The sequence below is a fragment of the Physeter macrocephalus genome, unplaced genomic scaffold, assembly GCF_002837175.3.
Source record: "Physeter macrocephalus isolate SW-GA unplaced genomic scaffold, ASM283717v5 random_45, whole genome shotgun sequence".
Lineage (NCBI taxonomy): Eukaryota > Metazoa > Chordata > Mammalia > Artiodactyla > Physeteridae > Physeter > Physeter macrocephalus.
The window spans coordinates 7,468-149,180 of NW_021145331.1; the positions used below are offsets into that span (position 1 = coordinate 7,468).

General features: G+C 50.1%; 4 protein-coding genes across 14 annotated transcripts; 2 read left to right on the top strand and 2 right to left on the bottom strand.

Annotated features, from left to right (window-relative positions):
• The first annotated feature begins 8,893 nt into the window (after positions 1-8,893).
• On the top strand, positions 8,894-16,935 carry GPX3 (glutathione peroxidase 3). Its single transcript, XM_007110893.4, has 5 exons — positions 8,894-9,052; positions 13,727-13,880; positions 14,794-14,911; positions 15,338-15,437; positions 15,856-16,935. Exons 1-5 carry the CDS (start codon positions 8,969-8,971, stop codon positions 16,075-16,077), a joined length of 678 nt encoding a protein of 225 aa, XP_007110955.2. The 5' UTR covers positions 8,894-8,968; the 3' UTR covers positions 16,078-16,935.
• A 521-nt stretch (positions 16,936-17,456) lies between these two features.
• TNIP1 (TNFAIP3 interacting protein 1) lies at positions 17,457-69,618 on the bottom strand. 10 transcript variants are annotated; one of them, XM_028483545.2, is made up of 19 exons: positions 69,504-69,618; positions 47,761-47,932; positions 46,456-46,590; positions 45,016-45,101; positions 43,171-43,251; positions 40,316-40,507; positions 35,701-35,795; positions 33,947-34,067; positions 31,405-31,464; positions 30,432-30,521; positions 28,489-28,554; positions 28,196-28,327; positions 25,704-25,832; positions 23,335-23,466; positions 22,039-22,164; positions 21,426-21,491; positions 20,860-21,051; positions 19,916-20,006; positions 17,457-18,220 (listed from the first exon to the last, which is right to left on the bottom strand). In XM_028483545.2, exons 2-19 carry the CDS (start codon positions 47,894-47,896, stop codon positions 18,186-18,188), a joined length of 1,965 nt encoding a protein of 654 aa, XP_028339346.1. In that variant the 5' UTR covers positions 47,897-47,932; positions 69,504-69,618; the 3' UTR covers positions 17,457-18,185. The 10 variants fall into 10 exon arrangements, with proteins under 10 accessions (XP_028339346.1, XP_007110958.1, XP_028339349.1 ...); XM_007110896.4 differs by lacking the exon at positions 69,504-69,618 and adding an exon at positions 63,245-63,402 and having other exon boundaries at positions 19,916-20,002; XM_028483548.2 differs by lacking the exon at positions 69,504-69,618 and adding an exon at positions 63,245-63,402 and having other exon boundaries at positions 17,457-18,279; positions 19,916-20,002.
• An 11,334-nt stretch (positions 69,619-80,952) lies between these two features.
• On the bottom strand, positions 80,953-135,192 carry ANXA6 (annexin A6). Of its 2 annotated transcripts, XM_024119764.3 has the most exons (26): positions 135,067-135,192; positions 125,868-125,911; positions 120,275-120,365; positions 119,468-119,562; positions 117,830-117,943; positions 116,770-116,860; positions 115,761-115,840; positions 113,710-113,766; positions 112,787-112,880; positions 112,032-112,127; positions 111,342-111,400; positions 109,950-110,072; positions 108,428-108,486; positions 106,987-107,065; positions 105,202-105,283; positions 103,848-103,942; positions 103,171-103,284; positions 101,729-101,819; positions 100,605-100,684; positions 99,947-100,000; positions 94,677-94,694; positions 93,800-93,893; positions 92,458-92,553; positions 89,598-89,656; positions 88,125-88,247; positions 80,953-81,714 (listed from the first exon to the last, which is right to left on the bottom strand). In XM_024119764.3, the coding sequence occupies exons 2-26, from the start codon at positions 125,883-125,885 to the stop codon at positions 81,655-81,657; spliced, it is 2,022 nt and encodes a 673-aa protein (XP_023975532.1). In that variant the 5' UTR covers positions 125,886-125,911; positions 135,067-135,192; the 3' UTR covers positions 80,953-81,654. The 2 variants fall into 2 exon arrangements, with proteins under 2 accessions (XP_023975532.1, XP_023975545.1); XM_024119777.3 differs by lacking the exons at positions 119,468-119,562; positions 120,275-120,365; positions 125,868-125,911; positions 135,067-135,192 and adding an exon at positions 118,795-118,902 and having other exon boundaries at positions 80,954-81,714.
• Positions 81,735-88,114, top strand: LOC112063850 (N-acetyllactosaminide beta-1,3-N-acetylglucosaminyltransferase 2-like). The gene is given in 2 exon segments (XM_024119780.3): positions 81,735-84,411; positions 84,414-88,114. Coding segments are annotated over 2 exon segments (1,197 nt in total). The 5' UTR covers positions 81,735-83,880; the 3' UTR covers positions 85,080-88,114.
• Positions 135,193-141,713: the final 6,521 nt, after the last annotated feature.

Consider the following 141,713-nt stretch of genomic DNA (forward strand, 5'->3'; position numbering starts at 1 on the left):
TCCTGAAACCTCACATTCCTCCTCTTTGTTGACCTCTGGGTGAGAACAGATCAGACTCTTGTACACAAGATTCTGCCTAAATAAAGGCAAAGTACAAGGATTAAGGGACACTCCCAAATCTATGTCTCCCCTTTCTATTTCTCATTCATTCATTCACTCATTCATTCTTAAATAACTATTAATTAAATACCCTCTGTGTGTGCCTGGTACTTTTCTAGGGCTGGAGTTATAGCAGAGAATAGACATAGTCTCTGACATCATGCTGCTTACATTCTAGGTACACAAAGTACTTGACTGTCCCACAGAGACCCTAGGAAACTAGTCAGAGACTTTCAAAGCCAGATAGAGCCCTTAGAGGTCATCTGGTCCAACTTCTCATGGGGCGGAAAGGGCAGAGACGACCAGAGAGACTGTGCTGAGCCGCAGAGCAGTGCTGAGTTGTAGAATTGCAGATGGAGATTTGAGGGGACAATGGGATGGTCAGAGTCTGAGGGTCAGAGCCCCAGCCTCCATGCCCTCAAGGATGCTTGGTTCAGGCACCCCCTGCATGGCTGGGATACTTGGGGTCATCACTGGCATCTTTAATAATAATAACCAGGGGAACATATCGCACACCCTGCACCAAATGTGCTCACAGGCATTCTCTCAGTCCACATAAAATCTCCATTTTACAAATGAGGAAAGATGCCTTACCCAAGGTGAAATAACTAGAAAGGGGCAGATCTGGGGCTTGCATACAGGTTTCTCTGATGCCAAAGCCAGCAAGACTCTTTTATGCTTCCCAGTGCCTGGGGCTTAAACCCACAGCCCCAAACACAAGAATCTTTCATTTGTCTGACTGAGCTGGCCAAGCAGATAACACCCATGGATGAGCCTGGACTCCCAGTCATCTTTCCAACCCTGTCCACCCTGACCCACACGCCACAGAGAGAGACCAGACCCTGTGTGACAGACATGTCCTTTCTTTTGGGGGCCCTGCCTTGATGCCATCTGTCCCCACTAATTTTTTTTACAACTTTGAAAGATTATAATATATTCTCTGGAAAACATTCAGCAGTAGGAAAGCCCTCCCTGGGCTCTCCTACGCTCTCACAGGTCCAAAACTCGTGGATGGATCCAGAGATCCTTGTGTTCTGGAAAGTTCCCTGGTCAGTCCTTAGGGAACACGGGTAGCTACAGAGGAAGACCCTGCTCAGGCATGGTTCTTGATGCCTGGGGAATTTTGAGGGGAAGATCACTTCAAACTCAGTCACGAGGTTCCCACATTTCTTGGGCATTTGGGAGAGGAAGAGCCCTTCTCCAGGAACTTTTTGCTGCATGCCAGGCTTGACATCTTTGAACATGACAGGTATGGTCCTGCTGTCTAGAGTTGGGGGAGAAGCAGTAGCTGGTTTTGGAAGAGGCAGAGAAGTAAGGCTTAGAGCCTGGGCTGAACCTTCAGGACCTGACTTGCCCAGACTTCATCCAGAGCCTTGACTTGGGAGGACCATGAATAGATGGAAAGTGAGAGGAGAAGCAAGGCAAGGGGTAACCTGAGAAAGAACTTCTACCTCTCAAAAACATAAAGTCTATAGTTGATATGAATTCGTCAACTTAACGTTGTATAAGAAACACCAGGAGCAGGGTAGGCAGCAGTGGGAATGTCTGTCAGTGGAGTGTAAGGACCATACACTTGGAGTCGAAGGAACTCGATCATCTCCAAGGACCCTTCTGGGCTGATAGTCTAATGAGGTTGAGAGATCAAAGCCTGAGAAGTAGGAGAAGGCCGGATTCTGACCCAGATGCCCTAAAATGTTTTGGAGTTCAGTGCGAGGGCCAGGTTATTTCCCATGGACCACAGAGCCTTAAGGAAAAGGAATTTGATGTCCAGACCTCAGTTCGGCTTTCGGCTCCAGGGTCAGACATGATCCTTCTCCCTAGCCCATTTCTCACCCTCACCTGCGCTTCACTTCCTGAAGAGACAAAACTTTCTGAGCTGCAACCCTCCCCTATGGAGGGTGGGGAGGGGGAGGCTTCTCCCTAAATAAAGGCAAAGTACAAGGAACACTCCCAAATCTACGTCTCCCCTTTCTTTTTTTGCATTCATTCATTCATTCACTCTTAAACAACTATTAATGAAATACCCTCTATGTGTGCTTGGTTCTTTTCCAGGGCTGAAGTTACAGCAGAGAATAAGACATAGTCTCTGACATCATGCTGTTTACATTCTAGGTGGAAGGAGAATGGGATAGACCATAAGTAGGTAGATAAATAAATGAATGAGAGCATTTAAAATTGTGGAAAGTAATAAAAGGATAGCAAAACACAGTGATGGAGCGGGGAGTTTTCTTCTGTCTGTTGTCCTCAAAATAAAGTCCAAGGCTGCGAAAGCCCATCTCCATCTGCCCTTATTTACCTCTCCAGCCTTACCTCTTGTCACTTCTCACCTTGAACTCTCTGCTTCAGCCGTGAAAAACCTGCGTATCAAAGTTGGAAGGGGCCCACTTGACCCTTGATCTAGTGGTTCTTTTAGCCACAAACACGATCTCTTTTTCGCTACTTCTTTCACGTCTCTCAGCCAGCTAACTCCTGCTCCTTCTCAGGTCACTAGTTACTTCCACCTGGAAGCCAGCCCTGCTCCCACGAATCCAGGTGAGGTGCCTCCCTTTGTGCTGCACTTTCTCCTTCAAGAGCATCTGTCACCCTGTGTAGCCAGTTTGCTGTTGTCGCTGCACCAGACCGTGAGCTCCTGGAGGGCAGGAATCACGTCCTGTTCTCCCTGAATCATAGAATCCTCAACAGTTGGCACAGTGCATAGGACGTAGTAGATGCTTAAGAAACACCTGTTGACTTAATTAACACTTAGTTTAGTAAGTTTTCAGACCTCATTAATATGAGGAAAAGACATGGACAAGGCATGGCTTTGGAGACAAAGAATTAATTGGAAGAAAAAAAGTATAATTTCTCAGTCCTTTCTGGAGTTCATATTCTAGCATCTTTCAGCTCTAATACTCCACCAGAGCCTCCTAAAAGGCTTAAAGAGCAGTCTGGGCGGAAATTATTGACCCCACTTAACAGCTAGGGAAGGTCAAGCCCCAGAAAGGTGAATCTACTTTAGCAGAAGTTACCCAGCCAGGTGGCGGTAGAGTGCATCTGAACAAGTTTAGGGCCCCAGAGACATCAGGCCCAACCTCTTCATCATACAGGGAATGTGGATGGGGGTGGTAACAGGCAGACTCTGAACTAAGTGTCCTGGCTCATCTAAAACTCAAAATAACTGCTTGAGGGTGACAGTGATGGTAGCCACAAAGGAGGAGACAACATGATTTACCCACAGTCCTCCCTCAGCCTGTAACCCAACCCAACTAGGCAGATTCTCCAGGCCACCACTCCATTTGTCCTCAGGGACTCCTTCCTGGGGTCAGTTCATGAGACACTGCACAGTCAGAGACTGACTAGGATGGACAAAACCTCAGAATTCTAACTTCTTTGTTTCAGAGTTGGGGACGTCAGGGCTCAGAGAGATGGGACTAGCCTATGGCACCTATGGAGATAGGATCAGGACTCCAGACTCTCAGTCCAAAACTTTCTCAAGTATACCCTTGACATGAACCTCTGAGTTGGGGAAGGGGTGACAATGATGTGGACCAGACCTGGCCATTTGTTATCTGCGGTCATGTTGGGAGAAGTGAGGGAGGAGGGGTGATGGGCTACCCCCTCCATCTGGTTGTCCTACTCTAGAGTTTATTAATTCCCACTAGTCCTCATTGGTTTTGTGCATTGTCAGTTAACCAGAGGAAGTAGAATATGGGTTGTCCACTGTTCAGTGAGTGTTTATGAAGGTCATTATTGCTACTCGAGCACAGTAGTCTCCCAGCCAAACAACAACATAGAGAGGATGGAGGGCAGGAAAAATGAGGCCAGCAGAGACATAGGTAGGGCTTCCTACTACTAAGAAACGGGGAAAAGGGTACACGTTTTAGGTTCCAAGAGAAGGGAAGGGACATTTTGTCTGAAAGCTTGGAATTGTATCCAGCATAGGTGTGACTCTTGCAGATGCCTGTCTTTGCTGTGGGTCCCTGGACAAATCACTCAGCCTCTTGGAACCTCATCCTCTCAAATGAGAGGACTGAATGAGATAGTTTCTAGGGACTCTTCCCCTTTTTTATAATTCTCCTTCCAATGAAGTGGGCATTAGACGAAGTGAGGGTCATTAACTCCATTTCAGGTAAATTCAATAAACCTAGTATTTGCCAGGCCAGGTCCTGCTGAAGTTTAATTGCAAGATCTGAGGAAAAGAGTTAACATGCAAGCCTGAGATTGCTATGCTTAGAAAGATCTGCTTGCACAATTGGCCCTGGGTTGATGTTCAGCGACTTTGATTTCAGGAGGATTTCCACCATTCCCAGAACTGATAAGAGTGGCTCACTATGCCTAAACTATTTGGACAAACAATGTGGCTTGTGCTGAATTCCCGCTTTCCTTCTGGGAGTCTGGCATCTTGGTACATGCTAGGCAGAGGATGCCTACATGGCCAGCCCCCAATGAAAACTGAGCACTGAGTCTAATGGGCCTCCCTGGTGGACACTTTACATGTGTTGTCACACTTTGTTGCTAGAGGAATTAAGTACACCCTGTGTGACTCAACTGGGAGAGGCCTCTTGGAAGCTTGTGCCTGATTTCACCCAGTCTTTGTCTCATGCACCTTTCCCCTTGGTTGATTTGTTCTGTAACCTACTGCTGTAATAAATCATAGTGTGAGTATGATTATATGCTGAGTTCTGTGAGTGCTGATAGCTAATCATTGAACTGGGAGGTGGTCTTGGGGACCTCAGACAGGGGATAAGCCTAGATTTCACAGAGACAACTATAATCCTATAGCAATGTTTTATGAATATACAGCTTAAACCCAGCACGATCCAATAGACATATAATGTCAGTTGTGTATGTAATTTAAATTTTTCTATTGGTCACATTTTACAAAGTAAAAAGAAAGAGGTGAAATTGATTTCAAGAATATAGTTTCTTTAATCCAATACATAAAAATATTAATGTTTCAACACATAATGATATAAAAATTTATCGAGATATTTTTACATCCTTTTTTTCTTACTAAGTCTTCAAAAACCAGTGTGTATTTTACATTCACAGCACATCTCAGTTTGGACTAGCCACATTCCAAGTGCTCACAAGCCACATCCAGCTATTGGCTGCCATGTTGAACAGCACAGGCTTACAGATAATGACAAGGACTCTGGAAACAGGACATCTGGGTCAGAATCCTGGTTTTGCCACCTACCAGCTGCATGACTTAAGCGAAGTGACTTAACCTATGTGTTAGTTTCTTCATCTCTAAAATGGGGATAATAATGTTAGCTACCTCATGAAGTTACAGGGATTTTTCCAAAAGTTAATAAATCTGAGGCAGTACCTGGTACATATAGGATGTTGGGTGAATGCTGGCTGCTCCTCTTACTATCCAAAAGGTTGGCCTTTGAGGTCAACTTGTCCAAATCTTTATTCCATAGATGAGGAAACTGAGGCCCAGAGTTTGGAAGGCACTGGTTTGAAAAGCAAAGGCTCTAGCCACCTCTTTCCTGTCCCCTGGCTAGCTCTAAGACAGCACCTGCCAATTATTTAGGAAACCAGCAGCTTCAGGGACCCACCTAGGTCTGCAATCCTGTCTTGATTGCAAAACAGGGCCACCATTTGAGTCGGCACCGAAGTGGTGGGGCTGGGCCTCCCTTCTGCCACCGCCATCTGGACCCATCAGTTGGGCTGGCTGACTCCGTCACTGAGTCCAGTTTTTACTCAGCACCAATAGGGCTGGCTTCCATTGTTTTCACTTTTTACGCCCTTCTTATTTATTAACTCATGTTCTATCTTCCTCGAAGACGCAGAGCGTCAGCACTTTTTTAAAAACCTCCTTTTAATCATCTACAGTCCCCATCCACCCACCAAGCAGGTAGATAGGGAGCTCCCCAAATATGTCTAAAAGAGAGAGAGTGAAGGGGTACTGGGTGCCCACTTATCTGGGATGCAGTAGGGCATGTTCTCAGGCTGGAAACAAAACTGGCTTATGATTCCTCTAGAGTATCTGTCTCCACCCTTTCTTTCCTGAAACCCAGATGAAATCACCTACTCTCCTCTGACAAACTCACACATCTCAAATCTTACTAGCAGCTGGAATCAGACCAGTTTCGTGGGCTCAAACTTGATAGCACATGCTGACCTGAGGATCTGCTTATTCCATTTGCCAAATAGTGTTTTATTTGGCATTTGTTTATTTAATAGATAGTTACTGAGCATCTACTGTGTATTAAGCCCTCTGCAAAGTGGTGAGAATGAAGCCTTTGTGGACCTTATGATTTGTTGTAGAAAGCAGACAAACAAGAAACGATGGTAAAGTACAACAAAGGCTTGATGTAGAAAATGTCAAATACTCTAGGAACTGTAATAGAATAAAGCAAGGGGACCTGAAAAAAACTCTTTCTATGGTGTTGACATGATGCTGAAACCTGAAAATGGTAGGAGAGAACCAGTAAAAGAGAGAGAACATGGAGAGTTCCAGACAGAACTCAACAACATAGACAAGACCTGGAGGTAAGAGAGAATGGCATGTTGGAAGAACTGGAGAACAGTCCAGTACAGCTGGGTAGAGAGAATAAGAGGAGTGTGGCGAAAGATGCGGAAGCGGCTGGATTTGGAGGATACTGTCTGAAGCGCTAAGGAATTTGGACTTTAACCTGAGGGCAAGGGGAAACATCCTGGTGGAGAATAACATCTTTCAAAACATAGGGTTCCTGGGAACAAATCAACCAAATGTGCTAGAAAGGCTGATGGTGAAAAGACTGGCAAGTGTTGTTTTCAACCTTGTCTTCATGATCTTTGTACTGAGGCTCAGACCTCCTTTGAAAGTAGTCTGCAGCATGAAGGCCCAACCCAACGGCAGGCCATGCTCCCTCAACCTCCCAGCCCACTGTCCATGAGATCAGTACTCCCGAGTCTGGTGCAGCACAGGTCTTCCTTAGACCCTTGGAACTGTGGAGCCACAGAGACCACCATGGAGAGACTGTCAAAGACTCTTGTCTAACAGATTGACCAACTGAGGCCCAGAGAAAGGAAGTAACTTTTCTCTGGCCCCACTGCAAGCCTCAGGCTCTGACTCCTTCTTGTCTCCCCCAGAGAAACCAAACATCAAGGCTAGGACTAGGGTGAGGCAAGTCAGGCACTCAGGGTACACCATTTAAGGAGGCACTCGCTCGCGGGTGCCAGCTCTGCGCTTGCCTTACCCTCGTCCTGGCTCTGTTGGACACACTTCGAAGGCAGGGATTGTAACTTCCAGAAACCTTTTTGACATCTTCCATCGTGTCGACGTGATGCTAGGCGCATATTTTGAGGGATCCTAGATGCCTGCTGATGCTAATGAACAATGGATTTCTGACAAACTGATATGTATACAGATGTTTGTATCTTTGGTTAAATATGACCTTCAGGAGACACCAGAACAAAGTCAAGAGGGCCTGAGAATGGAGTCTAGACCTGGATTCTGGTCCTCTCTCTGCCATCAGTTTGCTTTGGGAACTTGGGTAAATTGTTCCCCATCTCTAGGCTTCAGCAAAATGAGGTGGTTGAATAAATAGCATTTATTGACTACATACTCTGTGTCAGCCACTGTTCAAATGATTCTGTGCTTTAACTCATTTAAAGAATTCCTGGCCTTCAACACTCCCTTCACTTCAACAGGCTGTGGTTTGAGGTAAGGAAGGCTTCACAGAGAATGTGGGATTGAGACAGACCTTCCAAATTCCCACGGGGACAATACTATCTTAAATCATAGTAAAGTCATGGTATCTCAAGGCATTTCTCCATCAGAAGACAGAGAATCACCTGCTTCAGAATCACCTTTGGAACATGTCTGAAGGTGGAGCCTCAGCCTCTGCCGCTAGAGATTCTAATGCACTGATTCTGAAGAGGGACCTGGGAATCTGTATGAAAATCTTCTCAGGTGGCTGGTAGTCTGATTTGGGAAGCACTGATCCCAACGCATTCCCTATCGGTGGAGAGAATCATACCTAGACAGCACAGACCTAGAGCTCCCTGAACTGATCATCAGCATCTTGAAGCAGAGAAATGAAGTCTTGGATTGATTAATGCTGCAAATATTAAGCACATGTTGTGTTCTAGGCCCTGTGCCAGCTGGTGATTATGATCCCTACTCTCAAGGGACTCCTGGTCTAGGTCTGTCACTTATTTTTAGAAACAAGTCATCTAGCCAGAACCAGAAGGGACTTAGAGAGCATCAACCAATCCCATCATTACACAGCTGGGGAAACTGAGGCCCAGAGAGGGAAAGCAACATGTTCAAGACTACACAGGGAGCAAATGTATTTTCTGCTCTCAAACCAGCTGAGGAATCCCAATGTTCTTCCCAGGAGAGGGCTGCATTCAAAATCCTAGGCCATTCACTCTGCTTTTTAAGCACTAAACCTACATAGAGTAAATAAAGGTTCCTGGACGTTTCACTTCAGATCTTGCTGACATTTTAGGTCCTTAATATCCCTTCAACCAGAATGGAGGCAGGAGGGAACAGGGAACACCTTGGGGGTGCCATCAACTCTTCGGTGCTTTTCAAAGCCCTTTCCCAAGCTGTGCTGAGGACATTGTGCCTGCCTCTTCCAGCACTTTAGCGTCTAAAGAAGAGGGTCCCGCCTCACGGGTTCACAAGGAACTGGCTCCCATCTCTCTGTCCAGACTTGCTTATGTCACTGTCGCCCGGGGCCTGGGGAGGGGGAGAAGCGGAGGGTAAATTGTATCCGCCCCTGAAATGCCACACGCCCTGCGATTGGCTGCAGGACTCCGGCCCGGCCGCGGATTGGTCATCGCTGAGGGCTTGAAAGGTGGATGAGAGCGGACTACACCTCAGACGGACTGTGGCCCGGGATCAGACAGCGTCTGCGGCGAGACCGAGACGCGGCCCCTGCCCACCATGGCCCGGCTCTTCCGGGCATCCTGCCTTCTCTCCCTGCTCCTGGCCGGCTTTGTTCCGCCGAGCCGAGGACAGAAGTCGAAGGTGAGTGAGCCTCGGGGATGGGTGGTCGGGGGATCGAACGTGGTCCGCAGGTGTCCATCTCTCGGTGGTGAGGCACCCTTCTTCCCGGGCTCCGCAGCAGTAGGGTGACACCTAAGGTGCGAGAGACGCCCTAACTCCCGTTGCCTCCCCCAGACCGTCGTCAGACTGTTCGCGGTTCCATCTGTTGGAGACCTGGGTGCCCCGGGCGGGCAGAATGAATGAGGGAGGAAGGGTCTTCTCTCCCGGTGCACACTTCCATCCCCACGGCTACCTCCGGGTCGCCTTGCTACCTCCAAGCCACCGTCTGTTTCTGAGATATTCCCCTCCAGTGGGGCCTGAAGGGGGTGGGGGGGGGCACAGAAAATGTCCTGGAGACTCAGGGTCTGGGTTGGCTGCAGAGGTTCCCAGGGAGAATGGCAGGAAAGGTTAAAGGGAAGGAACACGCGGCTGTGTGGTCCCCGTCTAGCTCAAGCATAAACGCAGGTAGAATTCTGGGATACTTGTAGAAGACACAGAGGTCTGTGACAGAAGGAGCTCTGAGCTGGCAGCACAGAATGCCCAGGATGCTGACTAGACTCCCTTTTCCTTTGTGGACCTCAGTTTCTCCACCTGTAGCAGGTGGGAGGACAGGGCACAATGAGGCTGATGCTTTCAGAGGGGATGCTTGGAGAAGCTGCAAAATCCACACGCTGTTCTCTGAAGTGTCTCCTGTTTGGGGGCAGCCTCACTACCCACCACCCACTGCCCATCTTGGCCTGAGCAAACCTAGTAGTTGGAGAAAGCTGGGGACTGCCTGCTCGATAGGAGAGGCAGAATTCTCCTGAGCCTCAGTCTATCCCCAGCAGAGTGTGTGGCCCTTAGCTAGAGTGGAGATGCTGAGGCCAGGAGCAGGGGTGACCACACATGCTTATCTCTTTGGACAGTATATGCCAAAGTGGGCGCTGTAGATCTCTCCTCTTCCCTAGGGTGGAGAGGTAGAAGCCAGGCATAGACCCAAAGAGAGAGATTTATGTCTCCAGCATCCCAGTAAACACACACACACACACACACACACACACACACACACACACACACAAAACGCTTGTATAAGCTGAAGAAGAAGCTTTGCACTTCTGTGTTTCTCAAATCTTCCAGATCTTAATTCTAAGATCTTATGACTTCATGATTCTGTTTCCAAAATCGTATCTACTGTTCAGGAAGCCCATTCCAAACACAAGTTTTCTTCTGTCTGTTTCTATCCCCTGTCCTGTCCTCAGCCTAAATTCCAATCAGTCTGCCCCTGCTTGGAGTCAGCCTTGAGACTGGATGGTTATGGGGCCACTTCCTCTAAGCCTCTGGCTTTGTATCCAGTCCTGTTCATAATCTCCAACTCAGAAGGTATTTTCCAGGGCAGGGACGGTACTGAATTTCAATATTGGGGTGTGGAGTAGAAGTGAGGGTAGACCATGGGTAGGGCAGTATCTTGGAGTCAGTCCTATAACCTCAGTTTGGGGAGAAGCAGAGAAGGGAAGATGGGCCCTGCTTCAAGAAGGCTGGAGGTAAGAACATGGATCCCATGAATAACTCATCATAACCATGTGTTCTCTGTAGAACTCTGGGGAGGAGTAGCTGGATTCAGAGAAAACAGGATGGGTATGGTCTAGAAAAGTCTTAGGGTGAGGTGTGATCATATCATATACAACCAGCTAGGACTTGATAGCTAATGACAGTCTGGGCATGCCTATTTCTCCTCCAGGTCCTGAGAGAGCTGAAATGTCATAGCCCTGGGTTCTAGGACTCAACCACTTATCCTACCCCAACTCCAGGGCCAAGCAATGGGGCAAGGGGCAGGTGGAGAATGGGATGGACAAAGGGTGAGAGCCCCAAAGGGATGTTTGCCTCCTCCCGATTCAAAGGGAGGGGCTGGGTAACAAAGGGAATCCTCCTTTCCTTGCCATGTCCCCTCTCCAGTCCAGTTTAAGGCTGCCCAGCCTCCCTGTCTTTCCTCTACAAAAGGACTTTGCAGAGGCTAGAGAGAATAACAACCGCTGACGTGCGTGGGATCCTAGTAACCGCTGGTTTCTAGGTGACTAAACCAGGCAGAGAGAATCATGGAACCACCGGCTGACAGTCAGGGCTGAAGAGCCCTTACGACAGCACTGAATCTGACCCCGCCTCACAGCTGAGGAGCCAGAGCCCCAGAGAAGGGACAGGAGTCATCACACAGAATCAGAGGCCAGCCAGGCCCAGAACTCAGGTCTCCTGCCCCCAGTCCAGCTCTCCTCTCACACTTTCACACTGATGGGAGTGGGCAGATGGGTGAGGAGAAAGACACAGGACCAGCAACCCAAGCCAGCTGGGGTCCCGGCGGGGTCCCCCATCCAACTCTCAAGCCATCGAAACTCTCCTGTCTTGTGCAGTTGTGGGAGGAGAGAGGCACCCTCACTCCCTCTCCCCACCTCCACCCACAACTCCTCTGACATCCAGGTTAAGGTGCAGGGTTCTGGGATTCCATGGGCCCAGAAAAGGGGAGGGGGCTTCCGTAAGGACTGGGCGCGTGCTCAGTGGTGAATGCAGGCCATGGCTTCCCCCACCATAGGCGCTCTCTGACCCCTCTCGGTCGGAACTCACAGCACTGGCTTCACTGGCCCAGTAGAAAGGATGGAGGCTTTGTCACACATCCCTTCTCCTGTAAACACCCTGCCCAGTGCATCATCTTCATACTGGCTGGGGAACATCAAAGCCCTCTTTACAATAAGGTAGGAACGTCAGGGCCCTTTACCCTATCCCTTGATGGGTGGGTGGGGCGGGGGGCGGGTACAGATTTCTTTCCAAGAGGCTTGCAAGACAGTTTTGACCTGCTAGTAAATTCTCGCAGCCATTTTGGGAGGCAGGTGGTATTATCCTGTCCCGTCAGCAGACGGAGGCTCAGACTGAACATGACTTGCCCGGGGCCACACAGCCAGCAAAGACTCAAATCTAATGAGAGGAGAGTCCCACCCTGAAACTGGTTTCAGAAGCTGATCCTCCCGCTGTTTACAAGCTTCCATTATTTATACAACCTCTTGGCTTTTTTTCTCCCCATTTCACAGTTTGTTTTCAGACCCGGGTGGAGTGGAGAGGCAGGCGGGAGGCCTTTCCTTCTGGCTGCTAGACCTCTGTGGCCAGCTAGGGTGTGTTTGTTGTGCCCTGGCTGTTTGTATTTTGAGGTGGAGCTGACCCCAGCTGGGGCCCACGAAGCCCAGGGGCTGAAGGAATGTCAAGCTTAGGTCTCAGGCCGGCCTCCAGCAGCCACCAGAAGTCACGGGGCATGGAATATTAGACTCACGTGTAGCAGGGAATTTGTACCGGAGCCAAGAAGAGAGCTTGCAGCTGTCAGGGAATGGCCGCGTGGAGGGAGTTCCAGCTCCCCTGGCTCAGCAGGCTACGGAGTCTTCAAGACAGAGGCTGCTTTTTTACACGCTCCTGGGGCCACGCCCTGCCAGCCCAGATGGCTCTCTTCACGCAGTTGGGCAGAGGTGTAACTGGCCGCAACAGCAAGTCTTCCAGGATTGGTGGGAAGCGAGGGCGTGAATTTGCTTCTCTAACTCCAACCACCTGGCTCTGTCTCTCTGGTCTATAATGCTAGTTTGCATTCGATTTGTTTATTGTCTTCTCACCTCTTTTCAGATGTCCAGGCCAGGACTACCCGCCCAAGCTGCGAATTATGGTAGTGATGCCATGACACTCTTTCAAGAGTAGACCCAGATTTTTGTAGTCTGTACCAAAAAATGGCAGAGATGAGATGGGGTAGAGTGGGGTAAATGCAGCATTCCGCTTGCCGGCAGTAATCCATTCCCTCCTCTCCCACTGAGAGTGACGCTGTCAAGCCATGGTGGTTGAGAACTGCTGATCCAGTTCAAGGTTCTCATTTTATAAATGAGGAAACTGAGGCCCACAGAAGAGAAAGGGCTAGTCCAAGACCACACGGGGAGTTAGTGGCGGAGCTGGTCATGGAATCCAGGTTCCCCAACTTGCAGCCCATTTAACACTCTCTCTACTAGTTCTGGAGGATGACCGTTTGTCACAGCTGCTCGCCCACAGGGAACACTGAATCTATGCCAGGCACTGGGGCTTTACCCTGACCAGCCCATTTAATCCTCATGGCAGGCCTTGCCCCATTCCTGGCTACTATCCTACTTCCCTATTTTCTAACAGCCTCAGTTTTCCAGTCCCCCAGATCGGGAACCTCTGAATCACCACCGTCCATACTGCTGCTTCCTCATTTCTGTTCAGTTCTTCCTTCACGATGGTCTAGTTCAGGCTCTCATCACCACTTGCCTGCATTATTGCAATAGCCTCCCCGTCTCCACCAGCCCATCCAATAACACAACACCAGCATTGGGGGAGTCTCCCTCAGAGCCTGCCCGGTGACTGTTTATAAATTGACATGTGACGCAGAAGTAATGACCAAAGTAAGTATTTCTCCAAGTTTCCATAGCACCCACCAGCTTATTAAGTGCTTTCAAAATTATTGTCTTCTACAAGGAATTAGGAGACCTCACTTCTAGTCTGGTTCTAATTCTTGGAGTGGTCTTGGGCAAGTCAAGACCACTTGGGCAAATCAGTTCCACCTCTCCCTGTTATCTTGAAAATGGTGGAGTCCAAGTTCCCTTCCAGCTATAACAGCTCCCCGGCACTGGTCTTCTCTTCCAGATGGACTGCCATGCTGGTGTGAGCAATACCATCTACGAGTATGGAGCCCTCGCCATTGACGGGGAGGAGTACATCCCCTTTAAGCAGTACGCTGGCAAATACATCCTCTTTGTCAACGTGGCCAGCTACTGAGGCCTGACGGGCCAGTACGTTGGTAAGAGCCCATCCCTCCTACCCTGCTTTATTTGGGACTGTTTCTGCCAGTTGGGCACATTCCAATCACAGGAGCTTTCCCCGTGCAAGGGGGAAGGGGTGACGGTGATCATGAGATTCCAAACCCTGTATCTTAATCCTACTGTGTTCCATGGTTCTTTGAAAATGATCGTATAAGCCTGAGGTCTGATCACCTTCAAACATGTTCTGGAAGATTCTCAGTTATCCTTCATCCCTGGGCACCTCAATTGCTCTAAAAGCAGAAGGAGGGAGGAGATTGGGTTTGTGCCTGGAGGGTCCTTTCACTGGAGTAAGAAATGATAGCTTTGTCTTGCTGAGAATTCCTCACCTGTCCTCAGCCCCATCTGCCTTAGTGCTTCTCTTGGCCCCTGGAAAGCAGGCAACTGGCCTGAGTCCCCAGAGTACGGGTGTTAGTGACAGGACCAGGTGTTGCACCCAGGTGTCATGATCCCTAGTATCCTCACTTCTTTCTCCTTAGCTGGGTCAGAGTCAAGAGCCTGAGGGAACAGGCAGGCGAAAGGCATCTGACAGCACCCACAAGAAAATGCTTTGGGGGGTGGGGTGGGGTGTGAGAGGGAGGCAAGGGCAACCTGACCTAGAATGTTCTGCCTGGCAATCATTGGACCTTGGCAGTGGGTGACTGATTACTCATTTGATGAACCATATTGCTCTCTTTTTCCCCAAACCTCCAACCTATCCAGATTGGAATCCATAGGATGGGACTTGAATCCCAGCATTGCCACACCCAGTGGATGATCTTGGGCAAGTCCCTTCCCCCGTCAGGCCTCAGTGATTTCAGCTGCTCACAATGGGTGAGCAGGTGGAGTGCTACACAGGAGGGAGGGCTCCTCATCAGGCTACCCCCGTCTCTGCTCTCTCTCTCCCTGGCCCAGAACTGAATGCACTACAGGAAGAACTCACACCATTTGGTCTGGTCATTCTGGGCTTCCCCTGCAACCAATTCGGAAAACAGGAACCAGGAGAGAACTCGGAGATCCTAGCCACTCTCAAGTGAGTACTGACTCAGTGTCCTGAGAAAGCGCCCCAGCCTAGCCTCCAGGCATCTCTTGCACCGGCCCCTACTCATGATGGATGTTTATCAGCCTCCCAGAACTACTCTCCCCTTCCAGGAACCCCGTTTAGTGGAACGAGTGGAAGAGGGGCCAGGAGAGGGACAGAGACAGGGACGATGGTTGTGAGCACGTGACCGGGGAGGGGGAAGGGGAGTGCAGGTGGAGGGCAGGGGTTATTGAGAAGGTACCAAACTGGAAAAAGACTGTAGACCCACATTATGCCTGTGCCCATTCAATATTCACTGGCTCCCACTGGAGAATAAAATCCAGACTCCCAACACCCCTTCCCCTGTTCTGTCCCTTCCTCTCATCTCTGAGCCCTGTGCCCATTTCCCTGGGACCCACATAAAAACATTGCTCTTAGGTATGTCCGACCAGGTGGGGGCTTCGTCCCCAATTTCCAGCTCTTTGAGAAAGGGGATGTGAACGGGGAGAAAGAACAGAAGTTCTACACATTCCTGAAGGTGAGTACACAGCCACCTCTATCAGAGCCTCTCTGCCCAGCTGATGCTGGCTCTGGACCAGGCTGCAGCCGCTCCTGGCTCCAGCCCACATAAAGACAAGGCCTGTGCAACCCTCCTCTGCTCCTGGGCTCTTGGGGAATTTCTTGGCATCTGATTATTATTCCAACTAGAGGGCTTTGCAAACCCTAGGGTCTCATCAGCCCATTTTACAGATGAGCCCCAGAAGGGACAAGATTAGGGTCTCACAATCTGCTAGGCCAAAACTGGTTCTGGGATTCCGTTTTCTGACTCCCAAACTGGTGCTCTTTTCTCAGTGCCAGGCTATTCTCCTTTCCCCAGGAAGTCCTGGGAAGGAGGCAGGATAAGAGGGTGGGAGGGGTCCCAAGCAGGGTTGACTCTATTCTCATCTCTGCTCCAGAACTCCTGTCCTCCTACCTCGGAGCTCCTGGGCTCACCGGGCCGCCTCTTCTGGGATCCCATGAAGGTCCATGACATCCGCTGGAACTTTGAGAAGTTCCTGGTGGGGCCAGATGGTGTTCCCATCATGCGCTGGCACCACCGCACCACGGTCAACACTGTCAAGATGGACATCCTGACCTACATGCGGCGCCGGGCTGCCCTGGTGGCCAAGGGGAAGTAACTGAGGCCCACCCCACCCCATGTCCACCACGCAGGGGCTGGGGAGGACTCTGTTCAGGAGGGAATCCATTTTTCCACCCACACCATACTCCCACGCTAGACCCCTTACGATTACGCAAGGCCTCAGCCTGACACGAACGTGTGCATACAATTGTGTCTGTACTGCTGTGCACATGGGTGTTTGCACGCATGCCTACAGCTGTGTGTGACCAGGTGCGTGCACACACGTTAAGTGTACGGCCACATGGGCTGACCTGCACGAATACCCAGGAACGTGTACCGTGTGTGTGGCGACAGCTGTGTGCCGTGGAGAGCGCCAGAGAGTGACTCCCCTCTTTCCAGTTCTCTGTTCCAATGACAACAATTCACTTCCTGCGGAGCCCAAAGAAAAAAACCAGCTCTAGATTCAACTGTTCTGCTCTAACCTGGACCTCATCCCTTGGAGCCGGCTCCTCCCACTGCCTCCAAACACCACCCCTGAAGTGCCCAGAAGTTTCTGGGTCTGCCACACTGCCCGACCTCCCTCCTCTCCATCACACAGCCTCCCTCCTTCCTGAGGGCCCTCCCAAGCCCCCTACCCCGCCCCGCGGTGTTCCCTGAGAGTAGCCAAGGCAGATGTGAGAGCAAGGGCCATGTTCCCCATGTCAGGGGTGGCATCTCCATGAAGGAGGGGCCCGAAGCCCTTGTGGGCGGACCTCCCTTGAGCCTGTCTGAAGGGCCAGCCCTTAGTGCATTCAGGCTGAGGCCCCTGGGCAGGGATGCCACCCCCGCTCCTTTGAGGGATGTGCCCTCTCCTCTCACCCCGACCCACTGGCATTAGACTCACCCCTGTCTGCCTAGTAAAGGCCTTTCTGCAGCAGCTGAGCCTACTGTGATGCTTCCTCAGTGGGGCCACCCTCGCCGGGGGAAAGGGAGAAGAGGAAGAGGAAGAGAAAAGGAATGGAGACCTTTGGGCCCTTGCTTTTTGGTTTCCACCTAGGCCCACTCTGTTTCCTCACTCGGCGTTTGGAGTTTATAAAACCAGCTCACGTCTACTCTCATCCCACAGTTCTCCACGGCAGCTAGGGCTCAGGTGAGGTGTTCATTTGACAGATGAAGAAACAGCCTTGCAGAAGGTCCAGGCCTTGCCCAATGTCTCCTGACAAGTGAGGGGCAGGACTAGAATGTAAACCCAGGTTGCCTGACCCCCAGCCCCTGGATGACCCTCACGGAGGCTCTGAGCAGGGCCCCAGGGGATATCTGCCAAGAGTAACGGTGATGCTCCTGGGGGTGTCTGGGAGGAATGGGGTACGGAGGGAGGGGGCCAGGAAAGCAGCACTCTGGTTGACTAGGAGCGGAACATTAATCAGGGCATAAAAGAATACCAGTCACAAAATATTAATCTTCAACTTGGATTTATGTCCAAGATTCGTGCAAACAGCTGCCCGGGGATCAACAGCCACCCCAATCCGGGCCTCCAGCACCACAAGCCTCCAGCTGAGGGCCTGGCAGCTTCAGGCTGGGGCCCCTCAGCCGATGTGGCTGGCGTGGGCTTCATCCCAGGCTGCAGTGGCGCTGGCAAGGCTGCCGTGGGCGGAACTGGAGGGCCCAGGAGTAAAGCATCCTGTCTCTTCTGCTCCCAGAGGCAAACCCGCTCTTCCTGCAGCTCCTCAGAGGGGGAGGGGATGTGCGTGGGGCAGGTTCTGCTACTGCAGAGCTTGAAGCAAAAATTAAACACACACATGAACTGAATGTGGTCCCCAGAGGGGCTGCTGAACCAATTCTGGGCAAGTTGTGAAAGGAAGGGGTCTTGACTGCACCCCACTTGAGATTAACATCTGCCAGCAGTTTCTGCAGGGGATGGTAGGTCAAGGCCGGATGACACCTCTCTCCAACCAGTGGCAGAGTAGTGAGTTTTTCCCAGTCACTCCAAAGGAAAAGCCCAGATGGACGCCTTCTGGATGGAGCCTCCCCAGTCTCTAAACAGTTCAGGTTGGGGCCAGGGCTCAAGCTGGCCATCCATCTCAGCCTCCCGAGTGGCTGAGGCTCGGAGAGCCCGTGGCCTCTAGTTTTCCAGTAAGCTGAAGTCAGCTAGCTCTGCAAGACGAAGGTGGAGCCAAGGGACTGGTTTCACTGAGGTCCCTCACGGTCATTTTTGCTGGGCTCTAAATAAACAAAAATTTTGAGGATTTGAAGATGAGGTGGTACAGCAGGTTTCAAAGTCCTATGGAAACCAATATAGTAAAAGTGGAAAGAAACCAGTGAGGGTTGTTGGGTATCACCAAGTGCCAGGCCCTGGGCTAAGTGCCTTAGGTATATCTGTCATTCAGTCCTTGCCCAGCCCTATGAAGCAGACAGATTATTATCCCTTTATTGGGGGGGAGGGAACTGGGGCACAGAGAGGTTTTTAAAAACTTGCTCAAAGTCCCAGGTCTAGGAGGTGCTGGCACCTAGTCAGTCTGGTTTCAGATCCCAGAAATGGAGTAGCTCTGGGCGAGGGGACAGTCCTGTCCACTTGGCCACCCTCTGCCCTCATCAAAGCAGGCTCTGAGGGGCTCCACAGAACCTCTAGGGCTCCGCAGGGAAACATCAGAAAATGACCACCCCAATACCTCCTCCTTCCAACCACGAGATCCTCCAAACCACACTCCTCTAAGTCCCCCTGTAGTCTCTGCTCCCACTCCTTCTGCAGAGGGCCACTCGACCTCCTGGCACAGCTGTGCCCCTTAGAAAACTCTTCTTCCTGCTGAGATGGGACTTGGCCTCCCTACTGCTCCCCTTGGTTGCAATTCTGCTCCCAGAGGCCCCACAGGCAAGGCAGTGCCTTCTGCCCCACGAAAGCCTCGCAGAAAGTGAGGGAGTGACCAAGGGCCCAGGGTGCTCTCGTGACTAGCGAACAGACCTCCAGTCCCCAACTGTTTCTGGCGGACACCGTGGCCAGGGGGAGCTTTATAAAATGCAAATCTAATCTCTCATGCCGCTCTGCTTTTATTTTATTTTTTATTTATTTTTTTGGCCGCACGGCAGGGCTTGTGGGATCTTAGTTCCCCAACCAGGGATCGAACCTGGGCCCCCTGCAGAGGAAGCACAGAATCCTAACCACTGGACCACCAGGGAATTCCCATGCCACTCTGATTTTAAAATGTCCAAGGACTGCACATCATCCTTAGGATAAAGACCAGCCTTCCTGCCGTGGCCTGCAAGGCCCTCTCCGCCAGGACCCGCCAACCTCCCGGACCTCGCCTTGCCCATCCCCCCTTCCCCACCTTGTTCCTGGCTCCAGCCACACCGGCCTTCTCTCAATCCTCAAGCTGGCCACAGTTCTTCATCCTTTCCCACCAAGGCCTTTGCATGTGTCCTTTCTCTGCAAGAACACCCTTGGCTTCTGCCTCTTTACCTCGTTAATGTCACTCATTCTGAGGGTCTCAACTCAAACACCATGGCCCCCAGACTGGGTCAGGTCCCTCTGCCATCTGCTCTCATAGAAACCTGCTCTTCTTCCTTCAGGGCACTTGAGCGCAGTTGTATGCCCATTGGTGTGGTTTAAGCCATTCATTTCTGCCCGCCTCACTAGACAGTAAGGTCATAAGGGCCGGGACCATATCCGAGCTTCCCCAGAACCTCGTACAGCACACAGCATTTAGACCCTAAACTGTAATGAAGGAAGGAATGGTTTCAACCCCCTCATGATGCAGTCACCATCCCTTTCTTCTCAACACTATTTCAGAAAGCTGGGCCTCCTCCTCCACCTAGATCAGAAGGTAGCACCATCGTCGTCCCCAAACGGGGGTGATCCTGGCAGATAAGAAGTTATCTCTCCCCACGGAAGACAAGGCCCATTACCAGGGGATCATGCTCACCTGGTTCCGTAGGCCTGGCCGTGGGTGAGCCCATCACTTGGGAGCTCTGGTTGCGTATCCCTCCACAGGGCAGCCGCCAGGTGTATTCTGGCTGCAACAACACTGGTGCTTAGTAATCAATTACCATACTCGAAAATTACAGTAGCAGCTACCGTGCCGGAATAGTACTAAGTTCATATTAATCGAGTAAAACTGAATCCTTACAACTACCCAGGTTGCCACCCCCATTTTACAGGTTAGCAAACTGAGGCTCAGATGGGTTAGGCAACTTGTTGAAGGTCGTCCAGTCAGGCAAGTGGCCAAGCTTTGATTTGAGTCCAGGTCTCTGTAATCCTGGAGCGAATCTCTTAAGCCCCATAGTACACTCCAGTGTTTAAAGATGCATGTAAGGAACGGTCATGGGGGAGAAGCTGGATGGAAGGAAGCTGTCACCAGGTGAGAGCGGGGGTGCCTGAGGGGGCTGTGGCAGAGGCACTGCAGAGGATGGAACAGGTGACAGCAGCTCTTTGGAGACAGAATGATAAGCAAGGGAAGAAAAAAGCAGCCAAAAAAATGGAAGAAAAGAGAAAAGGAAAGGAAACTGAAAAGGGAAAAGAGAAAGAAAAGCAAAGGGAGAGAATGCATGGTGAGGATCTGGTACCTGGTTCCATGAGGAAGTTATAAAGAAGGTCAAACCCAAACTCCAGTACCCCTGGGCTGGTGGGCGGGAGAAAGCCCTCCTTCTGGGCCCACTCCCTTACTTGGCCTTTTCTGTCCTACACCAGTGACCCTGAGGAGCCCTGGGCTGGAAGGTCCTGCCCCTGGCACAGCAGGCCGCACACCACAGCGCTGTTCAGAAGGGGCCGAGGATGCAGCTTCTGACTCCCTCACTTGACCTTGCCCTCTGGAATGTGTCTGGGTGGCCTGTGTGTGTGTCCTGGAGTGAAAGAGGGGCACAGACTCACCAGGTGGAAGAGGCGTGAGTTGGGAAGCGGCGGTGGGTGCTCCATGGCCGTGGGGGGAGGCGGGTAGCGGATCTGGGACCAGTCCTCAAAGCCACGGTGTGGCACAACAGGGGGCATGGGCGGGTAGGCGTAGGGGTAGGCCCCGTAGAGATGCTCCGGGTGGGGCTCCACGTGGTAGCGGTCTGCCGAGGTCTGCAAGAAAGGCTGACATCTGGCTCTGGCCTGTGACAGGCTGCATGGGCCATCCCAGTGACACCCATCCCATCTCCCCTTCTCTACTTAGAATCTCAGTTCTCTAAAGACTGGCACGTGGCCACGGAAGGCTGGCACATGCACCCGAGTGGCACATGGGCATGGAAAACTGGTACATGGGCACAGAACATCAACTATAATAACAGTTAGTGTCCTGAGTACTTATTCTGTACCAAGTACTGTTATGAATGCTCCACCTGCATTACCTCATTAGTTAGGTGGGCACCTGAGCAAACGATGCCCCCGCAGTGACTGCAGCACCCTGAAGGAGGTAAAATGCAGTAAGTGCTGCTTCCTCCCTCAAGCCTCCTCACCTTTGCTTTCCTCTTCTGCTGTCTCAGGGCATCTTTCGCCCTTTCCTCATCTTTGAAGGCTTTTAGCTGAGAAAAGGAGGGAGGGAGAGAAGACTGTTAGCCTAGGTATTTCCTGGCCAGGCCTGGATCCGGGGCCTAACCAACTGCAGGGTTGACCAGCCAATGCATGAGGCACCGCTCTGGGCTGTCCTGCCTGTCCCAGCCCCGGGAAAGGGCCCTGTGAGACACAGCACAGCCCAGGCTGCAGGCTGCAGGTAAGGCCTGCTCACACATCACTGGGGGTGGTCTGAACACAGGTCAGGAGGGTTGCGTGAGCCTCACTGCTTCTGTGCTTTCGCATTAACACCTTTTAGCTCCAATGTGGGAGAGAGTGGATGGCTCAGAGCTAACTCCTAAATTTGCTCTTTTAAGGCATGAAAACTGACTGTGGAAAATCAGAGCTAGAGGTCAGAGAAGGGAAGGGCCTTTCTGAGGGCCACAGAAATGTGGCAGCAGAGCTGAAAGGGAGGATCAGTGAGTGTCCTGACATCCAGTCTCACCAGGGACCCTCCAATCCGTGCCCCCTCCCCATGGGGACAGCCAGCTGCCCCCTCCTTGGTCCAGCTCTTCTCACCTGGGCATGTGACAGGGTGACCTGGGCTTGCAGTTTCTCCACCTGCTTCTTCAGCTCTTCCTTCTCCTCATTCATGCGCTCCCGGTCGCTGCGCTCCCTCTGGAAGTCCTCCTCAAAAATCTTCACCTGAAGGGGTGGGAAGGGGTGGGGAGGTGGTGAGAAAGGGATGAGGCAGGAGGGGCAGTTCTGAGTGCAGGCCCAGACCTGCTCGGGCCTAGAACCCCGGGCCTCCTGATGGAAGTCAGACATCAAAACTGGTTTCACCGCATCTCAAAAATCCCCGTGGGGAGGGGAACAGGTGTACCTCTGGCCCCCCACCCCCAAGTTCAAACAGAGTAGTTCTGGGTCTGTCTATCTTATATTCTGGGCTTCAACATAGGGCTTTATTTGAGAAAAGGATCCATGCCAAAAAAGAAAACAACAGGTTGACAGCCATCAACCAGTCCCATCCTCTCTTGCTGCTGAGGCCCACAGAGAGATGGAAGCCACAGAAAAAGAATATGAATGGAGGACTGGAGATCCAGTCTGCTGGCTCCGAGAGCAGAGGGCCTACAAATTCTCCCAAGGCTTTGGGGTGCCCTGGCAAGGAAGGGACGGGGTGGGGCCCTGTCTCTGCCTCTGCAGTTTCACATCCTTACTGCAGATCAATGAGAAGCCGACCAGGCTCAAAATGATTTAGAAGGATCGAAAGCATGGCACCAAACACCACAGAAACACGTGAGAGAACCAAAACCTTTTCAACTTCCTTTCAATTCTCTGTGTCCCTCAAGAAGAAAGTCTGCATTTTATGCTACTGTGTCTTTAACAGGTTTCTAGTACTTAACTTCCCTTAAATAAAGGGAGAGATGACCCAAGCTCAGAGTCTTCACCAGGCAACAGTGTCTAGCTAGAGTTCAACAACACTATTTTACCTTTTACTGTATTTATTGCTTATAGTTACTTTCTATTTATGGCAAATAATAAACAGGTTTTCCCATTTATAGTAGAAATTTAAGTTCCCTTTTAAATATATTTATTGAATTTATTTTAAAATTTGTTTTCAAAATATTAGGTAAATAATAGCACAGCTGGGGCACAGAAATGTTTAAGCCATGATGGTGGCTTATGGTGGAATGACCTAGATAGGGATACACTGGTAGTGAGGATGAGCCTATATCCAGACAGGGGTCCTGGCCAATGGCCAGAAAGTGGACGACAGATTACAGCTTCCACATGGTTCAAGGCCCATCCTGGGCCCTCAGGAATGCTCCAGCTCCCACTGGGCACCTCCTACCCGACCTTTTCCCCCAGCCTCACCTGCTGTTTCAGCAATTCATTCTGCGTGACCAGCTCCTGTTTCCTTAGCAGGCCTCCAGCTCCTTCCGGGCTCCCGAATGCTGTTGTTGGAGATGATGGGGAGGCCTGGATACTCAGTGCTTCCTCCAGGGCCTGGAATCAGGAACAGAGGAGACGGGCCCATCAGCAGAAAGCCCCTGGAAGTCAGGCCTCATTGGAAGGGTCAGGCCCCATTGAAAGGCCCCTTTCCTGATAACAATAATAATAATAATAACCACCACTATTTAATAAGTTTAATAATATTTATCTTATATATGAACACTATACACACATCATTTCACTGAATCCTCGCCACAGTCCTATGAAGAAAAGATTGTGACCATCATCCCCATTTTATGGATGTGAAAACTGAGGTTCAGAGACCTGAAGTGATTTGTCCAAAGTCACACAGCTAGTAAGTGGCAAAGCAGGGATTCAAAGCCAGCGTGTGCTCTTAACCAGCAGCCTAACCTGTGGTCTTTATGTAGAAGGGAGAAATCTCCTTCCCTGAGGATGAGTGGCTCAATTCTTAGCACCCAGACCTAGAAAGAATACTAAGTCCTTTGGGGGAAGAAATTTCAGTCTCCTCGACAACTGCCTGCCCTGTGATTCTTCAGCTTCCGTAACCCATTCCCACCAAGCCAACCTCTCCATCCCCAGCTCTTCTGTATTAGATTAGCCTGGATTTTAATTGTGACTTAATTAATATTTTACCTTTCCAACCCTGAAAATGGGCTGAAACATCACCAAATAGCATTTTGAAAATTTAAAAAGCACCCCTATTTTACCATGCCCACAAGATACCTTGCCTTACATAAACAATGTGCTCACATTCTCTTAAAAGTTTTCCATTAACCGGTTTTCTCCTTCAACCCTGTTAACGTGTTGCTTGAGAACTTTGGAACACCTCTCAAGACTGAACACCCTCATCACCACCTGGACTTTAGCTCCCTAGGCAGCAGGGCCTCTGCTGGCCATGCGTCAGCACTGCTCACAGTGCCTCCCTGGACCTTGGGGAGATAAAGGAAACCTTCCCCAACTTGGACTTGGGCCCCACGTGGTCTCCAAGACTCCCCCAGAAACATGAGGAAACTGCTGAGCCAAGAGTAAATTCAGGATGCTCAAGGGGCGGCTATGGCTGCCCTTCACCCTCCTCCTCCGTCTGCCCCAGTTTTCAGATGAGCAGGCTGAGGTCCAGGGACAGGGAGAGCCTTGCGTTAATCATCCCCACCAGTGTCCGTCCCCAGCTATGCCACAGAAACCTGGAGGGCAGCGACCCTGTCTGAGGCATCCCTACAACCCGCAGCGTGTACGACATTCTGCCTGGATTTAGACCCCCAATTCCCCCAGCTCAGGACAGATCGTTCTTTTCCCTGAGAACAGGTCCCAGGGCCCCACACTCAGCATCATCGGCGCTTTCCAAACACGAAAACCAAACAGAAAGGGTCACCCCCGGGGCCCAGTGAATGCAAACTCACAGCAGAGCCCGCTGTGAGCAGGAAGAGCAAGCAGAAGGGAAAGGCAGACACACAGGACGGGAGGAAAAGCTGAGCACAGGCTCCACAGCAGGAAAAGCTGAGACTTAGGAGAAAGTTTCCTTTCAAAGCCCCTCCTGTCAGCTTGTTCCTTTAGCCCCTGCACTGGAAGGTGGGCAGGGGCGATAACCTGGGACCAGAAACAGCCCCCAGCCCAACCCAACCCACTGCCCTCTCACTGTGACTCAGAGCAAAGGGCTCCCGCTCTACCTGGGCTCTCCCACCCCCACCCCGAGCCCCATATCTCCCTGGATCCCCCTTCTCGAGGGCAGGAACCTCAGGCCAGTGATCATCCACTCCCTTCAGTGAGTTTTTCCTGAACATGGACGGGCTTGGCGCCAGGTGCTGGGGGATACGTACCCTGGTGAAGACGCACACCTCCCACCGTCAGATGGAAAGACAGGTCATCGATAAGTAATCACAAGAGAATGCCAGAAACGTTGTGAAAGAAGCTGCCGGTACTTTAGACACACAGAATAGGGAGCTCAAAGGAGGCCTGGGTTTGGAAGGCCTCACTGAGGAAGCAGTGTTAAAGCTAAACCTGAACGATGAGGGGGTGGCACTGTGTGAGCAAACAGCACATCCAAGGGCCTGCAGGGGAGCATGGGGTCGTCCCAGCCTGGCACTCAGTGTGCGGGGAGGGGAAGGCAGAGGTGGCGGAAATCACGGGGCAGCACTGAGAGCCTCAGCGCCTTCGCCCTGACCCAGGAGTCGCCCCTCCTGAGCTGAGGGTCTGAGGCACCGGCCACAGGGCGGGCACCGCGGCTGGCTCAGGGAAGCCCTGCCCACCCAACGGACCACAGCCGAGGCGCCCACCTTGTTGAGCCGCTGAATCTCCTTTTCCTGGTACTCCCGCTGCCGGGTGAGCGGGCTCAGCTGATCCTGCAGGTATTTGACCTTCTGACGCAGCTCCTTGGCCTCTGCTGTCAGCTGCTCCTTGTCGGTCTGCAGGGAACACAGGACTGGTAAGCAGGGAGCCCCTCCAGGAGGCCTAGACTCCCTGACTGAGCGCCCCGCCCTGCGCGCGGCCATGCCTCCCCTCTCACTCTCACTCTGCTGCCCCACGATGCTCATGCACAAGGCCCCAGGCGAGGCACCCGGGTGAGAGCGGTAATATCTACATGGTCCTGTCCTCAAGGAAGGGGGGGCTCAATTGAATGAAAGGCCCCAGGTTCTGCCACCAGCTCCTCCAACAGTGAGCTGAGCCCTTGGGCACTGTCCCAGCCCTCTCTGGTCTAAGCTCTCCTATCTGCCATGGGTAAGGGGTTCGTAACAAGAGTCACAGGTGGGCTTCAGGAGGTCTGTGAGCCCCAAAACCAAGCACACAATTTTGACTGTGCAACTTTCTAGAGAGACAAGCCAGTTTTCACCAGATTCGCACAGGGGTCTTCTAGGATGCACAGAAAGCGATAAGCCACTGAAAGTCTCCAAAGGACCTTTCAGCTCTTACAGTCTCTGAGCCCAGAGGAGATAAGACCCTCATAGAAATAAATGCAGCATAAGGCAGAAAGGGTTCCTCCACGGAGAAACAAAGTACTACTGTGAGGTTAAAAGAAAGAATACGACAGCTGAAAAGAAACCAGGGAAGGCTTCAAGGTGGAAGCACTGCTTCCATACCTACTATGGAACAATCCAGGTTCTTCATCGCAAAGAGCCACATCTGGAATGGCCCTCAGAGAGCATCAAGTCCTAGCCCCTTTACACAACAGGAAATGACTATCCAGAGAGGGGAGGTGACTTATTATCCAAGGCCATGCTGTGAGCTGGGGCTAGACTAGAACCCAGGTCTACTAATTCTGGTGCTCTCTGTCCCCTTGCAAGTCAAAGGGAGTGTTTAAAATAGAAGAGGGCAGCACAGTGCAGAGGAAAGACCAGGCACACCCATATTAAACTGTCTATTTCTGTGTGTTTATTTGTGATAAGAGGCCTGGAAAGATACACCAAAATGGTAACCATAGTTACCACTGGGAAGGGCCTGGAATTGGGGGGGTGGGGGTGGTGAGACGGTCCAGGGAAACTCTCACTGTATCTGTATTGTGTGAACATGTCAATATGCTACAAACTAGCTGGTGAGCTGCTTTCAGCCCAAGATGGCCAAGGGCAGCCTTGGTTGGATCTTGTGGGAGTTGTTTCGGACTCCCCGCTTAAGAGGCTCCCAGGCCAGCACAGCCTCTATGGCCATGTGTCCCTGTCCACAGGGCCACGCTTTTGTCTTGAAACACCCCGCCTTTCCCCCAGCTGACAGGGAAGAGTGTCAGATGCCAGGAACTTATCCCACCCACTAATGTGAGCCAGGGTCTGGCTCAGTCCCAAGCTGTGACTGTGCACTCACCAGAAAAGACAGGCAGTGTCCTCCCTAACACACATCTCCAAGTTACGGGGCGGTCGCCAAGGCAGGCTGACCGCTCGGAGAAGGCCCCTGGGTGTCGCATACTGATGGGAAGGAACTCTGCTGGAAACGGCCATTTCTAAGTCAGGCAAAAGCAGCCTGCACCCAGTTCTCATGAAGGAGAAGGCGTGGTGACAGAAATAAAATCTCCAGAGAGCCTGGGGGTCAAATGGCCTTTCCTCTTTAAGCTGCTCCAGGATCCTGAAGGGCCCTGGCCGGTGTCAGTCACACACATGACAGATCAGATGCTACTTCTTCAGGGGACCTGTTCCCGGGCTCCCCCAGAATGAATCTAGGCCCCCTTGGTGCTCTCGCCGTGATCCCTGCAACTTCTCCTGTGTCGTACTTAACACACATCTACTCATTTGCTTCTGTAATTAGATGTCCCACGTCTCTTCCCCCGACGGCGGGGTTGACTGTTCACTGCTGAGTCTGTGTGCCCAGCACGGTGCCCAGGGCATGATCTGTTGAACAGTGACCAGATGAAGGACTGAAGGAAGCTCTGTCTAACGCTGGAGCCCCTCGCCCACAAACAGCCATCACCACTGTACACATTCAGCAGCACCCAGCCCATCAAGTGTACTAGAGCAGGCCTGCGGGATCTCTTTCACATTCTGTGCTTCCCTGTGCAGTTCCCTAGATCATAAGATTTTAACTGAATCAAAGCTCTTCGGTATAAAAACAAGAAAAAAATGAAAAGAATAACTAATCCAATCTCAATTTTCAGATGGGAAACTGAGGCACGGGGAAGGAAAGTGCTTTTGCCTCCGGCCACACAGCCCTTGAGTACTGCAGTCAGAGATGGAACCCCCGTCTCCTGAGTCCCACCCCTGCTTGTTGACTCCCCTAGCTCCAGACTGCTGGGGAGGAGAGGGCTGGCCCCCCGGAGCTGAACCTGTGGGCCCACAGTCACACTCGCCTCCTCCATTTCTATCTTGGACTTGGCCAGGAGGAGCTTGCGGTCAAAGTCGCGCTGCTTCTGCTCCCGCTCGGCCTCCAGCTCAGTCACCTGCTTCTGCAGGTCTGCCAGCTTCTGGCGCAGCTCAGTGATCTGAGTTCAGAGGCAGAGAAAGGGAGTGTGTGAGGGCCGGGCTGAACGTCCAAGGTTCAAGGCTGCTGCGAGGGAAGCAGCATGCGGTATGCTGGGGATGCCCGGAGAGCCCAGCTGTGAAGCAGGGCTCCAGCCTTGAGCTCCCATCACCCCCACAGTACCTTCTGCTCATACTGCTGCTTCATGGACCGGAAATGCTGGTCCCATTGCTTGTTCACTTCCAGCAGCTGCAGGGAAGAGATTGGGGTGGGCAGGAGATAAGCAGAGAACGACCAAAGAGAGCCAACTCCTCCAACACCAGCTTCGCAGGCGTGTGCAGCATGCGTAGACAGCAGCTACACACACTGCCTCAATCCTGCGCTTCTCAGAAATGTTCCTCAGAGCAAATCACCTTTACCAACCGCCACATTTTACCCTTGCCAGGAAGGCAAGACTAACACCAAGACACAGAAAGAGTATATAATCTTTATTGTAGAATTATGGAACACACACCCATGTGGAGGGCAATTTGGGACTCTGTATTTAAATTTCAAATTCTCATTCTCTTTAACCAAATAATTCCACTCTGAAAAATGTAACCAAAAGAAGCACTTGTACAAGTGTGTAAAAAATATGTGTACTGTTGATCATCTCAACAATGTTTATATTGCAAAAAATCTAGAGGCTAACCTGAGCATCAGAAACAGGTTAAGGAAATGATAGAATAAACAGAAAATGGAGTGCTGCACAGCTCTTCAGAAGTTCAGGTGCCTAATACATTGCCTCCGTTCTGAGATGATACTAATTATTTGCCATAATCTTGATATAACAACAATTCGAGGAAGAAAAACAATCCAACATCATTAAATTAACAATGGAAAGGGCATCCCAAGTTCAAAAACATTAAAATATGATAAAAAGTGGGGCTTCCCTGGTGGCGCAGTGGTTGAGAATCCGCCTGCCGATGCAGGGGACGCGGGTTTGTGCCCCGGTCCGGGAAGATCCCACATGCCGCGGAGCGGCTGGGCCCGTGAGCCATGGCCGCTGAGCCTGCGCGTCCGGAGCCTGTGCTCCGCAACGGGAGAGGCCACAACAGTGAGAGGCCCACGTACCGAAAAAAAAAAAAAAAAAAAAAAAAATGATAAAAAGTACTCAGAATTAAAGAAACATAGGGTATGTTTTACATATAAATAAATACCCTCAAAGATATAGTTAATTTTAAGGAAAGAAAGAAAAAAGCAATCTGCAATGTGGTATGTATGATATTTTTACAAACATCATACATTAGTAAATACATAGACAAAATTGAGGAATATGCAATGAACTGTTATCAACTGTGGTCATCTCCAGGAGGTGACATTCTCGATCTTTTTATAATGAACATTATATAACTTCTGTAATCAAAAAAAAAAAACAAACCTTACAGCAATACAAAAAGAAAACTAAAATGAATATGCATATAAACAAAAGACCAAGAGAACCTGACTCTCAAATGTGCTGGAGGACCAGGGAGGGCAGAAAGGCCCAGGGACTGGGACAAGGACCGGGTTGTGTGGAGAGGAGGGGCTCAGAGAATAGAGAGGATGGGGCTCCCACCTCTGATCCAGAAATACCAGGGTGGGGGACGGAGGAAGACTATGCACGAGACACAAGGAAAGAGCCTCAACTTCTGGAGACTCTCAACTGATTAGAAGCAGTGCTGCAAGCAGGTATGGGATCTCTCCTTCTGTGACAGTCCCTCCCTGAACCAGCTGCGTGGTGACAGATGAACCCCAGACTCCCCATTCCTGATGCTAAAACTTGCCTCTTATCACAACCTCTCTCCACCATCCAGGGTTTACCATGGGAGCCTTCCTAAACTACCCCCGCAGCAATTTTAGGCCATACCCCAAATGCCACCTCCTCAGAGTGACTCCTGTGGGTAGGGGAACTGATCAGGAGACAAGAGCCAGGGCAAAGCAGCATCTCTCACCCATGGGCAGATGGTTCGGTAGTCACCATGGCAACGCATCACAGAGACCTGGGCCTAGCCGGAGCCAGGGGGCCAGGGAGAGTCTTTGTCCTGCTGGTCCCAGGAGTGAGGAAGGGTCTTCCCCGACCACCACCTCTCCCTCCAGCCACCTACCTCTGTGCGCTGCTGCTCCAGCATCCTCACCTTCTTCTCAGCAGCACCCAAGGCTTCCACCTCTGGGACTTTACCTGCTGTCACACCAGCCTGAGGAGAAACACAGAGGGGCCTTCAGAGCCTCAAGTAACAATTCTCTCCCCTACTCAGTGCCCCTCTAAGGCTGCTCACCCATGAGACCCAGCCCTCCGTCTCTTGCCTCTCTACCCTCCCACCCGCCAGGACACTGCTACTCGTCCCAGCTATGCCCGAGTCCCTTCGGGAAGTCCATGGAGATCATTATTCCCCCTCCCTGACCCTCAGTGGCTCCCAGACCCTTCCCTCTCCCTAAAGCAGTGTCACTCCAACAGGAATGAGCACAGATCTTGGTTTCTAAGTACCATTCTCTAACAAAAAGTAACAGGACTCCTTGGAGAAGTGGTTAATTTCAGGCCTGGGGCAGGGAAAATATAAGGTGATTATGGAGCGACTTGTGGTGCCAGAAAGTAAGGAAGTGCTCAATCATAATAAGAATAAGAAGAAGAAGAAGGGCATGTCAAATGGGCATAGGAGACAACTTGAAAGAGCTTCCTATGACCAAAGCTGGAACAATCTGAACAAGAAAACAAATTGCGATAGTGCTGGATTATAAGCCAAAGAATAAAATAAATATCCTTGCGTCCCTATTAATAGAAAAAAATAAATGAATAAATGAATAAATAGATGGGGGAGAAGAAAAATTCCAATTAGTAAATAGAGAAGGAATGAGGGAAGCACAAAATCACCATTAGAAGACTATAGTAACAATCACTGCAGGTGAGATCCACCAGTGGATACTAAAATTAGTATTGCAGTCTCAAAGTGTCTCCTCAAAAGTAAATATTTATTAACTACAAAGGGAAAATTAGTCCCTTTATTATGGAGAAAGCTGACAGACACCCCTTTAGCCAAATGATCAAGATTGAATGTAAATAGACACATCGATATCATGTACCCTTGACATGATGCAAGATGTCACTCCAGTGATCTTCTTGTCCAAATCCATAACATCAGTCTAATCATAAGAAAACATAAGAGAAACCCAAGTTGAGGGACATTCTACAAAATAACTGGCCAGTATAACTCAAAAGCCTCAAGCTCATGAAAGACAAGAACCACTGGGCGCTGTCACAGACAGAGGAAACTAAGGAGACAGGACAACTATTGATAAATGCAATGTGGGATCCTGGATTCGATCCTGGTACAGAAAAAGGACACGAGTGAAAAACTGGTGAAATCTGGACAAAGACTGTAGTTTAGCTAATAGTATTGTGCCAACGTACATTTCCTGGTTTTGATCACTGAACCACGGTTAGGTGAGCTGTCAAGGCGATGGGGAGATTGGCACTCTCTGGACTATTTTGCTACTCTTCTGTAAGTCTAAAATTATCTCAAAATAAAAAGTTTTTAAAAAAATTTTTTTATACATAGGAAGTGTTGGGAATTCCCTGGCGGTCCAGTGGTTAGGACTCTGCGCTTCCACTGCAGGGGATGCGGGTTCGATCTCTGGTCAGGTAACTAGGATCCCACGTGCCGCAGGATGCTAGCAATTCAGAAGTTGAACACCGGCTCTATCTCCAAGGCCCTGCTTGGTATAGGCCAAGACCCACACCCTTTCTGGGCCTCGGTACAAAGAGATCAAACAGGATGGGCCCCAACCTCTGACATCCTGCGGGTCTGACAGCATTTGTCCTGGAGTTGTTGCCCACATTCTCTTTGTTCCTTGCCTTCCCATTCCCTGTGGCTGGTGGGGTGGGGGCCGGGGTGCGGGGGACACGGTGCTGAGTGAACTTGTGAGGCTCAAGCGCCCCTACAGGCTAAGGTCTGTAAGTACACCACAGAGCCCGGGAGTAAGGGGAGAAGGTTGGGGGAGCCTTCCAGGGACGGTCTCACCTCCTTTAGGAAAAGTGAGAGATGGGCCTGCCCTTACTGGGGAAGGAGGAAGGGGGGTGCCGTGCTCCTGGGTGCACCCTTAACCTCCACAGAGAAAAGAGGCACCAAATCTGCCATTAAGAGCGACAGCCAATGTTCACTGTTTACCATGTGCCAAGTGCTAAACCTACTGTACAGGCGTCACATCACTGAATCCGCCAATGACCCTCTGAGGTAGGTGTCATTATCTCCATTTCACAGAGGAGGAAACTGAGGTCAGAGAGGTTATGCAACTTGTCCAAGGTGGCAGCACTGACCAGAGGTAGAGTCAGCATTCAACCCACATGCAACTCCAGGGCACAGGCTTCACCACTGCCCAGAACGCACACCTCCTATGGGACCTTCCTCCCCGGCAGGGCGATAAGGGCATCTGGCCTTTCGAGAAGTCAATGATGTTAAGGGCTTTGGAAAAGTCAAGAGGCCTGCCCACACACTTCCGAGAACCCAGGGGAGATCGGGAGAGTCCACAAGTCACTTCCTCAAGAGGGCAGACAATGCAGGCTCTGACTTGAGGGGTAAATGGAAGAAGAGAGGGGCTTCATGGGCTGGGATTCAGAAGGCCATTCATCGGCATGTTGCCCTCTCACACCCCACGTCTGCCTAATAGCAGGTGGATGCAGGAATCTAGATGATGTGATGTCACAGGACCTCTCCAAACCTCCTGCCAGAGCGGTCTCACGGAGTAAGAGTCCCATCCCTGCCTCCCTGACATGTAGAGAGGACGTCCAAATCACATAATGAGTTTGCAAATCCCAGGTAAACTCTACATTGCCACATAGTAATAAGGAATTAAGTTATTAGGATAATTATTACTATTACACAAGTGTGGGGTTTGTTAAAGACATTTGAGTCCTGCTGTACAGCCATTAAACCCCATTAAAGAGGAAAAACATGTCAGTAAAAAGTTGGGACTCAGCTCTGCAGCACAGCACAGACCAGGCAAGGGGCCATCCAGCTCCTAGCTGGGAACTGGATGTGAGCCAGAGCTGGGAGCTGTGGTGGGAAGGGGGCAGGTGGGCCAGCCCAGGGCATTAGCAGGCCTTCCTAAGTCAGCCCACACCCTGTTCTCTGCATGTCAGAGGCTCCCAGGCAGTAGCTTAACAGAGTCCCCTCAGGGGCTTTCTCAACCTAACATCCTAATACCACCAGGGGTATCTGAGACATTAAACTGATTTTTGGGAGCCACCCTGTAAGAGAGACCTTGACAAACTGGAATGTGTTTAGGGGATATGCCCAGACTGCACAAATGACACGACACCACCTTTATGAGAAATGACCAAAGGAACTGCAGCTATTCAGCCTGGAGAAGAGAAGGCATGTGGGGGCCAGGGAGCCAGAGTCACAGCCAGTCGGCTGAGCCTGCGTCCCAGGGGATGGGATGCTCCATGTGGCTGGCAGCAGAATAAGGGCTGAGGAGTGGAAGCTACAGGGAGGTGGACACTCAGGACAAGCCAAGGAAACGCCGTCTAATAACTAGACCCTTCCAGCAGTGAGGCTGGCTCACTGCCTCTGGAGGCTGGGCACCAGCCACTGCAGTGCTGGGGAAGGAGTTTCTGACCACATACCTGCTGCTGTGCGGCTGCCCCCTTCTTGCCCGTGCCTTCCGTCTTTGGTGAGCCTGGCCATCTGGAGGCACCATCTTTGCCGCTGCTCATCAACAACCTCCTGAGCTCCAGGTTTTCCTCCCTGGTTGGAGGCAAAGAGAGAGGTCATATTGCTGGCCCTGGGTCGAGGATCCTGGGGACCTCAGACCTGCTACTCATCTGAGTTGCAGCTGAGACGTGGGGAGTAAGGCGAGTCCCTGAGACCTGCCCTCAGGTGCAACCACAAAGGGCATCCTTACGCCACTTTGCTCGGCTTCCCTAGAAGCCTCTGATGCTCACCAACAGGGTTTCCCCAACTGTGAGACGTCTGTATACATGAGATCTTCAGGATATATCCACACTGCATTAAAGCACCCTGGATCACACTCTCTGAGAAAATTCCACCCTTTCCAATTATCCTCAGACGTCCTGTGCAGAGCATGGGGAAAGTCTCAGTTTGGTGCTGATAGGTCCTGAGTGCCTCTCTAGGGCTTGCTAGTCTCCCGTGTTAACAGAGAAAAGAGCAGCCTTCAGCCTCAGAGCCTTGAGCAGGCAATTCGCCAAAATTAATTAACATCCTTCCATTTTTGTTGTGTTTATTATTGGAGGTATCTTCTATTTATTCCAGGTCATGCTGTTTTCCAGTTACTCTAGTGTAAGTTTTCATTATAATAATCTTAAGCAAAAACATGATGCAAATTAAATTCTTAAGTAAATAATAAGGTAGGTGATACAGGACATAAGAAAAATGGTGATGTGGACTCAGGTATGACTGAAATATGGAAACTATTTCTTTGTATTCTATTTTTCAGCTGGTTTCCATGTGATAATAGGAAAACAGAGAAGTAAAACGGCTTTCCCAAGGTCACACAGTGGGGACTTGCATCCTCACCTTCTAATCATGGGCCTTTCCTCCAGCCTGGGTTTTTGGATCCATGGATGGAGTCATTATGGCTATAAAACTCCAAATGCTTGGCCATCCAGAAGTCAATAAATATATGCTGATTCAAAACGGCACAGTGGATCAGTAGTCACACCTGACTCCCTCTGGGCCTCACAGGCCTCTCCCTGGACCTCAGTTTCCCTCTGCAGGGTGAGGGGTTTGGCCCACATGATCTCAAAGGGCCCTTCGAGCTCTGACAGTCAAGATCAGTGCCTCTCAGGTGTGATCCTGGGTCTACCTACATCATAATCACAGAGGCCCACTGGAAAATGCAGATGCCTAGGTCTCACCCCAGACCCACTGAATCAGAATCTCAGCACAGGAGAGATGTGTGGGAGTGTAAACTTGCAATGCCTTCCCTGACCCTCAGTGATTCTGCTGCACATTTAAGTCTGAGACCCAGTAGCAGCCCAGGTGAGCAATCCCTGACTGTTCTCAGGAAACAGAGCATGTCAGGATGGTGACCAGCAGGGGGCAGCAAAGCCCAGAGCCCTCTCTCCAACAGCCAGCTAGCTGCTGTTAACAGGCGGAGGGGGTAAGTTCCCAAGGAAGGAGTGCACTTTGTACAGACCTTCTTCTGAAGCTCTCAAGGCACTTTATACACAAACACTCCCCAAGGTATTAAAAGGACCAGAGAGGAAACACCCAAGGAGAAGGACCAAGAGACCTGACATCCAAAGCAGGGCTCTGGCACAGGCCTCAGAGCGCTCAGCCCGGAAATCAGTGCCATGCGTCACCGTCTTCCTCTAGCCCATCCGACTCCTCACCCCTCCTCTGAGGAGCCTGGACTTACCGGAGCCTCTCAGCAGCCTGATCCCGCTGTTCCAGGCCCTTGTCCAGCTTGGCCTTCAGGGCCTCATTCTCCTTCCGAAGCTGCTCACACAGGGTCTGCAGGGCAGAGAGGGAGATGGGGGCAAGGTAAGGGAAGGGGTGCACCCCAAATGCAGGTTGATGCTGGGGGGCGGGGGGGTCGCTATAGCCACGCCAGGTCCCGACACGGTATCCCCTTCGCAATGGCCTCACCCGAGCCCTCTTGGGACAGCAGGAGCCAAGCCACAAGGCCTACCCAGGCTCCTCTCTGCATCCTCTCCCTCAGGAGCCAGCCATGAGGACGCCAGACCAAGAATCAGCCACAGCGCCTTCTGTTCCTCCAAGGCAGAGAGCACCATCCCTCTTCCTCCTTCACTGCTGTTCCCACAGCCTAGAATGCTGTTCCCCACCAGGCTTCCCCTGGCTGACTTCTACTCCTGCTTCAAGTCTTAGCCTAAACGTCACCTCCTCCGAGAAGTCCTCCCTGACTCCCACACCTCAGGTGAGTTAGGTCACCTCCATTATCCTCACTCACAGTCCCCTGCTCTCACCCTTCCTGGTACCTGTGACAATTAGAGCTAAAGAACCATCAGTGTCCTTACTTTCTTAATGTCCCCCCCACCCCACTAGTCCATGAATTCCCAGACACCTGGGATCCTCTCGCCGCCCTCTTGTCCACTGCGGGATCCTCAGCCCAGGGCCCAGCTCAGCTCGACACTTTGTTGAAGGAATGCAGGACTGATTGGTTGAATGGACCTGAGTCATAGTAGGCCTAGAGCTTAGGCGATCTGGAGAGTACTCAAGGCAGCCGGGGTACACGGTTGTCAGCCGGCAAGTCAGAAGACAGGGCATCGGGTCAAGACCTCACCAATTCCCAGTGTGGCTCAGGATTCCCTCACTTCTGAGGCACAGTTAGTTCCCCCACCTACAAAGTGGGACAACTGCTCCTCCCCTGCCTCCTTTATAGGGCTGCTATGAGGACAAATGAGACCGGGAGAGTGCAAGTGCCTCGTGAGCTGCCAGGCACTTGATAACCTTTGAGGACATGTGTTTGAAGTGCTGCAAGGTGGAGTGGGCATGGAAGATGGGCATCCAGACTCAGGGTCTCACAGATGGAGGGAAGGGAGGTTCTGACTAGTAAGGGTGATGCACCAGGTCAGTACTAAGTGACTCAATCTCTCAACAAATACCTAGTGAGCACCTAACCCATGACCCATAAATGGCCAGGTGTTCTTCCACTCACCACCTCGGTGGAGCCTCACAGCTTCCCCAAAGCTACGTAATTCATCTCTATTTTAAATGTAGGCTAGGGAATTCCCTAGCAGTCCAGTGGTTAGGACTCGATGCTTCCACTGCCAAGGCCCCGGGTTCAATCCTCCGTCAGGGAACTAAGATCCCGCAAGTTGCCCGGTGTGGCCAAAAAAAAAAAATGTAGGCTAGTGCAGGTGAAATAATGTGCATGAGGTTGTACAGCTCTTGGGAATCACCAAGGGGATTAAACTCCATCTGGCAGATCCTAATGGTACCTCTTTCGCCTGTGATGAAAGAGCAGAGAAGGGAGGTGGCAGGCTGTGAGCTGGGCTGAGGGCAGAGACAGTGAGCGATATTCACCAGACCTTCTACCTGCTCCCTTCCATGTCCATTTCCCAGACTTGCTGTGACCATGTGACCAGTTCTGACCAATGAAAGGTGAGTGGTAGTGACAAGTGTCACTTCTGGGTTGGCTCATGCACAATTCTCTGGTCTCTTTTTCCCTATGGCTGCCAAAGGGCACAAGACAGCTGGGGCCTCAATGTGACTGTGGAGCAGAAACAAGCCCCTGCCACACAGAATGAGGGAAAACTTTCATGTTATCCAGGGAGATTTCAGAGTTGTTTGTTTCCACAGCAAAAACGAGCCCTTTCTGACTAACCCAGGAAAGACTTGAGAAGGCTGGATGGAGAACACAGCCTGGAACTGGTGAGTGGTCAGACATGGAGGAATAGAAAACCATTATGACTGGCTGCAATACCCAGCAGAGGCCTCATGCCATACCTGGCCTTGGAAATGCTGAGTGAACCGAGAAGCAAATCAGTGAATGAATGAGGAGGAACCAGATTAATCTACCTCCACCCACAGGCTGGGCAAATACCCAGGATGCAACAGCCCTGAGTGGGGCCTCCAGGGAACAGAACGTCCTGCTGTGGTCTCTAAGGGAAGGCCAGGACAAGGCCTCATGTGCTGTCCTTCTAGGCAAGAGGCAAACGCCCCGGGCACAAAGCAGACGGAGAGAGGTTGTCACAAAAGTCATCACCTTCCATCAAAGGGGTTAAGAGAGCTCATGTGTGAGTTCATTAGTTCATTCATTCATTTGTTCATTCACCAAATGTACATTTAGCACCTATGATGTGCCAGACACTGGGATGCAGTGGTGCATATGACCGACAAGGTACCTGCCCCTCTTATGAGGCCTACATTCTAGCAGGGAACACAAGGGAAAAAAACCAAACACAAAGTAAAGAAACGAATTAATAAAATTATTACAAACTATGATAAGAGCTAAGAAGGAAACAAACAAGAGCCTGATAAAAAATAACAGTGGGGGCACTTCCCTGGTGGCTCAATGGTTAAGACTCCGCGTTTCCACTGCAGTGGGCACGGGTTTAATCCCTGGTCAGAGAACTAAGATCCCGCACACCGTGCAGCACAGCCCAACAACAACAAAAAGATCTGAAAAAGAATATTTGTGTATGTGTGTATACATATTTATATATAAAACTGAATCACTGTGCTGTATACCTAAAACTAACGCAACATTGTAAATCAACTATACGTCAATAAAAAAAAATTTTTTTTAATAACAAGGGTTGGCAGGACCCCATTTATGAGGCCCAGTATCAATCCTTATTTCAAAGCTGAAAAGTTGGGACTCCCCTGGTGGCGCAGTGGGTAAGAATCCTCCTGCCAATGCAGGGGACACGGGTTTGAGCCCTGGTCCGGGAAGATCCCACGTGCCACAGAGCAACTAAGCCCGTGCACCACAGCTACTGAGCCTGCGCTCTAGAGCCCACGAGCCACAACTACCGAAGCCCACACGCACACGCCTACAGCCTGTGCTCCGCAACAAGAGAAACCACCGCAACGAAGAGTAACCCCTGCTCTCTGCAACCAGGGAAAAGCCCGCACGCAGCAACGAAGACCCAACGCAGCCAAAACTTAATTAATTAATTTAAAACAACAACAAAGCTGAAAAGTTGACACTCAAAGTGATCCCACCACAAACAACGCACCAGGTTTGCCTCCCCAGTGGCTCAGCCTTGACACTTGACATCTCTGGGCCTTGCTGACACCTGAAGGTGGTCTCCCTCGGCCTGGCCCTCCAGGCTCCAATCGCTCCTCCAGCCTCCCAGTGTGGCCCCTCACCCAAGGTGGGGGTGGGAATCCTCTGCTCCCCCTGTCTCTCCTCACACCTGTCTCCAGCCTCGACGCCCCTCCTGCTTTTGTCAACCCAGGCCCTTCCCAAAGCTGCACACAGTGGACACCCCAGCACCTCATCCGTCAACTGGGCACTTGAATGTCTGCTGACACGAGTGAGACAACAGGGCGGTGACTGGCCCAGAGGAGGGTCTAGGAGGGAGGAAGGCTTGGAGTTACAGCTCTGTCACTAAGGTGACAGATACTCAGGTCCTGAGCAGGTCTTCTCGGAGCCTCAGTTTCACTATCTGTGAATCCTTCCCTACCCGCAAGCCCTCAAGGCTCAGATCCAGTGGCCAGTGTGGATGAGCCATCACCATAAAATCTTAACAGTGACCACTTTTTGAGCACTTACTATGTTCTAGACCGTACAAGGGGCTTCATTTAATACTCAGAGCAATTCCACGAGGGAGGCATTTCCAGTCCCATGTTACTGATGGGGACAGTGAGGGACCGAGAGGATAAGTCACTTGCCCAAGGTCAGAGAGCAATAAAGAGTCTACTGGAACCAAGGACCATATGGTTCCAAGGCCTGGCCTGGCCTGGGAAGGAAATCTGACTTCATTCCCACAGCACAGGAAGGGTTATAAAAGGAAGCCTCCTCCATTGGGGAGGCAGGTTGGGATGGGAGTTAAGAGCGTGGACTTTGGAATACGACAGACCGAGGTTCAAATCCCAGCTGCACCATCTACTAACTGGGGGGCCTTAGGCAAAAAAAAAAAAAAAAATCACCTCTCAAGGGCTGTGGCCCCACCTGTGAAGTGCGGATAATGACGGTCCTGGCTCAGGGGGCGGGGGCAGTAACATACAAGGGGCCGGCCTCTGTCCCCTCCCTTTCCCCACCTGTATGTGAAGAACTAAGGCAAGGCTGCTGCCAACCTACCACATCCACAGCCTCGAGGGTAAAACCCCAACCATGAAATCTGAACCACCCACACCATTATTTCCCGGTTTCCTGCCTCTTCCTCATCCCTTCTCACAACTTCCTTACCCTGCTCGCTGCCTCGAACAAGAAGCCCAAGTCGGGTCCCCATCCTCACCCTCGGATGTCCCCGAGGTACCCTGGACTCCCCAGAAGAGCTGGAGGAAGCAGAGGGGGAACCACATGGCAGACCCCAGGCCACCCTCCCTGGGCCCAGCCTCACCTGCAGGATGGAGGTGCGCTGCTCATTCTTGTGCACCTTGGAAGCCAGCCGGTTGAACTCGAGGGCCATGCGGCCCAGGTGCGTGAAGAGCTGGCTGTGGTCAGGCTCCTTGGCGCACACGCTCAGGGTGGTCTCCAGGCGCTGCAGGTGCAGCATCAGGTTGCTGTCCTCGTGGGGCAGGGGGCCCAGCTCCTGGCAGGGGGAGGGGATGCGGACCGCTCTTCACCACGGTCTCGAGTAGGTGCCGCAAGCCTTTCTCCCTCTGCTTCCCCATTCCTCATGACTCGGTTCCCCCCTCTGATCCCAGCTGAGCCCAGGGACATTCTCCAGTTATGCAGGTTCCCTGTCTGGGGCTGGACCCAGACCCTCACAGGGCAGGACCCGGGACTCCCTGGCCGTTGGCTGGCTTACCAGTGCTGGCGCCACCTTCCTCCCACACGCTGGGCCTTGCTGAGTGCCTGTGGGTAAATCACTAGTCCACAGGGCCTCAGAATCCTCATCTACTACATGTATACATCCCTTTTCTTCCCTTCTACCCCACAGGGTTCTTATGCAGGTGAAATGACACATGAAAGCAGCAAGCCCAGGAAAGGGGTATCACTCAATACACAGCACTGCTTCTTCAGCTCAGGAAGGCTTGACCAGCAGACATCAAAACTGTCCATTGTGTCTATACACGTGTCTTCTTGGGAGTGGTCCAAGCATTCATCAACTTTTCAGAGGACCCAATACTCAAAACACGTTAGCAATCATAGATAAGTCAAAGAATCCCAATCTAGCAGAGAACTGAGAGAGGAAGCAAACCGTGGGCAATATAGTCCAATCTCAGAATCTATCACTCCCTCTCTCTTTCTCTCTCTTTCCTCTGTCTATAACACTCTTAGCAAAGACGATGCCTTAGCTATGCCAACACCACGTCCAAGGATCCACAGGGGTAGCTGACAGGTGACTGCATCAAGCCCCTGCCAGGCATCCGAGTCCCCCTCTTCCCCTGCCTGAGACCCCACCCATCAGGCCCCACGCCTCTTCAGGCTTCATTCCTGTGGTGTCCCCTCTGTTCATCCTTCCCAGCGCCCCCGTGTTTCAGCTGCTCTAGCAGGCCTCCCCTACCACTTATGGCAGTCACAGGCCGCCAGAGCTACAGGGAGCCTCAGGGTCCCGGTTTGGAAACGAAGCTTCGGGGAGAAGGAGGTTGCTCAAAGTTGCCCAGTGAGTCAGTGGCAGAGCCACGACTGGAACCTGGGCTTCCTGACTCTCCATCTATGGCCACTTCCCTCATCTGAACTCTGCAGCAGTGGAAATGTCCTGACAGCCACAGCGTGATGTCCAGTGAATGCCTCCATAATACTCTTAGCGCCTTATTCTATCAGATGCTGCTGCTTCTTCAATTCTGCCTTCATTCCCCCACTGCCTCTTTCCACACAGGATTTGAGGTGGTGAATGGTGCTCTACTGAAGGCTGGTGAATTGTTTCATCGCCCTGACTTCTCCGACTGGCCTACAAGCTCCCAGAAAGCAGGGAGGCTGTCTTGTCTTTGCTCAGCACAGACTAGGCACATGGTGGGGCCAAGGAGGAACCTATTAACGAGATGAAGTCCGAGGTCACAGAGTGAAATGCTTTCTGAGCAGGGGGTCTTGCCTCCTCGGCCAACTTCTCAGAGCCCTTGGGGATAGAACAGGACAAGGGGACAGAAGTTCCCAGGGGACAAAACTCAGAACATCTCTGATACTCAAAGCAGCCCCTCATCACTGAAGGCATGCCTGTGTAAGCTGCATGACAACTTGATGGGGACCTTGCACTGGGGACTGACAGACACAAGATGCAATCAGTGAACTAACGAGCAACATTTTTTTTTTTGCCTTGTTAATTCAATATTTTTAATTTAATTATATTTTAACTAATTTTTTGGCTTTTAACTTAAAATTTTAACATTTTAATCAACTATTTGTAGCTTAAAAAGTCAAATCGTTTTACAAGGTTTGTAATGGAAACTGGCAGTTTCCTGCCTCACTTCCCTCCACGTCCCAGTGACCACTTCCCAAAGCCATTCACTTAACATGTAAAGAGTAACATTTGTGCCCCAAATCCTTGGTAGAATGAGGCAGTGGAGACCAAGGTATCAGTGAAGGGTTATACCACTTATTGCCTGTGTAACAATCAAAAAATCTCAAAGTGAGGAAGGAGGAAGGAGGAGGAGAGGGCAGGACTTGAAGACTTTTGAAGAACGTTCCACACCTTTCTCAGTGGTTCTCCAATAATTCTGTCATTTTAAGAGAGAACAGGACAACATAGTTGGAATAAAGGCAGCAAGTAGGGTAAAGTAGAGAATGAGGATGCCAGGTGGACACCCCAGAACTGGAGGGGAGTGTGTGTGTGCGCGCGCGCACGCGTGCATGCGTGCGTGCGTGTGTAAGTGCAAGGTTTAACCTCCTACCTGCGTGCCCCAAAGGGGAGCCTGGGAGCAGCCAAGAGCCTGCACAGAAGGGCCACACCTGCCTCAAGCTGCTCTGGGTTTCTCCGACCCTTTCTACTCTACCCAGGCTACGAGCCCACAGGCCCAAAGGCTGAATCAGAGCCTGCGGAGGTGCCTGGCGCTTGGCGGAGGCGAGCGGAGCTGGCGACGTGCCCGGGCTTTCACAATGGTCGGGTGCTTGTGTGGCTCACAGGGAAGTCACCAGCCACGGATTTGCATATGTGAGCGAGAAGCACCCCCTGGTGCTGGCCCCTCAAGCGTATCCCTAGTGACTCCGGGGTGCCCAGGGGATATAAGCGGGTCCTGTGCCTCTCACGCGGGGCCAGGTGACTGAAACAGAGAGGAGACGGGGGACATGCCCAGGGACCTGCCGTCCACTCACCATGGTATTTCTGGTGTGGCCGCCGCTCTCTGGTGAAGAATGCCCCTCGGCAGGGACCACTTCAAATTCAGAGGAGGTGCTCTGTGAAGAAAAAGGGGGTCAGGGGCTGCCTGAGAGAAAAACACCTCGCCCCTCCTCTGGGGCCTCATGGCTGAGAGTACAGTGGGGTCAGAGAATGGAAGGAGGAAACGCCTTCTCACGTCCAAGTCCTCTGGGCAGGAGGGGAGCCGGACCGGGATGAGCTCACAGACCACGAAGCAGGAATGAATCCCAGCAAGTCAGCCCACAACCCACTGTGTGACTCAAGGTCACATCCCCCTGTGGCCAGTTTCCTCATCTGTAAAACAGGGATACTGGACTAGCTGACTTTAAACCGCTAGCACTTTAGGATCATATCTTTCTTAATGGCTTTGCACTTTTAAAATGTTTTCATGAACTCCATTTTTTCTCAAAGCAACCCACGGAGTGGTCAGAAGGTTATATCCCCATTGGGCAGATAAGGAAACTGAAGGCTTATCATTAATAAATGCAAAAGTAGGACTGCATTCCAAGGACTGCAAATGCAACATTCCTGCTATGGCAGCAGAGCTGTCTCCTGGGCCTAGGTGTCTCTGACTGGTTACCTGGAGAACACAGACAACAGTTAGTGTAGCCACAGCCATGGTGGTCCTGTGCCAGCCTTGCCAACCCAGCCCCAGAGATCCCAGGGGAGTGGACTGATCTGGGATAAGTCCCAACAAGACATCCACAAATTTGGAGAGACTTTTTCAGGACACACCCAAATCCAAGGAGGCCAAGGACTCCAGTCTCCCCCACATCTCCCAGCCACTGCAAGTAGAAGGTACTGGTTGTGCCACCAGAGGATGGGCCGATGGTCCCTCTGGACCAAGAGGGACCAGCAACGGGCTCTGGGATTGCTGTTAAACCTGGTCGAACAAAGGCTAATTCAGCCTTCCTTCATCCCAGGAAAGGGCAGGGATGGGAGGACCTCTGTGCTCAGCTTCTGCTGAGCCCCATGGCCACCAAGGGCCCAGCTTTGGATCTCAGCACCACCCTAGAAAGTTCCCCTTTCACCTTTACATTTCCTCAGCTGTCTGCGTGACCTCACAAAGTGTTCTTCTCTCTCTGGATCTGATCTGATCTGTGGGATGGAGACTCTAACTGATACGACTGAGACTTCCCTGGTAGTCCAGTGGTTGAGAATCCGCCTTCCACTGCAGCGGACACGGGTTCAATCCCTGGTGGGGGAACTAAGATCCCACATGACGCAGGGTAACTAAGCCCCCGTGCACGCGTGCATGCCACCTACAGAGCCCACACATCACAGCTAGAGAGAAGCCCACGCACCCCAACGAAAGGGCCCGTGCGCTGCAACTAAGACCGGATGCAGCCAAAAATAAACAAATAAATAAATATTTTTAAAAATTTAAAAATAAAAATAAATGATACGACCACCTGGGTCCCTTCCAGTCCTAGGATACCAAGCAAAACTTCTCAAGGCAAATCTGCAGAAGACAAGTTTCTGAGCCCCTGTTGAGAAGGTGAGTTCCCTGTCACATCCGCCTACTTTCTGAGCACCGTGCAGTCAATACATGCTTAACATTATGCAACCTAGCAAATGGGAGGAACTCCTTGTACATATCAGGGTCTTCCTGGTAAGATTTAACTCTGACCTTCATTTGAAAATGGGTAAACCGAGGCCCCAGAGAGATTGAGATCAACTTGCCAACATCACCCAGCAAGTCAGAACCCAGGTTTCCTGACCCCAAACCTCTCTCTTGCTGTTCTGCCAATGGGACCTTGAAATCCAGGCAACTTTCAGCCATGACTCCAAATGCAACTTACACTTGCTGGATGTTTGGGGACTGGCTCTGGCTTGTCGCTGGGGTGTGCAGGGTCAGCGGGGGTTGCTGGGACATCTGCATCCTTTCCTGGAGAATTGAGAAAACATGGGTGAGCAGCAGGGAAAGGGGAAAAGCCCAGATGCTGCCCCCTTAAGGACAGCCTTGGCCAGGAAGGTGGTTCCCAGCAGGGCCCGGTAGCCTGGGAGAACGACTGGCTCTGGAATGACGGGGTAGAAACTAGGCAGAGAGACCATCTTCCCTGGATTTGCTGGGAAAATCCCAAGGTGGCCACTGCTCCTTGCTACCCTGGACCTGCCTCAATGGTGACAAGGATGACAATTTACAATTAACAAAGTGTTTTTATATTTATTAGCTCAGCCAATTCTCAAGACAGCTCTGTGTCCCCATTTTAAAGGTAAGAAAACTGAGGCATGGAAAGGTCACCAACTGGCCCACGGTCACACAGTTGGCAACTGCAGAACCAGGACTCAAACTTAGCTCTCCTTCCCCGAATTCCTGGGGTTCTGGCCACAGGGGGCCCCTTGAGGGGAGTCGCACGGCTCCCTCTGGGGATGGGCCCGGCACCCATCCAGGACTCAGAAAACACTACTGAATGGACAAGTGGAAGCTGGAAACATCCATTGCCTGCAGCACCAGTGGACTCTGCGAGCATCACTTTCCTCCATGTGTCCATTCAGCAAATATAGCCAGCAGCCAAATGGAAGGCTGGCACACTGGCCTGGGCTGAGACCGTAAGGTGGGGCTGCAGCAGGAGGCATCTGAGCCCCATGTCGGGGGCCACCTTTTTCCTCCCTAGTCCCAGACCTTGTCCTGGACTTGGAGACATGCCAGAGGAATGCACGGTGATCACACACAGGACGCTAACCCTAAGTCACAGTCAATGCTTTCCTTTAATAGGTAGCATATGGACCTGACATCTGAAAGACACTGCAGCAGGCTGATAGGCAAGTCTAGTTCTTCCACAGGCCTCAGCTTCCTCACCTGTAAAATGGAAGGACGGGGGCCAAACCAGAGAGCTTCTGACTCAGATGCCAACTCTAGTGACCCGAAGTGGCTGCCTGGAGCACGATGCCTGGCACATAGTAGCTGCTCGTTAAATATGTGCTGAAAAAGTTACGCTGATAAACATCCTGAGTCCACATCCTGGGTGCAGTGGATTGTTGTGATCCATTTCTAATGTCTGCCAGGGCCTCAGGACTGCTGAGTCACCAGCTATTTTGGGACAAGGTTATTTTGAAGTCCTTACCAAATCTGACCTTCTGGGGGATTCTATAGCCAGAACATGACTGGGAGGATGGCCTGCGGCCTAAGGATAAATGACGGAGAGGTGGATTTCTGATTAAGAAGGGAGTCCACGGTTAAGGGATTAGAGAGTAAGGAGTACGGGCAAGGCAGAGGACCGCCTGGGCTCCTCTTGTACCTGTGAGCTCAGCCAGGTGGTCGAAGGAGGCCATAGAGGGAGACGGCGGTGGGAGCAGCTCACTGTCCTTGACCAGCTCCTCTGCCTTCTGCCGCAGCCTGGACGCTTCCATCTGGGACTCTTCCAAAAGCTCCCCTGGGGAGACAATGGGGGAAGGAGGAACAAAAGGAATTACTCAGTTCAGTGTGCTCGTTCTCCCATCCCAAGCCTCTAAGCCTGCTTCTACCTGGGTTCTGGAGCTGCAGGCCCTGGGTTTCACTCCCTGCATCACCTTGTGGGCTGAGTGGGACACACGTCATTCCAGCCCACAACCAGAAACAGGCCTGATAAGGAAGAGCCCTGCAACCAGGGGAAAAGGAGCAGAGGGGAATCCACAACAAATTCCTGGTCCCTGGCACCCTCTTCCTGCCCCACTCCCACCGCACCTGGCTGGGGACTCCACAAAGCCAGGGGCTCTTTTAGGCCCACAATCATGGTCCCGGGGGGCTACCCATAGCCTACGGCCGGCAGCCAGGGACCGCCTGAAGGGAGGAGACCCTCCATAACATCAACCACCCCTCTGGGCCTCGTTTGCCTTCTTTTGTAAGTGGAGACAGGGAAACTCCATCCCTCCTTCCCCAATCTGCCATTCCAAGGAGAGATCTGCCAAGCAAGGAGAAAGCATTTGGAAAATTGGGAGCTGTGCTCACCCCCAAAGCCTAAGCCCGGAGAAGGTGGCAGCAAGGCAAAGGAAGAGTTTTAGGAGTTTGGAGGAAAGAGAGTCCCCTCTGGATGGGGAAATCAATGAAAGCCTCTCATGGAGGAAAAGATGGCATCTGAGCTGGGTACCAGTCAGTCACGTGGAGGTAAGCAGGCTTGTTCTGGGCAGTGGCGACAGCTTGAGGAAAAGCCAGGAACAGAGAAACCAAGGGGCCTCCTCCCGCCTTGCTTCAAGCCAAGCTCAGCTCCCTTCTCTAACAGTTGGGGACCGTACCCTGGTTGCCCTGGTGATGCCAGCTCTCCCCATTTCTGGTGCTTCTGGAAGATGGGCCATTCTGTTTCCCTGTCTGCTAACTGGGCCTGCCAGCTCCCTCTCCACCACCCCAGGCCTCCTTCTCAGTCCCTCAAGGTATTCTGAGTCTTGTCATCATGGTTCTGGGGTGCTAGGGACTCAGGGCTGGGAATACTGCCACCGTGCTACAGAAGTACACAAAGACACAGCTGTGGGGCAGGAGGGAGAGGGATGACTTGGGCAGAAGCATATGCCAGCTGGCACTGCAGGCTGCAGGGAGGAGGCTTGCAGGCAGAGTGCAGGGTCTGCTTTACCTAACATCTTTATCCCTTGCATTTTTTCCTTCAGTCTGGAATTCTCCTCCACTAGGCGCTCAAAAGCTGCGGACGCCTCGCCCAGAGGTACGCCGCCCCCAGGGTCGTAGATCCGGTATGGTCCTCTCCCTTCCATGATGGTGGCTCAGCCCCTGCCGTGGTGCCCGCCTGGCTGTAAGGACAACAGCAGTATGTCAGGGGGCTGGCCAAGCCACTGAGGCGTCCTAGTCAATCAGTGCCCCAGAAGGCAGTCACCATAACCCAGAAGAGAACACAGCACTTCAGAGAACACAGCACTTCTGCCACAGTACAGCAGAGCAGAATAGTCACCTCCTTTGATCTGGAAACTTTGCCTCTATTAATGCAACCTAAGAACGGCATCAGTCTCTTTTAGCAGCCTCACTGTACCACCAGTTCATTTGGAACAGCAGTCAACTGTGAGGTGCAATGTGGAGTACAAGAAAGAGCACTGGCCTTGGAGTCAAAACACTTGAGCTCATGTCCTGTTGACAGGGTTCAGAAGAAGAGGACCCTGCATCACTGCATCCGCAGCACCCAGCACGGTGTTAGCTATGACAGGAACGCCAAAAAAACACTTATCAAATGAATAAATAGTCTAGCTATTAACTCACTGTGGGATTGCGGGCAGTCCCTTCCCCTCTCGGAGGAGGGAAAATGAAAGTCTTACACTAAATCAGTGATCTTTAAAATGAAATGCTTGTGCCCAAAGGGATAAGCAAGTCAATCCAATCCGAAGTTCCATTTATATGTGCACTACCTTTTTTAAAAGAAAGAACAAGAAGAAAATCCCCTAATATTTACTATATGAATTGACACTGTCAACCTCCTCCTTCCAGTTCTAATGAACAGATGGATTTTCCATCAAAGCACCATCTACTTGTGCAGCGAGTGCTCTGCATTACTCTGTTCAATTTCACCAGCTTTATTTCATTTGAAACCACTGTGCAAAGTGATTTCAGAATCCAAGTTCTGTGACTTAGCAGAGAAACTTCCTTCTTGCATTCATTCATTCCACAATTATTTATTGAGCATCTATTCTGTGCTGGGTGCTAATCTAGGTGCTAGGTACTTATCAGCAAACAAAATAGACAAAAATCCTTCTTGGAGCTTACATTCTAGTGATGGAGGTAGATAAGGAGATACATAGTGAGAGAGATGAACATAGTATTAGGGGTGATAAAAACATCTACGGACAAAAATTAAGGAGGAAGTTTGAGGCAGGGACTTTATAGAAGGAGGTGAGGGAACTAGCCATGCAGGTATCTGGGGGAATAATGTTTCAGGCAGAGAGAACAGTAAGTGCAAAGGCCCTGAGGCTGAAAAACTTATTCAGCCTCCAGCCCTACAAAGAGCTTACTAACCACGAAAGAGCTCTGAAGGCCTCCACCGGGGACTTCAGAGGACTTGGGGCCCCGAAACCTCCCTCCCAAGATCACCACCCCCAGGGCCAAAACGATTTCAGTCACAAGTCCTCAAAGGCCCTTTGAGCACCCACAAGTGCTCACTGCAAGAAAAGAGTAAAAAGGGACTAATAATAACAGCCACCATTCATTAATCTACTTGCCAGGCACTGCGTTAAGCCCTTCAGATGCATTATCTCAGTCAAACTGCACAAAAACCCTAAAATACATAGTAAATTATCCTCACTTTAAAATGGAGGCTTGGTGAGGTAACCACCAAGTAAGTGGTTAGTAACTCAGCCTGGATTACACAGCCAGCAAGTAAGGGCCAAGATGAAAATCCAGTTCCACCTAAGAAAGCCGAGCTAGTCACCTGCTATCCTCACACAGCTGCCAAGACTCAGGCCAGATGGGCAAAATGCAAGTTCAAGCCTGTTTGTAGGGTAACATGGGGCTATCAATCGGGTACCCTCTGGGCTGTTTCCCCTGCCTTGCAGCACAAGAGATAAACAAGGATTTTGCCCAGAGGATCCACATTACCATGGGATGCCATGAGCCGTGAAGAAAAACAAAGTTCTGGTGAGAGGGACCTTTCCCCCAAAGACTAACAAAAATGAGAAACACACACTTGAGAGGCACCCACGCCCTGCTAAGCCCCACAGAGGCAAAGGACAGCTGCCCACACACCCAACACAAAAGTCACCAGTCAGCTTAGGGGGGACTTATTTTTAACTTGAAAGGTCAATGTTACACAGCAGAGCAATAAAGCTTTGAAGTAGTCACTGAATTAAAAGACAGTGTGGGTAAGGCACTTGGCACAATGACTAGCATGTAGCAAGGAGCTTGAAATGTTGGTAGACGTTGGGGGCGTCCTTCCTCTATGCTCCCCTTTCTCCTGTGTGCCTCTCCAGCACGTCCTTACGCCCAGTATGGAATATATATGACTGGGGTAAGCCTATGTGCATCTGACTGAGAACCTCCTGGGGGCAGGAGCATGCTCTCCTCACCTCTGTCGCCAGCACAGGCCTGGCACTTGGGAGGTGAGCCGTGATTAAGAGCTGAATGGAGTTCACAAATGGGGAGACCAAGAGCCGGAGGGGCCGTAGCCACCTTTGGTGATAAGTGACAGCAGGTGTCCGGGTTCCTGCTCGCCACTCCACACTCACCCTACATGGAACTCACAGCTGACGTTATGTGATGATTTGGGAATGTTTTTACTCCACATCTGGCTTGCCCAATAGATTAGAAGCTCCATGAGAGCAGGGGTGGAGATCACCTGGTCTACCAGGGTATCTTCAGAGTGGTCCAGAATAGAGCCCCAGTAAACCTCTAATCAGAACAGAGAGACAGAAAGGGCCAGAGGAACCCTTGACCCTACACCTGCCTCCTGACAGGCCATGTGCAAACATCCTGAGAGCCTAACCGTGATCCACGGACCAGAAGGACCTGGACAGCCATATACTTCTAGAATCGAGGCTGGCACAGCCAAGATCTCTCAGAGATGCCCAGATGTAAGGCCAAGCGACAGAGCAGGATTCAGGATACGGGAACTGAAACCCCACCTCCACATCCTCCAAACCACGCATGCTCTCCCTCAGCACTGGGGAGCCAACGGGGAAGCGGACTCACGGGAAGCAGTGGAGGGGCAGGCAGGGCTATTCTCCTGACTCCAGCCTGGGCAGCTTGGGGGCAGGGGGAGAAACAGGCTACAGGCAGAGGGAACACAGACCAAACAGTCTACTGTGAGAAAGTCCTCTCTGGAGATCAGAGGAGCTGCCCAAGGGAGGATCTGGACTTCTGGAGGAAAGAAACACAAAGAGAGGAATGGGGAATTTCCACGTCCTGCTGACCTCATGCCCAGATGGTCAGCAGCAGTTCCAGGAGGACCGCCGGGCACATGGGAACTCTCCTCCTGGTCTGTGTGGTTTTTAGGCCTTTCCTGGAGAGGGGACTCATTCCCAGGATGAGAGAGCTGGACAGGAATCTCCAAGGGCAACAAGGCCAAGGCTGTTACCAGGCGCCTCAGGGCTCTCAGAATGCGGGGCTGCATCACTGTCCTGCCTCCCGGGCTGACAGCACATTTCCCCTCTGTCACAGACCACAGGAGTGGGTGTGGACAGGGGAAGGAGGCGCTGACCACCCACACACCTTGCATGGGGCAGTACGGGAGCTCAGCGCCTAGGCATCCCGGGGCATGAGCTCATCTGACCCTCCCTCATGGTGTGAGGGCAGCAGTCAGGCCCCAGAGCAGGAAGACCAAGGTCACACAAAACGTCAGGATGGAGCTGGAAGGTGCCTGCTCTCTCTCCAGTCTGCCACTGCCCCCACCCTCCATTTCTGCTCCTGTGCCGCAATCCCACTGCAAAGCAGAGACCCCATCCACGTTCTTGCCACGTCTGGCCTGGACTCCATACCCACCTGAGCCTGGTTCCTTTAAATTTAAAGCTACAGTTCAGGTGACCCGCCAGCAGTGGACACCAACCTGCCTTCCAAAAACAGAAACCGTAGGTGGGGAAGAGGCAGCCAGCTCAGACCTTCTTCCAAGACAAGATCTTGGCTCAGGGCAGGGGGTGGGATCCCACAGCCCACCCTGAGAGGCCTGGGGGGTGCCCGCTGGAACCAGAAAGTCCCTATTTAGGGGCAAAAAAGGGCCCAGAGAGATGGCAGGCTAGGCAGCGACCACAGAGTGAAACGACAGAGGTGATCCTGTTGAAACTGAAGGAGCCACCAGCCCAAAAACGGAGGAGGAGCCGGCATGACAGGATGACAGGTGAGCAGCTAAGGGGATGGGGGGGTGGGAACGTGGGCCCAAATCACAACCTCCACCCAAGAGGATAATGACGGTTGAAAAAGGCTAGATTCAGAATTAAATTTACATTCCAGCTTCTGCACTGAAATGCTTCAGCCCATCAGAAGCTGCCTGTGATCAGCCATGTGCTGGTGCCAGAAGTAGAGGCTCCTAGGTATGAATGAACGATATGAATTTGCATAGCCAGTAACATTTGCAAAATACCTAGAGTTTCCCAAGCATTGTTTTTCTGTCACAACAGCCTTGGAAAGAAGGCATGGCTGATGTCTGTTCGACAGATGAGGAAACTGAGGACCACTTGGGAACTTCGTCTGATCTAATGCCACTGGGCACTGGCTGCATCCTGAGGTCAGCTAGATGCTGCAGCTCTGGGGGAAGTGAAGTTCTCCCTGGACCAGAGGTAAACTCCTGAGTAGATCTCTGGTACTGGGAGGTGGGAGGTCACAGTGGCCAGCAGCCTCCTCCCCAGGCAAAGGCAGGGGCTGGCAGGGATGCTGGTGGGTAGGGGTGACAGCGTGGTGAAGGGAAGGGGTCTTCAGGAGGAAGGCACAGGACAGGAAATCAGAGGTCCTGATGTCTACTCTGTTGCCCGCTCTGATGGCCATGGGCAAGCTGTCCACTCTCTGTACCTCAGTTCCCTCATAGGCACAGGGAGGAGCCTGGACCAGAGAGAAACTGGGTGATGACTTAAAAACTGGCCTAAGGATCCACGGAGACCGAAGCCTTGGCTTGGGAGCCAGCCACAAGGCAAGGAAAGAGAGGGGACCCAGCACACTGGAGATAAAACAGCCTTGGAGTCAGGAAGAAAGGGCCCCAGTAGGGTGGGATCTGGGGGTAAGCAGGTGAGGCACGCAGGGGGCGCCCAAGTGCATGCAAGAGACCCTGAGCGGGAGCCCTTACACGCTGCACCTGGGGCCTCACTTGCGCCTGCCCCCCCACCCGGTCCAGCTCTGCCCACTCCTGCAGGCTGTGTGATACTGGACCAGCCCCTCACCTTTTCTGAGCCTCAGCTGCCTCATCTGCAAAACAGGAATAATAATAGAATCCACTGCAGGTCAGATTAAGGAAGTTAAATGAAATAATATACGTATAATTGGAAGGGAGTTCTCACTTTCTACTTCCCAATTGTTTATTTAACAAAGAAATGTATTCATTTTGTAATAAAATTTCCTAAACAATAATAACAATAGTACCTCACTAAGTACCTGGCACTCAGTAGGTTCTTACTAAAAGGTTGAGGCAGCCCAATAACGGTGCCCAGCTGATTGGTTATGGCACCCACTTAATTTCTGTGAACTGCAAATAACTGTTAGGCAGGGACACTGGGACAACATCATAGCTGGTGAAGCTGAAGCTGCAAGAAGCCCATGGACCAAGGCCAGGCTCATGAAAGATTAGGAATCATTTGAGTCTCATTTTCCTCAATTGCAAATGGGAATATCTTGCAAGTCCCCCAAAGGCTAACGGGAAGTGAGGCATCATGAAAGCACCTTGCAAACTAAAGCAAAAATCTGTCCACATCTGCACTTCGTGATGACCTCCAGTCCTCCTCACCCATTCCACTATCAGGGAAACTGGGGCTCCAGGTCCATCCATGAAAGAGCAGGCGGTGCCCTCTTGATGACTGTCAGCAGAGAGACAGCACCTACTTTAGATGGTTTGTACCCAGGGAGCCGGCCCTAGCATCCTCACCAGTGAGGAGCCAAAGATTTAATCAGTCTTTCCAACCAATTCAGTAATAAAGAGGCTGCAGGCATGGGGTGTAATAAAACGAACAGGTGGGGCTCAGGAATCATAGGATCTAGTCAACGTACACCAAGGCAAATATCTTCCATCACCCAGCCTCAGTTTTCTAAAAGGAGAGGTTAGCAACAATATCAATAATACATAAGGGGGAAGACTAGACAAACTTTAAGGCCCCTTATAGTTCTAACATTCCAGAACTTGCAATTTATTGTTATCCCTTTCTAAAACCTTCTGACCTTGAAAAGCCTGCTCTCCCCAGCTCCAATCCCTCCCAATGCCCAAGCAGATCTCCCGGCCTCATCGATCCTCCTGCAGTGCTATCAGGGGTGCTGTCGACTCCCCAAGAGCAGTGAGAAACCCCTGGATGATGTCTGCAGCCCTTCCCCAGGTCCTGCCCTCCTCTCTGACCTGCACCCAGGCTCTCCAGCTCAGCCTGAGAACTGTGTCCTTCAAACACGGCACACGTCTCTGTGTCCTTCTTCCCCGCCTCCCCTCCACTGACTCACCCACAGAGGGAGCCCCACTGCCCCCACGAGGCTCTACACTATCAGCCTAGGGACAGTGGGGAGGACCAGGGCCATCAGCTGGCTGGAAACGCTGCAAAAGTCAACCAAAGAGCATCTAACTAAAGCTGGGAGAGGGCCTGACAGTTGTGTGCTACCATATGCCAGGCACTAGGCTGGCATCATTACCAACATTATTACCTCATTTTCTTCTCACCACACAGAGATAAAAATTCTTATCCCTGTTTTCCAGCAAGGAAACCAATCCTCTCTGCTAGATGGCATAATCTCTATTTTTCAGATGAGGAAGCAGACTCAGAGAGGTTAAGTCACTTGCCTAAGGACACACAGCCGGTTAGTGGCAGAACAAAGAATCCAGCCTTGATCTATCAGACTCCAACATCGGTGCCCTTTCCACTGGCCTGCACTGACTGAGAGGCACAGGGCTCTGTGCCTCATGGGGAGGACACCAGTCCTGCCTGTTGTCCCACTACCAGGAACATGCCTCAGGTTCTAGGTCCCTACCTCTATGTGTTGCTAACTTTGCATCAGGTACCAGTCTGCCCTTGATTGCCAGCAGTCAACATGGCTTAGACTCTCAGGATGAAAGGAAGCTCAGGGGAAATTCGGACCTGTTCTTATCCGGTCCCCAGGGGAGCCAGGGGACTCTGGTTGACCATCTTTAGTGACCCAGACCAACTTCCTCCTCAAGGAGCCTCTCCTGGGCAGCCAGCATTGGCTGTAGTTAGGCTATTCCCAGTTCTGCTTCCTCTGACCTTTGCTCTGCTTCCTGGGGTCCCCTAGAATAAGGAACAAGATGACCCTCTTCTCCATCTCAGCCCTGAGGAGATTTGGAACCTGCAGCATTCTCTCAAAGCAGATTAGTCCTTGTTCCCTGCATCGCCCTTTGTAGGGACTGGCTTCCAGACCCCTCCCCATCCACCCCCTCAACCCTCCACCCCCACCTTATCTGCAGCTGGCTTTGAAACTGGACACAACACTCCAGGTGTGGTTTGCCTGACCAAAGAGAGGAAGTTTCACCTCCACTCTTTTAGGTATAATGTTTAGGTATTATGTTTATGGTATGATGTATTTATTAGGTATTATGTTTCTACTGATGTCGCCTTGTGGACATTTGCTTTTCTTATAGCTGGCTGCCCACACTAAAGAATGTCCTTTCTCAATGACATCAACAATCAGGCTTGTATGCCTGATTGGCTGAGAAGAAAGTTCTCTTGTAGAAAAGTATGCTTGAGGAGGTTTCAACTATCTAAAGGGTCAGAGGTAACTGATTGGGTAATCGCCTATTTAAGTAAGCTAGGAATCTCTGTGTCACTGTACACAGAGACTGGACAAAGATGTGCACTGCCACACACTTTGTAACAGCAAAAATGTCCTGAATGTTCATCAAGTGGGGACTAGTTTAATAAACTATGGTGCATTCATTCAATGGACTACTTATACAGCCATCAAAAAGAATGGGACAGACTGCTTTGCAATGACAGAAAGATGCCCATAAAATATTGTTAAGGGGACTTCCCTGGTGGCGCAGTGGTTAAGAATCTGCCTGCCAATGCAGGGGACACGGGTTCGAGCCCTGGTCCGGGAAGATCCCACATGCCGCGGAGCAACTGAGCCCGTGTGCCACAACTACTGAACCCCGTGCGCCTAGAGCCCATGCTCCGCAACAAGAGAAGCCACTGCAGTGAGAAGCCCACGCACCACAATGAAGAGTAGCCCCCGCTCGCCACAACCAGAGAAAGCCCATGCACAGCAACAAAGAGCCAACGCAGCCAAAAATAAATAAATAAATAAATAAATTTATTAAGAAAAAAATTGTTAAGGAAAAAAGCAAAGTATAGATTTATATGTATAATAGGATACTATTTATTAAACAACACACAACTACGTGTGCATATATGTGTGTGTGTGTGTATATGTATACATATATGTATAAAATCTTAAATGTGCATAGAAAAAGGTCTGGAAAGATACATACCAAACTGCTGCTAGTAGACAGATCTAGAGAAGGACTTGGGCTAGGGGACTGGAATCAAAAGAAACTTTTATTTTACCTAGTTTTTTAACTCTTTACAACGGAATCTAGTCCTGTTCTATTTTTAAAATTAATTTTAAAATACAGGCAGGAGAGAAGAAGCAGAAAAGAATACAACTTTCATTTTTTACGTTATACCTTCAGTATTGCTTGAGTTTTTGGAGTTTTTTCTCTAATGAATACATGTGATTTTGTAACACTTTTAAAGGGAGAGTTTAATTTCTTGTTCATTTGTTTTTAATTTAAGTGGCTTGACGGGGCGAGAACAATAGGAAAGGGCTATTGTTCTGGCGCCAAATGAGGCTGGAGGGCTGGGGGCAGGGATGAGAGTCTCCTTATTATGAATCTGCTTCACGTGGACAGACAGGCTATAGGGACTGAATCATAAATAAGGAGGGAAAGTCCAGGGACAAGTTTTCCAGTCAAGGAATGCGGTAGATGGAGACCTGGCAACTGTGAAGGAGAGTTTCAACCTGGAAGCCGCCAGAAAGGATCTGGCTTCAGGAAGGTCAGGGCTGGGCTTGAGGTGACAAAGGCGGGAAGAAAAGCACCGGACTTTGGTGCTGGAAACAAGGGCGAAGCTTCCCACCCATTGCCTGTGGGCCCTCACACGGGGACTTATACCTGTTTTGCTGGAGAGGAAGCCAAGTCAAAACAGGTGCAGAGCTGGGCTCAAGGTGGCACGGTTCCCAAGGGACAAAGGAGAACAGCCCCACCTGATCATCAGTCCCCAGCCTGTACCCCCCCACTGCCAAGAGCCCCCTAAGAAGGGCTGAGAAGGCAGCGCAAGCAACCCCAGCCCGCTTTCTTTCGCCTCCTCACAGTTCCTGGGATCCACAGGTACAAATACTCTGCGCTGAGAAGCCCGGCTTCCCTCCCGGCAGCTGTGACTCTCTTAACCTAGGAGGAGCACATCCACTATCAGCCACAGGGACAAAGAGCACTAGGCCCAACCTTGGGACAAAAGAGAAGGGAGACTCGACTGTCCTCCTGTCTACCTGACCCCAAAATGCCCAAAGCTGGTTTATCCAACAAAGGCTTTCTCCAGCCCTGTAACTCCCTCCTCCAAGGGGGAAGATGACAACTTCTGAGAATTCCCCTCATACCAAATATGGTGAAAAGAGGGTTTAATGGGTTCAACTCCTGGTTCTGCTCCCTCACCAAGTGACCCTGAGCAGTCCTCACTTTCCTGGTTTCTTCTCCCTATGGAAGTGCTGTGAGGACCAGCTGGGAACCAGAGAACACTCTGTAGACTATCCCAACAGGAGCCACAGTGGTTAGGAAGAGAGCTTCCGGGGGCAAGACTACCCAGGTCAAAGCCGGAGATGTCCTATTTTAATAGCAAAGGCTGGAAACAACCTAATGAAGAAGAAAAAGAATAAAGACATCGAAGCCATTTCACACCAGGGAATGCTAATACTATACAGTTGTGCAAAACAAATAGGCGCAAGCTGGAGACACAAACAGGGATGAATCTCACAGATATAACACTAAGCGAAACAAGCAAGTTGCAGAAGAACACAGGCAGTGTGATGGCATTTAAATAACATTTTAAAACAAACAAAACAATACTAAATATCGTTTACAGATGTATATGTTTATAAAAAAAACTGTAGAGAAATACAAGAGAATAAGCTCTAAATTCAGAACACTTGTTTGCTTCTGGAGGGGTGGGGAAGGAGATGATCGGGGAGAAATTTCACATGAACAGAAAATACGTTCTTTCTTAAGCTGGATGGGTGGATACCCAAGTGTCTGCATGTTACCCTCTGTGTCTGAAAGATTCCTTCGTGTTTTCTAGAAGTCAGGGCTGCTGTCCTCAGACCCTCACTCCTCTTCCCAGAGGTTGGGGCGGGGGGTGGCAGCACCTCAGAGGTAGCAGTCGGGGTGTGGCAGGAACTGGGGTCCCTCAGACCACTGAGATGAAGCTGGCCGTGAGGAAGGCACAGGACCAGGGTGTGCTGGCCAGCTGAGAGCGGTACAGGCGTCCTCCACTGCGGGTGGAGACCAAACCAAGGGGCCCTGACTCATGGGACATCCCCACGCCCGCCCTAAAACACCAGCTCTGGCCTCTGAGTAGATGACTCCCTGGTGACACGACACCCCAGCCCCCAGCCCCCTCCCCCCCGGACACACACACAGACACACACACACACTCACACATCTGCCTGGGCCACCGGGTCTCTCCACCCCACAGGTGCTCAAGGACACAGGCAACAGCCTCGGGATGAGCTCCTTGGGGAGAGGAGAGTTCAGCCCCGCCCCTCAGCCCAGTGCTCCTCAGCCCAGTCATCCGTTCCTATCGGAAGAGCGACTGTCCCGGGCCCGTCACGGGCGGGGTGGGGACACGGGACATCAAGGACTTCCTCCCGCAAGGAGCCAGGCCAGGCCGTGGCGGCCGCCCAGGTCTGTCTCTGCGGGCCAGGGAGCCTTGCTCCCCACAGAACGAGGGGCACTTCTCCCTGCTTCCCTGTGTCTTCCTTCTGGCCACTCTCCAGGGGGCTCCAGACACTCTCCAAAGAGGAACAGGAAGAGGAGGGGCAGGCGAGGGTGGGGGAGCAGCAAGAAGGGTGGGCACAGAAAGACCTGGCCCCGTGGGAAGAACTCGGCAACTACCGGAGCCAGAGAGGGCGGCCCAGTCACTGGGCTACAGTTTTCTGGAAGTAATGCCCTAAGACGCCTGCCACGGCAATCCCTTCATTTTGCAGCTGGGACACCAAAGCCAGCAAAGGGAGCAGGACCTGCCCAAGGCTGCAGGGACGGCGGTGACACAGAGGGGAAGCAAACCCAGTCTTCTGGTGGCCAGCTGTGCGCTCTTTTCACCACACCTCCTACTGCCTTCTCTCTCTGTCTCTGTCTCTGTCTCTGTCTCTGTCTCTGTCTCTGTCTCTGTCTCTGTCTCTGTCTCTGTCTCTGTCTCTGTCTCTGTCTCTGTCTCTGTCTCTGTCTCTGTCTCTGTCTCTGTCTCTGTCTCTGTCTCTGTCTCTGTCTCTGTCTCTGTCTCTGTCTCTGTCTCTGTCTCTGTCTCTGTCTCTGTCTCTGTCTCTGTCTCTGTCTCTGTCTCTGTCTCTGTCTCTGTCTCTGTCTCTGTCTCTGTCTCTGTCTCTGTCTCTGTCTCTGTCTCTGTCTCTGTCTCTGTCTCTGTCTCTGTCTCTGTCTCTGTCTCTGTCTCTGTCTCTGTCTCTGTCTCTGTCTCTCTCTCTGTCTCTGTCTCTGTCTCTGTCTCTGTCTCTCTCTCTCTCTCTCTCTCTCTCTCTCTCGTTCCGCTTCCCTCCCTCCAAGTGGTCAGGTGAGCAGTAAGGGAAAAAACAGGGACAAGAAAGGAGGTGGGCCCACAACGGGGAGCCACCTGTAACAACACTGGAAGGGGCCGCCTACAAGGCAGTTCACTCCTGACGCTGCACTGAGGGTGGTCAAGCAGAGGCTGGCTGATCACCTGCTGGGGTGCTGGGTGCTGTTGAGGAAATTCGGGCCAGATGTCCTCTGCGGCCCTCCCACATGTCTACTGCCACTATTCCAAACAGGGATGGAAAGACGTCTGAGACAAAACAAAGGATGACCCATCCAGAGAGGACACAGCATGGTCCAGAGGTGGCAGAGGATTAAAGGCAAGTTATCCCAAAGCGTGAAAAATCGGACCATCTGCATCATCTCCTACTGAAATCCCTTCAACAGCCTCATGATCAGCATCATTGATAAGATTTAATGATGTTCGGCAGCCAGCAGCGATTGATCACTTACCCCACGCCAGCCCTGTGCTGAGTGCTTGACACACACTGTCTCATTAATTCACACCACTCTGGAAGTAGCACTTATGTCACATAATCTTATAGAAGAGGAAGCAGACACAGCACGCACCCAGGTGTGCTGAACTCTAAATCAGGCACACTACACCACGGGTTCTCAGAGAGCAGCTGGACCGGCAGCATCAGCATCACTGCCACCAGCTGGATCAGACACCCTTGGGGGCGCAGCCCTGCAATCTGTTTAACAAGCCACCCAGGGGATTCTGATGCAAGCTTGGGTTTGCCAATGCTCTGATCACTTCCCAGTGCTGCTGACCAGGGAAAACTGACACTTCTCTGCCCGGTAGTCAAGGCCATAGGGTTTTTCCTAGCCCAGCTGGTCAGCTCCCCCAGTGCAGCAGAGCCTTAGCCCAAATCCTCTTACCCTAAGTTGCAGAAGGGGCTCAGGCCCCGCTCTGCACCTCATCATCTTGCCTGGGCCCGGCCTTGAAGTCGCCTCCTTCCAGAAGCCCCCTGACCATCTGGCACCCCCAAATTGCTCCACACCTCAGTCAGACTTACTGCCAGGCACTTGCTGGCACACTATGCCTTCCAGCTAGCGCTCATGGCACATTTCTGCCCAGTCCACAATGAGTTCCTGGAGGGCAGAGCCAGTACCTTATTCACATGAGTACCATGCCACTCCACACAGCATCAGGCCGGAGGGCTGTCAGGAAATGTTTGCTGACTATCAGAAGAAAAGAAAAATGCCTTGGGAAGCAAGTTCCGGCTCTCACCCTGACTCTGCCACTACCTCTCTGGGACAAGTGCCTTCCCATCTCTAGGACTCAGTTTTCTCATCTGTGAAATGCACCATTATTCTAGTTTCTTCTATTCTACTCATCTGCTGAACAAACACAGCAAAGCCTTACCCCAGACACTCTTTATCTAGTATCAGGAACGCACACATGAAGACTAAAGAGGTCCCTGCTCTCACCCTTCTATTCTAGGAAAAGAGGAAGACAACAAACAAGCAAACAGTAAAAATTACTGTATGCCTGACACACACAGTGTCTACACACATACTTTCTCAATTGCAAGTAAGCAAGATCATTTCAGGGCATGATGAATGTATTAAAAAATATATATAATAGTAATATGACAGAAAGTGAAAAAAGGGGTTACTTTGCATAGAAAGGTCAGGGAAGGCCCCTCTGAGGAGGTGACATTTGAGCTGAGACTTGACAGATAAGGAAGAATCAGCCATGAAAAGAGCTGGGGAAAGGTGTTCCAGGCAGAAGGAACAGTACATACAAAGGCCTCAAGGCAAGAATAAGCTTGGCCTGTCCGAGGGGAAAAAAAGCAGGCTGCTGTGGTTAAATCACAGTGAGTGCAAGAATAAAATAGTACCCAGTAGTACCCAGAGAGGGAGGCAGACAGCCGACCTCCTACAATTCTGAGGTGTTCAAATCAGGTCGGCCAACCCAACCCAGAACATCCGGGGCCCAAGTCTCAGGCAGCACTGGGGGTTAGGGTATGAGTCAGACCCCACAGCTTCCTGGGGCCCCAAACGCCCTGGTGTGGGAATAGGGGCAGGCAGCAACCCTCAGCATGAGTGCCATGCCATACCCACGGACACACATGGGTGGGAGAAAACAGGGTCACATAAGTATGTAGAACACAGGACACTCACGGCTGCAGCCTCCAGAGAGACATGATCAAGTGCTTCAGTGAAGTGTTAGGCCCTGATCACATTATTTTCCCAGGACACAGCAAGGATATTGGAAAGGAAACAGGGCCCAGGGTTCAAGGCTTACTAGTCTTGGGCAAGTCTTAACCTTTTGGGGGTTCAGCTTCCTCACCTCAAAATTGAGGCTACTACTAGTGACTCTCTCCTAGGGTTGCTGAAAAGAGTAAATGAGATACTAAACATAAAGCACTGTGCCTGGCACACAGTAAGTGCTGATAAATGTAAGCTGTTATTATTACCATTATTGGTTTTTCACTGCCTCAGTTCTCTCTGCCGTAAAATAGTGATATTCATACATCATAGGATTGCTATGAGTTTGTGCTAATAAATATTCCAGCCTCCTAATGCAATATCCATTGTCAGGAATGAAAAAAAAAATTGAGAGTCCTCTTTCCGGATCTCTCATCAGGTGCTGAATTCCCCTCTACCCTACCACATTGTTTGGAAAATGAGTAAGAGCTGATTAAATTCTATTTTGACAATGCTGTGAAATAAAAATGATGCATTAGGAATCCACAGATTTCTCTGCACTGTCATTCTGCAAGGGGGTGGGGATAAACGTTGCTGATTCTTCTGCATCATCCACAAAAGTCCCCCCCTCCAACCAAAACACGAAGTCTCACTCAGTTGCACAAAATTCCCACCCACAAAATTCCCATACAATTAATGAATATACAATACAATCACTTCCATGTACACACAACTTCACACACTCTTGCAGACAAATATTCTACAGCAGAAAACTCACGCATATGTAGAAACTCCACACCCCAAATCGCTCCCCAAAATTCACTACAGCTACCCTGCAAATGCACCCAAATGTTGTCTCCAACAGTGGGCAAAATATGTTCAAGAGAAACAGTATAGCACAGAGTCTGGAGTCAACTGCCAGAGTTCAAATCCTGACTTTGCAACTCTCTAACTGTATGACCCCAATCTCCAAGTGCTTCGGTTTCCTAACCGGTAAAATGCGGATAATAATAATAATCATACTCGTTTTGAGGATGGAAGTGACAATTAAACGAGTTTAATACATGTAAAGAGCTTAGTTCAGCACTTGGAAAGCGCCCAATAAGAGTTATTTTCCTCTTCATTACGTGTGCACACGGCTTCCAAAACTGGTCTCCCACACTATAAACAGGCCCACGCCTGCACACACACCCTCCAACCCGCAGGTCCGCACACCCAGCACACAGCCTGCCTGCAGTTCCCAGACACGCTTGCCCACTCAGTGCGCACGCGCGCCCACCACCCTCAGCTCAGGTCAGGGATTCCCCACTCGGCTGGATTCGGCCGCCCATGGAGGTGCCCTGCGCCCGGGGACCTCGGGCGCCGGAGCCCAGAAGCCAAGAAGCCCAGGCCACCAGTCCGGGCCTGACCTCCCCCCTGCCACGCCCGGTGGACTACCGAGGCTGGGACCGGCCCAGTCCCAGACTCCCTTCCTTTCCATCCCCGCTCCGCCCGGCCGGCTTACCTGAGGGTGGGGACCCTGGGAGACAGCGCCCCACTCTCCGCGTCCAGCCCGAGTCCAGGGACGCGTTAGAGGCCTGGTCCAGGCTCTGGCCCCGCAGCACTGCACAGGATCCCGGGTCGGGGCAAGGGAACAGGGCCGGGGACAGGGAACAGGGCCGGGAACTAGGAAGTGCTGGGGGCCGGGCCGCCCCACCCCCTGGGAAAGTCCCCAGCGATTGACAGGCCGCTCGCCCAATCACGCTGCGCTATGTGGGCGGGTCCGCAGCCACCGGGGTGGGACGCAGAGAGGTAAACAGCCGCAGCCGGAGCAGGCCGGTCCCTGGGTAGCCTTTGCTTTGGGCTGCAACCTCCGCAGGTCTGGGCAGTCCCTTGCGGCCCTCTCTGCTGCGGAAACTCCGGGCGCCGGAATGAGGCTGGGGCCACCCTGAAAGCCGGAATTTCAGAGTAGAGACGAGCCGAAGAGATCACCCACCCTTTCCTTGCGCCGAGGGGCACAGGGGCCGGAGCGCGGGGAGGGGACTTGCCACAAGGCTTGTAAGCATTTGTAGCTGAGCCAGAGCTAGAGTTCGGGGTCCTAGAGTTCGGTCCAGGGCTCCCCCGGACTTCTTACAGAGCTCACAGAAATTCTGAGGTGAAAGTACCCTTAAAGAATCTTATTGTCACAGCTGACATTTTTTGCGTACTTACTGCTCCAAACTTGGTAAGCACTTTGCATGCTTTATTTATTTAATTCGGTCAGCCACCCTAGTGAGATGGTTTTTATCCCCCCCCTTTTTTTTTACCATAAATAAATTAATGTACAAGGCGCATGGAGGTTAGATGACTTCAGTAAGTGGCTGAACCAAGATTGAAACCCAAATGAGCAAATCCGTAGCCCACTTTCTACACTGTCTACCTATATGTGGGCCAGATCATGCAAGCAGTCTGTGAGATTTCCCAGACCAGGAAGGAGCAGTAACTTGTTTTAAGGTTGGGAACACTTGTTTTTTTAAGTCCACCATTTTATTTAAAAGAGGGTAAATTTTAATTTCAAAAAGTAGAAAGTCCTAACCTTGGAATATAGGACAGCTCTTTAAATTGGGTTAATATAGCTTTATGAAAAACTTATTCCAAAAGATTCGTTTCACCAGAACTATTGAAAACTTAGTCATTGACAGGCCCTCATCCTCAGAAAGGAGAGCTCTGTAAATTAACTGTGACTCTGTGAAAACACAAACACACACACACACACACACACAAAACCTACCCAACTATATGCCTAATCCAAGAACTCTCCTTTCAGGCTTTGTGACATCCTGGGATGCTTTCAGTTACTTCAAAGGGGTTATCAAAGTCTCAAAACGATATTAATTCCAGTTCTTTTTTTTTTTTTTTTTTTTTTTTTTTTTTTTGTGGTACGTGGGTCTCTCACTGTTGTGGCCTCTCCCGTTGTGGAGCACAGGCTCCGGACGTGCAGGCTCAGTGGCCATGGCTCACGGGCCCGGCCGCTCTGCGGCATGTGGGATCTTGCCGTACTGGGGCACGAACCCGTGTCCCCTGCATCGGCAGGCGGACTCTCAACCACTGCGCCACCAGGGAAGCCCTCTAGTTCATTTTAATTATGAAAATAAGTACACATATTTTGAAGAGAGGGAGGGAGAGAGGGATGTGAACACCAAACAAAGCACCACTGAGTGTCACCAATCACTGGGAGATTACGATCTTGGATTGGTTCATACTGCAGCTCTCAGGCATCACCTCACCCATTTGTGCGCTTCCCCTTCCCTGTGCGGTTTTCTTCCTGCTCCTGTCTGTAATTCCCAGTTTGCCTTTTCCTGGAATGCACTCTTCCTAATCCCAACCAAAGTCCTTCTCATGAACACTGAAATTTACTTTAAAAAATGAAGAGTCTCCAACTGTTCGCATTTTGTTTCCAAACTATTTCAGCTGTTTTTGTAAATGTCTGACCTTAGAGAATTAGGCAAATGGTTTCATTCCCCAAAGTGCCAGGTGACTCCTAGAGGTGGGCTTGTTGGACAATGCTCTAGTATGGCACAAAAAGGTCTCAGTCATCTTTTTGCCTGATTCCCTCCTTTTGGATAATTTTTCTTAACAATTGCAATATGTGAGAAGATGCATCTCTTCGAAGTCATGACCACATCCACCTCTTCCATCCATTTCAGTCTGTTTGAGTTCTAAACATTCCATGTTAGGGGCCATGGGACCGTTGATCACAATCCCCTATTTGGCAGACTGGTAAACTGAGTCCTCAATGTAGTAAAGAACTTACTTAAAGCCACGCACATGGAGTGATGAAACCAGGGTTGGAACCCAGGTCCTTGGCTCCCGGTCATATGTGCTCTTTCCACTGCATCATGTTGTCTTTACAGTGTCCTGATTTTTCTTACTTTCTTACAGAAACTCAACACTCAGGATGAACGTAGGCTATGGACCTAACTAATGGGGTTCTAACCACTCAACCACTGCCTTCCTGGGTGGCCTCTTTAAGTCTCTGTTCCTCTCTGAAAAATGGAGATAATGATTACCTACCCCTTAGGTGATCATGAGGATAAATGAGATAATGCAAGTAAAGCCCAAAGCTTGGCACACAGTAGGCATTCAAGAAAAGATAGTGGTTTGTAGATGTGGATTGCATGCATTGAGTAGAACTTCACTGTTAAACCCAGGAATGCAACCTCCCCAGGCTCCATCCCACCATCCACAAACTCTCTGGGACCCTAGACTCTGGGGGCTAGGCAGGGTAGGAGACGGGCCCCCTAGCCTGGCACCCCCTTCTCCCCCCAGCCCTGGAAGGAAATTCCAAGCTGGGAAGCTGGGCCTGACACTGAGAATGGAGTGACTTAGTCAGCTGGGAACCTCTTGCTCTTCCAGAGTGAGGACAAGCACCTGTGCAAAGCCCCAGCTGGCAGGAGAATCAAAAGGCCTGTGTGTTGTTTCGTTGTTTCGTTTTGTTTTGTTTTGTTTTAAGGCAGGCAGTTTCCCAGTCTCTTTTCTACCACTCCCCCACCCCCTTCCACCACCTCCACCAAGGCTGCTCCAAAGTTAACACCTAAATCCACATTTGAGGGATATGAAAAACATACCAAAAATCCCTCAACCTATAAGTGATTTAGCTCTAGATCAAGGGCCTAAAAAGGAGTGAAAGCTGCATATTAAAAACATTAGAAGGTAATATTTATGGCATATTTGCTGTGTGCTAGGTCTGTACTTTCACATATCTCCCAACCAGCCTCTGAGGTCAGAACCATTATCACCCCCACTTCACAGATGAAACTAGGGCTCTGAGCCATTAGGTGACTTCCACAAGGTCTTCAGCAGCAACAGATCACTGGAACATGAAGATCCCGGTTCTTAAACTCTTCACGCTCTTGAGCATTATGCTGTGGAGTCTTGCCAGCTAGCAGGGCACAGAGCTCAAAACGCCAGTCCTTAAAGAGTCCTTAGAAAGGATCAAACCCAGCCTTTTTCTTACAGGGATGAAGCCACTGAGGGCCAGGGAGGGCCAGGGACTTGTCACAAGTCTTACAGCAAGTTTGGGATAGTACTTAAGTCTCCTGCTCCCGGAGCAACGCTATTTCCACACATCTCAGTCATGGGAAACAGAGCTCCTAAGACAAACGAACATGTGCCTCACTCTGATAGGTGAATTAGTGAGTTTGGGCCTTCGCTTGGGGTGATGAGCAGCTAATGAACTAAGAAAGGAGCAGTCCTGGGTCTGGGTCCCTTCCTTGGATACAGTCCCAAATCTCCATAGCCGGAGGCAATCTCAGGAATGGAAAATCCTACGATGGATTCTAGGTGCTTTTTGGTGTTGGGTGTGTGTGTGTATATGAGAGGGAGATTTCAGTGATAAATGAGAAATGCATGTCAAGCACATGGTGTTGGCTGAAATTGTATCAGGTAATCGTATTTGGGGGTAAAGAGTAAATAAATGAAAAAAAAAAAAGTAAATAAATGAGCAGAGTCTATGGTCTCTACTTCCCACCCAAAGCCCCAGAAAGCATTTTTAGTTCTAGCTACATCCCAAACAACTGCATGAGAGGGTGGATACAACGGCGCTAAGAAACCCATAACTTTTGGGCTTCCCTGGTGGCGCAGAGGTTAAGAATCTGCCTGCCAATGCAGGGGATACAGGTTCGGGCCCTGGTCCGGGAAGATCCCACATGCCGTGGAGCAACTAAGCCCGTGTGCCACAACTACTAAGCCTGCGCGCCTACAACCCATGCTCTGCAACAAGAGAAGCCACCGCGATGAGAAGCCCGCACACTGCCACAAGGAGTAGCCCCACTCGCCGCAACTAGAGAAAGCCCGCACACAGCGACGAAGACCCAACGTAGCCAAAAATAAATAAATAAACAAAAATAAATTTATTTAAAAAGAAAGAAATCCATGACTTTTCACATTCATTCAGCACTTTGAGGTGAATTAAACCATTTCATATTAACAGTTTGCCCCACTTCTAAGAGGCATGTCATGCAAGGGTTAGGAGGTGGACCCTGGAGTCTGATAGACCCTGCCTTAGATCACAGTCCTGCCACTTACACCTCGCGATGACCGATGACTCTCCTCCACTTTCCTCATCAATAACAAGAAGGTTAAGACAGTGCCCAATGCACGGGGTAGAAAGAATGAAACGTCACAGAACCTGGCATCAGTGAGAGGCAACGATGATACTAATGATCAGCCCTATAGGGTGGGCAGGGATCATTCATCTACTCTTTCCAGTGAGGACCTCAGGGCCCAGATCTGTGGAGGAACTTGCCCTAGACTTCACAAAGTGTTCTCGGAAACACCAGGCCTAGAAGGCATTTCCCCTTTTTCTCCAGGGTCTTTCCTGTTTTCCTCTTTTTTCATCTCAACTGTTTCCGCTGCGTCCCTGGGCTTGCCTCTTACTCTAGGCTTTCTAGGGCACCGCTGGAGGAGAGGAAAAGGCAAAGTGACAGTGGGGGAAATTCCCGCCCGTAGCAGACGTGGCCTACCCAGGCCCCTCCCACAGTTCCTAGGAGCCCCAGGCCAGCTCCTCTCCCTCTGACCTCCCTGTCTCCAGCTCAGAATGTCAAGTGGATCTGGGTTTGGATCCAAGCTCGCCCCTTGTCATCCTCCTGGAAGTGGAAAGAGGTCAGCCAGGCTCAGCCCAGCCCCTGAAGGAGGCAGACCCATGAGAACCAGAGCATTTCCTAATCCTGGGAAGCCCTGACGGTGCTGCTCAGCCTCACCCCAAGTCCTCTCCCATGCTCCCCTTTCTAGGGCCCCTCCCACTTCTCCCTCCATTCTTCTCCAGCCCAGAAGCCACTGTGACAGCGACTTGGCCTCCACTCCTTGCCCCTCCTAGCCAGGGACTTCCCTGGGCTGGGCCTCTGACCAGCTTTGGAAAATCTGGACTGACTGTGATCAAGGAGGAGGCCGCATCACCACTGTCTGCCAGCCCATCACCCACTCCTAGTGCCTCGGGCTCTCTCTGTGTTAAAGGCTCAACCACAGAAAGGTCCAGGTGACCCTGGAGGAGAGCAGGTGGGAGAGCCCTCCAGATGTCCTTTCTCCCCTGTGTTAAGGAAGGCCCCAGCCTTCCACCATGTTCCCAAGGGAGGCAGGGCCAGACTCCCACCTGGTCTCCTCCTGTCTAGCTTTAGACCACTGAAGTACCCAACACATGCCCACACACTCACCCTCAAAAACTCACAGACGCATAATCATGTAATGACCCAGACCCAGATGCCCCCGGACACGCTCACACACAAACACATAGACATGCTCACACGCTTTTGCTCACACAGTCGTACACACAGGCACCTCGGGAGACGTGACACACACTCACAAACGTAGACACACGTTCTCACACATGCACACACACACACACCTGCCTTCACACTTGTAAACCTACCTACCCCCTTTTCCTAGGAGAAGGATAAGACAAAAATAGACCTTTCTTTTCCTTCCCTTTGGAAAAACTGGCAGCGACTGGAGAGAAAAAGACTGGCTGAGAAGGCAGAGCAAGAAGAGGAGGGCAGGAAGAGGAAATAAGAAATGGAGGGAGAGACGCAAGAGGAGAACGAGGCCAGGCAAGGATGTAGAGGCCCAGAGCGCAAGCCCTGAGGGGGAGACGGAGCTGGGCCAGGGCCGCCACAGATCCCAGCTGGCAGGAAAGCGGAGGGGGGCCAGGTGGCTCGTGGCTCAGCCAGGAGGGTCTGGTGGCCCCGGCGGTCTTGTGCGGTGAGCCCTTGCCCTGTCCTGGCTCACGGCCCCCGGGCCGGGTCACTCACCTGGGGAAGGGCGGGGGAGGACGGGGTCTGTGCAGCGGGGCTGCCACCCGAGAAGGCTCCTCGGCTCACTGCGCTTCTGCAGGAAGGAGAGCTGGGCCAGGCTGACTTTTAGGCAGGAGGGGAATTCCCCACGATGGAGCCGCAGGCAGCCCCACAGACTCGACTGAGGCCCATCCCGCCCCCTGGCAGAGCACAGGGCCCTTCTTTGTCAGTTCCACACCTGTCACTTCCCAGACGGGCTGTCGCTTGCTGTGAATTCCAGGGCAGGGAGGGGGCTCCGGGTAAGAGCCCGCCCGGAAGCCTGATGATTCTGGGGCTGGACTGGGAAGTGGCCCAGGGGCAGAGGCAACCCGGCCGGCCCACCCTGCCCCAGCGTCGGGTCTCCCCGAGGACGACCTCGATCTCTTCCTTTACCTAAGGTGGGGGGATTCCAGCGCCCAGGGTCCTGGCTGAAATCACCAGCCGCCCAGCGCACATCCTCTTGCCCATCCCCCCTCCCCGTTGTTCCTCTCCCATCTGTTTCCACTTAGTTTCTTCTCCACAGGGTAGGAAAAAGCCCATTCCTTCCCTCTGTGCCTGATCTCATTGGGATGTTGAGTGGGGCCTTAGAGACCTACCCACCGATGAGCAGCCCAGCTCTGCACTAACTCCTGAGGCTCAATTCCCCATCCTGAGCCTCAGTGATCCCCTGCTGTAAAATGGGGATAATGAGTCCTGCTTTGCCCGCCTCCTGCGATGGTAATTAAAATAAAATGATAGTTTACAGACATTCTTTGTAAACTATTGACTACTTTACAAATGTAAGGTCTCAGTTCATTATCTGCTGAAAAGATGCCTAAGCAGGAGATGGATGGGGACCATCTGGATGAGCTGGCCTTTCTCCATCATTCCCGGTTCTGGAGTTTCGTCATTCTTGCACAACATTATAGACCACTGAAGACCTAGGAATGGACAAGTCAGACCCACTTTCTGCCCCCTCAGAGCTCACAGGCTCTGGGCTGCGCTGTCCAGTACAGTAGCCATTAGCAGTACATGGCTATTTAAATATAAATTAGCTGAAATTAATAAAATTAATAATTCAGTTCCCCAGTAGCACTAGCCACATTGCAAGTGCTCAAGAGCCACGTGTGGCTACCACCTTAGACTGCACATGTATAGAATATTTCCATCATCACAGAAAGTTCTATTGGATAGCATTGCTCTGGGGGCTGCAGGCAAATCAATAGGTAACTACAGTCAAGTGTGGTAGAGTTGAATTTTGACAGGAGGAATACAAGGAGCTTTAGGAGCAGGACAAGGCAGCGTCTGGTCAGGATTTGGGATCCGGGAAGTCTTCCTAAAGGAAGGGACACCTTGGCTGAGACCCGAAAGTAGCCAAGCAAGAGCATAAGGAAGGGTGTTCTCAGCAAAGGGAATAGAATATGCAAAGAGAAGAGAGAGTACATTCAGGGAACTGAAAATTGTTCACTCTGAGTGGACCATGGAGTTTGAAGCAAGCAAAGGGGAAGTAACAGAGGTGGGTCTGGAGAAATACCCAGGGCCAGATATCAAGAGGGCACATCAGTCCTGGGCAGGGCATTGGGAGGTAGGGAGATGGGGTGACGGAGTGGGAGAGCCCACTGACTCTGATCCTCAACTGCTTCTGTGCCCTTCAGACTGGGATTGCCCGGGGAATGCTAGAGACACCTCCTGGCTCAACAGTCTCACTTTACAGATGTGGACGTAAAGAACAGAGAGGGGAAGTGACTTTCCAAGTGAGTTAATCGAGGGACTTCCTGACTCCTAGTCCAGTGCTTTTTCCCACACCACACTCAGTCTCCCGGTTGCACAGCCTGCTTTTTAAATGTTTCAATAGCCACATGTGGCAAGCAGCTACCGTACCAAACCGTGCAGAAAGTCCTACAGGACTAATGACACCAGTCCCTGAGCTAGACCAGGCACAAAGGGTGATACACTTCCCTGCATGTAAACTCTTTTCTCTGCGGGGAGTAAAAATATACCTTCTCACACCCATGTTGTCAGATGCTCCCATCTCTGTCCTCTGATACCAAATTGCAAGGCCTTCCTTACTCATGTCCCCAACAGCTCAGAAACTGGCATTTGGGATGATGGTAGGACTCAGCATCAGGGAGAGAGATCTTGCTCCTGGCTCCCTTTGTGAAGCCCCCTGAGTCAGCCAGATCCTTCTGTGAAATTGAGGAATGTCCCTTCCTAGAGGAAACGGAGTTTCAGATTCCTCATTAGTATGATGTGTAATTCAGCCCTGATGCTCCGGGATTGTGATATTTCCCCTATACACAGTAGTTTCTCTCCAGAGGCCACAATCATCATAGATCCTCTGTGAATTCACAAAACTCAGCTTAGACTGGTTCTTGCTCCTGGAGTCCTAAATGGTGGAGGGACCTTAAAGGGCTAAGGAGGCTCAAGTAGCTGGACCCACATGAGCCGCAATCTCCAGTTAGAACACTTGGTTTGTGCACCCAGTGGGAAGATTAGCTCTGGGCTTTCCCTGCTCAAATGCTGAGAACAATCAGCTTCTCCCACCTTCTCTTCCCCTTCTTCCTTCTTCCAGCCATGGATTTCCTGAAATTGCCTTCCCTGTTCAGGCCAAGGGATAGACATCAAGGAAGAAGAGGCCCTTGGACTGGGTATCAGAAGACTTGAGTTTGAGTCCTGGCTCTGCTGTGTGGCCCTGGGCAAGTTCCTTCCCCTCTCTGGTCCTCAGCTTCACCTTCCATAACATGAAGGAATCAGATTAGATGATCACGAAGTGACCTTCCCTTCTGACACTGTAAGGAAGTCTAAAAGTTCAAAGGAAGGAGAAATCAGAGCAGGCCAAGATGGTCAGGAAATAATAACAGTAATATCTGATACTTAAGATTAACATGTACCAGGCATGGTACTAAGTGCTCTTCAATGTGTTCTTTTATGCATTCCTCATCAGAACCCTATGAGATTGGTACTGTGGTTTTACAAATGAGGAAACTGAGGCTTATAGTGGTTTAAGCCAACAGCTACTAAGTGGCATAGCTGGAGTTCAAACTCAGGTAATTAATGTCTCCAGAGATTACCTGGGGGAGATGAGACCTTTGCTGAACTTCAAAAGATGGGTGAGATTTGGATATACAGGGGGAAGCTCTCACAGGCCCACTCCTTTGCTACTTAATTATCCGGACACCCCTCCGCCCACCCCACCCTTAATTTCCTCTGCCACCCTGACGTCTCTGGTCTCGTTGCTGATGTTGTGGGAATAGCATTGAGCCCGTCTCATAATAGTCAATCAATATTTATTTAGCAAATGAATAGATTTGACTCTGTGGGCTTCCTGATTCATCAGTTCTGTTGAAAGCTTAGCACTGAGCCCGTCTTATAATAGTCAATCGCAAATGAATAGATTTGACTCTGTGGGCTTCCTGATTCATCAGTTCTGTTGAAAGCTCCCCCAGTGCTATTTGAACCTAGACCAGGACTCTGGGCAGATTTCTGGATCCCACCATAGACCTGAGGTATCGACTCTCTCGGGGATAGGGCCCTAGAGATGGCACTTTAAATAACCTTTCAGGGGTGGTCTTCGTACTTAGCAGTTTGAGAAGCCCAAGCTCCCTAAGCTGGTTCTTCCAACTCCAACGTGAGAATTACCTGCTCAGATACAGGCAGCCAAGAACTCACCGTCATGAGCTAGCGGGAAGTACCAAGTATGCTAGCACTTCTCTGTGTCACCCAAACATCAAATCTGTGACTTTTGCAAAAATGCTTTGAGTCCACAAGCATCCACTAGGTGCTAGACCCATTGCTGTTGCTGACTCACTATGTGACCTCAGTAGAAATTTCCTCTCTCTGTCTCTCACCTTCCTCATTTGTGAAAAGCAGTCAATTCTCTTTGCCCATCTATAACCAGGAAATAGCTGTGTGCGTAGAGGTGTGCCCATTATGATGATTTCATAAAGAATATCATAGGTGAGGGGTTTGTCAACTTTAGTGTCTGTCAGAATCATCTGATCCGTTTGGTCTTGGGTGGTGGTCTTAGATCAGTGTTTCTCAATCCAGGCAACACATCAGAATCACCTGGGGAGCCTTGTAGAAATACAGACGCCCAGGCCCCACCCCAGAGTAATTACAGCAGAATCTCAGGGGGGTGTGGCCTGGGACTGGTATTTAAAAAGCTCCCCAGGGCTTCCCTGGTGGCGCAGTGGTTAAGAATCCACTTGCCAATGCAGGGCACACGGGTTTGAGCCCTGGTTCAGGAAGATCCCACATGCCGTGGAGCAACAATGCCCGTGCACCACAGCTACCAAGCCTGCGCTCTAGAGCCCACGAGCCACAACTACTGAGCCCGTGTGCCACAACTACTAAAGCCCGCACGCCTGGAGTCCATGCTCTGCTGCAAGAGAAGCCACCGCAATAAGACCGCGTGCTGCAACGAAGAGTAGCCCCCGCTCGCCGCAACTAGAGAAAGCCCGCGCGCAGCAACCCAATGCAGCCAAAAAAAAAAAAAAAAAATTTAAATTAATTAAATTTAAAAATAAATAAATAACTAAAAAGCTCCCCAGGTGATTCAAAGTTGTGACCACTGCTCTCAAAGTTCTTTTCTAACAGTTGGTTCTGACGCAGGTGGTCGCAGGACCTCACTGTTTCGTTTTTTTGTACCAGGGAAGGTAGCTTCTCAGTACCAGGGTCAGAGACCAGGAGGAGAACAGATCTTAGCATCTGGAGAGCTCTATCCCTCTTCTCTGGGTCACAGGACATCATACATGGTGGATGTGAAAGGAAAAATTAAAACTCAAACCAAGTCACTACGATGAGAGGAGGTACATATAATTAATTCTGTCAACACCTGAAAAATGGAATTCAGGGATGCATTTTGCAAAACTGTTCTTTCCAAGGAAACAGAAACAGGGCAGGCGGTATGTAGCAAGAGTCAAAGGACGAAGATCCAAGGACAAATGTTGCAAGACTGCGCTGCTGAAGGAAGTGGTTTCTTAGCATATCAGCTCTGGAACAAAGCTTTGAGATTATCCAGACCAACCCCCTGGCCAGACGGAAGGAGAACCTAAGGCCCAGGGAGGAGGAGGCATGTGCCCAAGGTCGAGTTAGCTTTACAATCCAGGCTTCCAGAACACCACCTGCCTGCTGCCCTTTACTCTGTCCCTAAAGCACGTATCACTTCTGCTTTTGTTCCAGATTCCCAGCCCACCCTCTACCCTCACACCCTCTTGGACAGCACCCAGGATCAAAGGATGGGACTAAATCTGTGAGCCTGGATCTACACCGGCCAGATGACAGGGACGAAAGCCAGCGGGAGACTGGGGGGAGCTGGAGAGGAAGGAGCAGTGTCTGATGATGTGGCCTGACCTCAGAAAGGAAGCCTGGTCACCAGGGGGAATTTCCCCGGGTGAGGTCTCATGTCTATGCAAATATTGCACTCCAATTAACCTGGACCCCAGGATGGGAGAGAGGCAGGGGAGAGAGGGGACCCTGGAAGAGGCAGGGCATTGGGAAGGCAGGTAATAGGGCCTGAACTTCCCAGGTACCAGGCATTGTGCTAGGGTCTTTGTGTGCTTAATCTCATTTTGTTCCTGAAACCTCCTCCTAAGTAGGAAGGTTGGGAGCCTGAGACCCAGTAAGGGGAAGGTACATTTGCCCATGAGAAAGCACAGCACATTCTGACCCTGAGGGGAGAGGCCATGATGATGGTGGGTCTGGTGCTGCAGCTGCTGACTAAGGTGACAGTAATGGGGCCCAAGTCTGAGAAGTCTGGCAGTTTCGTTTTAGGTTTCCATCTCACTCACCTGGGGAGTTTTATTCTGGAAACAGCGAAAAGGCATCAGGGATGTAGTGACCCTGACTTCCTGTGGGCAAATCCGAGTCCTCAAGTTTTCCCAGGTTCAAGGGTAGGAGGTTGGGGGTGACAGTTGGCGCTGTTAACCCTTTCACCGCCAGCTTCTTCTAGAACACTCCAAGAGTAGTGGAGAACGGGCTGGAGGCTTTTGAAGGAAAATCTCTCTCTCTCTCTCCTGCATCTTTACATTTCACTCACCTTGAGGCTCACTTCCTCCAGGAATCCTTTCCCGGGGATTCTGCTCCATTGCAAGGCTGACCCCCCACTCCTCCAGGGAGCTGGTCTTGCCTCCCCAGAGCTCAAGGCAGGGTAGTTAGGCCCAAAGTCTGCCCGCCAGACAGCCTGGTTGTTTCTCCTCCTATCGAAGAACAGAAAGAAGAACATACACAGGAACAGGCAGGTCACAGGTTCCTGGAGTTGTGTGCTGCACAGCAAGGCTGTGTGCCAAGAAAAGCATGAGCTCACAGGTGCTCTAGCGAGTGTGTGTGAAAAGCAAGTTTGGGTGCTTGTGTGAGGCCCTTCCTGTGTGGCCAGCAGGGCATCCGTGGGCAGTGATGTCTGTCTTTCTATTTGTGACCAACCGTGTTTTGGAGGCCTAATCATTTTTCTCTCTATGGTCAAGAATGTGTGTTTCTGATTCTGGGTATACAGAGTGTGTGTCCCTATGGCTGCGTCTGGTGGTGATTTGGAATTGTGTGTGTGTGTGTGTGTGTGTGTGTGTGTGTGTGTGTGTGTGTGTTAAGTAGTACTTATGGGCTTTGAGTGGATACCCGATGTGTGGGAAAGTGGAAATGGAGATGGCTGGCCCAGCACAGGCTTGGGATCTCTGTGTCGTCCCCCTCCCTCCCTGCTCTCCTATCAGGCCCTCCCATCCCCACCCATGGCTATCTCCAGGTCAAGGTCCATGGCCATCTCAGTGGGGTAGCCACTAGGGGGTTCTGGCTACAGCTGGCAGCGCTGAAGGCAGGTGGTGGGGCTAGAGGAAGGGGTGAGACCATCCCACAGAATCTGCTAACTGCTCGACACCTGGGCCTGGGGGCAGGGCCCGTTCCCAGATGGCTCTGGTTGAGGGCCTCCTCAGTCCTCACCTAGCTGAGCGGAGGGCGATGTGATGGCCCGCACCAAGGGCCTTGGCCTCTTCCTGCCTTTAAAGCACTTCCTGCTGCCTCTGGGTTCCCAGGTGATGACACCTGGCTTCACCTCGGCCTCCCTCTCTTGTTCCCCACGGCAGGTCAGGCAGTTTCCTTGGTTTCTTGTTCCCTCTTGTGTCTTTCCTTTCTCCATCTCTGCTTCCCCCTAGCCTGGCTCAGGTCCTCATCCCTCCATGTCAGAGGAATAACTACAAGCCTGTCCAATGGTCTCCCAGCCGCTGGGCTGGTCTCCTCCTCCACGCAGGGCCCCAGAGATGTCTTTCTAAAGGATGTTTCTGATCATACTACTCCCATCCCCAGCACATTCAGGGGCTGGCCAGGGCCCAGAGGGTAAGGGTCACAGTCCAGCCCAGACTCTCCGTGACCTTCCCAAACGGTGTCTTCATGCTGGGTGCGGGGCCCAGGACCTCCACGAGCACACCCCACCGCCTCCAATTCTCACCTCTGTACCTTTACTCAAGTTGTCCCTGCCTGCGACTCTCTCCCTCCTTCAATATCTTTTACTATTGAGAGCTTCTCTACCCATCTTTTGAGGTGCTTCTCACATGCCCTCTTTCCGGGGAGATTTTTCAGGCCTCCTTGTGGTTAATCTGTGGCCTCTGCACTTGGTACCCCTTCCTACTGCGTGTTTGGTTGAATTTTTCTTATAATCTTTCCCGACTTAGCTCTCTGAAGGTAAGGAGAAAAGTTGTAGGGCCTCAGTTAATCATCAGAGGCTCTTGAAAGAGACTCCTCCTCTCTGTCTTTCTCTGCTCTGAAATGGAATCCAGCCTATTTATTAATAACAAAGAGTTGATATTTATTGAGTCTTTGCTGTGTCCTGGACAGTGTCCCCAGAGATAGACATGCATTGCCTTAGTTCATCCTCACAACAACCCTGTGAGATAGAAACCTTGGTTGTTCCCATTTTACACATAAGGACATCAAGGCATAGTGAGGCCAAGCAACTTATCTACTTCTCAGCGGTTGGCTGCCATTCAAATCCAGGCTGGTCTGCCTGCCTCCCTCCCTCCATCGATCTAACCGGGCTCAGTGGCAGAACTAGAATTTCCCATTTGCCTAACTGCAGCTGTGAAGTGGGGAAGTCTGCCCTGGGAAACCTGAGGTCTGAGGGGAGCGGGGAGGCCCGTTAGAGCAGTGATTTACCTCTCCTGGGGTTCTGAAATTTGGACTGCACAACTTGACACTTCTCCCTCCTGTTCTCAGCTCTGCCATCAGGAGGAAGAGGAGGATGTGTCATCCGAGAGAGCAGAGCCGCAATCAGGAGACCCGGGTGCTAGTTGCAGGACTAGCCCTTGCTCACGGCACGGCCACAGTCTGCTCTGCGGGCCTCGATTTCCAAACCTGGGAAATAAGAGGGTTGGTTTGGATGATCTCTGAGACCATTTCCAGGTCAGTCAATCCATGATGTGCTATCTTCAGGCAATTTGCGTCACCACTTGGACCCTGAGTTTCCTCGTTAGTAGAATGAGGTGCTCACCCCTGCACAGCGGCAGAGAATTATTGAGGAGGGGGATCACTCCAGTGGGATCACTCTGGCGATGGTTACTCGCAGCTCTCAGCAAAGCTGGGCACAGCCAGTTATCAGGGTGCTGGAAATAGCCAACAGTTCCCAAAATGTTCTCCAACAGCAGGAAATGTGATGGCAGCGATTCCCAAATAGTCGCTCTCTGCTCAGCTTCAAAGGGCAACCTCCTCCCAACCAGCCACTTCCTTCAGACCTTTCCTCCTGGTCCCAAAGACCAAGGTGGGCGCATCCCAGTCCAGAGCTGCCGAGAGGCGTTTGCGCCGAGAGAAAAGGCACGGCTCAGGGCAGGAGGGGAGCAGTCAGGAGCTGGAGGGGAGCCGACTCTGGGCTGAAGCCCTCTCAGAGGGGAAGACTGAAGAAAGTGGAAGGACGGGCAGGGTGTTGACAGAAGCACTGGACCGGGGCCAGGACTGCACGGTTCCAGTTCTTTCTGCCGCTGAAAGGCTATGTGACCCTAGGCCTGCTGCTTCCTCTCTGTGAAGTGACAGTTGTCTGTCTGGCTGAGAGGGAGGTGAGAATTTCTGAGGGCCCCTTCCACACTAGAGCATCACGACCATCATCCTGTGCTCCCACTGTGAGACAGCAGCGGTCTGGGCTTCTGCTTTCTCTTTCCTTTTAGTTTTAATTTAGTCCCCACCACTTCTCTCCGTTGAAGTTTGGCCACAGAAACAACCTCCAGGGTTGTTTAGTACAGTTTTGGAGACGGCTGGATGAGAGGGACACTTGAACATAATCTTTTAAGCATTAGGACCACAGCGGTCTAAGTTTTTCTGTCTTTAGCATCTTGCACACGGCACGGTACACAGGAGGCATTCAGTACGCATAAGGTGCATGAGTGCGGATGGATGAATGAATGAATGAGGTGCCTTGGATTCAGAATAGTGGTTACTCCCTCCTTTGCCACAGGTCCAAGGAAAAAGCGGGGTTTGCTCTGCAGGTACCTGGGACTTAGCGCAACTGTTGTAGTAGCCTCCCAACTGGCCACCCTCCCTTCGTAGGCTTTCCTTAAAATCACAGAGGCTTACCTTCCCTGGCCAAGAACCTCCAAAGGCTCCTCCTGGGTGATGAGATGAAATCCTGGCTTACAAGGTCCTCTAATTGGATGCAAACTCCCATTTCTAATCTCATCTACCTCCCCTCAAAACGCTGAGGGTCTCCCTCCTAATGCTGACCAATCCCAGAGTGCAACATACCTTAACTGAAAATTCAAGTTAACTTAAGTGAAAACTGCATGTTGAGGGGTTAGTGTGGTGTCTGGTACACGGCCAGTGCTCCGTTCGGGCTATCCTTCTTCCTGCTTTCCAGGAATTCTAGAAATTCCTGGTTTCTCCACTTGTGTATTCCCTTCAGCCTCATGAGGTCTTCCCATGGCCTCAGATTCCATCACTCTTTCCTTTCCATCCGCAGCCTATTTTTCCCTCGGAGGTTGTTTTCTTTTTTTTGGCTGTGCTGTGTGGCATGAGGGGATCTCAGTTTCCCGACCAGGGATCAAAACCCGTGCCCCCTGCATTGGGAGCACGGAGTCTTAACCATGGGAGCACCCAAGTCCCCCCTCAGTGCATACTTTTAAGGCGCTTCCATATTTGTCTTCTGATGCCTCTGCAATGCGCGGCTGACTACTTTTTTGAAAACAAAGCTCAAGGAAACATCTTGGGAGCCACCTCCCGGCTTCTACAATGGGGCCTGGCTCAGGGCAGGTGGTGCTGGCAGCTGACTCCGAGCCAGACGGCCCCAAACTTCCACGAATCATTTCATTTACTCCACAAAGGCTGTGCCATAGGTAGGAATGGGATCTGTCTTACAAATAAGGAAACTGAGGCTCAGAGAGATAACGTGATCACGGTCAGTTAGTGGCAAAGGTCTGACTCCACAGCTCTGAACCACTGTGTTAATTTATCTTCGGTAACAGTTAAATTAAGTTGGGCAAAGAGTCAAACAAGCTCTCAGCTGACCCTCATGGGGTTTGGGCTCACAGCCTGGTGGAGGGAAGGAAGCGGGGAAGACACAAGGTAAACTGCCTGACTTTCAGACTCACTACGTCAGAGATGAAGAAAGGGCTCTTCGAGATTGTTAGGTCCAACCCCTCACTGTACAAATGGAGTCACTGAGGCCCAGTGAGGGCAGGGGCTGGTCCAAAGTCACACAAGACCAGACTCGGGACTTCCCTGGCGTTCTGGTGGTTAAGACTGCGCTTCCACTGCCAGGGGGCACGGGTTTGATCCCTGGTCGGGGAACTAAGATCCCGCGTGCCATGCACAATGCAGCCAAAAAAATAAATAAGAAAAAAAGAAAAGAAAAAAGACCAGACGCAGCACATTTCCCAACGTCCCCACACCATTCCCTGCTCAGCAGCTACAATAAACACACGCTGAACCGCAGGAGGGCAGGTCAGCCGGGCCAGGGAGCAGAGCCCTCCAGCCAGCAGGCACCCACATGCCATGGTCACGGATAACTTTAGATCCGTGGTCGCCAGATAACTTTAGATCTGAGTCCCAGAGAAGCAGCAGAGCTGGGGGCAGGGAGATGGAGAAAGTGCAGCTGACCTCCCGTTGATCACTGATCTTCACAAAGTGGAAGCTTTCCACAGGCCTCCCCAGGTCACCATCACATCTGGTGCCCCTGAAGAGTTCAAAAGAGGAAGTCTGGGCCCGGATGTCATGGATGAAGCATGCACAGAGAAACATCCAGGTAGCAGAGGGAGGAGAGCGGACTCAAGACCCAGACCCGGCTGCGCCAGCCTTCCCAGGCTGACCTGAGCTCAGACCCTCATTCGGGATTCCCAGGAAGGGATGGGAAGATAGAAAGTCACTCCTGGGCAGGTTAACACCTCAGTTCTAACGGCAACAATCTGGGCTGCAGGTTCTAGGTCAAAACCACAGATCCCTCTTGGAAATGTATTTATGTGTCTGTATGTCTCTTTTTATTTAAATAGAGAAGAAATAGAAAGGGAGTGATCTGGAGACACATCCTGGAATGTCAATGTTAGAAAGCCAAGATCTTTTTGTCGAACTCTCTCATTTTGTAGCCAAGAACATAGAGACTCAGGGAGGGAAAGAGACTGGTGCAAGGTCATAAAGCAAGTGTGCGGCGGATACAAATGTGAATACAGGTATTTGGACTCCTGGTTCAGTGGTCTAGCACAATAACCGGGACAGAGGTGGTGGTGAAACGGTGGGAGAATTGTCAGTTGGCCCGAACATATTTCTTCCTCCCCCCCCCGCCCCCAGAACTGGCACCTGCCACCACACCCCACCATGCAAAGCACACACATCACTCGCTTCACATTCAGAGGCTCAGAATGTTTTTGGCTTCGACAAAGCCCAAACCAGGGCAGGGACTGTGACAAGGGACGGAAGCTGGGAAGGCAGGAGGAGGAAGATGGGGAGTGGAGGTGGACAGGATCAATGGCTACGGTTCTTCAGCCACTCAGACGTGAGTAGGAGTGACCGTGCCGCGCCCTTACTGGCTAGTGGGAGTGGGAGCTTTTCCTAAACCCCAGTTGAAGACAAGAGCCCACCCTGGCCCCTCCCCCCACCCCTGTCCCTTCTTTAGTCTCTGAAGCTGGAGCGTCAGGCTGGGTCGTGGCGGGGGATGACCACTTCTTAGCAGAGGTGCCCGCCAACGCCAGCGGTCCTAGTCCTCGCCTCCACAGACAGCCAGCAAGGCCTTCAGGAAGTGACCGGAGGTGTCACCCTGGCAGGGACAGAGGGAGAGCAGAGTGAGTGAAACAATCTTGATGACCTCAAGGCCCCCTCCTCCCAGCTGCCGGAAGCCTGGATGTCTCCCTAGTAGGTAAATGTGACCATGTCCCTTTCGTGGCTCCCCATCATCCTAAGGAAAATGTCCAAGCTCTAGGCTTGGCTTCAAGGCCTTGTGTGGTCTGACCCTTATGAAGCTCTGTGCCTTCACCTCCCGCCTTCCTTCCGGGAGCATCTTGGTCATCTTACTACCTACATACCTACCATTGCTCCACCCAGCACGCCCTCCACACTGGCCCCAAATCCTGTCTGCCATCAGATGCCCCCTCCTCTGTGAAGCGTTCCTGCCTCGATTCTTGTCTCCTCCCATGGCTGCCTTGCACCCTGCTAACCCTCCCCCCACGGCCATTAACTCAAGTGTTAAGGCAGCAGTCCCCAAACTTTTTGGCACTGGGGGACAGTTTTCCCACGAACCATGGTTGGGGGGGAGGGGAGGGGGACGGTTCAGCGGGAATGCGAGTGATGGGGAGCGGAAGGTGAAGCTTCACTTGCTCGCCCGCCACTCACCTCCTGCTGTGCGGCCCGGTTCCTAAGAGCCCGCGGACCGGTACTGATATGCGGCCCAGGATTGGGGACTCCTGCGTTACGGGATTCCTTATTTGAACAAACATTATCGAGCACTTACTGGGTAACAGGCCCTTGCAAGAATTTATGTGACCATCATTGGATCTATGTTGTATTGTCTGGCATATGACAGGGTTATGAGGGGGAGGGAGCAGACTCTCTCCCTCTTTTTAGAGGGCTCCTGTCATTTTTATCATATTTTTTGTTTTTGTAATTTTTGATATATGATTAAAAATAATATATCAGGACTTCCCTGGTGGTGCAGTGGTTAAGAATCCGCCTGCCAGTGCATGGGACATGGGTTCGAGCCCTGGTCCGGGAAGATCCCGCATGCCACGGAGCAACTAAGCCCGTGGCCACAATGACTGAGCCTGCACTCTACAGCCCACGAGCCACAACTACTGAGCCCGCGAGCCACAACTACTTGGCCCATGTGCCACAACTACTGAAGTTTGCATGCCTGGAGCCCATGCTCCACAACAAGAGAAGCCACCGCACCACAACGAAGAGTAGCCCCCGTTTGCCACAACTAGAGAAAGCCCAAGGGTAGCAATGAAGACCCAACACAGCCAAAAGTAAATAAATAAATAGATATATAAAAAAAGAGGAACTTTCCTCTTAAAAAAAAAATCATTGTTGTAAACAATTCAAATCAAAGGATTATACAATAAAAGTCTCCCTCCTACCCCAACCCCTAATTTCCTAAATCAAGAGGTAGCCACTGTTGTGTTTACTTGTATGATTTTCTAGCAATGCTTTCCCATATGCATATACAAATATGTATATATGTATAATGTCCCTTTTCTGCAGAGCATTCATACCATTCTGGGCCATAATTTTTGACTTAGAGAAGATCCCAAATCAGCACATAGAGCCTCCTCATGCTTTTTCATGGTTGTACTGTATTCTATCATATGGATGCACTGTAATTTATTTAACCAGTTCTGTATGAAGGGCTTCCAATCTTTTGCTACTATAAAAGACTGCTGGCATAAATATTCCCGTACGTGTCTTTGAGAACACATGTGGCTATGCTATGTCCGTAGGATAAATTCCTACAAGTAGAATTATCAAGTCCAAAGTACATGCATTTAAAATTTTGAAACTGCCAAACTACCCTTTAAAGATGTGCTACCAATTTACATCACAAGGAGACATCACCTCATACCTGTCAGAATGGCTATTATCAAAAAGACTACAAATAACAAGTGGTGAAGATGTGGAGAAAAGAGAACCCTCGTGCACTCTTGGTGGGAATGTAAATTGGTGCAGCCACTATGGAGAACAGTATGGAGATTCCTCAAAAAATTAAAAATAGAACAAACGCCGGAGGTGAGCTGAGCCGGGGCCAAGCCGAGGCCAAGCATTCCCGACTCAGACACCACCCAGCCGCCCATCGCGGGTGCAACGCATGCAGCGAGAGCAGCGGCGGCGGTCGCCGGGCTCAGCCCGGCGGAGCTGCCTGGACGCGGATGCAGCTGTGATCGCCCGCCCCGGCCCCGCTGAGCAAGAGCTGTTCCGGGAAAAGATATGAGAAATGAGTGTTGGAAGTCGAAGAATAAAGTTGTTGGGAATCCTGATGATAGTAAATGTCTTCATTTATTTGATTGTGGCAGTCTCCAAAAGCAGTAGCCAAGAAAAAAATGGAAAAGGGGAAGTAATAACACCCAAAGAAAAGTTCTGGAAGATATCGGACCCTCCCAAGGCATACTGGAACAGGGAACAAGAAAAGCTGAACAGGAGGTACAATCCCATTTTGAATGTGTTAGCCAACCAGACAGGGGAAGCATACGGATTTTCCAACATAAGCCATCTGAATTACGGTGAACCTGACCTGAGGGTCACATCAGTAGTTTCAGGTTTCGACAGTTTGCCAGACAGATTTAAAGACTTTCTGTTGTATTTGAGATGTCGAAATTATTCACTGCTTATAGATCAACCCGATAAGTGTGCAAAGAAGCCCTTCTTATTGCTGGCGATTAAGTCCCTTACTTCACCTTTCGACAGAAGGCAAGCGATTTGGGAATCTTGGGGCAAAGAAACCAATGTGGGAAACCAAACAGTGGTGCGAGTCGAGTCTTCTTACTGGGCCAGACCCCCGCAGAGGACAACCATCCTGACCTTTCAGATATGCTGAAATTTGAGAGTCAGAAGCACCAAGACATTCCTATGTGGAACTACAGAGACACCTTCTTCAACTTATCTCTGAAAGAAGTACTCTTTCTCAGGTGGGTGAGCACTTCCTGCCCAAATGCTGAGTTCATGTTCAAGGGCGATGATGATGTTTTTGTGAACACCCGTCACATCCTGAATCACCTGAATAGCTTGTCCAAGAACAAAGCCAAAGATGTGTTTATAGTTGATGTGATTCCCAATGCTGGACCTCGTCAGGATAAGAAACTGAAGTACTACATCCCGGAAGTTCTTTACACTGGCGTCTACCCGCCTTATGCAGGGGGAGGTGGATTCCTCTACTCCAGCCACCTGGCTCTGAGGCTACACAATGTAACTGACCAGGTCCTTCTCTACCCCATCGATGATGTTTATACTGGAATGTGCCTTTAGAAACTTGGCCTCGTTCCAGAGAAACACAAAGGCTTCAGGACATTTGATATAGAAGAGAAAAACAGGAATAACATTTGTTCCTATGTAGGTTTGATGTTGGTACATAGTAGAAAACCTCAAGAGATGATTGATATCTGGTGTCAGTTGCAAAATGCTTATTTAAGTTGCTAAATTATGTACAAACTAAATTTTGCGTAGAAAGATGTATCTCGACTAGTTCCCATGTTATGTTCTCTCACATTAGAGGTAATTTCTATGTAAAACCATCAAAATTGCCTTTATGAGTAGTATCCATATGAGGGTCTCTAAACCTTTCAGTGTAGTACTTTCTGAAGAGGGAAAGCAGAAGATCCTAATTTTTATGTAGGATATGACAGAACGAATGGTTCTGACCCTTCCTGCTGGCTAGTGGTCATTGTTTTCTAACTTGTCCCCCTTGTCATCTGAAATCATGTTTCTGGAATTTGATCGTGTTATTATTTGTTTTATTTTTGTTTTGCTCTCATATGATGATAACCCTATTTCCCATTATAATGAGTGAACTATCTGCGATTTAGGTATTCATAAACCTATTGGCTACAAAGACATTGTTATATATGACTCAATGCTTTTTGTGAAATGGAATAACATTTTCATGAAATTTGGATGAATTTTTTAAACTGTCTAGAAAACTTGACTTCTTTCGAAATTTCCTGCCGCCACAACATTTCCTTGTGTTAATCTAATCAATCAATTTTGCAAAATGGGAATCACTGTGTGACATTCATCCAGTTTGCCTTGTTATGGTCTTATGGTCATAATAAGGAGAAAGCTTAACTATCTTGTATTTGGTTTGCTGGGTGGTGTTGTGATAGTTCTCTCTGTTTCAGTCCTTGAAAATAATGAGTATGATTCCATAATCTTCAAACTGAAGATTGAATTGACCCTGGCAACCATATTGTGTTTATGATTTTTCATTGTGAACCAGGAAAGCATATGTAACTTTTGAACTTTAAGTGAGAAGATTGAAGTGGCAGACCTTTTTATCAGTGGTTTGTCAGTTTAAAACTGCAGAATTCTATTCTTGCCATATGGTTACGTGTTGCTTATACAAAATTATTATCCTGAGTAGTGACTGCTTTCCTGTCTCAGTGTAGAAGTGCCTGTGTTTTAATTTACTGTTCAGATCAAATACCAAAACATTTTCTTAAATATATTTTGTGTACTATTTTATTTGCATACAGTGTTGTTGATGAATTATTTAACTAGAGCATGGTATTTTAAGTAGTAAGTATAACATATGTTAGATAAAATTAACTGTCATTTTTGCATTAAAAAAAAATTTTTTTGGTGGGGGAATATGAACTAGAATTCTGCCAAACTGTTGCTTATATATACTGTCTTGTAACATGCTTTCTTGAGATGCTTTTGTGTTATAGATATGAAGATTCTTACCAGATGTGATACTGGGGACTGTAAGAAGATAGAAATAAAGTCACCATATTTTTAATTGTCATGTGAAAAAAAAATTAAAAATAGAACTACCATATGACTCAGCAATTTCAATCCTGGGTATTTATCCAAAGAAAACAAAAATATTAATTAGAAAAGATATATGCATTTCTATGTTCATAGCAGCATTATTTACAATAGCTAAGATATGGAAGCAACCCAAGTGCCCATCAATTGATGAATGGATAAAGAAGATGTGGTATATACATTCAATGGAATATTACTCAGCCATAAAAAATGAAATCTTTGCCATATGTTCACTTAGAACATATGCTAAGTGAAATAAGTAAGAAAGAGAAAGAGAAATACTGTATGGTTTCACTTATACTCAGAATCTAACAAACAAAATAAATGAACAAACATAACAAAAAAAGAAACAGAGTCATGGATACAGAGAGCAAACAGGTGGTTGCCAGAGGAGAGCTGGTAGCGGGAGGAAAGAAAAAGGTGAGGGAGATTAGAGGCACAAACTTCCAGTTGCAAAATAAATGAGTCATGGGTATGAAATGTACAGTGTGGGGAGTATAGTCAATAACTAATATCTTTGTATGGTGACACGCTGTAACTAGACTTATCATGGTGATCATTTTGAAATGCATAGAAAAAAATCACTATGTTGTATAAGAGAAACTAACCTAATGTTGTAGGTCAATTATACTTCAAAAACAAACAAACATACAAACAAACTCATAGAAACAGAGATCAGACTTGTGTTTACCAGAGGTAGGGGATGGGGGAGGGGCAACTGGATGAAGGCGGTCAAAAGGTACAAACTATAAGACAAATAATTATTAGGAATGTAATGTACAACATGATAAATATAATTAACACTGCTGTATGTTATATCTAAAAGTTAAGAGTAAATCCTAAGAGTTCTCACCACACACACACAAAAATGTACTATTTCTTTAATTTTGCATCTGAATAAGATGATGGATGTTCACTAAAGTTATTGTGATAAGCACTTCATGATGTATTTAAGTCAAATCATGCTGTACACCTTAAACTTATATAATGCTACATGTCAATTATATCTCAATAAAACTGGAAGAAAAAAATAATGAAGATGTGCTACCAAGTTACATTTACACCAAGTCTGTATGAGACTGCCTGTGAGCTTCCTCATGGGTCTTGTCAACCAAGTATAGCATCAAACTTTAAGATTTTGGTCAGTCCCCAAAATCAAAGAAATGCGCTTCATAAATGAAAAAAGTCAGATACAAAAAAATCACATATTACATGATTCCACTTACATGAGATAATCAGAAAAGGCAAATCTATAGAGACAGAAAGTCACTTGTAGGTGGCCTAGGGCTGGGGGTGGAAATAGGTAAACAGGTACAAGGGACATCAGTGGGGTGATGAAAATGTTCTAACACTGGATTGTGGTGAAGGCTGTACAACTCATTAACTTTACTAAAAATTACTGATGCCCTTAAATGAGTAAATATAATAAAATTTATGACCCTTAAATTACACTTCAATAAAATTGCTTTTAAAAAGCCAAAAAAACCCCGCTCTTGTTTTATTTGGAAATCTTTATAAGCCTTTGATCCATCCATCTGAAATCTATTTTGGTATAAACAGTGAGGCAGGTCTCCTCTCATTTAGCAACGTCTTGGCTGTTCTCAGAGGTAACATTCTGGGAATAAAAAGGACTTCTAATCTATGTTCAAGCATCTGACACTCACCACTCCCCCACTGACCTCTCACCCCGCCCCTCACCTCAATGGCTTGGTGGAGAGACTTGTCATATTTCTCAATGAACTCCCGCCGGATGTTGAGCAGGTCGATCTCACTCCGGGAGACCATGATCCTGGTGAGGGTCTTCTCCTCTGTGCCAGCACCCTGGTGGAGCCAGGCGACAGGGAGAAACACAGGGCAGGAGGAGAAACGGGCTTAGGTCAGGCAGGAACTCATGCGTGGCCCTCTGCCTCTCTCCCTTTTCCCTCCAAAACCAGGATGGGACATCCTGCCTCTGTTTTCCACAAACAGTCCTGACTCAAACTCCCCTGTGCCAGGACTGGCCAGACAGAGGCAAGAACAGCCTGTATGAGTTGAATAGTGTGCCCCCAAAATTCATGTCCACCTAGAACCTGACAAGGCGATCTAATATGGATATAGGGTCTTAGCACATGTAATTAGTTGAGGTTATACTGCATTTGGGTGAGCCCTAGATCCAATGACTGGTGTCCTTACAGGAAGAGGACACATGGACATACACACAGATAAAGGCAGAGACTGGAGGGACTCATGCTTAAGTCAGGAAACACCAGGATTCCAGACGCCCACCCGAAGCTAGGAGAAAGGCATGGGAGAGTTTCTCCCTCAGGGCCTCCAAAAGGAACCAGTCCTACCAACACCTTCATTTTGGACTTCTGGCCTCTAGAAGCATGAAAGAATACATTTCTGTTGTTACCTACTTTGGGACAGCAGCCCTGGGAAACTAATACAGGGCCCAAGGAGCAGACACAGGTCACGGAATACATGGGCAGCCAAGGCCCACCTCTGCTCCCCAAGGAGCTCTGAACACCAGCTGAGGAATCAGAGCCGGCACGTGGCGGGGGCTCAAGAGATGGCTGTCATGTTTGTGGACAACAGGCTGACAGGGCTCTCAGGCTCACTCCCACCACACTGCCTGCACAGGCTCTGTCAGCAGCTGAGACCCCACTTGCTGGGCTGAGAGGGTGGCCAGAGTGGCTTGGGTTTTCAGGAAGCCAGGGCTAGTCCCAGAGCTGAGCACTTGCTTCCTTTCGTGATCATTGGTCATAGGAGACACTGTGTCATCTGCTAGAATGTGAGCTCCAAGGGGCAGAGACTGTCCTTTTCAGCCCTGAGTCCCCAGAATAAGTTTCTCAACCTTGGAGCCCGGGACCAGATCATTCTTTGTTGCGGGGAATCTGTCCTATACGTTGTAGGATGTTTAGCAGCATCCCTGCTCTCTACCCACCAGATGCAAAAAGCAACGCTCCCCAAGTTGTGACAACCAAAACGAGTCTGAACCTTGTCAAATGTTTCCCGGGGGGGCAACGTAAACCCTGGTTGAGAACTACTCTCCTAGAACCAGGCATGAGGCAGATGCTGATACAGATCAAATGGGTGGAAACAAACACAATTCCTGATCCAGGGGATGGCGCACATCTGTGTCTGTGGGGGCAGAAGTGCTCAAAGGGAAAGGGACAAGTTAAGTTTTCTTACCTTCATAGATTTGTAAAGTTTGTCGGCAAAGAAGAGAGGCTTATTCTTGACACTTTGAACTGGAAGGAACAGGAAAGAGATGCAGGGAACTTGGTCAGAGGAGATGTGCCCAGACCATGGGCTGCTACTGCTGCTAGAGAAGTAGCACCTCCTCTATCCGCAACCTGGGCCCAGGATCGTTGCCAACGCCAGGGTCATAGCCAGGGCCTGACACTTTCACTCCCTCTTCCTGACGCCGCCTCCTCTGTCTCATCCCTAGACCTGGCTCTCACCGGGTTGCAACTCACTTCCTGCTAAGGTGCTTGCAGCTAACTAAGGCTAGTAGAGGACTCAAAGGGAAGAAACCACTCGTGAACCCAAGGTACAGGGCCTCAGACTTGTAAGGGCATCAGAATCAAAGAAGAACTTGTTTAAAACTCAGGTTTTGGGCTCCACCCTAGAGACCCAGATTCAAGAAATATTTCAAGCAGAAGTTCTCAAAGTATAGTTCCTGGAAGACATCAGCATCATCTGGGAGCTTTGCAGAAATGCACATTCTCATACCCATCCGAGATGTGCTGAATCTGCAACTCGGAAGGTGGGTGACCAACTCATCCCACTTTTCCTGGGACATTCCTGGTTTTAGCACAAACCCAGATGGTTGGTCACTCCATTCTGGTGCAGCCTAATGTTTGAGAACTACTGATTGAGAGAAATACTATGCCAAAGAATGTCTGTCAGTATAATTTAGGGCACGGTGCCAATCCCTAGGGCTGAGTGTTGCCCACTCTTGCCCCATTGGCAGCCCCTGCTGCCCACCCATCCCTACTCCAGATACTGCCTGCCTAACAACCTCCCACACTTTCGCAAGGCCTGGGGGTCTCTAGTCCTCAGCAGCTGCTGGATTCCAAGGCTCCAGAGCTCACAGGGGCGGGAGGGTGTCTCAGGTAGCTTAAGGAGGAGGAATCAGATGCCAGGACCAGAAAGCCAGAATGACTCTGGATATAAAAGTATCTCTATCAGGAAGGCGGTGGCGAGAGGCTGGAGCTGTGCATCCCAAGGGCACAGTCACGCAGGAGACAGGCCTGTACCCTCCCCTGCAGCAGGCTCGGGAACCGGGAACCGTGGGAAAGATCACATTACATACCGACCTTCCCAGGTCCTTATGAAGCTCCCTATCACCTCCCAAACAAACCCTAAGCTCCTTGGCCTGAAAATCAAAGTTCCTGCCTGCCTCTGCTCTCTCATTGCCTCTGTTCCCCATTCTCTGAACATTCTGTGAATTCCTTTGGGCCTCTGTCCTCCCGGTAAGAAGTCTGCTGTCTGCCTTCCACTACTTTACCTCCCGAATCCACATCCCAATCCCATCACCTCCCCCAAGGAGCCTGCCCTGACTCGGAGCCAGGGGCTCAGTCAGTGTGGTTAAAGAGCAGACTGGGAAAACTTCCATCCTCTGCAACCGACCCCAAAAACCTTCCCCAGAACCCGAAGCCCGTCATCTCCCTCAGAGGACCCCGGGGGCTGCCGTGGGATGGAATGAGGTGGAGTGGTGTGTCGGTATGCACACTTGTGCACACGCACATACACATGGTCTAGGTGGGAGGAGAGAGGACAGAGAGAGAAACACGAGGAAAGCGAGGTCTAGACGTGTCCCCATAGACCAATTACTCTGGTGATTAATCGGAGCGTGAGCTTTGGGCTCGGGCGGCCTCCGGTGTGAGTCCTGACTCCACTACTGATACGTAACCTTTCTGAACCTCAGTGTCCCACTTTGTAAAATAAGCAGATAAAAGCACCTCGTAAGGATTCAACCAAAGCTGTGTGCAACTGGCTTCACACACTGCCTGGCAGGAAATAATAATAGAAGCTAACATTCATCCAGTGAATTCTATGTGCCAGGGGGCAATGTTTTTAAGTGATGGATAAGTAACTCATTTAAATCTGTGTACTATTATCATGTCCACTTTACAGAGGAGGAAAACTGAGGCACAGGGCTTCTGTGACTTGCCAATCGATGTAACTGTACAGATAGTAAGTGGCACCGCTGGGACTCTACCTGGATTCACTATGCTATTCTGCCTCCTAGGTATTGTTCCCAGGTGGTAAAGACCCACTGAGAGTTAAATAATAACATCACAACAATAACACCTCTGCTCCATCTGTTCTAAAACACCGTTTCCTCCAATTTGAAGTCCCTGAAATCAAGATGCATCCTGTAATTGATGGCAATTATGTGAAAACCTTCCACTGACACCTCCAGGTAAGATGAAAAAAAAATGTGCATCAATACAATGCATTTTGTAGTCATAAATAAGATACTGCTAATCACTAATACTAATAAAAACAAGTTTGACCTTTGCTCATATCTACTCATCAACTCAAATTACATAATAAGAGAGTAACTAAAGAGATCCAGGTGCTGGGAGGAGGAAAAGGTAGGTAGGGGTGTGTGTGTGTGTGTGGGGTGTGTGTGTGTGTGTGGGGTGTGTGTGTGTGTGTGTGGTGTGTGTGTGTGTGGGGGGTGTGTGTGTGTGTGGGGCGTGTGTGTGTGTGGTGTGTTGTGTGTGTGTGGTGTGTGTGTGTGTGTGTGTGTGTGTGTGTGTGTGTGTGTGTGTGTATACACACCCAAGTCCTGCAGGACACTGCACCCCCCTACCCAGCCAGCCACTTCCCCAGAGAGCGCTGTTTCCTCATCCTGCCCTGCAACCCAGAACAAGTTCTTGTGTTATCCTGCCAATCACACATAGGGAGAGCCCAAGAAGTGGCAGTGCTTATTTTCCAGTACTAGTAGCTTATGAAACTATAGAGGCCACACTCATCCAGTGAACCTGGCCATGTTCCCTGTGGCCCCCAGCCCTTTCCCTTGGTCCCCACCAGTTACCAATGGCCACAAACACATCTCTGACATCCCCGGACATCTCCTTCTTGATGGTGTGCTCCACGTCATAGTTGGTCATCTTGACGAATTCCTGGAAGACTGGCCCCAAGAGAAGCCCCAGAGGTGGGAGGTGAGCTTTGACTCAGAGGAAGTGGGGAAGATCACCCCTCCCCCACCCCACCCAGCAGCAGCAGGTATGGCTGCAGCCCAGACCTGTTGTGGAAGGGATGTTCTGACCTCAGGGCTACCTTGAGCTCAGAGCCAAAACTCTATCAAGTCAGACAATGCCCCAGAGCTTTGGACAAGTTCCAGGAACCCAGGCGTGGGTAGTAGAAGGAGCATGCGTCCTATTCACAGCTCTGCCACAAGCTCACCAAGTGACCTAGGGTGAACCCCTCCCCCTTTCTGGGCCTCCCCTTCCTCCTGGATAGAGGTTTGTTTTTGTTTGTTTGTTTGTTTGCTTGTTTGCTGTGCTGAGGCATGCGGGATCTCAGTCCCTGACCAGGGATCAAACCCGTGTCCCCTGCAGTGGAAGCGTGGAGTCTTTACCACTGGACCACCAGGGAAGTCGGGATAGAGACTAATGTAAGTAATCACAATGATAACACTAAGGAAGTTCCCAGGTGCTAAGTGCTTTTTGTGTATTTATTTTTTGTACCCTCACAACAGTCATGTGAGGTAGAATTAAAATCCTAAATTATAGGTAAGGGAATTAAGGCACAGATATTCAGTAACTTGCCCAGGGTCACACAACTGATAAGTGGGAGATCTGAATGAAGGCATTCCAGCTTCCAAATCCATTCTTTTAGTCACTGTGCTAAAGCACTTTTACTGGCAAGTGCCAGGCATATGCATGTCAAAATGTCCATGTCTTAGTGGTAAGGGCACTTCATTATCACTTAATGTCAGAGCCACCACATATAGGTGTGCCCTGTGCACGCGGCAGCCTGTGTGCATACATGGTCCTTGTGTCATTATCACCCCTCACTGCCTTGCTCCTGGCAGACGTCACCAAAGAATCATGACACAGAACCTTCGAATCCTTCTCAACACAGCATTCTAGGCAGCCACTACCAATCCACTGGAGTTGGCCTTGGAGGGAAAAGCCACCTGCCATCTCTTATCCCAGGCATCCCACATGCTTCCCAAAGGAGGTGAAGAGAGCTGGCCCGAGGCTGAATGATGCTGTTAGCAGCAGAGCCAGGACTAGATGTGGCTCCTGGTCCCCAATGGCCACCATACTCCCTTGCTGGGGTAAGGAGTGGGTAGGTGGGCAACTGGCTCCTATTGTCAAGACTAGGGGATCTTCCTGCTGACTTGGGAGGGGGAGGGAATCAGGCCTCACCTCTCCGGAGGTGCTGATAGCTACGCGTGCAGAGAATCATCATGAAACGTGTCTCCAGGGAAGATTTGTCTCCACTGGACGTGTCTGCTATTTCCTGCAGAGCCCAGTTCGGGGCGAGAATTTGAGAGGGAAGACAAGAGAAAGCCTCGTTTGTTATTCACTTTCATGTCTGCCTGGGCTGAGGGCAGTTAGAAGCTGGGCTAACTCAGCCACCCAAGGAGGCTGACGTTGGCCCCTTCCTTCTTCCTCGGACTCCACATCCCCGCTCCAGTTCCCAGAGACCCCGTGGACTCACCCAGAGGAGCTGAGCACAGAGCACTTCCACCCTGGCCTCAGGGTCACAGGACTGGGCCCAGGGGAGGGGCAAACAGGCACTGGGCATGGAGACTCAGAGTTCTCCTTCCATCTTTAAACCACTCTGAAAGCCCCTCTGGGGAAGTGTGTCTGTGCATGTGTGCAAGGAAAAATGGCCTAGCCAGTGTTTCCCCGAGTGGGGTAAACAGGCAAACATATTTTTACACACTGCATAGGTAGGCTTCCACAATGATCTAGCCAGCTATCAGTTCTATTTACATCGATATGAGATTTCCTTTAAAATAACTCATTTTGGGTTAAAATGAAAAGAGTCCATTTAAAGAAAATTATTCACATCTGGTGGTATGTAGCACAAATCAGGCGGATGGTGAGTGGTGAAGTTTTGGGAAACACTTGCCTGGCCCATATGTCACCCACCGGGGTTCTTTGGAGGCCCTGAAGGGGAGAGAGAGAACCTGGGGGGCATGCCCCCAAATCACTGCCTGACTCTGCCCCTCAGCTCCACCCAGAGGCACAGCCAGACTCAGACCGTTAAAATCCACGTGAAGAACAGGGCACTCACCAAGATCTCAGCAGCGACCTGAGAGCAAGGAGGAGACAGGAGAGAGAGGGGGGAAGGCAAGAGTCAGAGGAGGCCCGGAGAGGGGGACCTGGGGTGCAGGTGAGGGAGCCTGGCTCAGGGTGGCAGAGGTCTCACAGTGGGGGGCAGGGAAGGGGCTGGGAGGAGGCACCTTCCCCTGACCTTTGGGCTGGAGCTCAAAATGAGGACAGGTCTGGGAATTCACGATGAAAGTGTTTACTGGAGGGGTAAGAGGAGGGCACAGGACAGGACACTCTACCCCTCACGCCTGGCAACCTAGGGCGACTCCTCAGAGCCACCGAGAAGTTCGACGTGAGACGTGCCCTGTTTCCTACACCTTTTACCACATTTGGAGTTGAAGGGTCCTTAGGATACCTGTCATTTACCCCCTCATGTTACAGACAGGAGACAGGAAAGCTGAGGCCTGGAGGGGACGTGCAGCCGATCAGGTGGGAAGATGCCAGCTGTTCAAGTCATCTTACAAGGGTGAATTTTCATCATCATGTTATGCTGAACACAAAATTCTGAGGTTAGGACACTATTTTGTTAGGCAAATAGCTCTGACTCGCAGGGCCTGGGAACAGAATATAGCCAGTCCTGTGTACCCCAGACTGAGTTTTGCCTTTTCTTTTTTTTTTCCGAAACTCTGCCAACTACTTTATTCTATTGGGCAGACTGAAATCATCCTCTTTATAAACAGCTCAATAGCCTTAGGCTTTAGAAATCTTTTCATTAAATAAATTTGTAATGTCTATCAAAATTCAAAATGCACACACCGCTTGATCAAGCAACTACACGTTGCTAGGAATTTGTCTTACAAATAAACCAGCAAAAGTCTTTGGAGATATTGTTCACTGTAATAGAGAAAAACTGGAAACCATTACTAGATCACTTGTTAAACAGACAATGGTTCATTTAGTAATGGAAATCCACGCAGCTAGTAAAAAGAATGAGACTGGTCTATAGGGCTGATGAGAGAGTTTCCATTTAAATTAAGCAGAGAAGTAAAGTACAGCATGCTGTGTATAAGTGTTCCTTTTATCTAGATGAGAAAAGATAAATGTATGCTCACTCTTACATATTTACTGGGAAGTCGTGCTAGAGGGGTACTCAAGATACTGTTGACAGTGGTTACCTTCAAGGAGAAGGACTGGGGGGGAAGAGCTTTTGCATTTTGTTTTATTTTTCCTGAAATTTTATGTTTACATTTCCTCAACATGCAAATACGTTAATTTTTTTTTTTTAAGTCAAATAGGAGTTATCAGAGCTACTAGGATTATGGGATGCTTCTGGTTTTTATTTACACTTTTCCATATTAAAAACAACCTGGTTGCACCTTGAGGACATTATGCTAAGTGAAATAAGCCAGTTACAAAAGGACAAATACTGTGTGATTTCAAATATATGAGGTCCCTAGAGTAGTCAACTTCATGGAGACAGAAAGCAGAATGGTGGTTGCCAGGGGCTGGGGGTAGGGGGAGCAGGTAGTTGCTGTTTAACGGGTACAGAGTTTCAGTTTTGCAAGATGAAGAGATCAGTGGATGCATGGTGGAGATGGCTGCACAACAGCGTGAATGTACTTAATGCCAATGAACTGTACATTTCAAAAAGGTTAAGACGGTAAATTGTATGATGTGTTATATGTATTTTACCACAGGTTTTTTTTTTAAAGTTATGTTAAAAAGTCTAGTATTGCTATTAAAAAGAGGGAGAGGGGCTTCCCTGGTGGCACAGTGGTTGAGAGTCCGCCTGCCGATGCAGGGGAAATGGGTTCGTGCCCAGTCTGGGAAGATCCCCCATGCCACGGAGCGGCTGGGCCCGTGAGCCATGGCTGTTGAGCCTGTGCGTCCGGAGCCTGTGCTCCGCGACGGGAGAGGCCACAACGGTGAGAGGCCCGCATACAAAAAAGAGGGAGATGTTTAAAAAATTAAACAAAATGGAATCTAAAGTGTCAAAGATTCTTCACTTATTTGGATGAGAGAACCCCCAGATATATTTGTTTTTTCAAAGCACTTTAAGACCATCATATTTGTAATATGAAAAATGCAGTGGGTAACTACAATAATTTTCCAGGTATTCAACACAAAAGCTTTTCCTTATTAGCTGAGCCACTTCATGCCAAAATTAATCTCCAAAAGTTAGAGTTATCACATGACCCAGCAACTCTACTCGCAGACATACACCCAAGAGAAACGAAAACATATGTGCACATAAAAACTTGTACACAAATGTTTATGGTAGCGTTATTCATAATAGCTGAAAAGTAGAAACAAGCCAAATGTCTATTAGCTGATGAATGAAGGTTAAAAAAAAAAAGGACTATATCCATACAATGAAATATTATTTGGCAATGGAAAGGAATAAAGTACTGATATATACTATGATATGGACAAACTGTGAAAATATTATAATAAAGTGAAAGAATGTAGCCACAAAAGGCCATATATTGTAGGATTCCATTTATATGAAATGTCCAGAATAGGTAAATCTATATAGACAGAAAGTAGATTAGTGGTTGCCTAGGGCTGGGGGGTTGGGAGGAAATGAGAAGAACCACAATATGTACAGGGTTTATTTTTAGGGTGATGAAATGTTCTAAAATTACTGTGGTGATGGTTGCACAAGTCTGTGAAGACACTAGCAACCACCAAATTGTATTCTTTAAATGGGTCAATAGACAGTATGCAAATTATATTTCAATAAAGCTGTTATATTAAAAAATAACCTGGAGATTGAATTATCTAAAAATGGCCACAATTCTTCATTTCACTCTGGATCTATAATAATTAGATCATTTACATGATTTACTGCTCACACGGGAACACTGAGAGTAAAGGGCAAGCTATTTGCAATACTGTGGGGCAACAGGTAAACACTGGCCATATGTCACCTGATCATAACAGATCCAGATTTCCAAGAGCTTGAGGTTGTTCTCGATGCCCAGAGTGAGAGCCTGGGAAAGAGGAGGTGTAAAACCAGCAAGCACACACCGTCAAGCACCAATGTCATTATTTTTCTGGGGGACCTCGGCTCTGCATATGAAATGCCTTCAATTTTCGTATACATTTTCCTCCAGCATTCCCAATTCACCTCTAGAAATCTATTCTAAGGAAAAAAACCATGAATGTGATGAGAGTTGGTTACCAGGGAGAGGGCTTTTAAAAAGTTTGGTAGATTCTTAAATGGAATAGTTATTTAGCCATTAAATGATGCTATTAATTTTTTTTTTGATGCTATTGATTTTTAAAAAATGATATGTTACCATATTCACAGAATACTCATTTTTAATTGTTATAAATCAGGAATCCATTTTTATAAATACATAAAAAGACAACTAGAATAATATATTCTAAAATATTAACAATAGCTATTATTAGTAGTAGGTTATGGGGTTTTGTTTTTGGTTTTGCTTGTCTATTTTCTAAAGTTTCTACAAAAGAATATGTATTACTTGAGAAACAAAATATTTCTAGCTTCAAGGAAATGAGTCCACACTAAGATCAGGGTCTAGCAACTGTGAATCTGGAGAAGCAGCTGAGTTGGGCGGGGCCTGGCTCTGGCTCCCTTGGTTGACTCCACCCAGGTTCTCTCGTCCGGCTTCTCTCCCGAAAAGCGGCTGCCAGCGAGGCCCACCATTGCCCCCTGCTGGCAGCAACTAGAAGCATAGCCTCCTAGGCAGACCAGGCACCAAGCAGAATTCCCCGGAGGATGAATTTTGGGGTGATGGATGGATTTGCGTTGAGCTTTCAGGAGGAAGCCAGGTTCAAAGACCCTTAACGGCACAATGGGGCTGCTCACAGCAGTACTGAATAAATACCTGCTGAATGAGGGGATGAAATGTGGCCTCAGCAAGCCAGTCTGGGCGGGGGGCTTCCCTAGACTGGGTTCCCAGGCTAGCCCCCGTAAACATATCTATAACATATTTGGAATACCTTATCTGAAGGGAACCCTGTACCTTCTGACAACTGTATTCCAAACAAGGGGCAGGAAAACTAGACACCAGCAGCTACCTGGTTTGGAAGCTGCAGGGAAATTACTATACTGGGTCCTGGAGGATATTAAATGGTATTAAGCGCAGATTTTGAAGTCAGGCAGGCCTGGTTTCAAATCACACCGTGGCCACTTAGAAACTGTACCCTTGGATAGGTAAGGGGCTTCATTTTTCTTCTAGTAAGAAAATGGGGTCATATCAAAGAATGAAACAGCCTCAGCATCATACTCAGTACACACTGTAATAGTTTCGTAGTTGTCGGGTTACAGCTACAGATTCTTCACCTCAGATGGTGCTGTAACATTTCATACCTCTGTTGGTAGAATTCAGAACAGGGCTCCTTCCCTGACTCCCAGTCTATCAGGGCTCTTTTCAACCCACCAACTGTAAAAGAAGGGGGCTGGAAACACTGGCTGTGGTATCTATGCCCTACCCCTGGACCTGGGCCGGGCCAGAGGATGCCGGGAGCAAGGCACAGGTGAGTGGGGACAGTGCAGATGGCCTCAACGGGGACTCCCCATCCATGGGGACCCAGAGGGACAATGGATTTGGGGTTGTCCAGCCTCCATGAGAAGCCATCTCCAGACCTCAAGCTCATTAGCCTTAGAAGCAGGGTAGCAGCAGAGCAGCCAGGAGACCCTATAGAACCCCCCACCTCCCTATTCACTCAACAAGATATATGTTGAGTACCAACCATGTGCTACTTTGGATACATCAGTGAGCAGACCCCAGCCCTCGATGAACTCCCTTTCTAGGTCTCCCAGGACATTCCCTTCGACTTGGTCACATTTTATAGATAATAAACTGAGACCTTTAGCACTCAGGCCCCCTTCCCAGCAGCTCCCAGACCAGCACCCTCTGGGTCAATTCCACCTAGACCACTGATTTGCTGTGTGACTTTCAGAAGCCATTCACGCTCTCAGGGCCTCCATTTTCCAACTGTAACATGAGGGGCCTGACCTGGACAATCCATAGGTTCCTTCTAGCTCTGAGGGTCTAGGGCTCGAGCTCTACTCTTCACACAGGAAATGTCAGTAGAATCAGCACCACCCTCCCAAGCCTCTCTCTGAAAGCTCTGGAAAGTGTCCTAGTCTCACTTCTAAGGGTGGAGAGGTGCAGGGGCCAAGAGTCTAAGTGTAGCCGGTCACACCAGCCATGTCCTGCCAGATGCCTTCCCCACTCCCGGACAGCCAGGGCCTGGCATGGACAGATGTCAGCTGGAGTCACTGGGCAGGGGATGGGGTGGGGTGGGGTGTCTCACCTGGGCATCTTCCCGCGCACGGTCCCGATCTTCTCCTCCCTCCTCACGGTTCCCCTGCAGCAGGACCAGTAAGAAAGTTCAGCCTCCAAACATCCACCCTCTCTGTCCCTCAGTAGCCACAGGACTTTGCTCAGCCACTCACCTCTCCGAACCTTCTCCCTCATGTGTAACATGGGGACAATAAACCTGCCTTCATAAGATAGGCAGTCATGAGCATTAACACAAACATTGGGAAGGCACTTAGCCCAATGCCTGACTCAGACACACTGAGCTTGCCATAACTGTGCATCAGGGCCTGGCGCCTGGGTTGCGAGAATTCAAGAGATGGTAACAGAAGCTCTTGGATGATGACACAGGGAAAGGTCACCTACACAGCTTTGTCCTGTCAGCTGGGGGCCCAAAAAGCCAGGTTGAGGGCAATCATGGAAGGCTGCCTGGAGAAGGGGGCACTAAGCCAGCTTTGAAAAGTGAACAATGGAGAAGGCATTGCACAAGTAGTAACTGCTTCAGTGGTAAGACTCTGAGGAGGCAGCAGGGGAAGACATCCTCTCCTCGTCAGGAGTGGACTCCTAACTCCCTGCCCTTCCCTGTAGCAACCCTTCCCCCACTCCCAGGGCCCCAGAGGGCCAAGCAGGCCTGGGGCCAGGAATTCACACACCGTGGCCAGAGAGATGAGGATCCTCTTGAAATGGCCGGACGTGTCTGAGCTCAGAGCATCTTCCAGGGACTTGTGATAGTCTGAGACAGAGAAAGGAGATGTGGGCACCTGCTGGCCAAGAAGGACATGGGATGGGGAAGGGGTCCTAGAAGGGCAGACTGAAGTCAGAGCAGTGCTGGCGGGGTGGTGGAGATGAAGGAGTTTGTAGTTGGCTCTTGAGGGTATCCAGCTACCCTCCTGTTGATTTTGACAGTGATGTGCTCATCGGTCCATCATCTCCCTCTGCTCCTGTCCCTGCTGAGGGCTCAATGCCTCTCCCCTCTCCCATACAGCAGACTCTCTGTCTTCACTCTCTTTCCTACCTTCGCTCCTGCATGGCAGTTGCTGGACCCAAAAGCACAGCTCTGATCATGTCACTTCCCTGCTCAAAGATTCTACCATTTTAAAGCTGCTCAGAAGAGAAAATGCTTAAAATGTTTTTGACTGACACGCAAGGTTCTTCAGGATAATATGAGATCATTTGTTAAAAATTTATTAAAAATTTCAAGGGGGCTTCCCTGGTGGCGCACTGGTTGAGAATCCTCCTGCCGATGCAGGGGACACGGGTTCGTGCCCGGGTCCGGGAAGATCCTACATGCCACGGAGCGGCTGGGCCCGTGAGGCATGGCCGCTGAGCCTGCGCGTCCGGAGCCTGTGCTCCGCAATGGGAGAGGCCACAACAGTGGGAGGCCCGCGTACCACAACAACAACAACAACAAAAAAAAATTTCAAGACGGTGACAGCAAAGCATGTAACCAGGCACGGGGCCTTCTGAATGCAGGGCCCTGTGTGACTGCACAGGCCAAACGCCCATGAAGCCACCCTCTCTCTCCAGTGGCCTGGGTGCTCTCTCTCCCACTCCTAGTCAAACCCTCTTCTACCTCCAGGCCTCTGTCCTGCTGGGACTCCGTCTGGGGCACCCTTTCCCCAGACACAGGGCTGGGCACACCCAACGGGCTTATCAAAGCCTCGTGGCCTAAGAGGAGGGAGATGGGGCAGGGCTGTAGGGTGAGGCCAGGAGCTGGGGGACCTGCTCTTCCCCTCACACCTCCCAGCGGCACTGGCCCCAGGCCTCCCATACTCACCCTCCTTATAGGCCTCATTGATGGCCCGGATTTCGGCGTTGGTCCGAGTGGCCAGGATTTCGATGAGAGCCTTTTCGTCTGTGCCGGCTCCCTAGAAAGTCAAGGCAAAGATGATCTGAACCACAGCACTGACCCCCGTGCAGAGGCCCGAGGGGCCCAGGTCAAAGAGACCCCTGCTCCAAGAAACCACGCAGGAGGTCAACACTCAGACCAAACCTTCCCTAATTTTCTTTTTACCCTCAGATGTGGCCCCCAGACCAGACCTTGGCACGATCAAGGGACCACACTAGCTTGTTAAGATTTCCAGAACCTCCCATGAGAAGTGCTTTGGACCAAAAATTTTAAAAAGAAAAGAATATACAGGATATGGGTGTGTGTGTGTGTATAAAAATGCTTATATGCATATATATCTGAATATAAATATTTATATCTAAATACATAAAAAGGACAGAAGCCACGCATCACAGTGTAACAGTGATTGTGGTCTACGGGTGGGTGAGGGATCACAGATGATTTTTATTTTCTTCTTTTTTGCTCTGTGTGTGTTTTCCCAAGCTTTCATGGTGAACACATATTTGTCAGAAGAAGAAAAAAAGTTCTGTGCCTCAAGGAAAACAACAAGCTACATTTGTTTACATTTGGATTTGATGGATGATACATGGACTGAGGTAGCTGAGGAACCCATTATTCTAAGGTCCCCACTTTGGGGGAGGGAAGGGAGGCAGACAAGACTGGTTAACTGATGGATTCAAATATCTGTTAAACACCCATTATGTGCCAGTCACTGTGCAAGCTGCTGGGGCAATGGCTATAAAAAAAGGTAAGACATGTCTCTGTCCTGGGAGGTTACTGCCCAGCGGTCAACCGGTCTCTGGGTCCTCTGACCTGAAGGAAAGCTTCAACAGTCTCTTTATTAGAAGCTGGGGTGTGATGAGGACAGCCTTATCCTCAGAGTGTTCTGAGATCCATAGTCTAGCCCCATCCTTCTCCTAATTCCATGTTTTTAAGTCATCCATTTTTTTGTCCAGGAATTTTAAAAGGATAATAATCTCAATTTGCTTTGCCCAGGGAATGTCTGTTCTCCTTTTAATCCTTAAGGAGCCGAAAACTCTAGTGGTTTCATGTGGTTGTCAAGTCAGGCACTCGAATCAGACAGACTGGATCCGAATTCCAGCTCTGCTACTTCCTAGTGCTATGACTTTAACCAAGTAACTTAAGCTCCGAGCCTCAGCTTCCTCATCTGTAAAATGGGGACAAAAGAGAAGCCTTGCCTTGTGGGTTGATGAGACAGGGAATTGAGCTAAGACACTGAGCCCAGGATAGGTGTGGGAGGGGCTCTACCAAGGAGTTACATCCAACACACCTGGGCTTGCGAAGAGTGCCTGTGTCCCCCCCAGCACCCACAGAGACTGCACCCCACGCCCTTGGTGCCCACACCTTACCTCCATGGCTTTCTTCAACTGCTTGGCATCATAATGGGCCGGTGGCATCATGAGCCCCAAAATCAGCCTTGCCAGGTCTCCAGAGAGCTCAGACTTCAGGTCAGCCATCAAGTCCTGCAGAGGGCAGAGCCAAGGTCATGCCAACATCAGCATTTGCCCACATGTGACTTGGGACAGGGAGGAGACATGGAAGGAGGAGACGGGGGCTCCATGTGGATGCAGGGATCGTGGGGGCCTGTGTCTATCTTGGCTGATGTTGGGTTCACTGTTTTGAGGAAGCCAAAGAGGGTGGGGGAAAAAAACCAAGCTGGAGGAAGACCTGCTTGCTCTCCTTGGAGGCAGGAGACAGGGAAGGAAAGGGGGCAGTGCCATTTCCATCCTGGGGAAACTGGTCGGCCAAAACTAGATGCCACTAACAAAACTCATATCCCCGATCGAAGCTCTAAGTGGAGCCAGTCACACACGTGTTGCTGACCACAAGGAACCTGGGGTGCAGTGGGAGGGAGAGGTGTGTGTGCAGGCAGCCCAAATCCAGTGCTGGAGACACTCCAAGAACACGTGGCCACAGGGGGTCCCACTGCCATGAAGACCCAGGTGCAGAGCTGGCTGTGACAAGCCGAGCTCCCTCCAAGGAGGATCGTGGATGCGGGGCCCAGGGCCCAGGCTGAGGCCCTTACCCGGCCGAAGTGAGACTTGAAGGTCTGGCGGATCTGCTGCCGTTGGGCGTTGCTGCGGTGCGTGATGATGTCAATGATGGTGTTCTCATCAGTCCCTGAGTCCCCAAAGCCACAGTTCAGAGGAAGGCCTTGGCCCAGCTCCCCCATCTCCCCGAGTGATGGGCCCCATCCACCTTTGTCAGGGTAGAGGCCAGGATAGGCAGTCTTATGCCCCCAAGTCCCTGCAGGAGCCTTGCTTCTGGCCCAAGCCACTAACTTCCCCTGGATTCCTTCTGCACTTCTTTCTGCTGTGTCACTAGCTGAGGAAAAAAAGACCCCTGGGGGAGCAGAGAGCACTGGATTGAGAGCCAGGGCTTCTGAGTTCTAGTCCCAGCTCTGGCAATGGCTATCCCCTTGGACAAGTCCCCTCCCCTTCTGTTTCACGAAGGGCTGGAGGGGTTACTAAGGGATCCTTCCAACCTGACAACCTAAGTCCTTTTGGGGACCCTGTGTCCTTTCTCTGTAATGCCCTGAAAGCTGGACCCCAAGTCCCTCTAACCACAGCAGGTTGACTCTGGAAGGCATCAGGGTACCATTTCCTGCCCCTCAGATCAATGCCATCAACCTCAGACCTGGCACAGGACTCTGTCTTCATTTACTTATTAATTTTTTAAGGACTCTATCTTTCAAGAGCATTTTTACCCCTGTCATCTTACAGTCCTAGATATGCTTGGTAGATATTATTATTCGCATGAGACAAATGAAAATGAAGCCCAGAAGGTAAAAGACTTAGCCCAAGGTCCCCTGGGAGGCGCTGTTAGACAGATGGGGGAGAAAGGGCAATGGAAGCCAAACCCAGATGCTCTGTCCCCACTGGCCTTCCTGAGGACAGGCCACCCACCCACAGGTGGTTCTTCTCACCTAAGCCAAATGGAGGCCTGGATATGGGTAACCAGCAGGGGGTGTTCCCACGCCAGAACTGGCCTCTTGGGTTACAGGGTCCACATCCCTTATTTTATGCATGGAGATACTGAGACTCCCAGGTGGGTTACAGGACTTGCCCAAAGTCACAAAGTGAGTCAGCAGCAAAGCCAGAGCAAAAACCCAGCCTTATCACCTAGTACTTTTTTCTATACCAGGGCCTGGGAGCACCTTGGTCTCTGGGAATGTTCCTTACAAACGCCCTCACTCCCCTCCTCCCTACACCTAGGGAGCTGGAGGTTCCAGCGGGGTGGAGACTCAAAGCAAATAAAGTGCTCATCATCCTGCAGACCCCAGTCTGAGGCCTCAGCTCTTGCCCCTGCCAGGCCCATTGCCAGACCTGCCACCCCTGCTACTCCAGAGGCCAACCTGGTCCCTTTCACGTGCCCCTTACCAAGTCCCTTCATGGCTTTCCGCAAGGCTTTGGCATCTGCGTCAGGGTTAAAGTCACCAGCTGGGTGCACAGTTCCTTTCACCTGCAAGAAGCAGAAAGTGACTCAGCAGGTGTCTGGAGGCCCCCCGGGGGCCAGGCCAAGAGAGGAGCATGCGAGGGAGGGGAGGCTTTCCCCATGAGCCCCAAACCAAGCAGCTTGGGGGGAAAGAGGCGGGGGTGAAGGCACAGCAGACAGACCCCTGCCCTAGAGCTGAGAGAGGGAGGAGAGAGACAGACCCAGGCCTGGGAGCAGGTCAAGTGCTGTCAGGGGAAGAGAGGCCGGGCTCCTGCCCCAGGAGTCAGCTCTGGCCCAGCTGCACTGGAACCCAGTCCCACAGAACCCTGCCCTGTTGCCAAGGTCTTCTTACCTCTTAGAGAAACGCTCTCCCTGAAAAGGCAACTGAAATGTTCTGAAATACCAGAACAGAGTTGCCCAAATGTCAAGTCACTCCTGAATGACCTTCATAATGTTTTCTATATTTGTGTACGCCCTGTTATTTCTTAACATTTTAACTTAATTCAGCTTCTTTTCTGTTTTATTTAAATGCATTCATTTTGAAGTGCATTTAAATATTCCTAAAGGGCAAGGATTTTGGTCCATTTTGTTCTTTGATATACCCCAAGAGCCTGCAGCAGTGCCTGACACAGGGGGTAAGCTCTCAAAAAAAACTTGCTCAATGAACTAATGAATGAAAATAATTTTATATCACTATCATGAATAGAAAGTTGGTGTCATGTGCCATACACTGATTATAACCCATGAAAATAAACGTCATAAAAACAAAAAACATGTTTTCAAATACCACCAAATTTAACAAGACACCGTTGCTTGCCAGAAGCTGTGAACCTGAAGCTAGCTCTCTCAGCTCTTTGTGAAAAGGGGAAATTAGCGACTATGGCAAAGATGTGGCACCAAACTGAGACTCCTTCTTTGACATTAACAATAAGGTTGATGAAAGTGAAGCGGAGCAGCTTTCTCACTATGTGGAGTCAGTGTTATTTAATGCCATGGAGGTCCCCCTCCCCAGAAAAAAAACTCAATTCATTTCTCATATGACTTAACATCATCTGCAATGACAGTTCTTGCCTTATAATTTGGGAAATTCTGTCCTAGAACATCAGAGCACAAGAGCCCTTGGAGGGCATCCAGACTGCCATGTCTAACAGCCTCATCTGAGAGATGGAGACAGAGAGAGGTGGGGACCCGCCAAAGGTGGCTAGCAAGTGAGTAATAGAGTCCTAGGTTCCAAATATTTTCTTAGGGGCCAAGTGCTACCAGTCCCTGGATGCATTTGCCCTGAGTACTTCTGTGAACTTTTCCTTCTTGCCCTGTGTGGACCCTGGGTCTGAGGATGGTCAGGATGACCAAAAATCACCCAGTGCATCCAGGGGTGCCCATCTGTTCTCAGCTTTCATGCCTCCAAAACCCAACTGCTGGACCCAGGATGGGATAGGCCCCGCTACTGAACCAACCAGGTCTCCATTTGGCAAGGTCTGTTAGTAGTTAGTGGGGCAGAACACCTCCCAGCATGTGAGAGGTGAACGCAGGAATCAGATGCCACCACCAGAGTGCCCACCCACCCATCTGTCACTCTGCGGAGAACAGGAAGCTTCAAGACGTGAGACTCAACGTCTCAGGTTGGCCACCAGGGGGCAGCTGGGTGCCAACCAGAGCAGCAGGAAGGTGCGAGCAGAAGAGTGGAAGCTGTGGTCAAGAGGTCAAGCAGGAAGGGGGGAGGGTCTGACCTCTACTCGGGCCACTGCACTAAGTTCCCACATCTGATAGGCCACCTGCGCTGCCTCCGGGAAGAACTTGCCAGCAGCACTGGAATGGAGGGTGTTAGGGAGAGGACAGGAGGGAAGGTCATCGTGGGCAACACTCACACACACAACACGCACGCATACACACACACTTTAAGTAAATCCATCTGGCTTTCCCTTCTCTGCAGCCTGGGCCTCACCCATTCACCATAGCCCTCCCTCCACTTCTGAGAACCTTCTACCCTCTCTTGTGACTCCCCCTACCATGCTGGCTCTGAGCAGCAGCCTTCCTGGTGCCAGGCCCCATGCAGGAGATGATTTCTCTAGTCCCTCAACCTTCCCTTTCCTCTTTATAATTTGAGTGACTTCTATCCAAGTCTCCCCTCTCAGACATGTCCAGGACCAGCTTAGGGCCACGCCATCTCTACCTCTCCTTCTGTCAAGCACCCCGGTTTATTAGTTGCCAGGTAAATATCCGCTGAACTGAATCAGCCCCTAAGGCGCTTAACAAAGGTAAACAGGAGGCTCTCGTATTCTCTACTTAACTGGATCATTATAAGCCCCAGAGAAGGGAAATCAGAGTACCTGTAGTTCCTTTCCTAGAACCCAAATCTGGTCAAGTCATGCCCCAATTTAACGCCTCCAATGGCTGCCTCTCTGCTACCCTTAGGTGAGGTCTGTGTGCCAGGAAGAGGCCCCGGACCTTGCCCATCTCTCAGCCTCATCTCTCCCACGCATGCTACAAAAGCGCGACCTCAGTTACATAAATGAACCAGGCTGTGCCTTCTCCTCTCTAGGCCCTCTCTCCACCCCAAACACTCTCCCTCCAGGCCCTGTCTTCACCTCTTCACCTTCCTCCTTGCGTCTCAGCCTCATTATCTCCAGGAGCCTCCCCGCCCTGTCTGGCATAGTGCACCCTCTGAGGGCTCTCAGAGGCTCGTATACTACCCCATCATGTACATACACCCTGGTCTGTATGCCTTTCTAGGCCGGAGGCATCATCACTGTGCTTCCCCCCTCAATGCCTGCACATGGAGAGTACTTAATACAGAGATGCTGAATAAACAAGTAGTCAGAGCAGGCATCTGTATTTTTTCCATTTAACAGATGATGAAACCGAGAAACACCTGTGAAGAAAGTAGCAGGGCCTAGACCCTCATATTCTGATTCCCGGTCCACACCCCCAGACTGATTTCCAAGTTCACAGGAGTAGACGTCTCCACGTATGGGAGACCACGCTCATGTGCCCATACATGGACACGCAGACTTTCACCTGTGTGGTGCTCTGACCTTTGGGGAATCCCCAAGCCCATCCACTCCATCATCTATCCATCCATCCACCCATCCATCCAGATGAGGCCAAGAGAATCCTGACCGGCTATGCCTGAGGCCACGCCCTCCAGCCCTCGGCCAGGAGGTCACTTACTCATCATCTCCCCCACACAGCTTCAGCAGAGTCTTCTTGTACTCGCCAGAGGTGTCGTTCTGGGGCGAAAGACAGAGAAATGTTACCTCTCACTCAGCCCTGGTATCCTCTCAGACAAGGAGGGGAGGTTCTCCCCCAAACAGGGGGAGGCTGACCACGTATTCACAGCAGCCCTGACTCTCCTCCAGTCTGGAGGTAGCTGAGACCAAAAAGTGGTGTACTGGTAAGTATTAACAACTGGCTCTCTGGGAAAAAAAGAAAAAAAAAGCCCTGATTTGTAGCATTTGTCAATTTCCGTGGTGTAAATACCTCCAATGGACAATTCCAAGGCACCGATATGCCGTTACTGAACGTGGAATTAAGAAGAGATGTCTTCCCCAGACAGCTGGCCCCAGCACACCCCTGCCACCAGATAATCCCCAGCTGCGCTCTCCCACATGAAATAGTCCATAAGATAGGGCTCCCTGAGCAAAAACATTGGGAGTGCCAAAACCAAACAAACAAATGCACACTTGATAGACACGGCATATTGTACATCCCTCTTGGAGCCTCATAATGGACATACTAAAGTGAAGGCTGTGAGAAGTTCTGAGGTAAAGAAGCTGACTTATCTTTGCTTATTCTACTTTTTCCCAAACGTTTTCCATGGGACATTTTTGCACACAATGCCTATACAATTCCTATTTAGAAATACACTTTGGGGGGCTTCCCTGGTGGCACAGTGGTTAAGAATCTGCCTGCCAATGCAGGGGACACGGGTTCGATCCCTGGTCCGGGAAGACCCCCACATACTGCGGAGCAACTGAGCCCATGCGCCACAACTACTGAGCCTGTGCTCTAGAGCCCGTGAGCCACAACTACTGAAGCCCGCGTGCCTAGAGCCCGTGTTCTGCAACAAAAGAAGCCACCGCAATGCGAAGTCCGTGCACCGCAATGAAGAGTAGGCCCCGCTCACTGCAACTAGAGAAAGCCTGCGTGCAGCAACAAAGACCCAACGCAGCCAAAAATCAATAAATCAATAAATAAATTTATAAAGAAAAAAAAAAGAAACACACTTTGGGGAGCTCAGCTTGAACTCAGAAAGCTTTATACCACTCACCTGAAACAAGGAGAACCCAACCAGCTCTGCATCTGTCTCCTGTCTCCAGTCTCGTGGGCTGAACAGCCCCGAGTCATCGCCTGGCCCAGGGCCAACAGGTCCCAAATAAACCCTCCTTTGTGTTCTTCTGTGCCTCCTGCTGCCTTCAGGAGGCTGACCTCTCACTGCCCTAGGGATGGAGTCCTCAACCTAGATTCAACTTCATGCTCTTCATGGCCCCGCCCTGCCTTCCTCTAAAGAGGTGCCTCATGTCTTACAAACACCCTGGACACACTTGCTCCTCTGTTGAGCTGCCTTAAATTCCCTGAAGGTACCACAGGCTGAGGCTCCTGGAATCCCCATGAGATGCCCAGATTTTCAGGACAGTGCCTTTTCTCTTGGGAGAGCTCCCCAGCCCTCTCTGTACCCCTGTGAGAGCCTCACCTTGATCATGCTGTACAGGGACTTTTCATATTTCGTCCGGAATATCTCCCGGATGTCGAGCATGTCCAGCTCACTGCGGGAGACCATGATGCGGATCAGGGTGTTGTCCCGAGTCCCCAGCCCCTGCAAGACAAGCGGGTTTGGGGGACGGGGAGTTGAGAGGGGGCTGGAGCGCTGACAGCCCCCAGCTCAACTGAAAATACAACTTTTTGAGATAAAATGTTAAAATTAAGAATGAAAGAAGCAAATTGCCAACCCCTCCAAAGCTCCCTGTGTGTCACTCCTGCTTTTATCTCGTTCCTCCCCCAACCTCATGTCATTCCCATCCTTGATACCCTCATAATTTTACCTAACTTTGTAACTCTAAGCAATACGTGGTTTAGGTTTGCACATTTTGGAACTCTGTAAATACACCACTATGCATTTATTTGTCCATGCTGCTCCTGATGGACACTGGGTTGTTTCTAGTTCTTTCATAATACGGACAACATTGCGATGAACGTTCTTATGAACACATCATACAGGCAAACGTATCTGTGGGGCCCAGCTGTCCAGCTCACTCTGGCACTGGAAGATAGGGGATGGGCTACAGGCCACTTGTCCTTGTGGGATGGCCATGCAGGGACCTTGGGCCTATGGCCTCTGGCAACAAATGATTCATTCAGCCTGGTGCACTATGGAAATATCACCACTTTCTGTGTGTCATGTGTGTAAAGTCCTGGGAAGCACTATCCTCAGTACCTGGGTCTCAGGGATGAACATCACGAATCTTGGCAGAAAATGCCAAACTGTTTTTCACTTATTTACGTACATTGTATATAAACATTCTGTTTAATAGTATTTAAAAAGCATGGGCTTCCGATTGGGATTGACATATACACACTACTATTTATAAAATAGATAACTAATAAGGACCTACTGTATAGCACAGGGAACTCTACTCAGTACTCTGTAATGGCCTATATGGGAAAAGAATCTAAAAAAGAGCAGAGGTATGTATATGTATAACAGATTCACTTTGCTGTACACCTGAAACCAACACAACAGTGTAAATCAACTATACTCCAATACAAATTTTAAAAAAATAAAAAATAAAAAAAAGCATGGGCTTCCAACCCAGCTGGTTAGCTGGATCGGGTGCAGGCTGTCACTGCACCCTCTGATCAATCATGAGGACAGGGCAGGTATTGGGTGGACAGGTGTGTGACCAGGCAGCACTCCAGGCTCTGGAGCTCACCTGGGACAAAGGGCCATCACGCTGTCCTGTGGTCAATCCCTTGAACACTCTCTTTGGCCGGTGGACCCCAAGGATTTGCCAGACTCCCAACAGTCCTGTGGAGGCGTGCAGAGCCCACATCCCCCTACCTCATTCACATCAACCCCACCACGCACCTTCATGGCCTTGAAGAGCCTTTCAGCAAAATACTCTGGGGTGCTCCGGATGCACTTCACTGGGAAGAGGGAGGAAGAGGTAGTTATTCTGGCTGCCGCGGAAGGACGAAGGGGTGGCCCGAGCCCTTTTTTGTTTCCATTCCTTGGGGGTCACCAAGTTCAAACCTGGGAAGAACCTGGTTCCTGATAAGCCACAGTCCTAGAGTACCCCAGACCCACCACTTTTATCACAAACCCAGGGGACAGAGAAATCAGAAAATGGGCCTGTTGTAATGTGGGGAGTGCACTGCAAGGACCCCCTTCCACTTTCTAGTCCTTCGGGGTTTCACAGCGAACTGGGTCAGGTGGGGAAGCATTTGGCATGGGGCTGGGAAAGGTAGTTCCTCAACAGAAAGGTACCAGCTGAACCTCTGGATCTTGCTGGCAGAGCAGGCTAGAACCTGACTACTTTAAATAGGGTTGGTGGGGGATAGCTCTGGGCAAGATGAGGACTGGGCCATAGCTCTCCCCCAAAGAAACACATACACACAACCTACCCCAGGCTCAGACATACTGACTCTTGAAATGTCTGGCTTGCAAACAGACAATCTGGTTTTCTCCTTCCCACCTCCATACCATACAATTCACCTGTTCCTGGGTCAGAATCCCTGAATCCCTCAAAGGCCCCGGGAATGCAATGTCAGGACGTACCCACAGCAAGCATCAGCTTCTCAAAGTCCCCGGACAGCTCCCCTCGGATGCTGGCTTCGATCGGCTTCCCTGTGGTCTTCAGATACTCATCAAACACTGAGTCCGACAGAGAGAAAGGGATGTCAAGAGTACCCCCATAACACTGGAAGGAACGGGGACTTCAGAAGGGGAGGCATGGGGCTTCCCTGGTGGCGCAGTGGTTGAGAGTCCGCCTGCCAATGCAGGTGACACGGGTTCGTGCCCCGGTCCGGGAGGATCCCACATGCCACGGAGCGGCTGGGCCCGTGAGCCATGGCCGCTGAGCCTGCGCCTCCGGAGCCTGTGCTCCGCAACGGGAGAGGCCACAGCAGTGAGAGGCCCGCACATGGCCAAAAAAAAAAAAAAAAAAAAAAAGAAGGGGAGGCATAGTGGCCAGGACCAGAGTGCCACCATGAAGGTAGGGCTGGCACCTAGGGAGGGGTCAGGGAGGTCGTGCACATCACCAGCCACCACGCAGCCTCGCTGCGTCTGCTATGAGGGACTGTGTACACCTCCTGCTCCAACATGAAGACAGGACTGGTACTGAGATGGAGGGGCTGAACATCCTGTTAAGGCCTCTCATGAGGACCTATACAAACCACCGTCTAATAAAATCAAGACTAGTGTTTGGTTTGTGGATGAGGCAGCTATCACGCTCCCTTAGCAGAAAAGGAAAAGAGAAAGGAAATCTTGGCATAACTCGAAGCGGGCAGCTGTAGGTCTTCTCTGGAGCTTACCCAACCGAAGGTGCTGCTTGCTGCGATTTCCCAAAATGTAAATGAACTGGGCTTCATCTGTTCCCCATTTCAGTTCCCCTGCCTCGTACAGGTCCTGAAGGGGAAGAGGTGGGACTTAACTAAAAGAGGAAACCGCAGGAGACAGAACACACCAGCCAAGCCACTCAGAACTGCTGCCAGATCCCTGAACATGCCAGTAATTGGTAGCCTCAGGACATTTGCATACGCCTGTACAGCTTTCTCCCTTTCTTTCTGGGGAAACTCCTACTCAAACTTCAGGGCCCAGATTAAATGTCCCATTTGTTCTCAAAGCACTTCCTGATGTCCCTAGGCAGAGTTCTCTTTCCTTCCCTCCCTCTTCTAGGCTTCCTGTTTCTTTATAGCTTTGATCCAGTGTATATTATAATATTTACAGGTCCTGCTTCCCACTATGACATGGGCTCCTCAAGAACAGGAATTATGTCTTACATTCTCTGTATGTACTGCTGCAGTGTTACTGGCACATAGTGGGGGCTCCAAACACCTGGAATGTATGGTATATCCACAGGGAATGTGTTTGTGTGATTAATATATGCCTGTCTCCCCAGTACTGTCTGACTTTGTTCATTTAGGATTCCCCAATGCTTGGCAGAATGCCTGGCACACAGTAAGTGTTCAATAAATATTAATTAACTGAATGAATAAATGAACAAATGATGAAAAGCTCCAAAATACATCTCACCAGCTTTACATACTGTGTACCTTTGAAAGCTAACTGAAGTCCTTTCTTCAACAAAGCACTGTATAAATGATGGCTGTGAGTCAGTTATTTCTGGTATCTGATGCAAATTACTTTGCCTCCAGCCCTTCCCTGGATGCCCAACCTCTTCCCTCTCTCAGGGCTGCCTCGCTGTGCCCGGGGACCTCCACTGGTGCTGATTTACCTGGACGTCCTGCTGCACCAGGTCCTCGCTCACTACATCATCCTCCTCCCTGGTTCCCTGGGCAGAAAGACAAGGAACACGTGGTTCAAATACCAGAGCCAGGACAAAGCCTGGATGCCAGCGGTGGAGACACGGAGGACTGGGAAAACCGTGTGGCCCAGAGTGTCCAGGAGAAGAGACTGACAGCAGCCACTGGATCAAGACCACAGCACCTGGGAAGTCCCTGCTGGTCCAGTGGTTATGATCCGAGCTCTCACTGCTGAGGGCCTGGGTTCAATCCCTGGTTGAGGAACTAAAATCCCACACGCCACGCAGTGCAGCGAAAAAAAAGGAAAGAGAAAAAAAAAAGACCACAGCATCTATTTTGCAGCAAATCATAGGGCCCCTCCCACTGGCTTCTCCCTCATCCTTGGAGCTTGGACCAAACAGGGGAGTCCTGAGAATAACCAAGGTCTTCCTAGGTGCCTCCACCCCAGAGGAAGCCTTGTACCGAGAACATCTCTGAGGATAGAACTCCTGCCACAAGTCCTGGCATGGCCCACGAGGCCATCCAACAAGATCATAGGGGTCAAAAGTCTGCATATTTGCATTCTGTTAGGGGCTCCCATACCTTAACCCAAGGAATTCACCAATGAGGATTTGAGACTGGGGGCCTGAGATCTGAGCTCACAAGCTGTGAAGGCACCAAATCCTATTTGTGTTCCTATCACTCCACCCACGCCCTATGCCCCATCAGACAGAGGGGGATACTCACAGGGCCTAGGGGCCAGCCATACTGGGCTCCTAGTTATGTGGGCAGAGGTCAAGCCTATGCTTATCTTCTGTTCCCCCTGAACTGTGCATTTCAGGATCTCAAACCCCCTGGTTCTCTTTGGGAGTGAGCCTAAGGAGACAGAGCCGGTACGCTTACAATCCGTGCCATGTAACCGCCTGCTAGATAGATGTTAGATATTGAGGAGGCCACATCCTTGACTCCAAGATACAGGCTGGAACGCTCCTGTCCGGAACATGCGCTTTGAAAATGGGGGCAAAGGCCACGCTTTCCCACTCTTGAAGATCATCTCCTGATAATTCCGCAGCTGCTTAGTACGGAAGGAGGTTATGGTAACAAAAGCAAATGAACTGGGAGCAGCTGCTGTAAAATGGGGGGAGGGAGGGCAACGAAAGAAACAAAGAGGTGGCTTTATATATAAACCTTCCTAAAAGTTTGGTCCTTGGAGCTGGACTTGAGATACCTCAATGCCTGTTCCCAAGGGGCTGGGCAGGGAGAGGATAAGCAGCAGGGTGGGATGTGTACTCCAGCCACTGCAGTCGTGCAGAATGCAGGCCTGCTGTTGCCAGAGCTTTCGATTATTCAAAAGAATCTAGAGATCTGGTTTTGGACCAAAATCTCCCTAGTTTTAAATGTTAGCAACTAACTCAAAGTGTTTTTTTAAAAAAAAAAAAACACGTATGTGGGGGTAAATGAACAAAGGAAAAAACCCAACTTGGGCAGGCATAACTCAGCCATGGACACCAGTGTGCAGCATCTTTATGCTCTTTTTTATGTCATCCGTGGGTGGGAGGGAGTAGCAGGACTTGGCTATGGGGGAATGCCACGCAGGCAGCTCCAGAGATGCTATGCCCCCTCTGGCGCCCCTGCTGGTGAGCTCAGGTAGGTGCAGTGGCTGGGGAAGCCACGGCAGGAGCGAGGCTGGAGAGGAGGGGGAAGAGGTATGTGTGGAGAGAGGAAGGAGGACACAGGAGCACAAGAGAGACAGGGTATGTGAAAAGAAATGCAGGTCACCTGCCTGCGCAAGCCACGGGGGGCAGAAGAGACCCTGGACGCTCAGATTCCACACCCAGGTGAGCCAGAGAGAAACCATCTCAAGTTTGAGGATAAGATGGGCAGAGGAGGAGGGGAGGCCACAAAACACCAAGGAGGACTTTACATGTGAAGAACCACCAAGGAGGCCCTCACGGGCCACCCTGTTTGGGAAATCAGGGAGAAGGTGCTCACAGCCCCCTGCACCCTGGCAGAGAGCTCGGGGAGGGCCCCAAGGTGGACCAACCTGCAGCAGGACCACGAGCATCTTCTGGAAGTGACCAGAGGTGTCCCCAATGACGTCAGCCTCCAGGTCTCGCTCGTAGGCTGCGGGGAAGGAACACAGGCTCCAGTCCCATCCCCAGGACACCCCAGGGAACCAGGATAAAAGTCCCTGCTGCCCCTAAAATGAGCAGATATTCGTTACAAATTCCCAAACCCAGTCTCCATGACAGCCATGGCAAGACCCAGGGTGTATTTTCACAGTTCTCTGTACTGACCCACGATGTGATGAGATGGAATCTGCCCACATCTCTCTATCCCCACCTGCGCTGTCCTAACCCAGACACCATCGTCACTCACCTGGACAGTGGCTACAGCCTTCTGACTGTTCTCTCTGCTTCTCCAATCCACAGCAACATGGGTGACTGTCTTAAAGCCCACATTCATCGTGGGCACCTCTGTTTCCCACTGGGCTTGGAATAAACATTGTCTCTCTCTCTTGGCCTACATGGCCCTGTATAATCCTGTCCTGCCCTCTACTGCTCTAGCCTCGCACTGGATACCAGGCTTATTCTGCTCAAGGGCCTTTGGTCTTGCCATTCCCTCTCCTGGGTCTTCTTCCCCACTCTGTGTACGACTGGATCCTTCTCGTTTCCTCCCAAGACAGGCTTCCCTGACCACCTGTCTAAAGCACATCCTCCCCAGTTAAAGTCGGATGCTTGCTCTCTGTTTGTTTCTTTCATAACTTCACAACAAGTCATCATCATGTTTATTTGTTTACCTCTTTATTATCTGTATCCCTCACTACCTCGTTAATCTATAAGCTCTCAGGCAGGAACTATACGGATGCCCACTGCCATATCCTGAGAACCTAGCACACTGCCCAGCACAGAGCAGGTACTTATTGCATGGATGGAACGAACAGAGGAAAGGAGAAACAAAAGGTGAATGGGTAGAGTCTTAGGGTCCCTACTCTTGTGATCACCTTCATTACACATCTGAAAACCCTGAATGGCCCCTCCTGTTCTTCTCACCATCTTTGTACGCTGCCACCAGCTGGTGGATCTGCTTGTTGGTCCGCGAAGCCAAGATCTCAATGAGGCACTTCTCATCGGTACCAATGCCCTGGGAGAAGGGAAGGGGCATGTGAGTCAAGGGTTGGGATGGGAGGCCACCAGCCCCGAGATGGGAACCTGAGGTGGTCAGAGCAAGGAAACCCGCAGCACTCAGGGTGCCCCTAACACAGCTCTTAGGCACCAAGTTGGAGCTGCTGCCCTGAGACAGGGGTTCTAGTGCCACCTCTGCCTGCAGCTTGCTTTGTGATTGCTCATTAAAAAACCTTTATCTTTCTGCACCTCTCTTCTCTCATCTATAAAATGGAGATGATACTAGTTGCTCTACTGAACTCACAGGAAGAATGAGAAGGTGATAACCTCTTACATGGCTAAGTTTATTAGTTAGAAACAAATTCACGTTTACTAGCTCATCTGAGGCAAAGTTCATAGCACTTTATAAACTGTAAAGTGCTAAGCACACTCAAGGGCATTTGGTCTCTCCCTGCTTGGTGGGGAGCGACTTTCTACCTCCACTAGTCTGGGCTGCTCATCAGATCCTGAACACACCTCCTCAGCCGCTCCTGCCCTTCCCTCTCCAGCCCACTCTGATCAACCAAATCCTCTCCAGGCTCTGGGCCCAGCTCGATCCTCTCATCTTCTGTGACGCCCTCTCCAGCCACCCCAAGCCCAGGGCCTGTCCCCATGACCTCCTTTAACATGCCCTTGGCCTTGGGGTGTTGGGCACAATCTGTCTCCACTTCCCTGTGTCCTGCTTCCTCGGGACTGTAAGCTGCTGGGGTGGGGGTGTGGGCCAAGGGCCCCATTTCACAGGGTGGGCCTCACACCGACACCTGTCCCACCTCTGTCCATCTGGAGGAGACCGTGGCGCCCCTCTGGGATAGGATTTGGGCAAGCTGCCTCGAAGCAGGGAACACACGCTGGGTGGGTGCAGGGCTCACTGAACGCTTGCTGGAGAGGTTGGAATCTCCCATGAACCACGCCCCCAACCCTCGCACATGCGCAGACCCACGCTTCATACCGAGATGGCGTCTTTAATTTCTTTGGCATCACTATAGGCAGGTGGCCTCATGAGACCCACAATCAGTCGTTCAAACTTCCCTGTCAGCTCGTACTTCAAGTCTGCAATGAGGTCCTGGTTGCGGGACAGAGGGAGGAGGAGATGGAAGAGCAGTTATAATGATAAGGATTACATTTAATGAGCGCTTACTCTGTACAGGCACTGGGCTAAGTAATCTCACTTAATCCTCATTTGTGGAGGTACATACTATCATCAGCCTTCAGAAATAGGTTTAGAGACATCAGGTAACCTGCCCAGAGGCACGCAGCTAGCAAATGGCAGAATTCAAGTCCACAGCACTGTGCCTCTTCCCCGCCGTTGTCTGTTTACTTGTTCACTGTGTGTCTCTCCCACGGTCCGTGAGTCCGTAGGGTCTTATTCACCTGTGTAGCCCTAACCCCCTAACACAGTGCCCAGCGTGAAGCAGGTGCTCTAGATGTTCCTGTGGCTGAACGGTCCCTGCCTGAGAGAAGAAAAAAGGAGGGGACTTCCCTGGTGGCGCAGTGGTTAAGAATCCGCCTTCCAATGCAGGGGACACAAGTTTGATCCCTGGTCCAGGAAGATCCCACCTGCCACGGAGCAAGCGCCACAACTACTGAGCCTGTGCTCTAGAGCCCGTGAGCCACAACTACTGAGCCCACGCGCCTGCAACTACTTAAGCCCTTGCTCCGCAACGAGAAGCCACTGCGATGAGACGCCCACGCACCGCAATGAAGAGTAGCCCCCGCTCGCCACAACTAGAGAAAGCCCGCGCACAGCAACGAAGACCCAACACAGCCCAAAAAAAAGAAAAAGGAAAAAGGAGGGCAGAAGTGCCAGCACAGAGGCTGACCTGGAGTAAAATACTCAGAAAAGGCCCTGAACACACAGGTGAATGAAATCATTCACCCCCGCCATCCCACCCGCCCTCTGGTTGCCATGGTTACCTTGCCATAGAGGGACTTGTAGTTCTGGCAGATCTCCTGCCTCTGCCTGTTGCTCCGGGAAGTAATCAGCTCCAGTATGGCCTCCTTGTCGCTGCCTAGAAGAGGGGAGGCACCCGTCACCCTACCCCAACCTGCCTCCAGGAAGCCCGCCAGGGTTGCTCCCTGCAAGGCCTCTGCATCAGTCTTCCGCTAGTGTGAGGCAGTGACATTGGAGGGGGTATCTGTGGGGACCTGACAAGCCACCACTGAGAGAGATCCTAGCACATGTAGTATCTGAGCTCAGAGGGCCCGTGATCTAGCTCCTCATCACACGGATAAGGAAACTGAGGCCCAGAAAGGAGCAACGACTCACCCAAGGTCTCCCAATGAGCCTGGCTTAGAAAAACCCAGGTGTCCTAATGCCCAGGACAGGGTTCTTTCAGTGATGGGGAAAAGAAAAGAGAATAATAAGCAGCAAATTCAGGGTAGTGCTTACCCCCCGAGAGAAAAGACAGCCCGCGCACAGCAACGAAGACCCAACACAGCCCAAAAAAAAGAAAAAGGAAAAAGGAGGGCAGAAGTGCCAGCACAGAGGCTGACCTGGAGTAAAATACTCAGAAAAGGCCCTGAACACACAGGTGAATGAAATCATTCACCCCCGCCATCCCACCCGCCCTCTGGTTGCCATGGTTACCTTGCCATAGAGGGACTTGTAGTTCTGGCAGATCTCCTGCCTCTGCCTGTTGCTCCGGGAAGTAATCAGCTCCAGTATGGCCTCCTTGTCGCTGCCTAGAAGAGGGGAGGCACCCGTCACCCTACCCCAACCTGCCTCCAGGAAGCCCGCCAGGGTTGCTCCCTGCAAGGCCTCTGCATCAGTCTTCCGCTAGTGTGAGGCAGTGACATTGGAGGGGGTATCTGTGGGGACCTGACAAGCCACCACTGAGAGAGATCCTAGCACATGTAGTATCTGAGCTCAGAGGGCCCGTGATCTAGCTCCTCATCACACGGATAAGGAAACTGAGGCCCAGAAAGGAGCAACGACTCACCCAAGGTCTCCCAATGAGCCTGGCTTAGAAAAACCCAGGTGTCCTAATGCCCAGGACAGGGTTCTTTCAGTGATGGGGAAAAGAAAAGAGAATAATAAGCAGCAAATTCAGGGTAGTGCTTACCCCCCGAGAGAAAAGACAGAGTGATGCTATCAGGAGGGGGACCTACCATGGAGGTTTCAACTATATGAGGAAGCAAGTGCTATTTCTCAAGTTGGGTGGCAGGTCTATGGGTAAAGTTTCTCCTACTCTTTAGATCTTTTTATTCATCTGGAATTGTTCATTATAAAATTATAATAATAAAAAGAGGAAACCAAAGAATGACCGAGTACATCTCACCATCCCACCCCACCGCCCACCAAAAGGGCTATCCTTTTGGTATGGGGACACCCTCAAGCCCAGCTGAATCCCACTTCTCTTCCTGAGGGCCCCACTCCTGGTGGCCGAGCACCCACCGAAGCCCTTCATGGCATTGTACAGAGTCTCGGCATCCTGGCTGGGGTCGAAGTCGGGGAAGTCGTGAATGGAGCCCCGGTACTTGGCACCCTGTGGGGAGAAGAACAGAGGGTGAGGTGCTGGCCCTGAACGGGGTTCCCAGCCCTGGCCACAGGATAAAGGTCCCCGCTGTCCCTAAAATGATCAGATATTTGTTACAAATCCCAAAACCCAGCCTCCATAATGGCCATGGCAAGACCCAAGGGTGTATTTTCACAGTTCTCTGAAGAGACCCAGGACATGGTGAGATGGAATCTGCCCACTTCTCTCTATCCCCACCTGCACTGTCCTACCCCAGACACTGTCGTCACTCACCTGGAGCGTGGCTGAGCTCCCTGCCCCTAAAATGGAGCGCTGGCTACAGAAAGCCCGGGCAAGGGTACGGAGGACGCTCCCTGTACCTCCTGCCACCCCCTGCCCCAAGGGTGGTGCCACTTCCCCGCCGGAGGAGAGCTCAGCCAAGCTCCCGGCTCTGCACCACTTTCCCAGGACCCGGGAGAGATAAAAGCCAGACTGAGTGCAGGGGGTGGGAATGGTTCCTGCAGAAGTAACCAGAGCCCCACATATGTTTATGGCACTTTACGGTGTACAAAGCCCTTTCACCTCCATGAGTGTGATTTTTTTTAGTGTCTTGTAGAAGCGCTTAAGATGATCTCTATCACAGAAACAAAGAAACCAACCCCCACAAAGGGAAGCCACTTGCTGGGGTCACACAGAACCCACAACTCTCTCCAGTTCCCCTCTGCTCTCTAGCTCCAGAAACCTTGCAGCTGCCAGCTTCTGAGGGTGGGGTCCTGGCCCAAGGTGGGGGGCCCAGAGCCACCCTCAGAATCAACACCCAGATGAGGTGCTATTCTTCTGGGCCCAGTAAACTGAGCCATGAACTGGCATCTGAGGACAAGCTGGCTGGGTCCTTGGGACAAAGGCAGGGAGAGGCAGAGCCAGAGAATCTTAGACATCGAAGCTGAATGCACAATGGGCTGGTTCACAGAGAAGTCAGATATGGGTCAGCCATGGGGCCCCGGAGAGCAGTGAGAGCTGGGACAGCCATGGATGCCAGAGCCCAGGGCACTAAACACACAGTGCAGTGACAGGGCACTTAGCCTGTGCCAGGTCCGATGCGAAGGGCTGAAGATTCAGGGAGAAAGAAGACCCGAGCCTGACTTTCACGAGCTTCTGACCCAGTGGAGGAGAGAGACTAGAACACAAATTAGCATAGAGCTCGTAATAAATACCCCATGACAGAGGCAAAGCAACTTGGGAAAATAGTGGAGGGCAATTCCAGCTGGATGAGGGAACCAGGACAGGCTTCATGGGAGGCGGGGTGGCTCGCATAACTGTGCCTAGAGCAGTAAGAAGTGCACGGCAGCAAATGAGCCTCCGACCACCTCCTGTGTCTCCCGGCACCTGCACTGCAGGACCTGGCCTGGGATTTGAACGCTCTGTTGGTTTATGTCAGCCGTTGCTGGCTCCTCCAAGGTATGCGTGCGTGGGTGCAGGGTTGCTATTTAAAGTTCTGGCAGGGAGGATGACCAGAAAGGGACACGGCCCTCTTCCCGCCACCCGTGAATCCCCTGCAACCTGATCACACCGCTGGGCAGAGAAAGAAAGAGTAACACACGCCAGATACCCAGACCAGAAAAGAGATACTCCCTTTAGAAAGCTCCACGCGTATCTGTCTTTCTGTCTTGCTCACTGATGTATTCCCAGCAGCTAGCTCCAGGCTTGCCACAGCTAGGCACTATTTGTTTCCTAGGTGGATAGGTGTACGGGCGGATACATGGCTGTGAACATACCCTGAGCAATCAAAGAAGACTTCCTGGAGGGGAAGGCTAAGCTGAGCCCTAAAGGATGAGCAACAGCTGGCCCAAGGGGTGGGGGAGGGAAGCAAAAGGCTTCATACAGAGAAGCAGCATGGCGAAGGCCTGGAGCCAAGAGCATACAAGAACAGCCAGGAAAGCAAGCCCAGATCCTTCAGGGCTCTTGCGGATGCCCAAAGTTGCCAACATCCCAAAGTTGCCAAGATGGTGGGACTGTAAGTGGCCAGGAGGGAAGGAGGAGGAGAGGGGAAGGATGGAAGCGGAGCCCCCAGGAAGAAGGGAAGAGGTTCCAGCAGTAAGCCAACACCTTCTCTCCTGCTCCTCCTCCTCCTCCCTCCCTTCCCTCCTCACCCAGTGCAGCCGTTGAGGCAGCATTTGGGGCAGAGGCTGCAGCTGAAAGATGAGGCAATGCCATGCTGGAGGATAAGAAGTCTAACTGCTGACACAAGCCCCGATCAAAACGCTCCCTTAGAGGCGGGCTTGGCCAGCTGCAAGTCGGTCTCTCTCCCATGTGGGTCTTTGCACAACAATAATAAGTAGCCCGTCAGACTAGTTATCCCAGCACCCTGCAGGATCACAGCCACAGGGATCAGAGGGTGACGCAGGGGGGCCCCAGCACTGGTCACATTTAGAGATGCACGGACAGTCCTTCAAATCACCCAGGTTTCCCATCATTGGTCATTCTCACAGCAACCTGGTGAATTTGCATCTCCAAGTGCCACCTGCACAGCTGTCCCCACTTCTCCACCTCACCCTGACTGCCTGCCACTCCTCCGGCACACAGGTTCCTGGCCTCAAGTACCCGCGAGGGGAGGGGAGGGAAGAGGAGAAAGGACTTTCTACCCTGAAATATTCAGCAGGCCCCAGTGCCAGCTGGTGAGCAGCCTGGACCCCAGGCTCCACCCAGGCTGCTGCTAGAGCAGGCGTCCCGAGGCCGCTCGGGAACCTAAGCCACATGAGTCAGAGAGGTGGCTGCCCAGCCAGGACTCCACCTGAGAGCCGTCTTGAGCAGACCTGACCCAGGCCTCCCCTCTGCAGGCACCAACACCTGCCACTCTCGCCCTGTCCCCTAAGTGTTCTCATGCTCACCTTCACGTCAAACCCAGAACATCCCTGTGAAATGAAGGCCACAGAGCCATGCCTCTGGGCCTTTCTATGACACCACATTATTTCTTTATGACTTTGGGCCTCAGGGTCCCCCCTTCTGGAAGGAAAGAGGGAGAACTGGCATAGAGATCACAGTAGAAGTAACTGGGGGCGACCTGGACCAGAGAAAAGAGGGAGTGGCTTGCTCTGTGCCTGTGTGTGTGTGTACACGTGTGTGCACGCACGTGTGTTTTGGGAAGGGGTGCACAGGAGCAGAGTTGGGGTGCTAGTAATTGGGAGCATTAGACACAAACTTCAGCTCAGTGGAAGGAAGACCTTTCTCACTCTTCCCTAGCACAGGCAGTACCCGACTGATTCAATTTCGATTTTTCAAAAAGTGATACACTTTCAGCAGAAACTGTACTTCAAATTGTACATGTTGATCTTTTCCTGGGCTAGCGATATGCTGTAGGGTCCTCTCTCACGATGCTGGGCAGCAAGAGCAAGCCGCAGCTCCCAGTCAGCCACGCGACCACGAGGGCGGTCATCTAATACGCTGACGGCTATTCTGTACCCAACCGTCCTGGTTTTCACGTTAAGTACCGTATTCAATACATTACATGAGATATTCAACACTTTATTATGAAATAGGCTGTGTGTTAGATGATTTAGCCCAACAGTGGGCTCATATAAGAGTTCTGAGCACAGTTAAGGTAGGTGAGGCTAAGCTCTGATGTTCAGTGGGGTAGGTGGATTAAATGCATTTTCAACTCATGATGTTTTCAACTAACCAAGGGTTCCCTGGGAGGTAACCCCACTGCAGGTCAAGGAAGATCTGTATTGTCTTCAGCCCCCTTCTTCTTTCCCCCAGCCCTTGTACTCCAAGCATCCAAATTGCTTTTACTGCCCTGCACACACTACGTTCTCTCCCCTCTGCCCCTCTGTTCCAGCATCCCCTCTACCTAAAGCACTCTCAGCTCCCTTGTTCTTCCTCAAGTAGCTCTCTCCAGGCAGCTTTTCCTATTTCCTCAACCTGCGTGCCCCCAGAGCTCCTTTACTGCTCCCACCAGAGCATTAGCACTGTGCATGGGGGCTCCAACTCATCCCACAGGATAAGGGACCCCCTAAGGCTCTGCCATCCTAGGACTCTCGCTTGTAGGATGTCTATGGCTGCTGGTCCATGGCGACAAGAAAGCACAGGTCAGCTAGGCAGACAGCAGGGTCTGGGAGCACTGGTCCAGGAGTCCAAAGATGTGCACCCTAGGTCCTGGCCACCCTGGTCTCCCAGGACCTGATCTGTCCACTTGGATCGTCCAGAACCCTGCAATTCAAATGCCTCTCAGGAAGTAACTCTGGGATGATTACTCATGGGAAATGGGTAGCAACAACAACTATGCCTTGGATCTTTGTCTATAACAACTAGCACTCTCTCCTGGTCACAGAGGCCACTTGTGCAAAGTGTGCTCCTCAGAGGCCGACAGGGAGGCCACGGCTAAGACTTTTTTGAGTACTGATTCTACATCATATAACACACTGTGCTCTTCAAAAATTGTGAATAGACATCCTTAAGGCCCTTGTTCATTGGGTGGCAAGTCATGAAGATGGGGACAAAGTTTAGTTATCACTGAGCTCAGTCACCTCATAATGGAAACTGGGGCCGCAGAGAAGGTAAAGAACTCACCCAAGATCACACAGTGCCTGTATTATGTCTGTGGCCAATAGCTCTACGATTGACATGAGGGACCAAAGGGGCCAAGTCAGGGGTCCCTTTGTTTTATTCTCCCATTTCAACCCCACTGTTGCAGTGACCACGTCTTTTTCTCTAAGGCCAGCCAACAGGGGTCACTCTCAGGCAAACCCTGGCCCAGAACAACACCTAGCTCTGACCAAGGATGGAATCTAATCCTGGCCACACACAGGAGTAAAAGCTCTGATACACTTCAAATTCCACAGCCCAGCAAAGCGCTCAGACAGTATGAAAAACTGGTGTCTCCCAAGCCAGGGAAACTTAATCCCAAATGCATGTGACAGAGAGGACCCAAATCCACCTCCAGAGCAGAGAGGACCCTCTAATGCTTTTGCCTATCCAGTATCCGTCTCCCTTCCTCGGGGAACCACTCTTGGGCCAGGCAGTTCAGGTGGGACCAGCTCTACCGCCTGGATCCAAGTTACCCAGGCCAAGCCAATGAAAACCAAAGCCAAGACTTTCCCTGGAATCATTTGGTATAAATTATGTTGTATCCTGCACGCTGCCCAGGAAGCAGAATGGAAGCCTAGAGCTGCTGCTGATGGCTAGTATGAACAATTAAGGAAGAATGTGTCCAAGAGTGAAGTCACCCAGTGGAGGCCCAGTTCATGGAGGCAGAATCCTGACAATATGACGTGGGCCCCTGGATCCAGCCAGACCTGAAGCCCTGGGCTTCTCAGTCATGTGAGCCAATACACCTCCTTTCTGCTTAGGATGTTGTGTGTTGTCACAGGTCACTTGCCTCTGAAAGAGCTGTGCTTATAATAGGAGCAAGCAAAGCCTGAGAACCTCTCCAGCTCCTTTGTACCTAAAGGTACCAGGATCTGTGCTGCAGGCCCAGTGACTCTAGGAGAAGCCCAGGCCCAGGGGAAGTACTATAGGAGGGGAACGTCTCCTTACCTGTGCTAGTTTGGCCATGGTCTCAGGTTCTGCAGCAGAAAACACTGTGGAGAAAAAAGAAATGCCATGAGATTCCTCTGCACTCTGATTCCCTCCATTCTTTCCCCTAAATTTCCTGAGCCTCATTCCTTTCAAGAGAGAGTGTGCTCCTGCTGCTGTTTTCCAGCTGCCTCCAGCCCTTCAGCTTAAATCACACCCAAAGACCCAGCTCAGGGCCAGGCGCAGTTTTTGGAGGATAATGGATGGACTAGCCAGTGTCCAGATGCTCACACCAGGGTGGGAAAGACCCTTGGAACCAGGAGAACTTGAAAGAGGGAAAAGGCACGACCACTAACCAGCACCATTTCTCCAGGCCACGCAGGGCACTTTCCCAGATGCTGTCTCACTTAATCCTCACAGCAATCCTTCCTGGAGTCAAATTCCCCTTTTTTATAGAAGAGGAAACTGAGGATGGGGGTTCAGGGAGGTTAAATAACTTGCCCAAGATCATACAGCTTAAAACTGAACTCTCTATATATGAAATAAACAAGGACCTACTGCATAGCACAGGGAATTATATTCAATATCTTGTGATAACATATAACGGAAAAGAATCTGAAAAAGCTGAATCACTCTGCTGTATACCTGAAACTAACACAACATCGTAAATCAACTCTACTTAAATTAAAAAAAGACCCTGAATTCAACACAGTCTAGATCCCAGGGTCCATGCCATCTGCACCATGCATGCTCTCTTTCCAAGTCACCAAGAACAGTTCCAGAATTCAGGGCTTAACAGTCTGTAGATGGGCACCCTCAAGGGGCTCTGGGTCATCTGTTGCAAATATCTGATGGGCTATGGTTTCTTTAGCATCTACTCCTGTTAGGCACTGCTCTAGGCACTGAGGATATACCAGTAAATAAAAGAGACTTTCTAAAACATGTGCTTTTCTGGAGCTTCCTCTATAATGGGGAAGGATAACAAACATGATAAAAACTAAGAAGAAAAGATGAAGCTTGGTTGGGAGAGAGTGACAAGGGGTGTGATCTCAGGTGGAGTGGCCAGAGGCCTCATGAACCACGTGGCTACCTGAAGGCAGTGAGGTCAAGGAGCTCAGTGTGGCCGATACAGCGGCAGGGAGTGGGGTGGGGACATTGGTAAGACGTGGCATCAGGGACCAGTGCCTAAGGCCACTGTAAAGACTTGGGTTTTTCTCTGATGGGACAGATCATGGGTGAGGGTGGGGAACTGAACAAACAGGACACAGGACCTCACTGAAAGGGGTGTCAGGGCACAGGGTCTGCAGTGAAGGAATAAGAAACAAAGATATCTTATCTAAAAAGAAATGTAAAAAGGGACATTGCTGCTTTGGAAAGGGGAAGAGAAGGGAGAGTGGGTGGGCTACTGAGCCCTCTCTGCAGGAGGGCATGGATGGAAGAGCCACAGTCTTCTTGGGATATGCGGAGAAAGAAGGACCAGTGCTGTCCATTGTAGTCAGGACTGCACAGTTTGATCTTTTTAAACCATGTCTACGTATTACTTTTTAAAAGTAAAAATAACAAACTCTATCAGACTTATATCCAGTAAGAGCTACAAGGAACTGAACCAGAACAGAGGGTAGAAACAAAGGAGATGCGTAACCTCAGTGTTTTCCAGTTCTTCACATACCATCACCCCTACACCACCCCACCCAGAAAAAAAAAAAACCAAAAAACACACCGAGGGGAAATCAGCCCCTGATCTCAGCCCATAATCCTGCTCTCTCACTCTGGGGCCATAGGAGACATGTGACACAGCAGGGAAAACATAGGTTTGGAGTCAGACAGACCCGGATTCAAGTCCGTTTTGTCACTTACCAGCTACGTGCCCTCAGGTACATTGTTCATCTCTGAATTCAAGGTTATCTTAAGTACAGAATTGGGGCTTTCCCCTTCCTGCCTTGGAGAGTTGGAGGATGAGACCCAACTTATGTCAAGGCCAGGCCAGAGATGTGTTCTCAGTAAATGGTTGCATTCAGTGTGCTAGGGGGACATTCTGAGGACAGGGCTTTGTCATGTTTACCCATGTGTCCCCACTGCCTGAATACAAGTCCCCCAAACTACAGTCAGCAGACAGACGTGAGATGATGGGGTAGGAGTGAAGAGCAGAGGGCAGTGATCTGCCTGTAACCGCAGCGAGCTGACAGCAGAGCTTGAGGAAACCTTGCTGTTTCCCTGACAACCAGGGGCCCTTTGGTACAAACTTGAGCTCTCCTCAGGAAATAGAAACTCCCCTGACGGGGAGCCAGAACCCACATCTACCCTAGGGTCTGGCCAGGAGCCAGCTCTGGGTTTCCCCAGGTCTGGGGGATGGTATGGGCAAAAGGTGAGGGAGCTCCAAGGCCAGCAGACAAAAAGGGACTGCGTGAGGCTCAGGAAGTCAGCTGAGGCCCGTCATCTGCACCTCCAGCCTCGAAGCATTTTCCTTTGGCCTTGTTGCTGGAAACTTCAGCTGCTGGCGGCAGCCCAGGCCCATCTGGACGGCTTAGAGGAGGGGCGTCCAAATCTTTGGGAAAATACTCTCAGCTCTGAGAGCAGTTTATATGTGCCTCTTGTGAGTGCACATCTTGTGTATACCTGGAAAGCAAACTTCCAGAACTAGATGTTCTGATTGCAGTTCGGGGCGGGGGGGGGGGCCAAGCTCCCACAGCCCCTCCTCTGAGGTTTCAGGGAAGCTCTGGAGCTAATCACAGAGGCGCCATCTACCCTGGCTTTACGAGGGCCTCTGATCCCTCCCAGGGCGACCCAGACCACACTTCTCAGGTTGCCTGAATAAATGTTTTATATCCAATGTTTCAGAACCCCAGAGGGCCCTTAACAATCCATTACTTCCAAGCCCCTCACTTTTTAGATGAAGTAAAGGCATCTCAGGGAGGATAAGTGACTTGCCAGGCCCAGACAATGGCTAACATCCCTGCAACCCACCCCCGGGTAATAACACGGTGGGACGTTAGGAAGAGGCCGAAGGAAAAGACCCAGGTTCTGGTTCCCAGCCTGCCCCTCTGTAACCTCAGACAAGCCAGGTTGTCTCTCTAGACCTCAGTTTCTTCATCTGCACAATGTGGATAATATCACTTCCTCCTTGGGAAAACCCAGAGTGGATGTGAGAGGCTTTTGTCGTTATCAACCAGGAATTTTCACAGCAAAATCTCAGAATATCAGTCCTAGGAGAGTTCTCCCCCAAGGCCACAGGACTCCTCTCTATCCCCACCCCACCCCCAATAGGCAAGTTTCACCATCTTGGTTGAAATAGCTTCTCAAGACTGGCAGGTATGGCTGCTATACACCAGTGCCTCTCTCCTCTCAGGAACCCTGAATCTCTTTGGACCTGGATTTCCATAAAGGCTCATCATGGCAGATCATTCCAGAAACCCATTTGCCGGAAACCCATTCAAGGATAGAGCTTCCTGGTGGCCTTGTGCTGCTGTGGCCACCTCCTGCCTCAGTCCTTTAGGCTGCAAGCAATCAGGACTCGCTCCAGAAGGAACACTCTGGGGTAGAGAATACCAGGGCTGGCTCAACCACCACTGCCTAACTATAGCATTGGGGAAACCGAGAGCCAGACAGAAGGTCTTGTCCACGTCCTGCAAGAGGACTGAGTCACAGCTCTGCTCCCCACCAATTAGTAATTTTGTTAGTTACCTAAATATGAATCTCAATTTCCACATCTACAAGACACATATGAAGTCCCAAATATTTACAAAGGAGGCAGGGTGGCATTGTAATAAAGAATGTGGGCTTTGCAGTCATGGCCTGAGTTCAAATCCTGACTGCTCATGACCTTGGGTGAGTTACATCATTTCTCTCTGACTCGGTTTCTTCATCTCAGAAATGATAATCTCATAAGGTTTTTGTGAAAATTCAATGAAGTAAGGCAGGTAAAATACTTAGCATGGTCAGGTTCAGAGTAAATGTTTAATAAGTGGTAGCTTCTGTTATCACAATCACCGTTATTAGAGCAGTGGTCTCCAAAGTGGGGTACTGGGCACAACAATCCATTGGGGTGCAGAATGAGAATATTACAACTTTCTAAATTGATCTTGTCCTTCCATGTTCCATTGCTGATGTTTGCTATACATATATAAAGTTAAAGATGCATATTAGGGCTGATAGAAGTACACAATCAAGAGTTTGGACTCGAGACTTCCCTGGTGGTACAGGGGTTAAAACTCCGCACTCCCAATGCAGGGGGCCCGGGTTCGATCCCTGGTCAGGGAACTGGTTCCCACATGCATGCTGCAACTAAGAGTTCACATGATGCAACTAAGGAGCCCGCCTCCCGCAACCAAAAAAAAAAAACGTTTGGACTCGATGGAATGAAGCAGAGGACGGAGAAGAAAGAGGGGAGAAGAAACACGGGCATAAGAAAAAGCATTTCTGTTCTCAAAACGTAGCCTGTGGGCTTTGGTGGAATAGAGTGTACTTTTGAGAGGAGAGAGGAGATGTTGAGTATTAGGGGGTGAGATCAGGTGTGGAGGGTAAGGGGCAAACTGAGAAAAATTTTATAACCTGGAAGATCATGCAAAAAAAAAAAATCACCCAGACCTCTGCGCCCCAGGAGTACCACAGGGACTCTGCCCACTCATCTCCAACGGCCCCCCTTCGATGCAGGCCCTCTGAGCTCCGCACTCATGGCCCCTGACACCCTTCCTGATTTGTCTGCCCTCGCCTTCCTCCTCTTCACCCACTACCACACCCTCTCTCCCCCTAAACCAGGAATCTCTTCCACTGGCATTTTCTAACCAGCCTTCTAGCATCACAACCGGTGCTTTTTCAATTCTGGCTTTATTAATACCACCTGGGGAGTTTTTCAAACTTACCAACACACAAGGCCACCCCCAGAGATTCAACAGGCCAGGGATGAAGCCTGGGCTCTGGTAATTTTTGAAAACTTTCCTAGATGATTCTGCTAACTTTTCTAGGAAGCCAGGAGGGATTTCTCCTACCTCTGAACCACAGTGTGACTCTAAAACCACCTGCTCGTGAGTGGCTTGGGTCAACCATTGTGGATTTATCATTCCTCAATTAGATGAAGGCTGCTTCTCTCCAAGGTATTGTGAGAAAAGAAAAATCTGTAAAAATGCACGATAATTCTTAGACATGCTCATTCTGTCCTATCTGATAAAGGTTCAGGGGACTTCCCTTCCCTCCCCCCACCTCTGATGGAAAAACAAGTTTGCCTCCAATTGTACATTCCTTTCAATATAAAGGCATCTGCTGATTCTCTTCTGAGCTGCTTCTAGCATCTGCCTGGTCCAGTCACTGATTATTGAGTAGAATAAAATCTTTAGCACATGATCATTTTTATATCTGAGGGATGATTTTACCTTTTCTTTAAAATTATTGTATATGCTTCCTTAATGTACCCTTACTACTAAGTGTGGTTCATAAGGATTGTTGAGTGAAAGGTACTGAGTGGTTTTCATGCTTTCTTTAATGACTCCCTTGAAAAATCACAGAATAAAAAGGAATCACCTTGCCTACTGGTTTTCAGACTCATTATACAGCCAGGAGAGGAAGTAACTTGAGGGGTTAAGTAACTTGCCCAGCTCATAAAGAAAATTAGTGATTAGGCAGAGGCTCACTTTTCAAAACCTATTTACTGAGCACCTCCTGCATGCCCATTGGCAGGAGCTGGGGGTAGAAAAGACAATGAGACAGACGAATCTCCCACCCCAACGAAGCTGACAAATTTTTGTGCAGTGATCTGCAAATTTTTTTGATCCTATACACCACCAGTAACAAAAGAAAAAAAGATCATTCATCATGATAAACAAACATATACTTTTTTAAGCATAAGATTAAAAGCATATATAGTAAGTCTAACAGTTTCTTCCGGCATCCCAGAAAATCATCTTAGTGCCTCCCAGGTTATATGTACCCACCTTTGTAGGCCCCTGGCCTACAAAATCTAGATCCTTCCCTTTCTCCTTTCCTGATGGCTCCTCCCCCAGTCTGCAGAGAGACACCAAAGACCAGCCCCTCTGCCCTCCAGGACCTGCCTTTAATGAAGCCAGAGTAGATGCCATTCCTGGCCCTGTGCCCGGGCACACCCCCCCGCTCACAGCACTAGGGTTTCTTAGAGAGCAGAGTCTTTCCCTCTCCTGACCCAGAGTCATTGATCCTCAGGCAGGATAAGGCCCCAGGATATGATCCAGGGGCCCCGGGTTTGGAGTTGGACTGGCCTGGGTTGGAATGCTCAGGTCACTTTTGTGAGAGACAGCAAAGCATAGTGTCTCCCAGTACAGAGGCAGGAACCAGATTGCCTGAGGTCGGAGCCTGACCTGCTATTTAGGAGCTGTGTGGCCTTGGGCACATACTTAACCTCAAATGTAAAATGGGGGATAAAAATTATGCTCACCTCAGAGGAGTTGTGGTGAGCGTGAAAAGAATTAAGACATATCTAGTGCTTAGAAGACGCCCTGGCACACAGGACACCCTATGTAAGTGTTAATATTCTTTCTACCCTAAACTTTTGAGGGCTGAGTTTCCACATGTGCAAAATGGGCATGGTAACAGCATCTAACATAGGGTTCAGCCAAGGCCTGGTAAGTTAGAAGGGTTCAATAAATAATAGAAGTGACTATTTTACTATTATTTACAAGGACACTCGTTTTGCAGATGAGGAACCTGAGGCTCGGGTCACCTGCTTTCTCAAGCACCACACCCTTCTGTGGCACCACATCACAGTAGCACTTGATTCTCTGAGCAGGGCACTCTACAGTTTACGAGGCACTTTTTCACATCTCCCATCTTATAATCTCATGAGGGGGCTATCAACCTCATCCTCATTTTACAGGTGGGGGATCTGAGGCTCCAAGAACCCAAAGACACACTCCTCCTTAGCCAGTCTGGGGGTGGGGTGAGTGGGGAGGGTTCTCAATCCCACGAGGAAAGGGAGTATGGCTGGATTCCGAACCAAGAATTTTAAAAGGATTAATAAAGGCACCCTCACCCAAGACTTCCTCTCCTCTTTTAAGAGGGAGGTAGAGGGACATGCTTGCTCGAAAATCAGGGTAGAGACCACATCCTGTGCTTTGTCCCCACCCAGGAAGCATCTTGGAGGGGCTGGGTGGGGTGAGGCTGGTGACACTACTGGACCTCCGTGGAAAATTCTAGAATGGCCACGAAGAAGAGGCAGGCAACTCCAACCCATTTTACCAGCTGGGTGCCCTGGGCCCAGCTCTTGTCCCTCTAGAGAGGCAGGCACTAAGGCTCAGAGGGGTAGGCGTGTCCTCAGGGCTCCAGGTGGTTAGTGGCAGGGCAGAGGCTGGGACTGGGTGTGGCTGGAGCCTGGTGGCCCAGGGCTCCCTCTGGGTGCTGCAGTGCAGATGTTGCAGACGCTGGCAGCTACCCAACACTGCAGAGCTCCCCGACCCTGTCCCAGGAACAAGCCCCAAGAGGCCAGGTCCCTGGCTTCCCAGGGACAGCCCCCTCCTCTGCACATTCACATCCACAGTCTGCCCCAGCAACAGCTGTGACCCTTACCCAGAAACCACAAATATTTTCTGTATCCCAGCACCCCGCGCCTCGGGAACAAGGAGTGGAAGGCAAAGAAAGATGGCTGAGTGATTGTCACAGCTGCATAGGGGGATAGAGGCCTCTGCCCCACCCTACTCTCACAATCCTAAATCTTAGAACAGTTGAATCCTAGAACGCCAGCACTGCAAGGAGCAGCCAGTTCAGCAGACTTTGCCACAGAATGGTAACTAAAGCACAGAGAAGGAAAGGGCTTTGCCCAAGGACCCCTGGCACCTGGAACGGTGACCCAGCTTTCCACTGGCCCCTAGGCCAGTGCCCTCTGCCATGGCACAGGGCCTGCCAGCCAAAGGGGCAGGGTCCATGGCAGCTGAAGCTGGGCAGTCATTCACCTCCAAAGGGAGGGCTAAGCAGGTCACGCTATCCCATTTGGGTCAGTGGGGCGGGCAATTTAAGGTGTGCTTTGGGTAGAGGGGAGGAAGAGGAAGTGAGGGAAAAGGGCGGACCAGGGAAACCAGAGTTCTTTTACAAACCCAGGAGCCGTATGTCCAAATTTGGAATTGTCGGGGAAGACCCACCAGAGTTTAGAGAAAAGGAGGGGGAGGAAGGAAGCAAAGGGTGGATCCTCCCAAAGGACACCCCCCCACCCCCACCCCACACCCCGACCCCGACCCCATCCCCATCCCCTTGCACGGCCTAACTGGGTAGGCCAGGCTTCCCAGGCCTGTAATCAAGACTTCCCAAACCTGTAATCATTCCTTGCAGCTGACAGATAAATCAATTTTCACAGCCATTGTTTCCTCTGAGAGGCTGGGTTTATCAGCTCTGGACTTGGGGAAGGAAACTGAGGCTCAGAAAGGGAAAGCTATGGATTCAAGGTCACACTGCACGTTGTTGGTGGAGCTGGGATTCCGACTCAGGGTATTTCACGCCCACGCTCGCATCTGCGGAGTCATCTGAAGCCCACAAGCTTTGGAAAGGCCGAAACTGGGCTGGGGGGGAGCAGGAAAAAGGGTGGGGCCTCTGGCCCATCATAAGGCCCCTGGAGCCCAGCTGCGAGTCTCCTTTAGAGTCGAGGAGTGGCCCCAAGAGGGCGGGAGGGTCCACTGCGGCCCTGAGGTGTGGACAGCCGGTCCCCCATCAGTCTGCACACAAAGAACCCTGCCCCAACGACCACCATTTCAGGTGCAGCGCAGGGTCGGACTCTTCATGCCCTCAGTCTGCGGCTTCAGCTACACCCTTCCCTGCGGGTCGGTCCCCCGTCCAGCTGCCTCCAACCCCGGGCCTTCAGAGTCGCTTTAGTCCCGCAAAGCACGGCCAAAAGCTTGCGTGGCCCCGGCCCAGGTGCCCCCCGCCCCTCCACCACACCCTCTGCAGAGCCGGCCTTCCCCTCGCCTCCCTTCCCTTCCCCTCCTTTCTCTTCCCTTCCCTCCCGCAGTCCGCCTCCGCTTCCCCGCCTGCGGCAGTGGATTTGCTCCACTATGCTGCGCAGACGCGCCCTGCCCGAGACCCACTCGGGTTCCCGCGCCCTCGGGTTCCCGGTCCCCGCGGCCCCCACCTCCCGCGCCCCTCCCCGGGGCCGGCGGCAGGCGTGGGTCAGCGATGACTGGGCATTTATGGCTCGCCCCCTGCATCCCTGCAGCCCGCCGGAAGGGGTGGGGGCCCACTGGAGCGATCCCGTCTCCTACCTCAACCTACTCACCGCACGGCGGAAGCCTCCTGTAGCGGACGGACAGACGAGAAGGCGGACGCGCGGACGCGGAGCTCGCTGGGTCAGAGCCCGTTAGCAGCCGCAGCGCAGGGGCGGGCCGGGAGAACAGTCCTCGGTTCCCGGGCCGGACACGTGGCGCGCGGGGCCCAATCGGGCTCGTCCCGCCTCCCCCCTCCCCCCCACCCCCCACCCCCCCCAAGTTCATTCGCTCCTGGAATCTTAGAATGTCACCAGCTGGGAGGGGCCTCGCCAGGAAAACTGCGTCTGTGCTCAGACCCCAGACCTGCGACCTGAAGAGGGGAGGAGGAGTTGGCCAAGGTCACTCGGACGTTCAGGGCTGGAAGTTAAAGCTCCCGAATCCAGTTCTGGACACTGTCCCCAAATTCCTACTGCTCACCAAAGATTTGTTGAGAAACAGAACCTTGAGGCTTGACAAAATTAAGGCCAAGCACTTAAAATGCCTGATCAGATTCTGTCCCTCCACAACCCCTTCAGGTCTGTGACATTACTTATCCACTTTCCAGAGGAGAGCCCAGAGAAGCCCAGTATTTAAACGAAGGTCACACAGCTAGTAAGTTGTGGAGCCGGATTCAAACCTGGGCCAGGTGACTCCAGAGGGGCGCTTGCTCTAGCTTGGCTCAGGGGAGTGCATAGTCCAGAAGAAAGGGAGACAGACCAGCAGTTATAATCTGGGGCTGTGGGGAAAACCATAGAATAATAAAAAAGTGATAAACTCTTTGGGAATCCAGAGGAAACTGAAAATGACTGTCCCCCAGGGGATTTGTAAAGACTTCCTGGAGGAGGTGATGCTGCAGTGAAATCAATAGTAATTCCCACCCACCCACCCCTTAGAAATTCTGCTTTGATGGAAAGATGGCAACCCTGGGCTGCTGAGTCTTCATAGGCAAGACTCTTAGATGCTCTGATTTTCAATTTGCTCAACCAAAAGACAGGGATAATCAAAGCTCTTTCCAAAGGCTGTCTTCAACCTCTCACTAGTTAGAGAAATCTAAGCCTTTTTAGCAAGGGGACCTAGTATGTTGTTTCATCTATTCATCCGTCCAACATTTATTGAGTACCTGCTGCATGCTGGGCACTGAGCTGGGAGACCGAAGTGAGCAAATGAGAAATGCTGCCTAGACCTGCCCGCATGGAGCTTCCACTCTTATGGAAGACAGATGGTTAGGTCTTTGTTACAATAAGGTTTAGGCAGTCGTAATCTGGAAACCATAAAGTGCTATGATGGCCACAGCAGATGGATCCCGCCTAACCTAGACCTTTGAGTGAGAGTAGTGTTGTGACCAAAAGATGAATGGAATCTAGTAGGAGACTAAGAAGAAATTAAAATAGATAAATAAATAAATAAAGTAAGTAATTACCTTAAGATGAGATCTGCTGTTAGTATTCAATAGAAGTGTTACCGAACACAAGTTCATGTGTCCGAAGCAGAGTGACACCAAACAGACTGAAACATCGGAGTTGGAGCAGAAAAAGGTTTATTGCAGGGCCAAGCAAGGAAAACAGATGGCTCATACTCAAAATCTCCAAACTCCCCAATTGTTTGGGGGGGAAAATTTTTAATAGGCAAAATTTGGGGTGAGGGCTGCAAGGTGTGTGACTTTCTTCTGATTGGCTGGTGGTGAGGTAACAGGGTGGTTCCAGGAATCTTGTGTTCAGGCTGAAGTTACCATCCTCCTCCTGGGTGGGGGCCTTAGTTCCGGCAGAAGAACTCAAAGATATTGTTATGAGGGACTTCCCTGGTGGCGCACTGGTTAAGAATCTGCCTGCCAATGCAGGGGACACGGGTTTGAGCCCTGGTCCGGGAGGATCCCACATGCCGCGGAGCAACTAAGCCCACGCGCCACAACTACTGAGCCTGCACTCTGGAGCCCGTGAGCCACAACTACGGAGCCCGCAAGCCACAACTACTGAGCCCGTGTGCCTAGAGCTGGTGCTCCACAACAAGAAAAGCCACCGCAGTGAGAAGCCTGCACACTGCAACAAAGAGTAGCCTCTGCTCTCTGCACCTAGAGAAAGCCCGCGCGCAGCAATGAAGACCCAATGCAGCCAAAAATAAATAAATTTATTTTAAAAAAAGAAAAGATATTGTTATGTATATTTCTTCAGGAAGAACCAGGACCCTGGCCCAAGGCTGCACTGTTTCTTCACTGCTCCTCCCTTGTTTCTGCATTCCCTCCCTTCCCTGATTAGCAAATGTTTGAACCTGCTTCTAAATAAAGCCTATTTTCTACAAACAAGAAATGGGGACACAGAAAGGATTTGTACCTGGGAGCCCCATAGGGTCCTGCTTGGCTTCAGAAGCAACACCTTCTGAGATAGGATATGAGGAGGCTGGCCCCAGCAAGGATAGAGGTGGGGTCTCCTCAAGCATCATAATAGTATCTGCTATTTATTGAGCATTTTGTATGAGCCAGTCACTGTTGTAAGTGCTTTACTTGCAATGTCACATTGAATCCTCACAATTCATTAGTAAATATTTATTCAGCACCTACTGCATGCCAGGCACTATTTTAGGAGTTTTATCAGCAAACAAAATGAAGATCTCTGCCCTCATGGAATCTGCATTTCAGCAGAGGGAAGATAGACACACAATAAGTAAACATGACAATATGTTAGAAGGTCACAAGTGGTGTGGACAATAAGAAGAAAAAGCAGATGAAGTGTCCCAGGATGATAGGGGAAGTTGCAGTATTATGTAGGGTGTTCAGCAGAGGCCTCAATGAGAGGGTGAGATTTGAACAAAGACATGCAGGAGGTGAGGAAGGTAGCAGAGCTGATGAGAGATCTGTGGGAAGAGTGTTTTAGGCAGAGGAAACAGCTGGAACAAATGCTCCAGGGCAGGAGCAAGCCTGGAATATTGAAGGAACAGCAAGGAGGCCAGTGTGGCTGGAGTGGAGTGAGCCAGAGGGAGGCAGGAAGGTAGTGAGGAGACGGGGATGATCAGGGGGATGAGAAGACGTAGCTCTGAAGTCCAAAGGCAGGAACAGAGAGACGTCCCAGCTATAGAAGAGACAGAGAAATTTGCCCTTCATTTGCCTTTTGTTCCATTTGGTCCCTCAGTGGATTGGATGATACCTAACCCCGTTGGTGAGGGCAAGCCTCTGTACTCAGTCTACTGAATCAAATGCTAATCTCTTAGCTAATCAAATGCTAATCCTCACAGATACACTCAGAAATAATGTTTTACCTAGCTCTCTGGGCAGAGCAATGTGAAAGGAAAATCAAAATGGACTTGGTATTGTTAAGAGAGCTCTCTAAATATGGAGCCTGGAGGCCATTGAGGAAGTGTGACTTATGCTTGTCTTAGCCTAGTTGGAATCTGATCTTTTGACTTATTGTTCTCCAGAATATCTATTGTCATCCAGAGCCTGGTACTCAAAGTACTCATCAGACCCTTACCCTAAAACAACTCATGCTAGCCATCCCTTCAGGACAAATATTTACTTTCTTATGTCAGAGTCCAGCCTCATGGCTTTTTTTTTTTTTAAATACAAGTACAATTTTCCCTTACTTTTTTTTTTTCTGGCCGTACCACATGGCTTGCAGGATCTTAGTTCTCTGACCAGGGGTTGAACCCATGCCCTTGGCAGTAAAAGCGTTCAGTCCTAACCACTGGACCACCAGGGAATTCCCAGCCTCACCGCTTTTGCCTTTATAAGCCCTGATTCTTTCTCTTCCTTGGAGCACTCTTTCAGTTATACTGGAATCTGTGTCTCCCAAATTGCAGTTCTGAAGACCAAATAAACTCTCTTCTTATCTGCAGCTTTCTGCATGTCTTTGGTTGACCTGGTGTCAGACAAATGGGATACAGAGTGACCTGCCTCCTCCCTAACTCCAGTATCACTATGATGGGAATAAGGTACCTACAAGAATCCTTTGTGCTCTGTTGTTTCTTAGGTGGTCCTGGCTCATAGTGGTAAGTTCTGTACCTGGACCTCCCACCTTGGCAGAAGTTCTACTCTATTTGGGTATCCTCTGTGCTGGCTTCTGTTTTCAGGACTTTGTTCCCATTTTGGTCTGGTGACTAATCACTCTTAGAAAAATGGAAAATTCACTCTCTAAGGGTAAGGCTGTAGAGCAGCCCCTTTCTGGAACTCCTGTTGGAATTATGTGTAAAAACTATGTATCCTAGTCCTGCAAGTATTGATCTTACTGGACTATGATTACCTGGGATGATTTACAATTAAATTGGCCAAACTGGGTCTCACTTGAAATTTCTAAATTAGTTTATCTGCACAGTTAATTAGAAAAAGGATGTAAGACAACAAATAATGGGAAGCCTATTTCAATTGGTATTGGAAGCCTCCAAACATCATAAGGAACCCACGATTGCTTCCCTCAGAGAAACTCCCCATTGTCTCAAAGGATGTCCACATTGGAAACATCCTCTGAGGCTCCTGAGAGCTCTCTCTCTTGCCGTCTCTGCCCCTCCCTGCTCCTCTGAATGTCTACCACAATGCTCTCCTCCCTGCTATCCATCTCACTCTGAACTTCCTTTTTTTTTTTAACACTGAGATTTATCCCCTGCAGAAGGCTAGCCATACTGACTTCTCTGTAATGACAGCCCCTTTTAAAACCAGATATAATGCTTTTAGATGGGTGGATCAACCTACAATGTCATTTAAGTTACATCTTACAAATCTTTGCACAACTGTAAATGCAGCTCTAGAGACAGTTCAAATTCTACCCATTCCTTTTCATGGATCCCAAAACCTCCCCTTTTATCTCAAAAGGCTTGTAACCTCTCTGGGAACTCTTACCTAGGCCATCTCCAATTTCCAAGACAGGAGGGGAAAAAAAAAAAAAGGAAAAGAGGCCTTTTAAAACACAAACTGCCTAAAGGACACTCTTGCCCAAATAGCCTCCTTAAAATTGCTTGTCATGGGCACATACAGATCTTAAAAATCTTCTCTACAAATAGTGAAAGACTTTAGTCATCTGAGTGAGTAGAAAATTTATTCCAACTGTTATTTATAAGCTAGTGAGTTTTTTTGTTTTTGTATTGAAGTATAATTGATTTACAGTGTTGTGTTAGTTTCAGTTGCACAGCAAAGTGATTCAGTTATATATTCTTTTTCAGATTCTTTTCCTTTATAGGTTATTACAAGTTATTGAATATAGCTCCCTGTGCTGTACAGTAGGTCCTTGTTACTTATCTATTTTATTTTAAAAAAATTTTTATTATTTATTTTATTTTATTATTTATATTTGGCTATGTTGGGTCTTCGTTGCTGCGGGTGGGCTTTCTCTAGTTGCGGAGAGCAGGGGCTGCTCTTTGCTGTGGGGTGCAGGCTTCTTATTGCGGTGGCTTCTCTTGTTGTGGAGCACGGGCTCCAGGAGCGCGGGCTTCAGTAGTTGTGGCTCGTGGGCTTAGTTGCTCCGCAGCATGTGGGATCTTCCTGGACCAGGGCTGGAACCTGTGTCCCCTGCATTGGCAGGCGGATTCTTAACCACTGCACCACTAGGGAAGTCCCTATCAATTTTATATATAGTATTCTGTATCCGTTAATCCCAAACTCCTAATTTATGCCCCCGCTTCACCTTTGGTAACCATAGGATTGTTCTCTATGTTTGTGAGTCTGTTTCTGTTTGGTAAATAAGTTCATTTGTATCTTTTTTAAGATTCTACAAATAAGCCATCTTATATATTTGTCTTTCTCTGTCTGATTTACTTCACTAAGTATAATAAACTCTATAAACTAGTGAGTTTTTTACCTAGTAATATAATCAGTATTATACCTGATTCATAACTAAAGTTTAAAAATGAAAACTATGAGATCTTTGTGTCTATTTGTATATATATCTATGTATGCACATTATAGATAATGGTATTTTTTCTACCTTCAGATGGTGTTACTAAAACTAATTTGTAAAAGAACTCTATTTAATTGGCTTAAAACAAAAAAGCAGTATATAAATTGAGTATACTCGCCAAAACATAACAGAAACTAAGCCAAATGTTTTTCAAGTTCACATGATCTAGGATTAATTTACAGTAAATAAAGCTAATTTAACTGTTGTTTTAATTAATACAGATGGGTCTTTAGAGTTATCAACATTAAGTACAATACTCTTATTGTATGTAGATTTACTAAAAGTCAAATAAGTTCATGTTATCTCTGTTACAAAATTGTCAGCAAGAATAATAACTTGGTATGATAAAATTTCCTTAAGTAAATGTAAATGTGATAAGAGTTTAGGTGAACTCTTTAAGAATAATTATGTTTTATGGTATGTCTACCTAAAAATAGTTTCCTTAAATATTTTTGGGAACTTGAAACTGTAGAGTTTTGCTAAATTAAGTTAAATGATGGAAATTTATTGAATATCTAGATCAATACCAAATTAAAAAGATACTGAGACATTAATTACTGAACATAGGCATCCTTTAATAAAGATGTTTGGAACTATTAGTAAATATCTTTGGTGCCATGCTGAGAAAATTTTCTATGAGAAAGCACATGTTTCTAGAAATTATAAAAAGTATTTATAAGTTTGCCAATCTACAGAATACTAATGTAAAAGTTCATAATTGCTTACTTCTTACTTTTCACTAGAAATTAAGGTTTTTAAGGGTTAAGAATTTTAATTAATATATGTAATTAAAACTACTAAAA

Coding starts and splice junctions, on each gene's coding strand:
- ANXA6 (XM_024119764.3), bottom strand. Junction 110,073..111,341: donor GGCTCTTCAAGGCCATGAAG/GTGCGTGGTGGG, acceptor CTTGTCTTGCAG/GGGCTGGGGACTCGGGACAA. Junction 100,001..100,604: donor TCCTCATCTCTCTGGCCACG/GTGTGTGAATTC, acceptor GTCCTGCTGCAG/GGGAACCGTGAGGAGGGAGG.
- TNIP1 (XM_028483545.2), bottom strand. CDS start 47,896: ATGGAAGGGAGAGGACCATACCGGATCTACGACCCTGGGGGCGGCGTA. Junction 23,467..25,703: donor AGATTCAGCGGCTCAACAAG/GTGGGCGCCTCG, acceptor TCCTGATTCCAG/GCCCTGGAGGAAGCACTGAG. Junction 22,165..23,334: donor ATGAATTGCTGAAACAGCAG/GTGAGGCTGGGG, acceptor CCACCCCTTCAG/GTGAAGATTTTTGAGGAGGA.